Below are 141,621 nucleotides of genomic sequence, written 5' to 3'. Positions count from 1 at the left end.
AGGTAGAAAAATCAGAATCAGGTGTTTCTTGGACCTTAAGACTTTGAATATCTCTGGGTCAGTACAACGTCATAGAGTATTCAAAATGATTTCCTACTCCTTCAAATCCTTTAGGAGCAAGCCACGTAGCAATTGGACTGGTCTGTCGACTATTCTCAGATTTACTATTCAGCTTAAAGCCTTAAACCTGCCAATAGCATAAGAACCAATATACCTTGTGGGATCTTCAAAGTTCAAGATGATTTTGTGAACCTCATGTTCATTAATTAAGTTAATCAATTTAATTAGTAGATTGAGTCTAGAGATTAAAGAAGAGGAACATCTTCGTTTTGAATCAAATCACATTCAATTTTTGAAGCTAAAATTTTTGTAGGGGAGTCTCACGTGTTTAGACTTTAGACCAAGAAATTGATTGCCTTAATAGGTCTCATCTACTTGATAAGGAAAATTTAAAGCCATTTAACATGATTCTTGTCTATGATCTTGGGTCATTACCCAAATTAAATCTTGACAATGGTGGCTCTAGTATTGGAACATGTTTTTAAGTATGATTCCTATATTACTAATATGAAAGAAAAGTCTAATAATTTCCAAGATTTGAAATATGAAAGACAATTTACTCTCAAGCGGGTTGGTTTTGGCTTCGTCCTCGAAACTCTATTGTATAATTTCTTTTGATCTTTGATAAAAACTCAAACATGGGTAAGAAGTTCAGTCTTGTTTCGCTTCAATAAAAAAAGACAATTTGTCCTCAAATTGTATAGGACAAATATTGGTTAGGCAATTGCAATAATAATATTGAACATTCATTTCAGAAAGCCTAGCTCCATCAAGTTGTTGATTTACACATTTGTTCAGCAGGAAATCTACTTTTGAACAAACTTGTCTCCTTAGGATATAATTACAATCTGAAGGTACATGATTGATAGTTTTTCAAACTTTTTTATATGAGTATTTCTTGAAAGAGTTTTTTTCCTGTAACACAATAAAAGCTAATTTTTCACATTAAGTAAATAAGTCTGTAAGAATAAAAGAATGTAAGTTCATCTCACACGTAAAATAAAACGCATGAAATATATATAGAATAAGACCAGGATAGAGACTCCTGAAAAGAGATCAGCACACATATGAATCCACATAAATACGTGTTACAATCATAACTAATTGTTTATTAGATATCTTAAAATATCAAAACAATAGAAATTTATGGTAAGCTCATCTTAATATGATCTACGTAGTATACGACTCGAAACTCATATATATGCTTGCAACGTGTTAAAGAAAGAGGATCACATTCTTAATGTGAAAAAGGGACAGCTAAAGCTACAAGGAACACAAAGAATAGATAATCATATAAGTTAATCAAGTTTGCTATTTCGTAATTGACCACTCAAACTTGACCGTGCATAAATCTTAATTAACCTGTAATTTGTTGCAACGTGTTCGATCTATTTAATACATTTTGGGCAGCTGAGTTTAATCTTTTATCAGCTCAGGTTTAGAAGTTTCAAGGTTTCAAGCTTTTGTTGCAGAAGATGACTCCTATATGTTTACGTACGTATACGTACACATGGAGGTAGAGAAATGAGATAGAAAAGAACAAAAGTTGATGAGTATGAATAATTATCTCAACAAACGTGCAATCGGATGAATAAACCGCGCGTGGACAGTTAGTTAATACATATATAGTCGTAAACAATACTTTATTTTGAATATCTAAATACACAATATTTGTCATTGTTTGAAAGCTAAATATTTTTATTATAGCAAGTTTAAAATACAACGTATGGTAGCAGATTGTGGTCACAACATCGTCTTTGCCTTGCCATATCTTAAAATTCAGCAAGCTAAAAGAGATCAAACTTTACTTCATAATCGAGTTGTTCTACCATGCTGAATGATTAGAGACACCACTGAATGAGTTTTTGGTTGCTCTATTTGAACTTGTGATCTCAACTGTACGTACTGGTTATTTCAAATAAGCAACAGATCACAATATAAGTTGTCACAAACATTATGAAAAGAATACTCATCAATGATCGATGTACCTACTCCATTTCAATCATTCGATGATAATTCTTCAGTCGTAACTCTCACTTTCCCAACAAACGAGAATAATCATCTTCAAATTTAAACAATTGGCTCCTGCAATGGTTTGGTTCTTCTAGCCGAATGCTATGTGTATAAAAATGCTGGTTTATGTGTATGGTTAACAACTACTATAATTTGGATTGATCCTTCTATTTTGTTTCTCTCGTATGTTTGCGGTGTTTATTTGTAATTGAGTAGCCAAAAGTACGTACGAAGTATGGAGCACCGTTGTTGCTGCATGATCGAAGACATCGTTTTATGATAGTTTATGGCTGCTCTAGAGTCCACAGTCCAGCACTCCAGCCAGTACATATGTATCTTTATGTGTGTTCTAAATTTTACATTTTCTTTGTAGATTGTTTGTAATTGAGTGACGAAAAGCTAGCTATGATTAGTATGAAGCATGGTGTTGATGCACTAATCACAGCTAGAATTGTGAGCAACTAGCAGAGAATGCTGAAGCTCCTACTAATCACCCATATATATATTAGCTAGCCCAAACACTAACCACCCAAGTATATGCATTTTCTGTTTAAGAAATAACAATATTTCTCTTCAGTTCTGGTTTGTTTAATATCGTGGATTCATATATGAACAACTACAATACACTTTCGTTCATTCAGAAAGTTTATAATAGATCGAACAAGCCTTCAGTCCTAGAAGAAGTATAGAATCCACTAGCCAAGTAAGTTTTGTCCTAGTCTATGCACTTTGTGTACTTTGTTACATTCTGGTTCGTTACTAGAATAGAAGGGATTTGATGTCAAATGAGTGGTACTATCTTACGTACAAACCTAGTTGGTTTTGTCCTAGTCTATGCACTTCGTGTGTTTTGTTATGTTCTGGTTCATTACTAGAATATGAGGGATTTGTATGTAGTGAAAGAGTATATATAATGTGTCATTCTGGCATGTGTTCCTAATATGATCTATGAATGATCTTTACTAAAAAAATTATGATCAAACCTACACATTATTACTAGTTTTTCAAAGCACTTCTCAAATGAGTATTTCTTGAAAGAGCATCTATTCTGTAATACAAAAAAAGACAATTTTCTATCACCATAAAGTAACATAAAGTTTGTAAGAATCAAACAATGAGAATTGATCTCACACGTGAGATAAAAATGCATGGAATAGAATAAGATCAGGATTGAGACTCCTTGAAAAAGATGGCACACATATGAAGCCACATAGCTACGTTTTACTCTGATAACTAATTGTTTATTAGATATCTTAGAATTCAAACAATATAAAGTTTATGCAAAGCTCATCTTAATATGACAACGTTGTAGATGACTCGAAACTCATTGATATGCTTGCAACATGTTAAAGAAATATGATTACATTCTTAATGTGAAAAAAAAGAAAGCTAATTAAGCCTAGAAGCCTAGAAGGGAAAAGAAAGAATAGAGAATCATAAAAGTTAATCAAGCTAGCTTGAACCTGTAATTTGTAGCAACGTGCTCTAATTATTACATTTTGGGCATCTTAGTTTAATCTTTTATTGTATCAGCTCAGGTTTATGAGTTTCAAGGTTTCTAGCTATTGTTTGCAGAAGATGACCGGCATATATGTTTGCGTATGTATACGTTCACATGGAGGTAGAGAAATGAGATAGAAAGTACAAAACTTGAGGAGTACGTACAGTAGTTATCTTACGAATGCAGGTGGACTAACCGCGGACAGCCGGTTAATATGTATATATATTCCTAAAATATGTAGTACTTGTCATTGTTTCAAAGCTAAATCTTCTTATTATAATAAAATTTTAATGGCTAAGTGATAGGCGCTTATTGTCAGAACCTCATTTTTGCCTTGCCAATTTGCCATATCCTAAAATTATGCAAGTAAAAACTAAAAAGAGCCCAAACTTTACGAAAAAAAAAAAAGAGCCCAAACTTTAATTCAACTTTACGATTATTCTAAATAACTCTAAAGTCTTGTTTGATTCGCGGAAGGGAAAGTAATTCTTTGTCTTTCTCATGGGAAGAGAAATGAAATTTTACAAAAACTTTCCTTATGTTACCAAATATCGGAATGGAAAGTTATCCGGAAAGTTGTTAAAAAGTTTGTAATTAATGCAATAAGATAATGTATTGTGAGTAATAAATGCAAGGAAAGAAATATGGAAAATGATTTATTTAGAGTATGGAATGAATCATTTTCCACCATATTTTCCTTTGTTTTAGGAAAATATTTCATTTTCTTTTGCTTCCCACGTAAGAAAAAAATAAGAATTTTTCGATACTTATTTTTTTCGCGAACTAAACGAGGTCTAAAACCCCCAAATAACCCACTTACAGCTCACCATCTTGTTCTGTTTTTCTTTTTTATCCTTCAGCCCAAATTGGATAGTTGGGATATCCAGGGCACCGGGGTGGGATGCCTAAGCCCAAACCCAAACCCAAACCCGAAAGCTCTCCCCACTCCAAAGTCAGAACAGTTGAGGTGCACACTCACTCCACTTTCTTCACCTCCCTCCCAGCGCCGTTTCTAGCTAGCTCTGTCGTGGTAAGTCTTTCATTGTTTCATATTTTTCAGACCCTTTTGGTCTAATAGAGAAATTCACAATCACAAAGCAAAATAGTCCGATTGATTCAAATAAGTTTTGCCATGAAACTAGATACCTCTACATTGCAGTGAAACCAGACCCTGTGTTTTTTTGTTTTGTTTAGTACCGATCTGTTCAATGTCGAAAGAGGAGGAGGAGGAGGTGGTTTTCGATCTCCCTGAAGATGTTCTAGTCAAGATTCTGTGCCGGTTGCCCGTCAAGTCTTTGATCCGGTTCACTTGTGTCTCGAAACGGTGGCGTTCTCTGATCATTTCCGACTCTCAGTTTGCCAGATTCACTTTTGAAGTTGCATCTCAGACTAGAACCCTCCGTCCACGACTCCTCCTCTGCACCTACCCTTATACTCGAGGTTATTGTCCTAGATTTGAATGGGAACCCTCTCGATTTGAGTGTTTAGGAGACTTGGACATGCCTTGTTTCTGGGGAAATTCACCGGTTCACCGTCCCAGATTTGTATGGGAACCTTCTCGACTGACCGTCCCGCCGGAGGTCGGAATCGAAAGGGTAATAGCTTCATGCAACGGTTTGGTGGTTCTAGGCAACGTGTATAGGTCTTACACCAATTTGTCAGTGTGGAACCCATCAACTGGATTCTTCCGCAAGATACCGAGTCCAGAGTTTTTGTTGGAAAAGGGAAGATGTATTAGCTCTGCAACTTGCGGTTTTGGTCATGTCATGGCCACTGATTACTACAAACTTGTTTTCTTTGAACCCCTAGATTTTGCAGTTCACATATTTTCAACCAATGATAGCTCATGGAGAGTTTTCAGAGCTCCTCACTTGTCGTTCCCCCACTATTATGGTAGGGCTCTTTTAGTTTCTAATGGAGCAATTCATTGGGTCAGTAGAACTGGGATCGGGGAGCCAGCTATCTCTGCTTTTGATTTGGCAGATGAGAAGTTCCGGCAATTGCCATTGCCTCGTGTTATGATCGAAAATGAAGATATGAATGCAAGACCGATAGGAACTCAGGTTCTCAAAGGAGGACACCTTTGTGTATGGTCAAATGGTGAATTTTGGGTGATGAAAGAGTATGCGGTCCCTGAATCTTGGGTTAAAATGTTTCAATTTAGTGTGCTTGATTTACCAGATGTGTTTGCTTCAACGTCTGGTTGGATTCCTGTTTTTGTTACACAAGGCGGTACAGTTGTGATCCTCCTTGACAAGGAGTTGGTCAGAATTGAATGTCATAGAGAACGGAAGCCTGTCTGTAGCGGTCGGTATAAGATTGAGGGTGCAATGCAGGGTTTGTTTCAATATGCTGCGACGGTATATGATGAAACTCTACTTTCGGTATAGCTAAATGTTACGGTAATTCACCGCGAGGCATGAGGACTGGAGTCGTGAAAAACTAAAACCAGAAATGAAGAGGGATTGCTCTCTGCATTCAAATGCTGGTTGGCTTTTATCTGTTAACTGTAGCAATTTGGATTCTCCACATTTTGTCGTTGTTTAATTGATGATCAATCTGTCTTTTGTTTCTCTCAATGTGTTTGCTGGACGATGCATTACTATTACTATCAGTACGAAGACTTTGGTTTTATGGTTGTTTTGGACTCTTGCCATATGTTGTTCTAGCCAGTGTCCAGAATTAAGTCTTGCCATAATCTTTGCTACAACTTATGTTAGACTTGGTAAAGTATATGCAGAAATTAAGTCTTGCCAAAAGTATAGAGCACTGTTATTACTGCATGGAGACATTGTTTTATGATTGTTTATGGCTGCTCTAGAGTCCAGCTGTATGAATATCATGTTTGTTCGAGCATTTGCATTATGTGCTCTTCATAGATGTTTAATTGAATATCTGTTTTCTGTGATTCTGCCAATTCTGTGTAGATTGTTTGTAATTATGTGGCCAAAAGCTATGCATTAGTATGAATCATGGTGTTGATGCCACAGCTAGAATTGTGAGCAACTAGAGAATGTACGTTGTAGGTCCGACTGCCCAAGTATATGCATTTGCTAGTTAAGAAATGCCAATATTTCTCTGCAGTTCTGATTTGTTCAATATCGTGCATTCATATATGAACAACTACAACACAATCTTGTGCATTCAGAAAGTTTATAATGGATCCAGCAAGCCTTCAGTCCAAGAAAAAGTATAGAATCCACTAGCCATGACCATCATGTTATCATCTCATTCCTGAACTGAGTCTCCCCCCGAGTCCCAAATTTTTGGTGCTGTTCGTATGATGGCGGAGGCTGGGGTAGCCGGATTGGGGGACATACAGGGCAGCGTATTGGAGGCTAAAGTGACCATGTTGCCCATTGAGGAAACGAAGGAGGAAATGGGCCGGGCCGAGATGTTGAGGAAAGGCGAGACGGTGGCGGTGGCTGACAATGTTAATATGTGAGGCCCTTTCGGTGGATGGGCAGCACAGATGGGGCGCACTCATGGAGGAGGATGGCCAGCGTGAGGAGCAAAACGAGGAAGAGAGCAGCGGTAGACTGTAGGCCTGAAGCGGTGCACAGGGGTTCGTATGAGTGGGTCTGCGTTTCACCTACTAAAAAAAATTATTAATTATACAACGGGCTTTATAATCTAGGATCTGCTATGGTTACCAATACCTTACTTGATCACATTGCTGCAGAAGGTCACCCTAAAATGGTTGGTCTGAACTAGGCTCTTTATTTGTTTTTCTTTCTGGGCCTTTGGCTCCCAATGTACCCCAAAAAAAAAATCGGGACCAAATCAGTCAGTTCGGGGCCTATTTTTCGGTTCTTCTGGTTTTTTTTTTAGAAAATTACACACAAGTGATATTTTGAAACTTTAATTAGTCATAAGGCCACCTAATGCTTCAATTTTTCCCCGCTTGACCAATTTGCCCTTCCACCTTATCGAAACGAGCTGAAATAACAGCCACCATTCTGCTCCACACATTCTCTCTCTCTCTCTCTCTCTCTCTCTCTCTCTCTCTCTCTCTCTCTCTCTCTCTCTCTCTCTCTCTCTCTCTCTCTCTCTCTCTCTCTCTCTCTCTCTCTCTCTCTCTCTCTCTCTAGTTGCAGACCCCTTCACAAACCCACACGACGTCGTTGCCTCTCTCTCTCCCCTTCACCGTTGCAGACCTCACAAGCTCGCCGGCAAAACACCTGATTGTCGACGTTCGATCACAGATCACGTCTTGATCTCCGCCTCCGATTCCGGAGACCACCGGCACAGCGCTCTCTCTCTTTCCTTGATCACAGATCACCTCGTGATCTCCGCCTCCGATTCCGGCGACCACCGGCACGGCGCCATCCCCAATCTCGCTTGCTCTCTCAGCAAACCCTATCTCCCTCTGCCAGGCTTCGTCGTCTCCGCGATGCTGAAGTTTTCGCAGACTATTACGAACCAGATTCGATCAGTTCCTCCTGCAAAGCCTCAACGATGCCAACTCGGACTCTGTTCACCGAGAGCTAACTCAGGTAGTACCTCTCTCCTTCTCGCTTTTTCTTCAATTCCGGCTCTGTTTGCTTCCGTTTCTCATTTCGGAGCCCTAGAATCCTCTGTTTTGGTTTCGGAGTATTCGGAATTTGGACGGAACTTCATTTTTGTTCGGTTTCGATTTGGACGTTTAGTGAGACTATTAGAACTCAAAACGGGGTTTTGTTTGTCGTTTTGGCTTGCTCAGTGAGCTTTTGAATTGCTTTCTCAGTGTAAAGATTCGAACGCCGTCAACGTTGCCTTGCTTTCTCAGTGTCGTTTTGGCTTGCTCAGTGAGCTTCTGAATCATTTGCGTTTTTCATTTGATTTGATTTGAATTTGAATTTTCACGCAGGGTCTGTTTGGATGATGGCGATGAGTCTTCGATGGTGAGATTAGGCATAGGGAAGAGCGAGAGTACTAATTCCAGAGATCAAAGCTTTGTTACACGTTCAAAACCTAGAATTATGTATTGGTACAGTTTTTGGATTAGGTAGAAACTCATTTGTTGATATTTGTCAATTTGATAGCTTTGGTTTGATTTTGGTAATTCCTATGAATTTTACGGCTTACTCTAGTGAATGATGCTCATGGATACAAGTTATGTTGATCGATTATGATATGTGCAATACATGCAAGATTGAGCATTGTGCATTGTAAATTTGTAGTTGTTTTAATGTTTCATAGTAGTTTTTGTGTAGGTTGGTAATAGTTTTCTCAGTTGGTGATAGTAGCTTTGTTAGTATTTGGTAAGAGTAACTTTTGGTGGTGATGATTGTAGCTTTTTGTGATGGTAATAGTAGTTTTTAACGTTGGTGAGAGTAGCTTTTGTCGGTGGTAAAATTAGTTTTTTACGGTGGTGATAGTAGTTTTCTGCGTTGATGAGAGTAGTTTTTGTTGATGGTGAGAGTAGTTTTTGATACAAAAGTAACTCTCTAATGTTAGTGAGAGTAGCTCGTTGGTATTAGTGACAGTAGCTTTTGATGTTGGTGAGAGTAACTTTTGATGTTGGTGAAAGCAGCTTTTGCTGTTGGTGAGAGTAGTTTTCTAGTGTTGGTGAGAGTAGAATTTGTTGCTGATGAGAGTAACTTTTGGTATTGGTGACAATAGCTTTTGTTGGTGGGGATAGTAGCTTTTCCTTTTGGGGAGCATAGGTTATTTGGTAAGCAGCAGCTTTTATTGTTGGTGATAGTAGCTTTTGTTATCTCATTGGAGGTTGCCGGAAATCTTACTAGAGTAGCTTTTGTTGCTAGTGATAGTAGTTTTTGTGACCTCGCCGGAGATTGTCGGAAATTTCATCATAGTAGCTTTTGTTGCTAGCTACAGTAGTTTTTTTGTGGTCGCCGGAGTTCGTCTGAGGTCGGCCGGAGTTCGCCGGAGGTTGATTAGAAATGAAAAATGAAAAAAAAAAAAAAAAAAAAACCAAAATAATTTTTTTTTAGAAAAAAACCAAACTAGCTAATTTAGGGTCATTAGATTTTAGAATGATAAGATAGTTTTTTTCTCAAGAATTACATAACATGATCTAACAAATAAGTGAAGTGTGTAGGTGACATGGCATGACACCTAAGATTGAGGCCATAAATCTTAGGCCTCATTGAGGCCACAAATCATTTTCCTTTTTATATACCTCTGAGCTTTGTAAGTGTTATTTTCTACCTAGCTAGTTTCCTGATTTGTTTAAATTCGGAATGTTCATACCAGAGTGCATATACATGAAAACTAATATATTGTCCGTGCATCTATAAACTTTACAATGGACCGAACAATCATTTCATATTTTCATTCAATCCAAGGAAAAGTCCACTAGCGATGGCTTATTCCATCCATTGTTTCCGGATTTCATTCTCCTTCACAATCCCTATTGGAAAAGGAAAGTATCCTTGTAGTCCTCGACACATTATTTGGTCATCTTTTTCCCCCCAACATTTGATGATTTTGTGTTGAGAACACTGGGCTAAGCCCAAACCCGAAAGCCCAATTATGAACTTGCTATAGGTGTCTGCACCACTCCACACTGAATCAGAATCTCCCAACCCTCAAATTGAGCTCTCTCTCACTCCACTTTCACCTCCAGCCGGAACTCCCATAGTTTAGCTCGCCTCTCTTCAAATACGTTGTCGTTTTGCTGGACCAGCCTCCCATACCAGAGCTCCATCGGTAAGTTTTTTCTTAGTTCAAAATGTTTCAGATTCTGCTCATATTTGGTTGTTCTTTATCGGTCTTATATAGAAATAATCCACAACTACCAAAAATACTCAAATCAGTTTCAATTTCATTCTATTTGGGTCTTATGTTGATATTTTTTGTTCTTGAACACATATAAAAATGACTTTGTGTTTCCAATTACTCACTCAGTAATGGAGTTCAAGCTTCTTCTTCTTCTTCTTCTTCACCTTCTCTCTCTTACGAGCTCTATATCACTCTGAAAAACCCAGACCCAATTCTTTGTTCTCTCTCTTATTTTCATGACGCCCAGAAAGTCTCTTCCTTTAGTGGTTTTATCATTTGGGTGGTTTCTGATCAGCACCACAGCCATTGTTGAAGAAAACCCAGAGGCAAAAGCCCTCATTTCCTTCAAAATTGGGCTTGAAAACCCAGAAATTTTCAGCTCATGGAGAGATTCCATTCCAGTCTGCAACTGGGTCGGCGTCTCATGAAAACTAGTAAACATGTAACCTTAACCACAGAAATGACATTGTGTTTCCAATTGATGGATAACACATATCTACATCCAAGGTTTTTCGCCTTTCCATCTCTCTCAGTAATTCTGTTGCCACAGAAAGTTGTTTGTTTGTGCAAAGGCCATCCAATAAAATAGCATACGTTTGAGAATCTGGATGTTGGCCATAAGCTTGCATCCTAATGAACAACTTCTGTGCATCTTGTATTCTCCCAAATTTTGCACAAACCATCCATAAGTGTGTACTTATACGTAACAGTATTTGAAACCAGTCCCTTACAAGACATTTCCTGAAAAAGAGTCACAACATCTTCGATCTTTTCATGCTTGCAATACCCGTTTATCAATATGTTACAACTCCAAACAGTAACCGTCCATTAGTGAGTTGTAAGTAATGATATCAGGTTCAATGTCTCTTTAAATCATCATTCATAAGCTAGCCTGTTTTGAAAACACTCGGCTAAGCCCAAACCCGAAAGCCCAAATATGAGCTATATATATAGGTGCCTGCAACACTCCACACTGAATCATAATCTCCCAACCCTTAAATTCAGCTCTCACTCCACTTTCCTCTATTTCTCTCTTCGCCTCCAGCCGGAACTCCTAAGCTCGCCTCTTCATCTCCACATACGTCGTCGTTTTGCTGGACCAGCCTCCCATACGGCCATACCAGAGCTCTATCGGTTAGTTTTTCTTAGTTCAAAATGTTTCAGATTCTGCTCATAATTTGTTGTTCTTTATTGGTCTTATCTAGAAATTCGCAACTACCAAAAATACTCAAATTGGTTTCAATTTCATTCTATTTGGGTCTTATGTTGATTTTGCTCAAGCGGCTGTGCGTGGGGGCGCGTGCGGCCTGTTTTTGTTCTTGAACGCATGTATAACAATTGCAATGAAAGTATGAAACCAGACCAGGAAGAGTAAATTTTCTTACTTCAATTTTTTTTTTTTTTTTTTTTTTTTTGGGTCTAAGTAATGAGTCAAAGTCGGAAAACCAGTCAATATGTAACCTTAATTTGCAAGTTCAAGGCTTTTGCAGTAGTTTTACTAGTCAAATATGCAAAGTCTTAATATTTGGTTGGTTTGCAGCAGTTTTTTTGTTGGGAATTGTTGTCAATGTTGCACTGCGTTGATCTCCCTGAAGATGTTCTAGTGAAGATTCTGTGTCGGTTGCCGGTCAAATATTTGATCCGCTTCACCTGTGTGTCGAAACGGTGGCGTTCTGTTGTCACTTCTGACCCTCAGTTTGCCAAATCCCACCTCCAGCTAGCATTACAGCAGGGAACCCTCCGTCATAGAGTCCTCGCCTCTGCCTATTATTTTGACTTTAATTTAGTAAGACTCTACGATGATGTACCCACTCGATTTCAATCATTTGAAGATAATTCTTCAGTCAGAACTCTAACCTACCCAACAGAGGAGAATAATTATCCACAAATAGTTGTTTCCTGCAATGGTTTGGTTCTTCTAGCTGAATCCACTACCAGTCAGTTTAATAACTTGTATATCTGGAACCCATCAACCAGATTTTCCCGCAAAATTCCTCATCTGCCAGAAGGGGACCTATTCTATATAAGTCTTGGTCATGTTTCAGCCACAAATGACTACAAAGTTGTCCTAATACCGCATTCTGGTAGTTCTGGTCATGTTTACTCACTCAGAGAAAAGATTTGGAAAGTTGTTGAAGTTCCTCCTTCACACAGCTGGAGTAGCCCTGTGGGGACTTATTCAAATGGAGCAATTCATTGGGTCAACTACTGCACGCCAGAGAATTCTGAGAGAGTTATCTATGCTTTTGATTTGGCGAAGGAGGAGTTCGGAAAAGTAGCATTGCCTGATTCATTCCAAAATGGATATGACATGAATGGGAGAACGATAAGAACTCAGGTTCATTTAGGAGGATGCCTTTGTGTATCTTCTGATGCCGATCATGGGCTTATTGAATTCTGGGTCATGACAGAGTATGGTGTGCCTGAATCTTGGGTTAAACTCTTTCAGTTTGAGGTAAGGGATTTACGAAAAGTCTCTGCACACTCATACTATGGTTGTAGTCCTATTTTTGTGACAGAAGGCGGCACAGTTTTGATGAAATTTTCTGACAAGATGGAGTTTTTTAAGATCGAACGCTCCAAGGAAGGGAAGCTGGTCTGCAGCCGTCGATATAGGCTTGAGGAGGAGGTGCATGGGTGCAAGTATATATCTCATGCGACTGTATATGATGAAACTCTAGTTTCGATACCCGAATGATGATGGTGAATCATGGGGAACGAGGACTTGTGTGATGAAACTCTAGAGGCAGAACAGAGATGAAGAGGGAGAGCTATGTGTATACAAATGCTGTTTTATGGTTTAACAACTATAGTTTGAATCATTCCTTCTATTTTGTTTCTCTCGTTGTTTTCGGTATGTTTATTTGTAATTGAGTAGCCAAAAGTATGAAGTATGGAGCTCTGTTATTACTAGATGAAGACATCCTTTTATGATGATTGTTTATGGTTGCTCTAAAGCCCGGCCGTATGAATATTTATGTTTGTTCTAGCTTTTGCATTATGTGCTCTCCATAGATGTTTAATTTAGTATCTGTTTTCTGTGATTCTGTCGTTTCTGTTTAGATTGTTTGTAATTGAGTGACCAAAAGCTATAAATTAGTATGAAGCATGGTGTTGATGCCACAGCTAGAATTGTGAGCAACTAGAAATGTTAAAAGTCCAACATTCATGTACAAATGACAAAGATACGTGAGAAGACTAAAAGAGAGAGAAGAATGAGAGAGTGATTGATTACTTGCTACAATCTATTTGATTATTTGCATTGGGCATCTATAATATGTAAGTATGATGTACTGGCATTTCTTATGGATTAATAGAAATTAATGACTATTCTGGTCCTGGTCTATATTTGGTTAATTTTGCTTGAATTTAATGACTGTCATTTTTTAAGGGTAGCTAGCTATTAAACTTGACATCAGTATTTTGGCAAATATGAAAGATAATGTACCCTCAATCAGGTTGGTTTTGGCTTCGTCCCTTATTTTCTTTTGATCTTTAATAGAAGGGGAAATGATCATTTACCTAATTTCAGCTTAAAAATTGCCCACTTGCACAACGAAGAGTTTTTTTAACCCCATTTACCCAAAACACTCTAAGAGATTATTTCCCTATTACGCAATTAATTCTTTTTTTATTTTTTTCATTTATTTTTTAGACTTTTTTGCCCTCTCCTTCTTTCTCACTTAGAGAGAGAAGTCGTTGGATACCTTGCCGGACTCCGGTGACTAGTGGCCGACCTCGGACTCCGGTGACCGGTCGCTGGATTCTGGTGACCGGTGACCGGAATCCGGCGACCGGTCCCTAATAATACCCAGTAACCATATTATTGCCCCCCAGTAATCATATTATTGCCCCCCAATAATCATATTATTGCCTCCAATAATCATATTATTGCCGTCCAGTGAATTGTATGAACTCCCAAAACCAAAATGAATACACTACAGGCACAATTGATCAATTTATAATCATATTATTGGCTCTCAATAATCATATTATTGCCCCCCAATACAAAATCCAATGTCTCTACTGCCTCCCAATAGACCACCAAAAATGCACCATTTTGTAGGATTTACAGATAATTTGACTTTAATAAACAGAAAACAACAGGTAACTTATCAAAACACCACACTATAGTGATCCATGTCCCTCATATCAAAGTCTACTGGGGGCCAATAATGTGTCTACTGCCCCCTAGTAGACCATCAAAAAAACCCTACAGTTACATTGCAATGTCAGATTACTCACATTGTTGAACATATAGTAGATCATTGGCCTCCAATCCAATAGACATTCAAAAAAAAAAAGATGCTATTCCTTGCCAAAAAAAAGAACTGAACAACAATACTTAAAAAAAAAAAAAAACGCAGCATCCGGAGTAATCCATGTCACTCCTCCGGCGACACCAGTATGACCAACAACGAAGGCCCAGAAACGAGCTCCACAATATCGCCGGGAACGAGCTCATTGGCCCCCTAATTTTTCATCTCCTCCTTCAAACATCCTGTCAACATTGGGTTGTTGAAAGAGATCAGATCGCCGGCCTCGCTCAGCCCAGATGAACGAGGACCTGCAGCGCCGTCGCGAGCTCACCGGAACCTCCGTCGTGGAGTGAGCCGGGGTCAAAGACGTCGGGTTCGAACGTTGGTTCGTCTTCCGAGATCAGATCATAGGTGCTTCGGAGCTTCGCCCCGCTCAGCCCAGACGAACGACGACCTGCAGCGCCGTCGCAAGCTCACAGGCAGGGGTCGGAGACGTCGGGTTCGAAATCCGTCTCGGCGGTGGGGGAGAGAGAGTGAGAGAGGTGTGCATCCGATCCAGAAGTCCAGATTCGTAGACATGGAGAGAGAGAGAGTCTGAGACGTGTTGAGAGAGAGAGAGAAATCGGTGAGGGGGGAGGAGAGAGAAAATAGATCGGAGGGAGAGTCTGAGAAGAGATGTAATTTATTAATTAAAATAGGGGCAAAACTGTCAATGAATGTTAGATTGGGTAAATGGGGTTAAAAAAACTCTTGGTGGTGTAAGTGGGCAATTTTTAAGTTGAAAATGGGTAAGTGGTCACAACCCCTTAATAAAATCATGAATAGGAATAAGGAGTTTGCCCTTGTTTCGCTTCTATATAAAATAAAGAGTTAAAAACAATTTACACTCAAATTGTACAAGACAAAATATTTGTTAGGGAATTACAAGATAATATGGAGCTCAATCAAGTTGTTGATTCACACCTCTATCAAGCATGAAATATACTTTTGAATAAACTTGTTTCATTAGGATATAATTACAATCAGAGATGCACATAATTATTAGTTTTTCAAAGTTTTTCTCATATGAGTATTTTTTGAAAGAGTTTCTTTATAAATAACTATTTAAATTTGGATTCTTCACCGCACATGTTTAATCAAGTATCCAGCCTTGTGGACCTAGTAGGACGCTCTGATAGGGTTTGTGGTGCGGCGGCCCTTCTTGTTCATTGTGACCTATACCTACTCCATTTATGGAGAAAATTTTAGGCTTTTGCCTCTTCATCTTCGTCTTCGTTGTCTTCGGAGGCAGTGCGTCTGTTAAGCGGACTTTGGGCGCTGCTAGGGCTGTGTCGATGGGCCAACTTACTGTTGGTACACCATCGGAGGTAGGCAGTGATTACTGGGAGGAGTGGGATCCGGGAAGCAGCCCCGGTGATCTCAGGGTTCTGGGGCGAGATCTCGCTGCAGATGCGGTGGTAATTGGTGCTTGGCCGAATCGATGGTTGAAGGATAAGGGCGGTGGGAACCCGGTTTCTTCTTCTGCCAGTGGATTGGGATCTTCATCTACTTTGGAGGGGATCGATGGTATCTCTCTACAATTCTAGGACTACGACGATATCGGGACGGGGCTGAAGAACGTCGGATCTTGGTGCGAGGTGAGGGGATAGGGTTCTGGTGGCGATGGTCCAGAGGTGGTGTCGACTTGTTGGGACTTCATTGGTGGCGATTTGTTGGTTGGCGATGGCTATAGCAGTTTGACAATCTCCTCCATTGCAGGTGCAGGTCTTAGGGACGCGTCCGACGGCGCTGCTGTCCAGATCGTTGGCATCAAGATCCGGATCGGGATCCGGGTGGGCTTGACAAATGGAGCCGGATCTAGGATCCGGGTGGAGTTTGGTTTTGGACTGCGGTCCACAATCTTTGTTGGGCTTTTTATGATTCGCTAGAATGGATTAAGGCTCCTGTGATTTACTGGTATTGGATCTAGGACCCAATTCTATGGTATTTGTTTGTGAAAGATCGTCTGCCAACATGGTCGTGTTCTGACACCCTTGGCCGGCTTTGATCTTTAGGTGGGAGAGTGCCTTCATTCCGACGCCAAGTTGATTTTTGTCAATTTGTGCATTGGAGTTCGATGGGTAGTCAAACCACCGACTACTCAATTCACTACACGGCTGCAATCCGTAGTGTAAAATCAGCGCTGCATCTCGACGTTGCTGCTCTTGCGTTATTAAGTTCTTATATTTCATATGTACTTTTCTTTTCGTACTGTTTTATTCCCTTCATGATGTCTTTTGGCATTGTATCGTTGTAATTTTTGAATTTCTTATTCCCTTCATGATGTCTTTTGGTATCATATCGTTGTAATTTTTCAATTTCAATAAATGGTTGACCTCATTCGATTAAAAAAAAAGTATCAAGCCTTGTGTTTCTGTTATTTGTTGTATATTGTTTGTGATAGTATGGGGTATGAAGTTTTTATTATTATTATTGATAGTCCTGTTTGACGCTCTTTATAATCGTTTATTTTATGTAAGGTTTAAAAATTCAATTTTATCCAGTAAAGTGTTAACAAATTGTTACTCACTTGTTAATCATACTCGTAACCTATTGAAAATGTTTCTTCCAAAGAATCAAAATATCAGGCCTGGTATTTATGATGGAAAAGTAGTGATCTTCTTGGCCTCCTCATCCTTCTCTGTCACCTGTGTGAAAGCTTTAATTGAAAAAAAAATAATAAATAAATAAAAAATTCAGGAGAGTTAAAACCAGGCCTTCCATAGGTCCAAACAAGAAGAAACCCAAAAGCCATGACATGAGATTAGCTACAGGTGTCTCTCCCTCACTTTCACACCGAGTCATTCACCAACCCTTATTAAATCATTCACCAACACTCATTAAATCAAGGTTCACACCCCTCTATCAGTTCTTGATATCAGAATCAGATCACATCAGAATCATAATCTCTCAACCTCTAAAGATTCATCTTTCTCATTTCAGCTCTGTAAGTTTTCTTTGCTAAATTATTCCTAGTAGTGAATTGATGAGTTGGAATTCAGAACACTAGCTTATGCATGCTACTCATAAATCCCACTATTTCTGCAAGTTTAAATCTTTTGAGTCTTACTCTATTGTTGGTTAATGAAAGTTATGATTTTCAGTTTGTGTGCCATGTCAAAGTGTGTGATATTTCTATTGAAATGAAACCACACAACCAGAGGAACTTCAAAATTTCAAGTCTTTTAAGTCCAGTGATGAGTCGAGTCTTAGTCTTTTATTCTTCTAATTCCAGATGCACCACAGCTCAAGTCTACATTTACTCATTTGCTCACTATTAGTTTCTCAATGTTCTTTTAATTTTAATCTGCCTTTATTCTAGGGAGATCTTGCCAATGTCAGAGAAGAAGAAGAAGAAGAATGTTGTCTTTGATCTCCCTGAAGATATTATTGTAAAGATTCTATGTAGGTTGCCTGTCAAAACTTTGATTCGATTCACTTGTGTGTCAAAACGTTGGCGTTCTATAGTAAGCTCTGACCCTCAGTTTGCTAAATCCCAACTCAATCTAGCATCTCAGCAGAAAGCCCTCTGTCATAGATTTCTAGTCAGCATCCTCTCTCTACTTGAAGCCCATATCCAGTGTCGATGCGACTTCTTAGATTCTTCAGTAAAAAAGGCAGCATTGTCCCAACTCCACACTAAGTTTCGAACCTTAGATTTGGAAGCGCCCACTCAATTTGGAAATGCTTCTTCGGTCAAGATTCTCAGCTCCCCATTTGATGGGCTTGTCAGGCCAATGGCTACTTGCAATGGTTTGGTAATTCTAGGTGATGTCCATTGTACAAACTTGTCTATCTGGAACCCTTCAACTGCATTCTTCCGCAAAATACCTGATCCAGGTATTTGGGCAAAAATGACAACCAAGAATGGAAACAGAAGATGGGCAGTTTTTGTATGTTGTGGTTTTGGGTATGTGTCAGCAACTGATGACTACAAATTTGTTATTCTACTCCATGATTTACCTTTTTTGTTGGGTGTTCACATTTTCTCGGTGAGAGATAATTCATGGAAAATTGTTCAAGTCCCAGGCATTCACGACGACTGGATCTTCAGCAGCAAGGGGGTTCTTTCAAATGAAGTACTCCATTGGATCACTGAGAACAGAACTAATGAGCTAGTTATCTCTGCTTTCGATTTGGCTGAGGAGGAGTTCCAGAAAGAGTCGTTGCTATTCCCTGCGGATGTAGACTGCAACATTTATGATCCAGACTACAACATTCGTGATCCGTGGAAACGGATAGAACTGGGGTGTTTAGATGGATGCCTTTGCATACACTCTCTGAATACTAAAGCTGGTGGGGATATTGAAGTCTGGGTTTTGAGAGAATACAGAGTACTTGAATCATGGATCAAACTCTCTAAATTTAGTGTAGACGATATTCCAGGTGTGTTTGTTTCACAAATTCCTTTGTTTCAATTTTTCGTTTCGGAAAGTGGTACTGCTTTCATCAATTCAGATTTCAAGGAGTTGGTCAGAATTGAATGCCACAAAGAAGAGAAGCCGGTTTTGAGTGGTCAGTATAAGATTGAGAAGTGGGAGCCCTTGAATTTAGGTTTATGGGAGCAAATTCTTGAAAGTTTTCGGAAGGAAAAGGAGGATGCCAATTTTTTTTCGGTGATGTTTTACGATGAAACTTTAGTTTCAGTTCCTGAATGATTATGGTGAAATTTGGACAAAGGAACGGGAAATCCAACAAGGCCGTGAAACTATCATCTGGTTCTGAATTGCTGGTGTTTCTGATTTAACCAATTTGGATTCCCCACCATTCACTCTCAACTGAGTAGCAAGCCTTGTGTTTTGTTTCTCTCTTTGTTCTGTTTTTTTTTGTGTATTTGTATTTTGTTTGTAATTGAGTGACTTAAAACTCTGATGTATGAAGCATTATTACCACTGTTAATGCATGAAGATATTGTGATGAGAAAGTATGGTGCGGACTATCTATACTTATTGAGTTATTGGTACCTTGACAGGAGTGAGAAGAATAATGAAATTCGGTCAATGAGCCATGCCGTGGTTTTGAATGTGGTATCTATATTCAAAATGCTTATTATTATTGGTTGTTGTTCGGCTGGAATTATAATAGTTGGAATCTTCAAACATCATAGTGTATGTGCATGTGTACGGAAATTTTGTTATGATGTTTAACAAATTAAATAGCGTATATTTGAATTGAAATTTTGTCTCTAAAAATTTGAAGCGCCACAAGATGTCACCTTTTGTGAAAACCCTAATCTGGGATTTTGATACTAGAACCTGAAGACCCTAACCCAAAATGTCACTTTTGGGTCCCTAGTTGTCCATGGTAGTTATATCTTACTTGCATAATGTGGCAATGTGCTATTCTTTATTTTCCAACTTCCTTTGCATTCATCCTAGTTTGCTGGTATCTCTTTCAGTCGGAGTATTTATGAAAAATCTCTCTGAAGATGGTTGCCATGACAAAACGCCCCTCCAACCTGAAATGGCATCGTGTTCTTGCTTTTGGCCGACGTTGGTATAAGTTCTGGAACTATATAAATCGAAAAGAGATGATTGTACTTTTCTATTTACATTTAGGAATGATTGCTGCTGTTCTTATTGTTGTTTAATCTTACTTGAAAAAGCGTAAGTTTTCAAGATTAATTGTTATTCAGTTTGGGGATCAAGTCATAAACTCGCAATCCTGATTATGTCATTCTTGTACTCTTTTCGCCAATTCTTGAATCGTTAGCTTTCCTTCTTAGGCGATGGGTATACTGAAAATACTGTTGGGTGCACTTAGAAGTCTTGGAAGAAGTGTTCAGGCGGTGTCAACCTTTTTCTGAAAAGGAGAAAAGGAAACATTTGATTAAACAACGGACATAAAAGCCCCGCCTATGCAGAAGCCCACTAGGGGTACAATAGAAAGAAAAACAACATTCGGTCCAAACATAGAGGCCCAAAAAACATTATTAGTGCTTAACTGCTTAATCAACAAGAAAAGTCCATGGTCTAGTCCTTGTATATTGTATAAAATGCATGATTCATGTGGAATTATAGAAAAGAAAATAAAGGTGACCAAGAAGTTAGTAAAGTCCACAGCAAAGTTCTTCGTCATTTGAGTCACTCAACCTCTCTGTCTTTATCAGCCTCTCTCAAGGTAATAATCATTTCAACAACCAAAAGTTTCTTTCAGTCATGATGATCCAAGTATTGGGATGATTTGATTTACTTGGTTCTGACCATTACATGTAATGGTTGCATGTAATGATTAGGCTTCTCAGTTTCTTTGATATCAAGAGGAATTAGACGAAACTAGAGGAAATAGTTGTGAGGTTTGAGAAAAAGACATATTGCAGCATAGTTCTTGTCTTCTTGAGATGCTAAACTTTCATGTTAAACATAAGAGTACTTTAATGTGCACATATACATTACACTTGTATTGTTTTTTTTTTTTTTTTTAATTTTCAACTCTCTTTGTGTCAAGGATAATGGCAAACTAGGTTTTCAATGGATTTTGTTATTCTAAAAGCATGTTACTTTGTTCATGCCATAAGAGTGTTTATGTGGGAAGCACCCAGTACTAGTAGAAGATCGATCCCTTTCAGTAGCTTTTTATATTAGAGACAGTTGGGTCATTAGTTTGTTGAACAGGGAAATCTCAATTGATTTCAATTAAAGAGGCACTAACTAAAAGAGTGCAGCTTGAGCGATATAATGGATATATAGCAGAAAATGAGTGGTTGTAGAATAAACTCAGATGATTCATATTTAAGTGGATGTATTTAAAATTTACTATATACTAAATCTCCTGCACTATTCATTTTACTGTTCATCTGGGAGGTGAGAAATGACGCTTTTGCCCTCTGTTTTCCCTCAACTTACGACACTGCAAATCTCCTGCACTATTCAATTTAGAGAGTTTCTATTAGGACCTCCAAATCTGCTCACTTGACCTCACTCTATTATGAATTATTAAATGACATATATAACCTACTATAAAAGGACTATTAAGGACAATAATTATACCAAAAAAATATTATATTTATTTTATGTAGACTTTCCAATTCAATAATATTAGATTGTATTCCTTATTATTTTCGTTATCTATTTTCATTTTCCAATTTCAGTATTTCACTACATACTCATTAAAGCATTCATATATATTTAATAAGAATTAAAAATATGATTAAGATCATGTAACGTAAAAATGTATGATATATATGTTGAACACATATTGGTGAGAGAAAACAAAATAAATCCTCTTATGATTTATGGCGTAAATCTAAGTCAATCCATTATATTTGCAAAAATAAAAATATTTAAATAATTAATCATGTGGTAACAAAAAATACAGAAAAAAAAACATTAAAAAACGAATGATATTTTTTTTTAGAATAAAAACAAATGATTTCTTCAATTTTTTTTTGCACAGTTAAAATAGAAAAAAAACTAAAAAATATTTAAATAATTAATCATGTGGTAAAAAAAATAAGGGATCTTGACCAAAAGCCCCAAAATGAGCCAAAGTTATCCCACTTACCCCAGCAACAGATTTTTATTCCCACATACACAATTTAATAGAAAATGACCATTTTGCCCTCAGCCCAATTAAACAATTACAACCATTGCCACTCAACACCAATCTCTCACACATCCCGATCTCTCTCTCCTCTCTCTATGCCCCTCCCTCTCTCCCTACTGACCTCCGGCTCCGGCGCACGACCCAGGCTCTCTCTCCCCTCCGGCGCTGGACCCAGGCCGTCTCCCTTTCCTCCAGACTCGGGCCGCCCACCACGGCTTCGTCACCGGAGGAATCGACCTCGACGACTCTGTCCAGATTGGAGTCGACCTCGACGACTGGCTGGTCCTAGTCCAGCACCACTTCACCGTCGATCATAGTAACGACCACAACGCCGAATTCAAAGTCGACAATTTCTCCGTCGACGACGACGGCGGTTCCACTCCCAAGTCCTCCTCTGCCGTGGCGATTCGTCGAACTCCTCGAGCTTCAGGTCCACCAGTAGCATCCGGAAACTCGATCTCATCCCACTCCAAAGCGGTGACTGACCTCGGTGGATCGGCTGGTCCAGGTGACGTAGAAGAAGTGAGTGAGTGAGTGACGTCGGTCAACGACGAGAGCTTGGCCTTGGAGTCCTAGGCGTTGGAAACGTCGCACTGGATGTACTCAACGGAGGAGAAGAAGAGGAGCGAAGGAGGAAGATAAGGAGTGGAGAGAGTGAGGGGCTGAGAAAGGCCGGTAGATGAGATGAGGGGAATAGTAGGTGTTTTGAATCTTTTGATTTCTGAGCAGCCATCTTTTTTTCTCCTTTTCTTTTTATTTTTCCTTAATTATCTATTGTATGGACTTGCAACAACTAGTATTAGAGAATCTTTGAAGATTGGAGCCTACTCATCCTGCATATAGTCCATACCTTGACTTGTTTTTTTATGATTGAGCTGCAACCCTCTTGCTTTTTTTATTTTTTTACTTTTTTGGTAAAATAGGGGGCAGAAGGTCGAAAAGGAAAGAAAAAAAAAGGAAAAAACAAGTTTTATTGAGGGACAATAGACGTCTATTGGGGGGCAATAGACGTCTATTGCGGGGCAATAGATATTTTAAATTAATGTAATCTCCTCTTTTTTTTCTTTAATTAAAGTTATATTTGTGTAATTTTAGAAAAATTAGTTCTCATTTCGGTAATCGAAACGTCTATTGGGGGGCAATAGACGTCTATTGGGAGGCAATAGACGTTTCTAAATTGATATAATTTCTTCGTTTTTTTCTTTAATCAAAGTTTTATCTGTCATATTTTAGGAAGATTAGTTCCTATTTCGGCTACCGAAAGTTCTATTGGGGGGCAATAGACGTCTATTGGGGGGCAATACATGGTTGATAGTCGTCTATTGAGGGGCAATAGACGTCTATTAGGGGGCAATAGACTATCGGGGCAATAGACGTCTATTGGGGGGCAATAGGAGGCAATAGAGGTCTATTGGGGGGCAATAGATGTCTATTGGGGGCCAAAAAACCTTTCCGGTGAGATTTTCAACAAATTCCGGTGACCGGAATCCGGCGGCCGGTGATCGGAATCCGGCGAAAGTTGGCCGGAATCCGGCGAAAGTTGGCCGGAATCCAGTGACCGGAATCCGGCGACCGGTGACCGGATTCCAGCGAAGTCTCCTATGGTTTCTCTCTCTTCTATTTTCTCTCTCTCTCTAAGTAAATAAGGGGTGAGGGGTAAAATGGTATTAAAAAAAAATTAAAAACAAAAAAAAAATCTTAATGGGGTATTAGGGAAGACTCCCTTAGAGTGTATTGGGTAAGAGGGAATTAAAAAAACTCAATGGGGTTAGTGGGAAAAAATCCCTAGAAATGGGGTAAATGGACAAAAACCCTAAAAATAAATTACCTAAGTGTTTGGTTATCATTCTGCTATTGGTTGATTTGGCTTTTGGATAGTGTGTTTGAGGTATATTAGATTTGGTATTGTTTCATTTGGTTTTGACATAGTCTAATTATTGATTCTGTACCTGTACGTTTAAGTTTATGAAACTTTTTTTTTTTTTTTTTTTTTTTTTTTGACTTTGTCAAGGGGAACCCAAAGGCTTCCTAGGCCCAAGATAAACCCCTTCGGCGCATGTGAAATGCTCCAACTGTGCATTGCAGCACAGTGCCTCGCCACTTTGACAGCTTCGGGGTTGTTTATGAAACTTGATACTACTGATAACTTCTCACTCTATAAGGTAAAAGCACACCTAATTAATTATGAAAGTATTTTTAAGATATGATGCATCATTAATAAATAGAAGGTTGTTACTAAATGACTCTTTTTTTTTTTTTCTTTCCGCTGCTGATTTCTTTTGAAGTTTCAGGTGATCTCATAATTCAAGTGAAGGGAAGTAGATATTTGCTTCACAAGGTATACTCAATATTTGCTTCACAAGGTACAACAAGTTCCTCACAAAATCCAATTGATTATTGCAGGCCAATGTTTTCTTGAAATTAATTCAATTCATTTTCACAGGTCACACATTGCAGCTTCAAGCATTCTTCAAATCTTGCATACTCCATGGCTGGATGGACAAAATTTCCACTCTTACACTCTACAAAGCACGAAGCTGACAACCTTTCAGATCAGTACACGAATGAGCTTCGTGGTTGTTGTACATAGTGTTAAATGAACATGTGAAAAATTTGTTTCAAACTGAAAACTTCATTTGATTATGGGTAGTTGTTAGTTCACTTAGAACGACAGAAATTGATAACTGTTATGCACCCCTAAATGCAGTTATTTTTGTCTATACAAGCGGTTTCATTTGTAATAACACCAAGTCCCGCGGCAAAGTGCGGGTAAATTTTCTAGTGCTAACTGAAAGAGTGCATTTTGAGGGATATGATGAATCATACATCAGTCATTACCCTTTTTCTGAGACTACAAATTGTTATCGACTGCTTATGCCTTCTGTTCTGCTATGGACATTAAAGCTAAAAGAGGACATGGTTATTATCTTCTCCATTCTGGTTTTTGTATTTTTCTTTTTGGACAATTTAGTCCCTTGATGTCTATATTCTTCAATCTAAATTTTTTGTTACAAAGTCCATCTCCGTTGATTTCTATGGTCATTGACTTACGAAATGTATTGCATGTAAAGATTTGAAACGTTGAAGATGCATCTCCCCTTCTCTGGCCAAGAGGGGTTACTTGAACTGAAGAGAATTGGTTTAAGGCTTGAGGAAAAGGTGTATGCTACTGCATCAAGCCAGGTACTTCGATCCATAGCTCTTGGGGTCCTAATAATTGTGTGCTACTTATACATTACGATATGTAATTCACTTACATAGTGTGCTACTGTTTATTTTTCAACTCTCTTTGTATTGAAGATGTATTGTGGCTTCATATATAACCTTAGTTTTGTGCGAATCTCTTTTTCCAGTCGGATTATCTACGAACTATTGCTCTGAAGATGCTTACCATTGAGGGCAAGGAAGTTGCAACCAGTCCCCCCTCCAACCAGCTGAAACGGCATCGTGTCCTTGCTTTTGAAACAGAGTATCAAGTTCTATAACTTGTCCTATTTGAAGTTCATAATATTACTGTACTTGTGAAATAAGCAGAAACCTCGGAGCTTCTGAAACTGGAGTAATTATTGTATAATAGCACATTAGCACGAAACAAATCCTCTGCGGTTTGTAATATTTCTGGATATTGAAGTACTTTAGAGCTATATGCAAACACGGTACTTGTATCCTTTTGGATATAAACTCTGACTGTATGTATTGATGCATTGTACTGGAACTATGTATACATTAACAGTATGACTGTACAGATAGATTGTAGTAACAGTGACCATGCTCTGCACCTGAACTACCGTTACTAGGAATGACTGAATTGTGACATTCCTCTTAGGCCTCAGTTTGTATCGAAGCACACTTTTCATTGTCAACTTGACACAATAATATTAAATCTCAGTAGTTATTCACTTTCCATTGAAAATTCTCAAACTTGGGTTGCTTTGTGACGCAGATTGTTGGGTTCGTTTATTTAGTGGATACCAATAATGAGAGGCCTCGTGAAATTGGAGAACCCTTGTTGGACACATTAGATTGGAGGAGTCAATTTCCGGAAACAATATGTAAGTATGGAGAGGAAGGATTAAACAAGAAATCTTGGACCTTGTAACAGCATGAGAGTTTACTGGCCGTCTTTGCAGTAGAGAAAATTGGTTTTACATGCTTGTTACTGGAAACTGACACTTGGATCAAGTTTCATTTCTTTAACTTTGTGACCCAGAAGCAAGTTACTTGTTACCCTTGTAGTAGCTTCTTATAGCAGCGATAGTTCTGTCACAATTTTGCTTTTGGCTCTGTCGTAGGTTGTTATAACCTGAACGCCGAAATGTAGAAGGCACTACTTAGCAATGAATTTATCATGAGATGGTTTATAGTTAAAGCATTTCTAAATGGAAATATTGTAGTTAGATTATGCCTTCTGGTCTGATATGCATGACGAAGTACAAGTGACTGCTGAGGTCTGGTTCCATGATAGTTTTAATGTAACATGTAGAAACTTAATGTAAACCAACTATCAATCCATAATTGATGCATCTGCAGAGAAACACCACTCCACCATTTCTTAAATAACTTCCATAGCCCATGACTCCTCATTGTATTTTTGTAACTAATTAATGATTTAAAGATTTGAAATTGGTACTCGAATAGGCTTCTTAACGATGTAAGTACTTTAATTTTTTTTATTTTTCTTATTGATCGATGACTTGAACGAAAATTACAATCTAAGAGGTGCCTTATATTAGCATTGAAATAAATTTATTCATACTAAAACCAGGACTAATTCCTTATACGTTAAGACAAGGAATCTATATTCTAAAGAAAACTTAAATTCTAATTAAAACTTGAAAATAAAACAATCCAAATACTAAAAGGAAAACATGTAGACACACAGCTACTTTGACTTTGTTTCTTCTTCTTCTTATCCGCAAGCTGTTCTGTGTCACTACCAAAACTAAACAAGTAAATGAAGAGGCATATTTGCCCATGACCAATTACACAATGTTGAAAATTGTTGACTTGCTCATCTCATAACCATCGTTGGGGTAGTCTTCATCGGTAACAAATCTCTTCCAGTACCAATGCTGCTTCCACACCCTGCTCATCTCTTCAATTGGGATCCCCTTTGTCTCGGGCAAGAAAAAGTACACGAAAACGGACATGACACACACGAAGAATGCGAAGAAGATGAAGAGCCCGAATTTCATGTGGCACAACATTGTCAAGAAGACTTGAGCGACAATGAAGGTGAAGATCATGTTGACTGAGACATTGACACTCTGAGCAGCTGATCGGATTTCCAAGGGAAAGATTTCACTAGGGACTAGCCACCCTAGAGGACCCCATGACCAAGCAAACCCTGCTACATATGTGCAGATGAAAACTACCACAACAATTGCATACCACTTTGGCAAGTTACCGGCATTTCCATCCAATCCAAATTTTGCACCAATGCAAGCCGCCACAACTATTTGGCATATCAACATTTGAGTTCCTCCCTCAAGGAAGAGCTTCCTCCTTCCCCACTTATCAACACCATACATCGAAACGATTGTTGCAGCAACATTAACAAGTCCGGTGATCACAGCCGATATGAGAGAAGCATCACTTCCGAAACCAATTGTGTTGAACAACACAGGAGCATAGAACATGATCACATTGATACCGGTAAGCTGCTGAAAGAATGGAATCAGAATTGCCATGCAAAGCTGGGGCCTGTACTTCCTCTGGAGCAGATTCTTCCATGGATCCTCTATCTTCTTGGACTCATCGCTAGCTATAACAAGGTCATTGAACTCCTCGCTGACATCATCAACACCGCGAATCCTCCGGAGTTGGGTCTTGGCCTCCTCGTGCTGGCCGCGCTCGATCATAGAGTTTGGTGTGTCTGGTAATATTAGGGAGCCAACGGTGATGATAAGGGCAGGGACCATTGCACCACCCAAACTCAAACGCCATCCCCAACCGCCCTCTATCTTGGCAAAGAAGTAATTCAACAAATTGGCGACAAGGATACCAACTGTGATAGAAAGCTGGAAACAGATGTTGAGAGCTCCTCTGGACTTGGATGGCGCCATCTCAGACAAGTAGAGTGGCACAGACTGATTGGAGAATCCGATACCGAAACCGAGGAGTATCCGGCCAAGAATCAACATCCACACAGCATGCGCAGCGCCATTGATGATGGCGCCGGCGCAGAAGAGAAGACCACCGAAGTACATGGACAATCTCCGGCCACACTTCCGAGTCACGGTGGCTGCCACAACTGAGGCCATGAGAGCAGCCAAGTATAAGGAAGACGTGAACATGGTCAACGTCTGACTGTCATACTGGCAGTACTGGTTGGTAGACTTGTCCAGCTCCTTCTTACGGTACACAGAAGGAAAGAACTTTTTCAGGAACGAGTCCATGGACGTTACACCACCGGAGATTCCAATGTCGTAGCCGAAAATCAGCCCTCCCATGGCGGCGATGATGCATGTTACCAGAACATAGCCGGTGAGTTTTCCGGCATACTCCTTGCCCCCACCTCTGGCAATACCTACGGCAGGCATTATTGCTGCGCTTTTTTGAAACCTAAAGAAAGAACAAGCAAAAGAGTTTGAGACCCAGGAGTTGTTTTGCAAAACTTAGAAACCAACAAGAATAAAAGTAATGAGAGCACAATAGGCAGAGACGAGAGGAAGATACAATGAGGTTTTGGACAAGGGCGAGTAGGTGTATATATAGAAAAACTGAGAGTCTGAATCCAAAGCAGAAATGTAATCCTAATATGTTTCTGATATGTTTCCTTTTACACAACAAATTTTACCGATCGGTAGTTTAGAATTAGGTATTTGCTAAGGTAAAAGAAATAAAAAGAAATCAAAATAAAGCTTTCGTATTGAATACGGTAAAGGAGTTGGTCATGATTTATTGCGGTAAAGAAGAGAAGCCGTTCTGTAGTGGCCGATATAGGCTTGAGGCAGTGCCTGTGTGTAGGTTTCATTTTGACGTGACCAAGATATGATGAAACTCTGATATCGGTACCTTAGTGAATAGTGATTATAGCGAATCCCCCCGAATCCTGTGGCATTAAGAGGCCTGGAAAACTAGGAAGCGGAAATGAAGAGGGATTGCTTTGTGTATTCAAATGCTGTGTTGTTTTTTTTTTATGTTATAGCTATTGTAATTCGGATCAATATTTGATATGTTATTGACTATCAATCCTTCTATTTTGTTTCTCTCAATGTGAAATGGCTGAAATCTGGATGCAGTATTATTATAACTGCTTCTGCTTGTGCTGCATGGTGAACTGAAGCTGTGTTTTATGATTGATTCTGGGTTCTCTCGATGATTTGCTCTAGAAAATCTCATTGACGTGAGTTGAAGATAAATTTACTAGTTCAAACTAGTCTACAGCCATGTTACTGCATACAAAAGCAGTTCAGTTGTGGATAAATCTGATACTGAGTTGCAATTAATAAGCAAGCAGATCTGCTAGTTTAGGATTATTGGGTGTACTACCTAGACTAGTTTTATAATATGGGTGTACTCAAAGGATTATTGGGTACATTTAGAAGTCTAGGAAGCAAACAGGGCTAAGGCACTGTGAATGACAGCGTACGAGCTACGTGTCAGACTGTCAGTTACTGATGAGGTTTGTTTCTTCCTGAGTTTTCATCAGTTGAAGACTTGAAGAACCCTTACTTTCAGCCGTGTTCCCCTGGTCAGCAGCTGACCATGGGGAATATGGTCACTCACCGTCCGATTTCAATCGGACGGTTGATAGCTAAGTGATGAAATCTGAGATGAGAGCTGTCAACCGTCCGATTTCAATCGGACGGTGAGTGACCATATTCCCCATGGTCAGCTGCTGACCAGGGGAACACTACTGCCCTTACTTTTGTCATGAGAAGCCTATTTTCATTGGAATCATTGTTGTTTTTTTTTTTTTTTTTAAAGGCTTGGATAGGTGAGGAAGGATCCTACCTATCCACTTAAATTAAGAGAAGGAAAACCAAAATACAAAGGAGGGGGACCAAAGCCAAAACCTCCCAGATAAAAGGAAAGCGTACATGACACTAACGAAAACGAAAGTTCGGAAGACCTAATTGGTCTCTGTTACAATGTGCAAGTATAAAGGGTGGAGCAGAGTCCCACCAAAACAAGCTTGTAGAAGCTGTACCAAAATTCGCTAATGCATCCGCAACTTGATTACCTTCTCGAAAAATGTGTGATGAGCGGAAGTTCATTTGAGAAATACGATACAAGCAATTGCGCCATTCGATGCGAAGCATCCAAGGAACTAAATTATTGTTGTTGTTCTTGTTGTTTTGTCTTAGTTTACATTCAAAAAGCTTATTATTGGTTGTTGTTCGACTGGAACTATTTCAAGTTGGATTCTTCAAACATCTTAGTGTATATGCATGTGTATGGAAATTTTTTTATGATGTTTAATAATTTCTTTTTTTGGCTGAAATTAAACGGCGTATATTTGAAACTGAAATTTTGTCTCTTAAAATTTGAAGCACCACAAGATGTCACCTTTTGTGAAAACCCTAATCTGGGATTTTACTAGAACCTGAAAACCCTAACCCAAGATGTCACTCCTGGGGCCCTAATTGTTCATGGTAGTTATATCTTATTTGCATGGTGTGCTATTATTTTCCAACTTCCTTATTTGCATTGATCATTTGATCTAGTTTCCTGTGTATCTCTTTTTCAGTCGGATTATTTTACGAAAAATATCTCTGAAGATGGATGCCATGACGAAACTCCCTCCAACCTGAAACGGCATCATGTTCTTGCTTTTGGCCGACATTAGTATAACTTCTGGAACTAAATAAATAGAAAAAAGATGATTGTATTTTTCTATGTACATAATTCCATTAGAATGATTGTTGCTGTTATGTTTGGGGATCAAGCCATAAACTCGCCATCTGTCATTCTTGTACTCTTATCGCCAAGTCTTAATCATTAGGCGTTGGGTGTCCTCAGAATAGTGTTGGGTGTACTGAAAAGGAAAAAAGGAAACATTTGATTAAACAACACAGCCTATGCAGAAGTCCACTAGGGGTACAATTGAAAGAAAAACAATATTGGGTCCAAACATAGAAGCCCAAGAAACATTACAACCTTTGATTAGTGCTAAATCCACAAGAAAATCCATGGTCCAGTCATTGTATATTTGCTAAAATGCAGGATTCTTGTGGAATTATAGAAAACAAGTGAAGGTGACCAAGAAGTTAGTAAAGTCTCACTTCTTCATTTGAGTCAGTCAACCTCTCTGTCTTCATCCCCCTGAGAGTCTGAGACTCAAGGTAATCATTTCAACAGGACAACAACCCGAAGTTCTTTCAGTCATGATGATCCAAGTATTGGGATGTGATTTACTCTTGGTTCTGACTATTGTTGCAGTTTTTATCTGGTTTTGCAACTCATCTTTGTTGTTTTGTTTGTTAGATTTTGATGGATACCAATATCAACAGTGATCAGAGGCCTCCACAGGGTGGAGAAGCCTCGCATGACGCCGGCGATTGGAGGATGTACTTGATGCCAGATTCAAGGCAAAGAATTGTCAACAAGATGTAAGTACTTTTGGAAAGTAAGAATTATTTTGTTCTCTAAGAATTCAATATGGCTGTTAAGAATCTGTATGCCTTCATGGTCAACTTATTACATGTAATGATGGGATGTACTGATTACGCATCTGAGTTTCTATGATATCAAGAGGAAGTAGACGAAACAGAGGAAATAGTTATGAGGTATGAGAAAAAGACATACTGCTGCATAGCTCTTGGGATCCTAAATTTTCATGTTAAACATAAGAGTACTTTAATGTGAACATATGGATTACACTTGTATTGTTTCTTTTATAATTTTCAACTTTCTTTGTGTCAAGGATAATGGCAAACTAAGTTTTCAATGGATCTGTTATTCTAAAAGCTTGTTACTTTGTTCATGCCATAAGAGTGTTTATGTGGGAAGTACCCAGTACTAGTAGAAGATCGATGGTTCCCTTTCAGTAGCTTTTTATATCAGAGTCAGTTGGGTCATTAGTTTGTTGAACAGGGCAATCTAAATTGATTTCACTTGAAGAGGCACTAACCGAAAGAGTGCAGCTTGAGGGATATGATGGATATATATAGAGCAGAAAACTAGGGGTTGTATGATAAAATTAGATGATTCATATTTTTTGTACAGATTAATATTCAAGTGGATGTATTGAAAATACTAACCTTGAATCATATATCAGTCATTACCTTTTTTCTGAGTCTATAAATTGTTATCAACTGCTTATGCCTTCTGTTCTGATATGGACATTAAAGCTAAAAAAGGACATGGTTATTATCTAGTCCATTCTGGTTTTCATATTTTTCTTTTTGGTCAAGTTAGTCCATTGATTTCTATACTCTGCAGTCTAAATTTTTTGTTAAGAACTCCATCTCCGTTGATTTCTATGGTCATTGACTTAATTACTAAATGTTTTGAATGTGGAGACTTGATACGTTGAAGAGGCATCTCTCCTTCTCTGGCCAAGAGGGGTTGCTTGAACTGAAGAGAATTGCTTTAAGGTTTGAGGAAAAGGTGTATGCTACTGCATCAAGCCAGGTACTTCCATAACTCTTGGGGTCCTAATGATTGTATGCTACTTATACACTATGATATGTATTTCACTTGCATAGTGTGCTACTGTTTATTTTTCAACTCTCTTTGTATTGAAGATGTATTGTGGCTTCATATATAACCTTAGTTTTGTGCGAATCTCTTTTTCCAGTCGGATTATCTACGAACTATTGCTCTGAAGATGCTTACCGTTGAGGGCAAGGAAGTTGCAACCAGTCCCCCCTCCAACCTGAAACGGCATCGTGTCCTTGCTTTTGAAACAGATTAATGCAAGTTCTGTAACTTGTGCTATTTGAAGTTGATAATATAGCTGTACTTGTGAAATAAGAAGAAAACTCGGAGCTTCTGAAACTGGAGTGATTATTGTATAGTGGCACGAAACAATTCCTTAGCGGTTTGTAATATTTCTGAATATTGAAGTACTTTAGAGCTATATGCAAACACAGTACTTGCATCCTTATAGATATAAACTCTGACCGTTCATATCATGTCACCAAAAGCTGAGAAACATCTGAATTAACTGTATGTATTGATGCATTGTACTGGAATTATGTATGCATTAACAGTACGAGTGTATAGATAGATCGAAGTAAAAATGATCATGGTTTGCACTAGAACTACCGTTACTAAGTTGACTCGGTTGTGACATTCCTCTTAGGCCTCAGTTTGTATCAAAACACACTGCTCATTGTCAACTTCACAAAATAACATCAAATCTTAGCACTGAAATTTTCATTCGTATTTTTATTCTGAGTATAGTTTTTGCCAGACTTAATTTTACCGCCAATTTAGACTCTATTCTTTAGTTGCTCTTGTGCAGCTCTGGGAAAATCCCAACTGTGCCAACTCAACCTCCTCTTTACATATTTAATTTCCAGAGTTTACAACAGAAAGTGGCTGTCAACTATATACTAAAAAGACCTTGATTGTTCTGCATCCTATGCTTTTGCCTTCTGTTTTCTATCTTCAAGTCGCCTCAAAGAACAGGTAATGTTTTCTTATTTACTCCAATTTGCTCGTCAATTTATCTGTTGGATTATGCAATTCCACATTTAAGATTTTGGTACTTTTTGTTTTCCAAGTTTTCATCCCTTATTCCTCAGATTGCAGTCAAATTTTCAATTTTATGTTGAAAGCTTTCCTTTTGCATTTGGTAACTGAGGAATTGTATACCGCACAAAATCCTGCTTAGAATTAGCTTAATGATGATCATCATTCAAAGTTAGCTGCTTGTGTACAATATTTTTGCATTCTTGGTAATTGTTTCACTTTCCATTGAAACTGCTCAAACTTGTGTTGTTTTCTTACGCAGACTGTTGGATTGGTTGATTTAATGGATATCAATAATGAGAGGCCTCCAGAATTGGAGGACCCTTGTTGGACACATTAGATTGGAGAAGTCAATTTCCAGGAGATGCATTACCTAAAATTGTCAACAAGATACTTATATATGGGGGAAGGATTAAACAAAAATCTTGGACCTTGTAACATGAGAGTTTATTGGTTGTCTTTGCAGTAGAGAAAATTGGTTTTGCCATGTTTCTCAAACGAGCAGAGGTTTATTTGCACTGGGCCTCGCGCTCGAGCAGATTCATTCAATGTTAAAGTGCTCGAGGTCCCTGGCGCTCAGTGAAATGAATATGAGGTTTATATACTGTTGCCTCAGCCCTCAAGCCAGGTACCCTTCTGAGTCCTAATTTTTCTTTGGGCAAGAGATACATTACATATGAAACTGACTTTGCATAGATATTACTTACTACTTTTCATGACTCTTTGTATCGTGGGGATAAATAGCAAATGACATCTTTGTAATGGATCTCTTTTTCCAGTCAGAGTATCTACGAAAACTTTCTCTGAAGATGCTCGTCTGGGACACCAAGCTTTGTGGCCCCTCCAACCTGAAACGGCATCGTGTCGTTGCTTTTGGCCCAGATGAATACAGAAATTGTAAGTTGTATATGATTGTACTTTTGAGGGATTACTGAACAATAGTAAGAAAGAATTCCTGAGCTGTCTGCTGTAATATTCTTCAACAATTAAGTCTATATAGTTATACAGAGACACGATATTCATATCCTTGTTCAGATCTTCAGATACACACTGACTGCATGTTACAGTAACCCACTGCTTTAAGCTGCGAACATAAACATCTACTTCTAGCTGATAACCTGCATTTTCTGGTTGATCAAAATCATTTACTTGCTCAATACTGACCTTCTATAACTATATAAATGCATAAGGATTCATCAACCAACGTAACCAATGAACTGAAAATGGAGCTTGATTATTGACCTTACAAGGCTGCAAGTGCGAGTTATCTGTTCTTTTAATTTTGCAAAAGGTGGTGATTCGGCAATTGATCACCTAGCAAAAGAATCATGTCGCTTTTCTTGACCAGTGAGTGCACTATTTTGACTAGAAATCGAAACAGAGTGAACAAAGAAATCGAAAATGTGATATGACATGACATGAAATGCTAGTGTAACAACTTTTTGGTTCAAGGATTGTAAAATAAACTACTTTGAACCAATTAGATTCGTCTCTCAGTTTTTACAAGTAATATTGGCCTTGGGTGTAATGAGAGGATTGTTGGGTGTCATTTAGAAGGCCGGGAAGCAGTACCAAGTACTTGGTTTGATCAAAGGAAGGGAAACTTTTGATTAAACAATGGAAGCTCACTACGGTACAATATAAACTAAACAGCCTTGGGTCCAAAATAGAGGCCCAAGAAACATTACATCCTTCAATTAGTGCTCAATCCACAATTATGGTCCGGTCCTTGTATATTTGGTAAAAAAGTGCGGTTATTGTCACCCGACTAACTACTTTCTTCACATTACAAGTTTCTGATTTATTAAAAGATTTAAATATCCTAATATAAAATTACAACAAATGACAATATCTTATTAGAAATTACAATTTATTTTTCTTATTATACCTGACAGAACACTCACTTAAACTTCATTATTAATCTCTTCATTCATCGTTAAATCTTAATGTTTTGTTTCTTAGCATTCATTATCTTCAATCATTCTCATGTTATACTAACAAAATAAGAATTTGAGACACAGTGGAACCTAAATAGAAAAAGAATTCGCGTTAAAAATTTACATTAGAAAATGGTATTTTAGTTATTATAAATGGGTGAACTAAGTAGTAAACTTGAAATTAAAAAAATATATGTAGGGTGAGAATAGAATATAGGATGAAGAAAGTATTTAGTAGGGTGGCAATGGCAGCACATTTGGTAAAATGCAGGATTCATTTGGAATTATAGAAAAGAAGTAAAGGTGACCAAGAATGTGGACTTCAACGCACGGTTCTACACATGATATCTATTCTCTCTCTCTACAGTTTTGAGAGTCGACAGGGCCTCCTTCATTCCTCCACCCTCTGTGGTGTGTCTTCACCCTCTGTGGTGAATCTCCCTGAGTTTTATCTCAGATCTGAGGCTTTATGTCTCAATTTTATTATCGTTTTCTTTGCTCTAACCCAATTCATCTCCAAATGCCTAGATCAACTTTCACTTCTCTCATCCTCATACAACTCCCCCTTTCATTCTCTATCCCATCTTTTTCTTTTTCCACAATTCTGCCATCACACTTGTGCTTGACCTGGGTTTATATACCTAACTCTACACCTGAGAATAGCTGCCGAATCGATACTCCACCAATGCTTGTGGATGTTGCCGGACCAGTGGCGTTGTGTTGCTCGATGGTCTCCACCACCACGACCGCCGATCTTATGTCTTTTGGTACCTTTATCCTTCTTTTGCAGACTGTTCGGATATGGAGAATGATGGTGGACAAACCCTTGGCATCCGGAAGTGAAGCATTGGCTGATGTTACTCCCTCTGCAACTTGGTGGTCAGCAGCCATGGCGGCTGGTCTCCTGGAGGCAGTGCTTTGTGATTCTAGATCTAGGGTTTTTTTTTTTTTTGTTGGGCTTTTGGGCCTTGGTGTGTTATTTTCTGTTAGATGTAGGTTAATTAAGCTTTTGTCTATTGGGTTTCTAGGTCTAGGACCTTTGCTTCCTTATGTACATCTACTTCTACATTTGTAGTATATTTTGTTAATGAATGAACTATTTGACCAAAAAAAAAAAACGCACGGTTCTACTTCTTCATTTAAGTTAGTCAACTTCTGTGTCTTCCTCCACCTCTCTCAAGGTAATTCATTTCAACAACCCAAAGATCATTTGCAACGTTCTTTGAAGGACCAGGTTCAGGCACAACATCATCCATGTCATCTCTTCCTCTCTTCCATGCATGGGTTGCGATAGATATTAGCATTGAAAGCAGCCATCTCCAAATCTTCTTGAGTGGGTAAGACCGTAAGACAGTCACATAGAGCTGGCTGGAAATTGTCATCTTCATTTTCCAGACCCGCATCACCAGCTTTTTCAGACTCATTGATGACTCTCACAGCAGTACCCTGTGAGTCATTTAGGATCGATAAACTTCTTATTTTCTATAGGGTCAGGAACAACATTATCAAACTTCAACAAAGTATCTAGATCTTTCTGGCTTATAGAGCATTTTCCATTGGATATCATCAAAGATGTCAAGCTATCAAGATTAAATAAGTCTGGGCTTTGTCTAATAACAGACGTCATAGAATTTGAAGATATATAGTTCATTCTCAGAGCTATCTGAAGTTCTGAACTAATCTCAATTGCACTTGAATGATTATGCAAATTCATATCATTAATACTATCCGAATCTTCATTAGAGGAAACAATAATGATATCATTACCTGGAACCTAGAAGGCTAGTAGGTTCAGATCGATTCCTTGTTGGGCTGCTAGGATTCTAAACTACCCTGTCACGGTGTCATCGACCCCTTATCCAATTCCAAGTAACTGGTTTAATCATTCCCATTGTGGAAAAGTTAAACATATCAGAAACATATTAGGATTACATTACTGCTTTGGATTCAGACTCTCAGTTTTTCTATATATACACCTACTGGCCCTTGTCCAAAACCTCATTGTATCTTCCTCTCGTCTCTGCCCATTGTGCTCTCATTACTTTCGTTCTTGTTCGTTTCTAAGTTTTGCAAAAAAAAAAAAAAAAAAAAAAACTCCTCGGTTTCAAACCCTTTTCCTCGAGTTCTTTCATTGGGTTCAAAAAAGCGCAGGGATAATGCCTGCCGTTGGTATTGCCAGTGGCGGCGGCAAGGAGTATGCCGGAAAACTCACCGGTTATGTTCTGGTAACATGCATCATCGCCGCCATGGGAGGGCTGATTTTCGGCTACGACATTGGAATCTCCGGTGGTGTAACGTCCATGGACTCGTTCCTGAAAAAGTTCTTTCCTTCTGTGTACCGTAAGAAGGAGCTGGACAAGTCGACCAACCAGTACTGCCAGTATGACAGTCAGACGTTGACCATGTTCACGTCTTCCTTATACTTGGCTGCTCTCATGGCCTCAGTTGTGGCAGCCACCGTGACTCGGAAGTTTGGCCGGAAATTGTCCATGCTCTTCGGTGGTCTTCTCTTCTGCTCCGGCGCCATCATCAATGGCGCTGCCAAGGCTGTGTGGATGTTGATTTTTGGCCGGATACTCCTCGGTTTCGGTATCGGATTCTCCAATCAGTCTGTGCCACTCTACTTGTCTGAGATGGCGCCATCCAAGTCCAGAGGAGCTCTCAACATCTGTTTCCAGCTTTCTATCACAGTTGGTATCCTTGTCGCCAATTTGTTGAATTACTTCTTTGCCAAGATAGAGGGCGGTTGGGGATGGCGTTTGAGTTTGGGTGGTGCAATGGTCCCTGCCCTTATCATCACCGTCGGCTCCCTAATATTACCAGACACACCAAACTCTATGATCGAGCGCGGCCAGCATGAGGAGGCCAAGACCCAACTCCGGAGGATTCGCGGTGTTGATGATGTCAGCGAGGAGTTAAATGACCTTGTTATGGCTAGTGATGAGTCCAAGAAGATAGAAGATCCATGGAGGAATCTGCTCCAGAGGAAGTACAGGCCCCAACTTTGCATGGCAATTCTGATTCCATTCTTTCAGCAGCTTACCGGTATCAATGTGATCATGTTCTATGCTCCTGTGTTGTTCAACACAATTGGTTTCGGAAGTGATGCTTCTCTCATATCGGCTGTGATCACCGGACTTGTTAATGTTGCTGCAACAATCGTTTCGATGTATGGTGTTGATAAGTGGGGAAGGAGGAAGCTCTTCCTTGAGGGAGGAACTCAAATGTTGATATGCCAAATAGTTGTGGCGGCTTGCATTGGTGTAAAATTTGGATTGGATGGAAATGCCGGTAACTTGCCAAAGTGGTATGCAATTGTTGTGGTAGTTTTCATCTGCACATATGTAGCAGGGTTTGCTTGGTCATGGGGTCCTCTAGGGTGGCTAGTCCCTAGTGAAATATTCCCCTTGGAAATCAGGTCAGCTGCTCAGAGTGTCAATGTCTCAGTCAACATGATCTTCACCTTCATTGTGGCTCAAGTCTTCTTGACAATGTTATGCCACATGAAATTCGGGCTCTTCATCTTCTTCGCATTCTTTGTGTGTGTCATGTCCGTTTTCGTGTACTTTTTCTTGCCCGAGACAAAGGGGATCCCAATTGAAGAGATGAGCAGGGTTTGGAAACAGCATTGGTACTGGAAGAGATTTGTTACCGATGAAGATTACCCCAACGATGGTTATGAGATGAGCAAGCCAACAATTGTCAACATTGTGTAATTGGTCATGGGCAAATATGCCTATTCATTTACTTGTTTAGTTTTCTTTCGTTTTGTTTTTTTTTTTTTTTAAACAAAAGAAAAAAGAGTCAGTCAACCTCTACTTCAATAACCCAGAGTTTCGTTCAACCATAATGATCTAGGTAGGTATTAGTGATTGCTATTGCAGTTTCCCCTTTTTTCTGGTTTTGCTATTCAATTTTGTTGTTCGCTTGTTTGTTGGATTGATGGATATCAAGATCGATACTGAGATGCATCTGCAAGGTGGAGAACCCTTGATGGTCTCCGTCGATTGGCGTAGCTACTTGATGTTAGCATGAGTCATGGGATTGATATCCCATTTATTGTGGTAAATGTGGATTGATTGAGATTGTGTAATCAAGGAGAGAATATTTGTGTAATTAAGGAGAGAATATCACGTTGTAATTATTGTAATTAGTTTCCTAGTAGAACTCTGTAACTTCTGTATATATACTCCAATTCGGGAGATGAGAAATATATGAGTATCAGAAAATTCTCAATCTCTTTGTTCTGTTTGACTTGGTATCAGAGCAGAGATCCGTCTGGACTTTGTTCGTTTGTTTCCGCTGCAAATTTGTCTTTGTATACTCTTTAAGAGTTTGTCCTTTGTCTTCGTCCTCTGTTCCTTCTGCCCTAAAAACCCTAAAAGTTTGCAACACCTTGCTGTCGAGTTTGTACTCTTTGAAAAAGTTTGTCTTTGTCATCTATAGCAGCTCTGCCGTCCTATTTCGATCCATCAAAATCTGTTTGTTCTTAAAGCTTCGGTTGCTGTTTGAAGAAGAAGACTGGGAGATTTGACCAACAAGGCAGCCATGAATCAGGGGTATCAGCCGAATCAGAACTACAACCAGGTGACTTGCAACTATTGCAAAAATATTGGCCATTACAAGAGTCAATGCCCCAAATTGCTAAGAATCAACTCCAACAACTCTGGGTCGAAAGGTGGCAACAATAATCAAAGAAGCAAGGCAGCAATTCAGTTGATGCAAGAACCTGATTTCTATGGTCAGGACCATACTAAGGGTAATGTTCCTCTAATTGAGGAACATCGAGGTAAAATTGGTATTGCTTTGAATATTTCTGACTTTACTGGTAGTGATACATGGATAATTGATTCTGGTGCGTCTGACCATATGACCTATGATAAGTCCTTGTTTACCACTTTGTCTTCCCCATCTATAACACATGTCTCAAATGCAAATGGTAAGTCCTTTCCAGTTTTAGGTGTTGGGTCAGTCCAAGTTACGCCTTCTATTATTCTCTATAATGTCCTCTATGTACCCTCTCTATCTCATCACCTCTTATCTGTGTCTGAATTAAACTCACAAAACAAGTGTTCTGTAACCTTCTATCCAATGTATGTTGTCTTTCAGGATCTGTGCACTCGGGCGACAATTGGCAAGGGAGACCTGAGGGGGAGACTGTTTCACTTGGATTGCATGTACGCAGGACAGACACAAGCACCACAAGGTCCAGTTGCCTTGACATTGAGTTCTGATCGGTTGGATGAGTTATGGTTGTGGCATCGGCGTTTGGGTCATCCGTCTTTTGGTGTCATGAAGAAGTCCATGCCCTCTTTGTTTTTGGGAGTAAGTAATTCTAGCTTACATTGTGAGACTTGTACCTTAGCTAAGAGTCATCGGTCTAGTTATTCTCCGAGTTTTCATTCTAGTACTCTGCCTTTTGAGTTAGTTCATTCAGACTTGTGGGGACCTTCCAAACATCCAACCCTTTCAGGAATGCATTACTTTGTTTTGTTTATTGATGATTTTACGAGATTAACTTGGGTTGTTCTGCTTAAGTCAAAAGATGCGGTTTTCTCCGCCTTCACAGCATTCCATAATCTTGTTCGTACCCAATATGATGCTAACATTAAAATTTTCCGATCTGATAATGGGGGGGAATTTGTTAACCATTCGTTTCATGATTATTTCCAATCTCATGGGATAGTTCACCAAACCACTTGTCCTCAAACACCAGAACAAAATGGGGTTTCTGAGCGGAAAAATCGTCATCTTTTGGATATGGGTCGTGCCCTTCTTCTTAGTGCCAATATGCCTAAATATCTATGGGGGGAGGCGGTGCTATGTGCTTCCCATCTTATTAACCGTCTCCCATCTTCTTCTCTTCAAGGTCGTATTCCATTTGAGGTTTTGTCTAGTCATGTCTCCATTCCATCTCTCAATACCCTTCCTGCCCGTGTCTTTGGTTGTGTAGCTTATGTCCATCTTTATAAGAACCAACGTTCCAAGTTAGATGCTCGGGCCCTTAAGTGTGTCTTTGTCGGGTATGGGTCTCATCAGAAAGGGTACAAGTGTTATCATCCTCCCTCCCAACGGTTTTATGTCACCATGGATGTTACTTTCAGTGAGGACACATGTTATTTCTCGCCTACTGCGGCTCCTAGTCAGGGGGAGAAGAGTGTTTTCTTTGAAGATCAGTACAAGGAAGTGACCGAAACAAGCCTTGAAATCACAAATTCGTCCGAGGGCCATTCCGTTGAACCACTACAGCAGCCGAGTCCAGAAGCTCTTGATGCAGCTCTCGACCCTTCGCGTCCGACACCTCCAGTTCCTTCAGAAGCTTTGTTTGATCCGTCGACTGGGTCTATTCGACAGGTCGAAAAAGACTTCGATCCGTCGAAGGGGGAGCATCGACCCGTCAACAATACACTGCCTGAATTGCCTGAAGACATTAGTTTGAAGAATGTGCATGCTACTTCAGCTACTCCAGTCTCTCCCTCTCCATCAGCGGTCTCTCCTGTTCAGTCTTCGCCTGAGGTATGTAGTGGTTCCCCTTTGTCTAGTAATTTGTCTAATAATCCTCCTTTGTCTAGTAGTGTTGTTCCTTTAGATGGAACTACACAAGTTCAAAGTAAAGTCTTGCCAGATAGATCAACCCGTGGTCAGCCCCCAAAGAAGTATGAACCGAGTTTGAGTGCTAAGGTTAAGTATCCTGTAGCCAATTATGTGTCGACCCATAGGTTGTCTATACCATATGTAGCCTTTGTGAATCAATTATCTTCTGTGTCTCTTCCTAGTAAAGTGCAGGATGCAATGAAGGATGAGAAGTGGGTAAAGGCGATGGCCGTGGAGATGGATGCACTTGAGAAGAACTGTACGTGGGAGTTGGTACCATTGCCTCCAGGAAAACAGACTGTTGGGTGCAGATGGGTGTATACTGTGAAGCACAATTCAGATGGGACGGTGGATAGATATAAGGCAAGGTTAGTGGCAAAGGGTTATACTCAAAAGTATGGAGTGGACTATGATGAGACTTTTGCGCCAGTGGCAAAGATCAATACAATCCGGGTACTTCTGTCTCTAGCAGCTAATCTTGATTGGCCTCTACAGCAGTTTGACGTGAAGAATGCTTTCTTACATGGAGATTTAAATGAAGAAGTATACATGGACTTGCCTCCGGGATATGGTACTTCCACAGGAGAGAAGGTGGTGTGTAGACTAAGGAAGTCGCTATATGGTTTGAAGCAGTCTCCAAGAGCTTGGTTTGGTCGGTTCACAACATTTATGAGGAGAATTGGATATAGGCAGAGTAACTCAGATCACACCTTATTCCTTAAGCATCAGAAGGGTAAGGTTACAGCCTTGATTATTTATGTTGATGACATGGTGGTGACAGGTAATAATTCAGAGGAGATTAAGAAGTTGCAGAGTCAGTTGTCCACAGAATTTGAGATGAAAGACTTGGGAAATTTGAAGTATTTCTTAGGGATTGAAGTTGCTCGAGGGAAGGATTGTATTATGTTGAGTCAGAGAAAGTATGTCCTCGATTTGTTAGCAGAGACTGGCATGCTTGATTGTAAGCCAGCTGATACTCCTATTGAGCAGAATCATCGGTTAGCAGTATATCCGGATCAGGTACCCACAAATAAGGCAAGGTATCAAAGGTTAGTTGGGAGGTTGATTTATTTGTCACACACTAGACCAGATTTGGCTTATGCAGTTAGTGTTGTGAGTCAATTTATGCATAATCCTAGTGAAGCTCATATGAATGCTGTAATTCGAATCTTGAGCTACTTAAAGTCTGCTCCAGGTAGAGGGTTGGTGTTCTCCAAGCATAGACACTTGGATGTTTTTGGGTATACAGATGCAGACTGGGCAGGTTGTATTACTGATCGAAGGTCTACTTCAGGCTACTTTACGTTTGTGGGTGGTAATTTGGTTACTTGGAAAAGCAAGAAGCAAAAGGTGGTAGCCCGTTCCAGTGCTGAAGCAGAGTATAGAGGAATGGCTCGTGGAGTTTGTGAGATGTTGTGGTTGAGGAACTTGATGAGAGATTTGGGGTTCAAACAGAAGAAGGCGATGCCTCTATATTGTGATAATAAAGCTGCTGTTGAAATTGCTCATAATCCGATTCAGCATGACAGAACGAAACATGTGGAGGTTGATAGACATTTCATTAAGGAAAAGTTGGATGGGCAAATTATTTCATTTCCTTTTGTACCTACTGAGGAGCAGTTGGCAGACATTCTTACAAAGGCAATATCTAGCAAGGCGTTTTATGACTCAATTGACAAGTTGGGCATCCGTGATCTGTATGCTCCAACTTGAGGGGGAGTGTTAGCATGAGTCATGGGATTGATATCCCATTTATTGTGGTAAATGTGGATTGATTGAGATTGTGTAATCAAGGAGAGAATATTTGTGTAATTAAGGAGAGAATATCACGTTGTAATTATTGTAATTAGTTTCCTAGTAGAACTCTGTAACTTCTGTATATATACTCCAATTCGGGAGATGAGAAATATATGAGTATCAGAAAATTCTCAATCTCTTTGTTCTGTTTGACTCTTGATGCCAGAATCACGAGAAAGTATGTAATGGTTCTCTTTCAGTAATAGCTATATGTTCTATTCTTACTCTTTGGGTTGAAAATTGATTCTACCAGATGTTTTGGTATGGTTAGACACATATGTATGAACGTTTTTTTTTTTTTTTCAATTTATTTTCCATTTAAAACCAGAAGCATGTTGGATAGAAGGATATGTGGGGAGATGCTCTTAGATGGTGACATTCCGTAGCTTTTTGTCATGGTCTGGTATAGAGGCAATCCCAGCATTAGGTAGAGGAATAGCAGTGATTTCAACTATAAAGGCACTAATTGAAAGAATTTAGTCTTAGAGATGTGATGGATATAAAGACTGGTTTTAGCATGAAAGTGGATGGTTAATGTCTATCAAGCATAAGAATATATGTTGGATGACTGAAGTTAACAAGCTTAGACACTATATACACACACACACACACACACACACACACACACTAGCTCTGTGTGAATTCAAATCAATTTTGTATAATCTTTAGGAGATTTGAAAAAATGTCAGTTGATTTTAGTAAAGAAAAAATTAAATATAATACATGTAGTTTTTTCAAAGAGAATAATCTGCTCTGAGAATTCAGTGTTGCTGTGGATGTATTGAAGCTAAAGGCTTGAATGACATTGAACTCTTTGATGTTGTTACAGTCGAATCATGCCATCTTAAACAATATCAGATATGGTTTAGTGATTGGTGAGGTTTGGTTCCATATCTGCTTGTTTTAAATACTGAAACTTCTTCAGCACATCTAAAAAATTGCAACTTTCCTTGTCAAATCTACTGAGCGATTATTTTCTGTACTCTTTTGTGGTCAGTTTTATTTCTTTTTGGAAAATTAGTCAATTTATGTTTAATCAGAAGTCACTTGACATGTATTGCATACAAAGAACTAATACACTGAAACACGATACATTCATAATAATCCTGAATCCACTTCTAGTGTCCATATTTAGACCTCCATGCCTGAATATAGAAGTTATTATGTGTTGCATGTAAAGACTGGATACATTGAAGAGGCATCTTCCTTTCTCTGATCAAGAAGGATTACAGGAACTCCAGAAAATGGCTTTTAAGGTTTGAGGAAAAGGTTTATACTGCTGCCACAAGCCAGGTACTTCCATGACTCTTGGTGTCCTAATTTTTTCATGGTTCATGTAAGCAACTTTGAATTAACATATATAATACATACAAATGGGTATTGATTGCTTGTCTATGTAATCTAAATTTGGGTGGATCTCTGTTTGTAGTCGGATTATCTGCGGAAAATTTCTGTGAAAATGCTAACCATGGATAGATCAAGTCTCAGAACACAATGGCCAACTCCTTGCAATTCAACTCTGCTGGAAATAGCAACACAACCCCGATCCATGTAAAAACACCAACAAATGATGTTCTCCTATTTCATGCAACTCTAGACTGGAATTCTTTTGCTGTGTCTTGTATTTAGTTCTCAGGCAAAGGATTGAACACTTGGTCTTCTATCAACAAAACAAAAAGAAAAATATGTATTGCCTGCTTAATTTCTAAACCCTACTAACAGAATAGAAATCAAATAAATTAACCTTGTTAGCAGCTTTTTCACCTCACACGAAATAGATGTGCAGACCACCAATTTTTTTTTTCTTTTCCTGTTTTAGGATTAGAATCATGCCGTTATTTCAGAGAAGTCTAATCCATTTTATACTAGTAGAATCTAGGATATATGTCTGTAATTATGGAAAAAGAAGTAAACTAAACTCAGAAGTTGGTAAAATCCAAGGTACAACTCTTGTTCAAGGCAAGCACTCGACTTTGTTTTGGTTGCTTACACCTCAGATTTTTTTTTTCTGATGCCCAGTTCAGTCCATGGTGATCTAATCCTTTGGATGATTTAATTTTGGTCTTAATTCAAAAATTCTTGCACTTTCCACTTTTATCTGGTTTTGCAATTCAACTTTGTTGGATATTAGGATCTATAATGAGAGGCCTCCTCAAGGTGGAGAACCCTCAATGCACAATGTCGATTGGAGAGTCAATTGCTGCCAGATTCACATGAAATAATAGCCAAAAGAATGTAAGTATGTCTGTCCTAAAAGAAAGAAAAGTTAGGAATTCATAAAGTGTACTGGTTGTCTCATCAGCAGAAGATTTGTGTTCTTACTGTTTGGTTCAAATATTGGTTTTCTCCAGATATTTTGGTTTGTGGTTTAGAAACTTGGTCTATTTTATTTTCTTTTCTGTTTAAACTCAGAGGCATGTTACTTGTTTCATGCCTTATATGGGTTTCTATGGAGGTGCCCAGTAATGATAGTAAGTGGCCTTGCCGTTCCATGGACTTTTGTTATGGTCGAAAAAGGGCAATCTCAGCCTTAAGTATGCTAAATGAAACAATATAGTCTAATGGATATAAGAGGCTGGTTTTTAACATGAAGGTTGATAATTGATGTCTCACAGGTATACGTGCATATTAGTTTACATAAATGTAGCTCTTGCATGTTCATCTATGTGAATGCATATAGAAATGCCTGGGAATCTACTGAAGCTAACAAGCTTGAATACTATATAACCAAGTTTTAACGCTCGATAAGACATGCATAATATATTACACATATGCAGGGTCATGCGGATGTACTGAAGTTGCCAACCTTGATGATTTATAATTTCTGTGAATAGAAGTTGCCTTCTGGCCTAATACGGACACTAAAGCTATTCTATCTGCTGGTTTCATATTTTTCTTTCAGGACAATTTAGTTCATTGAAATCTGTTTTCTTCACTGCGTTTCTACTTTCTTAGTTAAGGAAATCCATCTCCATGCTTTCATGGTCTATTAGACTATAACTAACTAGCAACTAAAACGTACTGCATGTAAAGAACTGAGACGTTTAAGAGGCATATATCTTCCCTTCTCGAATCTAGAGGGTTTACTTGAAATTAGGAGTGTGGCTGTAAGATTTGAGGAAAAGGTGTATGCTGCTGCATCAAGCCAGGTACTTCCGTAACTCTTGGTGCCCTAATTGTCCATGATAGTTATATCTTACTTGCACAGTGTGGTATTCTTTATTTTCCAACATCCTTTATATAGATTCTAGTTTCCTCTGTATCTCTTTTTCAGTAGGATTATTACGAAAAATATCTAGAAGTCATGGAAGAACTGTTCAGGTGGTGTCAAAAGGAAAAAAGGAAACATTTGATTAAACAATGGAAATAAAAGCCCAGCCTATGCAGAAGCCCACTAGGGGTACAACAGAAAACAAAATACAACCTTTAATTAGTGCTAAATCCACAAGAAAAGTCCCTGGTCCAGTTCTTTATACAAATGCAGGATTCGTCTGCAATTATAGAAATGAAGTAAAGGTGACCAAGAAGTTAGTAAAGTGCACAGCAGAGTTCTACTTCTTCATTTGATTCAGTTAACCTGTGTCTTCCTCCACCTCTCTGAAGGTAATAATCATTTCAACAACCCAAAGTTTCTTTCAGTCTTGATGATCCAAGTATTGGGATGATTTGATGTAATCTTGGTTCTGACTATTGTTGCAGTTTTTATCTGGTTTTGCAATTCATCTTTGTTGTTTTGTTTGTTAGATTCAGTGATCAGTGGCCTCCACAGGGTGGAGAAGCCTTGAATGGCTCCGGCAATTGGAGAATCTACTTGATGCCAGATTCAAGGCAAAGAATTGTCAGAAGATGTAAGTATGTTTGGAAAGTAAGAACGTAAGAAATACATTGTTCGTTAAGAATTCAATGTTGCTGTTAAGAATCTCTATGCCCTTTGTGTCATTAACTTATTACATGTGATGATTGGATGTACTGATTAGGCATCTCAGTTTCTATGATACTAAGAGGAATTAGATGAAACTAGAGGAAATAGTTGTGAGGTTTGAGAAAAAGATTCATACTGCTGCTTCCTAAATTTTCCATGTTAAACATAAGAGTACTCTAATGTGCACATATACATTACACTTGTATATTGTTTCTTTTTTACTTTTCATCTCTCTATGTCAAGGATAATGGCAAACTAGGTTTTCAATGGATCTGTTATTCTAAAAGCATGTTACTTTGTTCATGCCGTAAGTGTTTATGTGGGAAGTAACCAGTAATAGTAGAAGATCGATGGTTCCCTTTCAGTAGCTTTTTATATCAGAGACAGTTACAGGGAAATCTCAATTGATTTCAATTAAAGAGGCACTAACTGAAAGAGTGCAGCTTGAGGGATATGATGGATATATAGCAGAAAATGAGTGGTTGTTGAACAAACTCAAATGATTCATATTCAAGTGGATGTATTGAAAATACCAACTGAAAGAGTGCAGCTTGAGGGATATGATGAATTATATATCAGTCATTGCCCTTTTTCTGAGTCTACAAATTGTTATCAACTGCTTATTCCTTCTGTTCTGCTATGGAAATTAAAGCTAAAAGAGGTCATGGTTATTATCTTCTCCATTCTGGTTTCCGTACTTTTCTTTTTAGACAATTTGGGCCATTGATGTCTATATTCTTCAGTCTAAATTTTTTGTTAAGAACTCCATCTCCGTTGATTTTTATGGTCATTGATTTTTATGGGATATTGCATGTAAAGAACTGATGTGTTGAAGAGGCATCTTCCCTTCTCTGGCCAAGAGGGGTTACTTGAACGGCAGAGAATTGCTGCAAGGTTCGAGGATAAGTTGTATGCTACTGCATCAAGCCAGGTGCTTCCATAACTCTTGGGATCCTAATAATTGTATGCTACTTATATATGTATTTCACTTGCATAGTGTGCTACTGTTTGTTTTTCAACTCTCCTTGTATTGAAGATGTATTATAGCTTCATATATAATCTTACTTTTGTGCGGATCTCTTTTTCCAGTCAGATTATCTACGAAAAATTTCTCTGAAGTTGCTTGCCATTGAGACCTCGGGAGTTGCAACAAGTCCCCCCTCCAACCTGAAATGGCATCGTGCCCTTGCTTTTGAAAGAGACTAATGCAAGTTCTGTAACTTGTCCTATTTGAAGTTGATAATATTACTGTTCTTGTGAAATAAGAAGAAAACTCGGAGCTTCTGAAACTGGAGTGATTATTGTATAATAGCACGAAACAATTCCTTAGCGGTTTGTAATATCTCTGAATATTGAAGTACTTTAGAGCTACATGCAAACACGTACTTGTATCCTTATAGATATAAACTCCGATTGTTCATATTATGCCACCAAAAGCTGAGAATCATCAGAATTAACTGTGAGTATTGATGCATTGTACTGGAATTATGTATGCATTAACAGTACAAATGTAGGACTGTACAGATAGATTGCAGTAAAAGTGATCATGCTTTGCACTAGGGAATGACTCAATTGTGACATTCCTCTCAGGCCTCAGTTTCTATCGAAACATAATAGAAATCTTAACACTGAAATTATTTGTATTCTGACTATAATTTTTGCCAGACTTAAATTACACTCTCTGTTCTTTAGTTGCTCTTGTGCAGCTCTGGGACCTTGTAACATGAGACTTCAGTGGTTGTCTTTGCAGTAGAGAAAATTGGTTTTACCATGTGTTTTACTGGAAACTTAGACTCTTTCTTCATTTCTTTAACTTTGTGACCTGGAAGAAAGTTACTTGTTACCCTTCTAGTAGCTACTTATAGCAGAGATGGTTTTGTCACAACTTTGCATTTGGCTCTGCCGTAGTTTGTGATAACCTGAACGCCGAGATGTAGAAGGCACTAGTTAGCAATGAGTTTGAATATGAAGGCGCCAATTGGAATTCAGAAGAATACTGTTTGAAAGATATGGTGGATATATTATCAGCGCATGTCTAAATGGAAATATTGTAGTTAAATTATGCCTTCTGGTCTGATATGTACCTAGTGACTGCTGATGTCTGGTTACATTAGGTGGGAACTTTAACATTATTATAAGACAGTTTATTTCACTTTGAATTCACCTTCATGGTTAATATGTAACACAATTACTACGTCTGTTGCATATAAAGAATTGATGTGTCAAAGAGGATCCCCTCCCAGTCATATGGGATTACCAGAACTCCAGAGAATCGCTGCAACGTTTGAGGAAAAAATATATGCTGTTGCCTCAAGCCAGGAACATCAAAAGCTCTGCTACAAGTTCTAATATTTCTTCTGAGGAAAAGATACATTACAAATGCAACTGCCTTACATAGAGATTGCTCACTTTTCATCAACTCTCTTTGTATTATGGGGATATTTGGCTATTACATCTAAGCTTTTTTGCATTTGCATCTCTTTTTCCAGTCGGATTATCTACGAAAAATTTCTCTGAAGATGCTCAACTGGAACACCAAACCTCATTCTCCCTCTAACCTGAAACGGCATTGTGTGATTTGTGTCCTTGCTTTTGGTATCTTGGAGCAATCTGCAAGTGATGTCCATAATGGATCAATTATATCAATTTCAAGTCCAAGGAAAAGATCATAACAAGGAACCAAGTATTTCAACTGAACTGCAAGCGATGTTGACATTACTACAGCTCTAATCAGGAGAAGGAAAGTTGTAACAAACCAACCATTATGATGCTATTACATATAAAATAGAGTAAAGCAGAATGCATTTCTTCCATTATTTTGGACAATTTCATCTAAAAGTTCATGGGAGTAACTTTCCAGTAATAGTACTTCACTAAAGCTTCTTTGTACTTTACCCAAGTTCTATATTTCAACCACATCTATCCCTGCTCACCCTCTAGTCTGCAAAAACTTGGGTTGACAAAACTGAGTGGTAAGTCCTAATGGTAAGTACAATCGGCAGATTACCATCACAAGCTCATATTTCCTCTTCTTTGAGGCTCGAGTGTCCTAAATCTTCCGGGCATCCATTAGAATAGTAGCAAATAGATGACATGAACTTTGCCTAAAGTTGATTAAATGCAAATGGTGAGCATATTGGAGATGTTAGGGTAGTATAATAAGGCAAAACTGATTGTGATGCAATCGATCACCAATCATTTTTTGCAGTTGTGAGTCATAAGTGACAGATCAATATTATTTTTGACCAATCTATTCTGATCCAAAAGGACATGCTTATTACCCCACGATTCAACCCACTTTCTGAACTCAATAAATGACATAGATTGAGATTTATGAATAGTTCACCAAAACAGTGCAAAACCTTGCCAGTAAAAACAAAGACAATAAAGGATACTGGATGCCAGAATGAAAATGAACAGCCAGTTCCTGTATAAATTTTGGATTAAGAGAAAATTGATTAAAAGCACAATGTATACTAAAACATATACTGCCAACTAGTAGCCATGATTGTTCAAATTACTTGAAAACATCAGCAAGATTTATTGAATCACTGTTCAAAGCCTGTCTTTGAAAAAAGGAAAACAAATTGTGACCTTGCAACAGCTGGGTATAGTATACACTAGTCATGAACTGCATCCCTCATCTTTTGAATTGCTTGAGTTATAAAAACTGCCACGGATTGCTCAAGAACTATTAAAAAGCGGCAAAAATAATTCTTGAACATCAGAAAAGGAGCTTTAGAAACAACAGTGGGGACATGAAGGCATATATGATACATAATACAACTACCACTAACAAAGGGATTGTTCCAGCAAAAAACTGCACAGGGAATTATTACATTTTCCTAAAGGCATAGACAAAGGAGATCAAAAATGTTGGCTGAAAGTAATTGCTAAATTTAGTGACGTTTATAATTCTGTGAACATGACAAATGAAGCAAAATGTCATAAAAGCATTCAACACAGCATGGAGGGACATTGAACTGAAATTTGTTATTCTTTTATTGATTGCTTCCTTTGATTCAGGGAACAGCAAGGTCTAATACCTCATTTTCCTTCTGTGGATCCTATTTCAATGGGAACTTGATGAATACAAGAAGAATAACATATGTAGACTAGTAACAGGTTAAGAATTTACTGAATGCCTCGCTGTCAACTATGTAGACTAGGATTGAACCTCCTGCTGTTAGGTAAGTGGGAGTACATATATACGATTAAAGAGGGAAGTTTTGTTACATACCCGGATTCAGACAAGACCCAAAATTGATATTTGAATATGCCTCTAAAAGGTCTCCATACAACTCCCAAAAAACCCTCCCATCCCTGTCAGGTTCAAGTTTACCAATCAAGCAAGCTTGCAGGTTGAGTTCTAAGAGTTAACTTAAGCCAACTTGTTCAAACTTCTGAATCTACACAAATACATACCATCAATACCCTGAAATTTGTAAGCATTTATCAACAGAAAACTGCATCATATACGGAAAAGAAACTAGCACTGCAGAAAACTGAGAAGCTGCTATAAAGCCTTCTTAAAACAGTAACAAGCAAGAAAAAAAGGTGGCTAGCTACCATGGCACACCAAAAGAATCAAATGGAAATCATGATTTAAAGCCCAAATAACTGCAAGGTATAGGCTTTCTCTTCTGAGAAGCATATACTTAACTGCACAGTGGCTGCCTAGATTTAAGAACATTCAAAGAAATCTAAGGTCATAACTCGTAACTGTAGTTGCATATACTAAGGCCAAGACCAATAACAAACTACGAAACTGGCAGGAGCAAATCCTAATCTGGCAGCACAGAGTCTAATTTCCAATCTATAATTCTAAATCTAATCAACTGAAATAAAAACAGCAATTGAAATGGGAGCAGTGAAGAAATTGACATACCTGAGCTTAATAGAGTACAAATCAACTATATCATGAACCTTTAAACAGCGGCAGCAAAGCTGGATCTACAATATCCTTTGACAATAAACCAACTATCAATTCCATAGTTGAAGCATCTGCAGAGAAACCCAACTCCACCATTTCTTGAATAAATTTCATGGCCCATGATGTTTTACTGTTATTTAACAACCCTCGAATAATGGTGTTATAGGTGCAACCATCTGGAGAACAGCCTTTCCCTCCCATTTCTCTCAGCAACTTTTCTGCTTCAATTACTAAGCCATGATGACAAAGTCCATGAATATAGTGTATGCTCTCACATCTTGCACAAACCTTCAATAACAAGAGTGTAAACTACAATATCAAGTTCTATTTTGTTGGCTTCCATCTCTCTAAGCAATTCTACTGCTGTAGAAAGTTGCTGGTTGTTACACAGGCCATCAAGTATCACAGCATAAGTTTCAACATCCGGAAGCTGGCCACAACCTAGCATCTCAGAGAACAACTTTTCTGCTTCTTGTAGTCTCCCCGCTTTGCAAAAACCATCAATAAGAGTGCTAAAGTCATTGTATCTGGAACTAGTTCCATACAATGCATTTCCTTGAAAATCTTGTAAGCCTTATTGATATTTCTAGCCTTGCAATATCCATTTATCAATATGCTATAACTCTGAACATCAACCATGGAGCCCTTGCTAATCATCAGATCAAAGACTTTGTTCGCTTCGTCCATTTCTCCTCGCAAACAGTAACCGTCCATAAGTGAGTTTTATGTAACCGTATCAGGCTGAATTCCTCTTTGAATCATCATGTCAACCACACCTTTGGCTTCCACAACCATCCCTTCCTTACAGAATGTATCAACCAAGACGTTGAAGGTAACGACATTTAATTTGGAAAGATACCTTTACTCGCCATTTCATTCAACAACCCCGTAGCTCGTTTCCACTGGCCTATATTGCAAACTCCTTGAATCAAAGAGGTGTAAGTAACAACGTTCGGAGCAATACCTCGACTAATCATTTCTGCGAAGAGGTTCAACGCTTCATCAATTAGTGTATCCTTGCAAAGACTGTGAATGATGGTGCTATAGGTAAATATGTCAGGCTCGCATCCTCTTTCTTCCATCTTCCCAAGTAACTGAATAGCTGCAGTGTTGTTTCCTATCATGCGAAAGCCTTTTATTATTGCGGTGACAGTAAACACATCCGGCTTACAATGACCTGCCTCCACCATTAATTTCCGGAACAGTAGAGCAGCCTCATCCACTCTATTTTGGAGAACAAAGCCGTTGATCAGAGTGTTGAAGGTAATGACATTTGGTTGAAGGCCCCATTTGAATAATTTATCCAGGACAGATAAGCTAACCCCATCTGATTCAAACGGCAGTAGCAATCGATGATAATAGACAGAGTATAGTCATTAGGAACAATTCCACAGAGAAGCATTTGTTTAAAGAGAGGGATGCATGGGTGCAGAATAATGTTTCAATTTGACAAGCTGACCCAATATCTGATTGAAAGGGATAGCAGAAGGCAGAGGACGGGAGTGAAGCATTTCATGGAACAACATGGAGGCATCCTCAACATTACTCACAATAATATTGGGTCGATATCCTATCTGGGTTTGTCTCGAATGAAAGAAAGCCAAGAAAATGTTGATGAGGGGAATAGCAACAAGATGAGTAGAGGGAAGACAAGAAAGCATACCTCTTTTGCGCATTATCTTCACATTCAAGAATTGATCTTTGCTAGAGCTAGAAAGGTCGCTCTCAGCTTTGTTTTTGGTACAAAAGGCTGGCACTGGTTTTGACTCTACTTCTCAGATGTTGTTGCCCTACTTCTGCTAACTAAACAGTAAAATTTACACGTAAAATTTAGTCTCTAGCCGACGTGGCACCTTAATCTTCGCAACGAATGGGTCGAGATAATTCTTGGATTTCTTTACACGTAAAATTTATGTGAGATTACCAGAACTCGAGAGAATCGCTGCAACGCTTGAGGGCTGTTGCCTCAAGCCAGGTACATCATTGAGATATATATGTTGGGTTGTGGCTTTTAAATTATTAGGTTTTAGAAACTTTCAATCCAGTTTATCATTGTAAATCTTCTCCCTCAGATTTGTAGTTGGCTTTTTTATGGGTTTTGGATTGTATGTGAACCGCAAGCTTTGTATTTTGCATATGGGAATTGAGATTGACTAACACATGCATGCATGGCAAGCTTTTTTTCCTGCTTAAACTCTTACTGTTCATATTGTGTCACAAAAAGCTAAGAATCATCTGAATTGACTGTAAGTAATGATGCATTGTCCTGGAATTATTTATGGATTAACATTACGGATTAAAGGCCGGATTAAGAAGAACTGTGCCAGCTCATCCTCCTGGTACATATTTAATTTACGCAGTTTCCAATAGAGAGTGGCTATCAACTATATACTAAAGACCTTGATTGCTCTGCATCCTATGCTTTTGCCTGCCATTTTCCATCTTCAAGTCCCCTCAAAGAACAGGTAATGTTTTCTTATTTATTCTACCTTGCTCATCAATTTTGATCTGTTGGATTCTGCAACTTCAGATTTAAGATTTTGGTACCTTTTGTTTTCCAAGTTTTCATCCTTTCTTCCTCCGATGGTAGTCAAATTTTTTTTTTTTTTTCAATTTTATGTAAATTGCAAGCTTTGTTTTTGCATATGGGAACTGAGGAATTGTGTACAGCATAAAGTCCTGCTTAAAATTGGCTTAATGATGATCATCATTCAAAGTTAATTAGCTGCTTGTGTACAAGATTTTTGCATTCTTTTTGCACTTTCCATTGAAACTTCTCAAACTTGTGTTGTTTTGTTTCGCAGATTATTGGGTTGGTTGATTTAATGGACCCCAATAATTTGTGGGGATATATGGCAATAATATCCAAGCTTTTTTGCATGTGCATCTCTTTTTCCAGTCGGATTTAAAGAACAGAGGAAGAGATTGGAATTTTCTGTTTTGATTAGATGATTGCTTTACAGTACAAAGCCTAGATTTATACAAGGACTATAGTCTATCTAAGGTAAGAAGTAATTGTTTGATTTAAGAATATATTGGATTGAAAACAGATACAAGAAACGGATAACAATCAGTAAATCAATACTCTTTGATTTAGGATCTGCCATTGATTCACAGAGTAATTGATATTGAAGCACTGATCAATGTAATGGCCCGCAAGCTGGACTATCTTTCTTGATTATCATTCCCCCGCAAGCTGAGAGGACGAGCACGAACCGGAAGCATGGATGCAAGAAATTGGAAACGCTGAGTAGATAAACCCTTGGTGAATTATTCAAAAAAAAAAAAATAAAAAAAAAACCCTTGGTAAAAATTTCAGTTGTTTGGTCATCAGTAGAAACATAGGAAACTGCCAACTCTTGTCGAACAACCTTATCCTTCACATAATGGTAATCAACTTCAATATTCTTGGTTATGGAATGGAAAACGGGATTGGAGGCCAAAGATATAGAGCTGACATTATCACACCAGATCTGGGGACATGAGAGAAATACATTAAGATCACAAAATAGAGATCGAAGCCAAGACAACTCAGCAGCTGTGTAGGCAAGCTACCAGTACTCAGCTTTAGCACTGGACCTGGAGACTGTTTTATGTTTCTTTGAGCTCCAAGAAACCAAGTTGGGACCAAGATAAACACAGAAACCACCAGTGGAATGACGATCATCCGGATCACCGGCATCTGAATAGGCAACTAACTTGTGAGAACCTGGCTGATAACTAACCCATGATTAATGGTACACTTCAAATATCGTAGGATTCTCTTGACTGCCACCCAATGAACATTAGTCGGTGAGTGCATGAATTGACACACTTGATTGACAGCATAGCAAATATCAGGACGAGTGAGAGTGAGGTACTATAAAGCCCCAACAATACTTCGATATTCAGAAGGATCCTCTAACTTGACACCATCATAGACACTAAGCTTTTTGCCAGATAAAACAGTCGTAGGATAAGGTCTAGAATCATGGAGCTTGGTCTTTTTCAACAAATCCACAATATATTTGTGTGGTGTCAGATGCAAATGATCACCATTATAAACAGCCTCAATACCAAGAAAGTAATGAACAGAGCCCAAATCTTTCATAGAAAATAAGGAGTTAAGATTATGAATGAGTTGTGATATGTGAGAAGAGTTGTTACCCGTGATCCATATGTCATCCACATAAATGAGAAGAATGATACAGATGCCTCTATTATTGAACGTGAACATAGAGTAGTCAGCCTGTGATTCCAGGAAGCCAAGTTCTTCTAAGTAATCCGAAAAGCACCGAAACCAAGCCCGAGGGGCCTGTTTTAAACCATATAAAGAATGGCGGAGCTTGCAGACATGTTGTGGGAATTTGGGATCGAAAAAGCCAATAGGTTGCTTCATATAGACATACTCATTGAGATAGCCATGGAGAAACGAATTTTGGACATCTAACTGTCTAATTGACCATCGATGACTGACTGCAAGAGAAAGAACGAGGCAAATTGTGGAGTGCTTAACAACTGGACTGAATGTTTCAGTATAATCAAGGCCCTCTTGTTGATGAAAGCCATTGGTGACTAGCTTTGCCTTATATCGCTCAATACTCCCATCTGAGCGTTTCTTGATTCGGAATACCCATTTATTAGGAAGAATATTCCTTGAGGAGGACGGTGGAACTAAGGACCTAGTACCTGCCTATTGCAATGCGTTGAACTAGTGACCCATTAATTGATTCACTCCATTCTTGATACTTTGCAGCTTGTGTATAACAAGTAGGCTCAAGAGGAAGAGCTAGGAGAGTAGAGTGCATAGCATATATGAGATTGGGCTTGCTAATTCCATGTTTGCTACGAGTCACTATGCCTCCATGATTATTCACCTGTGACACCAAAGGAGAGGATAACAATGGTGGAATCAGATTGTTAGTGGTGAGAAAGGTGGACGAAATGGGATCGATGTGGGACAAGGGTGAAGTAAGTGGTGATGCATCTGTCTGTGCAGAGGAGGGCGAATTATGAGTAGAAGTACTCTAATTTGGGAGAGAAGGGGAAGTTGGAGATTGGGAGTGTGAGGAATCACCAAAAGTGAGAACTTGGCGTTCCGGGTTGCGAGTATAAACTTGTAGAGACAGTGTGGGTGGTTGACGTTCATGGTCTGGAGGAGGAGGAACATTTGGGGCAGAAGGAGAAGGAGAGTGAGATTGACTTGGAGGAGCAGAGATACGTGGAGAAGGAGAAGCACTTAGAAAAAGAGATGGACTTGGGCCTGAGACTAGGCCAAAAATTATTATGGACTGATCTGTTAAGGGAGCAATGGAGGAGACTGAAGTGAGAGCAAGTTCGGTAAATGGAAAACTGGACTCATCAAATAACACATGACGAGACAAATAAACACGACCTGAAGATGGATAAAAACAACGATATCCTTGATGATTGAGTGAATAACCCAAGAACACACAACGTTTGGACCGCAATTGTAATTAGAAGAGTTATAGGGACGAAAATAAGGAAAACAAGCATAGCCAAAGACCTTTAAAGAGTGATATTGAGGCACACGATGAAAAAGTTTTTCATAGGGAGAGGCATAGTTAAGAACTCGGGATGGAAGACGATTAATGATATACACTGCCGTATTGAACGAGTCAACCCAATATGTGGATGGCATATGTGCATGGGCTAAAAGAGTGAGTCCAGTATCAACAATATGGCGATGCTTTCATTCGGCCAAACCGTTTTGTTCAGGGTGTTTTGGACAAGAAAATCTTTGGAAGATTCCATGAGTGGATAAATAGGATTGAAAAACATGACTCTTGTACTCACCGCCTTTATCACACTGAAGCACTTTTATAGGACGATTAAATAATTTTTCCACGTGAGTACGAAAATTGATAAATAATTAAAAGACTTCACTCTTTTGTTTCATGGGATATATCCAAGTGTATCGGGAATAGTCATCGACAAATAGTAAATAATATTTAAAACCTTGATGAGATAAAAGAGAGGAGCACCAAACATCTGAATGTATTAATTCTAATGGGAATCAAAATTTGAAACATAATATGATAATTGATAGGGAAGTTTTGTACTTTTCCCTAATGGACATGATTGACAAAAAGAGAAGGTGCTTGATCCCACTACTGGAACAGCTTTATTAGATAATACTTTAGATACTATAGCAGAAGATGCATGACCAAGGCGAAAATGCCAAGTTTCAGTTGAGACACGAGTGCCAACATAAGCCAATAAACTAGAGACTTTGGATGTTTTTGAAGAAAACCGTAATGGATAAAGGCCATTTTCACTCTTCCCGTGGTAGAGCATATTCCCCGTCTTCAGATCCTTAACACATAATTAATTAGGATAGAAGATAAAATTACAATGATTATCAATAGTGAATTTGTAGACAGAGAGAAGATTAGTAGATGCAGAGGGACAATGAAGAATATCATTGAGATGAAAGGAGGAAGAGGAAGAATGAAGCTTAGAAGAGCCAATGTGTTTAATAGACAATCCAGAATCATAATTAATTCCACCAAGATTATCAGGACCTTTATAAGTTTTAGGAGAATCAATATTACCTAGGTTAGAATTGGACCCGGTGTCTGTCAACCATGTTTCTTCAGAAGGAGAGTGATGAGCAGTCATGGCAGTGAGCCGAGAAGATGGGACACGACCCTCATAAGATAAATTGAGATGGTTGAAACAGTCAATAGCGGAGTGGCCAAGACGAGAGCATATTTGGCATTGAATACGACCAGTATTGAAAAATGAGTTACCATTGCTTGTAGTGGTAACTGGGGCTAGACCCAAGATGGAAGATCTACGAGACCCAAAGGAGCCACGAGAATGAGACAACATACCACGCCCTCTGGAATGAGCAGAACCGAAACTTGTGATTCCATGAGAATACGATCCTCCACGGTTGGACCCCCCACAGCCAGAGATGAATGAGTTCTGACCTTGTCCACGAGATTGAGAGGCATGAAGTGCATGGATACCTTCGTCAGCAGCAGGAAGAGCATATTCAGAGATGCGGCGTTCCGCACTAAACAGAAGAGCTTCAAGGGCTTCATAAGTGATAGGAGAATCACGGGCTTGAGCGGAGTTGATTGTTGTTTCATATAGGGGGCCAACATTGGACATGATAATGTTGACAAGATCTGCATCAGGAACAGGAGAACTAGTAAGGGCCAAGTTGTCTGCAATGGAATTGAGTTTGTCCAAGTAATCGGAAATAGACATAGTACCTCTAGTGATGTGAAGAAGATCGGCGCGGAGTTGAAGAACACGATGCTGGGATTGAGAAGCAAATAGGGTTACTAATGCAGTCCACATAGCTTGAGAAGAGGTGGAGCAGGCTACAGTAGAGAAGACTTTGGGGGTGAGGGAACCATTGATCCAACTTAGGACCATCTGATCTTGTAGAAGCCAAGGCTCGAAATTTTGATTGACTTGATCAGTGAGTTTACCTTCTTTGTCTTGCAGGAAGCAAGGGGGGCATGGATTGGTACAGTCAACAAAACCCCAAAGTTTTCAACTTTTCAGAATAGGAGTGATCTGAGCAAGCCATAGGGGATAGTTGGTTCGGTCAAGTTTGATTGTGAGGAAGTTGGTAATAGAAAGAGTATTTTCAGGGGTGGAGGATGAGGAGGCCATGGGACGTGGGAGTGAGAGGAAAAAAAAATTAGGCTCTTGATACCATAAAGAACAGAGGAAGAGATTGGAATTTTCTGTTTTGATCAGATGATTGCTTTACAGTACAAAGCCTAGATTTATACAAGGACTATAGTCTATCTGAGGTAAGAACTAATTGTTTGATTTACAAAATATATTGGATTGAAAGAAGATATAAGAAACAGATAACAATTAGTAAATCAATACTCTTTGATTTAGGATCTGCCATTGATGATAACCAAGAAAGATAGTCCAGCTTGCGGGTCATTGCATTGGGTTTATAAGGGTTACCTTGCCTATGAGTTTATAAGGGTTTGGGTCACTCCATCAATTGCTAATTAATTTTGGATGTGAATCTCAAATTACTTTATTATGGTATCAGAGCGGGTTAACCACGTGTGCATGCCTCATGGCCACACGGGCTCTACGTCACCCAAAGTTGTCCACGTGTATGGCTTGAAAATTCGTCACACGTGCGGGGGCGTGTTGAGAATATATACATCCCACATGAGAAAAATGGGACATTTCCTATAAGTTTATAAGGATTTGGGCCACTCCATCCATTGCCAATTGGTTTTGGATGTGAATCTCAGATTACTTTATCATCTACGAAAAATTTCTCTGAAGATGCTGCTAGTCTGGAACACCAAACCTCGTTCCCCTTCCAACCTGAAACGACATCGTGTCCTTGCTCTTGGTACAGATTAATATAATTTCTGTAACCTGCATGTCATGTAAAATAGAAAACATTATTGTACCTATGAAATAAGAAGATACTTGTGAATTTCAGAAACACTTATTCGTATCCATGTTGAGATCGATACAAACTCTGACTGCATATTACTGTACTGTACCCTATTAATTTCATGGATCGATCATCTGGATCAAAATTAATTACTTGCTCGGCACCAAATTTCGATAGAGTTATACATAAACAAGCAATTAGTTGGTTGCTTTGTACTAATGGTATACCATTATCAATAAATAAGCAATTAGTGTCATACCATTATCAATAAACAAGAAATTAGTTGACTGCTTTGTTCTAATGGTATACCATTGCTCTAAAATTACCATGACTAGGAGTGACTCATTTTTGAGTTGCAAATTTCCTCTTAGGCCACCTCCAATAAGGAGGTCTAGAGGGCCAAAGGCTATAATTTAACCCTTATTTCATCTCCAATAGCAAGTTTTAAAAGGGCCAAAGGGCCATGAAAATGTCATCGGGCTGGTGAGAGGGCTATGTTTAGCCCTTTGGCTGGCCTAGTCCAGAATTTGTGGTCCCAGTAGCAAACTCAAATGTGGAGAAAATGGGCTGCTAGAAGAAGGAGGGGGGGGGGGGGGGGCATGTGGCAGCTTTCTATTGGTTTAAATGAATAATTTGGTTATTTTATCAATTCGGTCAATGTTTTCTTAATAAATTGTTCAAGTTATGTAAAAATGTAGGGACTCGGCTTCTCTGCTTAGATTCTCTTTGCTATAATCTGCTTGGATATCATTAAGTTGGATAAATCAAGTGGTAGGTACAGAGTTGTTCAATTTGAAGAAACTCACAGCCATAATCTTGTAATACAAGAGTGTGCTCATAGTTACTTGGTCAGTGACATGGTCAGTTACGTGACCAGTTACAGTTACTTGGTCAGTTACGTGACCAGTTACAGTTACGTGACATGGTTATCAATTCAGTTCACAACTAGATCGTGAGGAGAAGGAGGAAATTGGGCGAAGTAAGCAACTTTTATTCATTACAAATTAAAGTAAACAACAACATTTATTGATGAGGATTATGACAGTATATCTAATCGGGAATCTAGGGATTTACTTGTGAAGAGGCACGTGGCACTTAAAAATCCTATCCGAAAATGTTATAAAAAATACCACATAAATACCTCATCCAAACATACACTTTAAAAAAATTAATTTTTGTCTCCAAAATTAATTTTTGTCTAAATTAAAATATTATTATAATACAATAAAATGATAAATTTGAAAAATATAATTTAAAACTATAAAATACTTGAAATGGCTAAAATTTAGCCGTTGTCTTAGTGGAGATGGTTCACTATTTCAAGAACAAAAAATAATATTTTTGAGGCTAAATTATAGCTGTGACCCTAATATAGTCATTTCCTACTGGAGATGGATGGCCTTAAGATTTAGGCCCCAGTCTGTATTGAAGCACCACGCGCGTACTGCTCAATCATCATCAACTCAACACAAGAAACCTTTGATCTAACCACTGAGTAAATATTTTCCAAACCTACTTTTACCTCAACTGCAGACTTAGTTACTCTTGTGCAACTCTAGTTAGTCTAGGAATAAACCAAAAGGACAAAAATGGGGCAGAAGTGCAGAACTGTGTCAAGTCAACTCTGACTATTTAAGTCAGCTAGTGATAAAACCAAAAGAAACCCAAATATTATCTTGTTGCTTGAGTTCACAATAAAAATTGCTGTCAAACAAGAGAAGACTTGATTCATCTGCATCCTATTCTTGTTTTCCATAGTTCCACTCAAAGAAAACGGTACTATTTTCTTATTTACTTAAGTCTTCTCGTCCATTTAATCATTGATAAGTTGGGTTCTGCCCTTTAAATTATTAGATTTTGGAAACTTTCAATCCAGTTTATCATTGAAAATCTTGTGCCTCAGATTGTAGTATACTTTTCTGGGTTTTGGATTGTATCATGTGAATTGCAAGCTTTGATTTTGCATATGGGAATTGAGATTAGCTAACATATGACAATCTTTTTTGCTGCTTAAACAGTAGCTAAATCCTTAAACACAAGCTTAAAGGATACAAAACAACCCTTTATATCATCATTCAGTGGCAATACAGGTACAATACTTTTTGGATTTTTAGTGTAATCAGTTTACATTTGAAATTGCTATCAATCTTGTGTTGTTTTGTTACACACTTACACAGTTTGTTGAGAGAGTTAAGTTTGATGGATGCCAACTATTGGAGCCCTTCTCAAGGAGGAGAACAGTCTATGTATGTAGATGATTGGAGGAGCCAATTGCTGCCAGATTTGCGGCAAGTGTTTCTTAATAAGATGTGAGTTTGTTGGATTAGCTGATTGATTTATTCACCCTGAATTGACTTTTGATGTTGAGAACTCTATGTCAATAAGATGTTGAATTTGAGTGGATTGATTTGTTCATCCTGAATTTCACTTTTGTTGTTGAAAAAATCCATGTCATTAACTTTTCAATATGTTACATGTAAAGAATGGATACATTGAAGAGGCATCTGCCTTTCTCTGGTCCAGAGGGATTACTTGAACTCCAGAAAATTGCTGCAAGGTTTGAGGAAAAGGTTTATACTGCTGCCACAAGTCAGGTAATACTTGCTTGACTCTTTGGGATCCTAATTTATCATATAATTACATTTAAACAAGCTTATACTTTTATGGATGTACATATGGCTTACTTGTTATGTGGTTTAACTTTTGTGTGAATCTCCTTGTCAAGTTGGATTATGAACGAAAAATTTCTCTGAAGATGCTCACAATGGAGACCAAGTCGCAGAACACAAGGGGCAGCTCTATACAATTCAACTCAGCCAGCAATAGCAAGAGACTCCCCGATCCTGGTAAAAACCCCGATGAAAACCAACCGTGCTCATATTTATGCAAATTTACAAGTTTCAGTTACATTTCCAACTAGTAGCTTCTTTCAGCTTTACAAATTCGATTTTGTTGTTTTTCTCACAGTAATGTGTGTTTGGTTGGATAGTTTTAATGAATACCAGTAACAATGGGTGGCCTCCTCAAGGTGGAGGACCATCTATGGACACATCAGATTGGAGTCAATTGCCGTCAGATGCACAATATGGATGGCAACAGGGAGCTCCCCAACAGCAACGGCAGCAAACCTCAAATTCTCAGCATTACTATATTTACTCGCAGCAGTTTATGTACCAGCAACAGTTACAACAACAACTCCTCCTTCAAAGTCATATTCAACTGCAACAAGAGCAGCAGCAGATTCCACTACAAAAAATTCAGTTGCAATCTTCTCAGCAATCAGCATCTGTTATGCAACCTTCGGTGGAGCCATTGCATCTCTCTGTGCAACCTTCTGAGCAATTGCCGCCAGATGCGCGACATAGAATTGTCAACAAAATGTGAGTATATCAAAAGCTAGAATTAGATAGATCAAGTTTTATTATTCTTCCATTTCTTTAACTTTGTGATCCCAAAACAAGTTACTATACTAGCTTTTTATATCATATATGTCATAGTTTAATATAAACTGAATCTCAATGAATGTAGAGAACATTATTTTGGATTCTTGAGTTCCAATATAGGGAAAGTCACTGAAAGAATACAAGTTTGAGATATATGGTGGATATATAACAAGCAGATTTTTATAGTTAAAGCATGTCTAAATGATTATCATCGGAGTTGAATTATGCAATCTGGTCCGATATGGATGATGTACTACTGACTGATGTTCTGGTCTTGTTCCATATTATTTGTACATTCTTACAGTTTCAGCATAGCTTAACCATGATTATATTCTGTTGGGATTAATCTTCATGGTCAATAACATACTGTATGTATTGCTTGCACTTGAAGAACTAATGTGTTAAAGAGGAATCCGTCCTGTGGTCAAATGGGATTACCAGAACTCGAGAGAATCGCAGCAACACTTGAGGAGAAGATATATGCCGTTGCCTCAAGCCAGGTACTTTGGTAATTCTTCGAGTTCTTCTAATCGTTCTTTCAGGAAAAGTTATAATACATTTGTTACATATAGATTGCTTACTTTTGACGAACATTAATAAAATCTTAGTTTGTTTTGTGTGTTCATCTCTTCTTTCCAGGCGGATTATCTGCGTAAAGTAAGTCTGAAGATGCTCACCATGGAGACGCAAATCACAGCTCCCCCATCCAATGACAGTTTGGAATCATTATTTGCTTCCCTGGATTTGCAGGACTAGTTTGGTTGGATGCTAGCTTTTATGTGCTTCACTTATTTTCTGTTCTGTATATGTCAGCACATTCTCATTATGCCAAATTGGCTTCTCTTTAATGAAATTATGTCGAGTGTGAGAGAAGTGATAGCCAAAAGAAAAGATCTGAAGGAAGCAATGCTATATATGACAGTATGACTCGAGTTTCTATAGTATTATTGTGTAACACAAGTGTTCACATTTTCAATTGTCATTATTTTTAGGGTTAAATACTTGTTACTCCTCAAACTTTTCCCCGAAAAACAGTTTAGTCCCTCGCATTTGAAATTAAACTGGATAAGTCCTTATTCTCTCTAATTCTCGCACAACAAGTCCACGACAGGCCCAAAATGACTATTATATCCTCACTTCCTCTTTTTATTATTTTTCTCTATTTTTTTTAATTTTTCTCTCCTTTTTTTTTCCTTTTTTATTTTCATTCTCTCTCTCTCTCTCTCTCTCTCTCCCGCCCCGTGCCTTACGACGATGGTAATTTTTCATTACCATCTAGGTACCAGAACCAGACCAGACATTGCTATAATGTCTGCTTCACCGCCGCCGCCTGTTTTGTCGTGGCTTAAAAGGAGGTCGTCTTTTCTAGGACGTTCTTGGCTTCCGGCGGCGACTGCGGGTTCGGTTTTTTTTTCTGGAACCAGGTCCAGCTGTAGAGGGACCTCCGGAATGACGACGTATTGTCGTGAGAGGAGGAGCCGGGTCGCTGCTCCAAGGCGGAGGAGTGGCGCCCCGAGACGCGGCGGATTCCCAGGTCAGTTTCGATGTTGATGACGACGTCGTTTTGGTGGGGAGTCTGGGGCTGGCTGTTCTGGTAGTGCAGGATTCTGGCGTCTTCGATTAGGAGGATGTCTTCCGGGTTGACCCGGTAGCGGCAGAGCGGGCAGGTGGAGTGGGCGTCGAGCCACGTGTCGACGCACTCCTCGACGACGGCCCGGTCTATTCCGGAGTTTTTACAGAGACCCGCCCCTCTGGGAGGTCCGGAGTCTGTGGTTCCTCCGATGACGACGAAGCTGCCGCGCTTGCAGTGCTTGGCGTAGAGGAGGAGAAGAAACATGAAGGAGAACGTATGGTAATGAAAAATTAAGGCACGGGGAGGGAGGGAGGGAGGGAGGGAGAGAGAGAGAGAGAGAGAGAGAGAGAGAGAGAGAGAGAGAGAGAGAGAATGAAAATAAAAAAGGAAAAAAGGAGAGAAAAATAATAAAAAGAGGAAGTGAGGGTATAATAGTCATTTTAGGCCTGTTGTGGACTTGTTGTGCGAGAATTAGAGAGAATAAGGACTATCCAGTTTAATTTCAAAGGTGAGGGACTAAACTGTTTTTCGGGGAAAAGTTTGAGGAGTAACAAGTATTTAACCCTTATTTTTATATTGGGGAATCATTAAATATAAAGCCAGAATGACAAAGGCCCTTCTGAATAGGGCAAACAAGTGACAGCCTCCTACTCCGAAGTACTGAACCCCCAAACCAAACCCAAAAGTTACATACCTCTTTTAAGGGCCACCCAACAAAGGGAAACTAAAACTAAGCCCAGAGTGAGTAGAAACAACAACTAGTTTTGGCCCAAAATTGGGAACTCAATTAGCTCACAAGGCCCATTTTTTCTGTCACTGAAGCCGTCGATCCCACCGCCACTAGGGTGTTCGTAATGCTCTCCGTTGTCGATTTGTTGTGCATGGAAGCTGTTCTAACAAATGGAGTTGGCTGCATTTTGTTCATAAATGAATCCTTCCATCGAAACTTCCCAAAGGATGAAAGATAAAACCTATCATTGCTTAATCCAACCCTTCAACTCAATCTCCAAGGGAGATCTTGATTTATGATTGGGGATGCAAAACACGTAGCCACTAATAAGCATCTGAATTCAAAAGTTACATATCTCAACCAAAAAACTACTTCTCTACCTAAATTTTTTTGTCACCGACTCAAAAGCTACTAATGCATTTGTCGATTAATTTCTAGCAAAACTTAACCTAATCTTAACTTTGTCATCCGGCAACCCTTCGACGCCAAACTTGAGAGGTTTCAGGATTCGCCGCTAATCGTCGGTTTGATAAACTTAATGACATTGTTCATGATTTTTTTTATTTTTTTATTTTTGTTTTTGTCAAACGACATTGTTCATGATTGATAAAAAATAAAAATAAAAAAGTAAATAAATTAAAAAAAAAAGGAAATTCATTTAAGAGTTTGAAAATGATTGAGGTGACCCATACATTGAACTTTCCACTTTTCAGGTTGCGAGGAAAACGCACGCATTTAGTACATCAGTGAGCAAAGCCAGTCTTCGAGCTTGTTCTATATACACTACAGACGAGAATCGGTGATTTCCCGTCGTCTCCAATTTCCTGATCACTGATTGAAAACCCTTCTCCCATCTTCACAATCCCTCAAAGAGAAAGGTAATGAAATTTTCAATCTTTTTTCTTCTCAATTTTGTGAAAGTTCTGCCTTAATTTCTGGGGTTATTCAATTTTGGTTTTGTGTATATACAATTTCATGATAATCAATCTTATTGCTCAGATCATCTTTAAAGGTTGTTGCTTTTTCGATTGAATGTGAGTTTCTTTTTTCTTTTTCTTTTTTTGCATAGTTGAATTCGGTAATTGTATATTGAAATCCTGCTTAATATTGTTCAGGAATGGATAGATCAAGAATCACTATGATCAATCAAAGTTAGCAACTTGTGTATATGATATTTCTCAATTTCTGAAAAATTATTTTATGGTCTGGATGGATCATGGTACACGTGGTGGTCTGGCTCAATTTCATTGGTTCATATAACATGTATTTGTTGCTGATTGGTTTCCTTAATTTAATTTTTTTTTTTTTTACCTCGCTGCAATGGTCCCCACTAAATTCGAGTGATATTATTGACTCGGACCAGCACGTTGTACTTGGTATTTAATGTTGTCTTGCATTGCTCAAACATGGTGTTGGGTTGGTTAGGTTTAATGGATAACAACAATGGCATTCCTCCTCAAGATGGACGGCCCTCAATGGAAGCAGGAGATTGGAAGAGCAGAATGCCCACAGATATGCGGCAAAGACTTATCAACAGGATGTTAGTATGTTGTATATTGATCTATTCATCTAGATTTCACTTTTGTTAAGAAATCTAGCTGCACTTCATTAACTTTTAAGTGTTGCATGCAAAGAATGTCTACATTGAAGGCGCATCGCCCCATTTCTGGTCAAGAGGGATTAGATGAACTCGAGGAAAATGCTGTAAGTTTGGAGGAAAAGATTTATGCTGCTGCCACTAGCCAGGTACATACTTTAATCTTGGGATCCTAATTAATTTTTCATGCTACATGTAAGCATATTTTGTTTCTGTAATCTAACTTTAATTTATGTTGATCTGTATTTCTAGTTGGACTATCTCTGGAAAGTTTCTCAGGAGATGCTCACAGTTGTGACCAAGCCACAGAATACAACATCCAATCCTCTAGAATCCAATGGCAAGGGACCTCTCGATTCAGGTAAAAACACCTCTGTCTCAGTTCGCGTTTATATGTTTATTTTGCATAATTACTGAGTAGGGTCTTCTGGCATGCAAACCCAAGTTGCTGATCAAGGACAATCAATCTCAATGTCATTGCCAGCCAATCAGTCCCAAACAAGGCAACATTTCGTACCACAGAACATACAGAATAACATTCTGCCTGCTGGAGTTCAAAGTTATACTGGGTTGTCATCTGGACTTTCTCCTACCATAAACTATCAAACAAGGGAACAATTTGTACCGCAAAATATTCAGAATAGCATTCTGACTGCTGGAGTTCAAAGTTCTGTTGGCTTATCATCTGCACTATCTCCTACCGGAAACTATCATCCGTATTGCCTCCAACCCCCTGCCCCTGGTCAAAATATTCCCGGCTTATCATATGCACTGCCTCCTCCACAGGGTCTGAATATGTCTGCACTACTTGCCTCTATTCCGTCTGGCTTTTCTTCTGCTCCAGCATCTATTATGCGACCTTCCACACTGCAGTCATCTCTCCCTAGGCTTCAGCAGAATCAACAATCAACTATTCCCCACTCTTCACAATCCATGCTTCAGCAAACAGCAGTGCCACAACAGCAAATGTTGCCCCAACAGCTTCAACAGCAACAGTTAGCAGGTTCTAGACCACTCAGTTCCTATAAATTTCTTATCTCCTTCACTTGCTTGTTTTCATATTATGTTTTGATGAGTATGGTGTGAATACAACAGTTTCATGTATTCTTTACTCCTTTACTCTTCAGGATTAGCTCAAAATTTATGTTGTCTAATGGCTAAAAGAAATTGACTAAGAAGTTATTCAAAACAAAAAAGTAATTGTGGGAACCAGCCAACTTGTATCTATATTTTATCTGAAGTAGCTTTCATCCTTTTGGTTGTGTGACATTTATGGTTATTAATTCTTAAGTTTGATCAATTAGTTTAGAGATCAAGAATTCTCAGTGAAGCTTTATGCTTCTGCTGCTTCGAAGGTCTGGTTGTCATGTACTCTTTTTTTGCCCATGGCTTTATTATCTATAATCTTGTGTATACCCTGTTTTCTTTTAGCCTGTGGAGTTTCTAGTGTGTGATTAGTTTTTTTAATTTGTATAAAAAAACATGCATTTTAAACTCTTTCTCTGTAGGATGGTTTTCCCTCTTTCTTGATCGATGTTCTGCAAGTAATGCATTCTCTCAAATTTTATCCTCAGTCGTATGCAAATTTCTTATCGTTTTTATGCACCGAAATTCTGTGTCTTCTTTCTCAGGGTCTTCAACAGCTCAGCAGAACAAGAAGACTCCATCGCAGACGATTGGAGAGCTGTTAGCCACAATAAAGAACTCACAGCAGCAGGTCCCTATGGGCTCTATTCAACAGACTCCGGTCAGTGCTCCCCAGCAAGCTAACATGAATGTACAGAGTGGGATTAACACATTGCACCCAAACGTTATTCCACTCGGTATTCTTCAGAACCAACAACAATATCAGAATCAACTTCAGCAACAATATCAAATCCAGCTACTACATCAACAGCGTCAACAGCTGCAGTTGATGCAGATGCAGCAGATAAATCAACAACTGCAACAGCAGCTGGCTAGACAGTCGCAGACACACCAAATGCCACAGCTTCACCAAATCAGAGTTGTTGACGCGAACATGAATGCCTCGTCATCACAGAGTGGGAGTAATATGCTGCAGGCAAACATTGTTTCTCCTCTGCCAAACTCTGGTATTGTTGATAACCAGCATCTGAAGCAAGAACAGGAGCAGAAAATGTTTAAGCATCAACCCCAGCAACCATATCAACAGCTACAGATGCAGAAGCCGCAGATGCTTCAAGAAAAGCAACAGCAAAAGATACAGCAACTAGAGCAACAAGCAAAGCAGCAGCTGTGTCATATTTATTTCATTTATCTCATCTTTCTCACCATTCTGATGGGTGCTCTCATCTTCGGGATAGGCCATTGATGTATTTAGGCCTTGTTCTCCGTGCCCGTACTATCTGACTATCCTTTAATAAGCTTTTAAGTTGATCCTGATGTTTCACAGGGACAACTGGACAAGTGTTTTTAGCTGAACGTAATTTTAATATCTCTTTTGAGGACTATTTAGGCTGTTGGTTTATTCAGTCTACCTAATTCGTGCCTTCATGGTGTGCATTGAAGAGGAAAATGCAGTTCGCTTGTGAGTTGTGATATATAGGTTTGAAAAGGAGGCGTTGCTTTGGGTTTGGCCATTTGGGTGGAGAGCCGAGATTATATTCAAAGAAAAGAATTCCCTGGAATTCACAAAGAATAAAAATAACAAAGCGTGTTATTTCTGGGTAACCCGCCCAAGCGTACCAAACGTGTATACATATTTTGGCGCTCTGACTCAAGTCACAAAGCTTTCTCCACATTAAGCCAAGTCAGCCCACCCACATCAGAAAATATTAAATACATATATCTATATTTGCTGAAGGAAATTTCAAGAAAATTACAGCTAATCGGTCGTTTTTAAAGGAAATCATGTTATTTGTTTTGGTCAAAGTTTCTAAATATATAACTTCATCGCAAGTTTTCTTCCTCAGATTGTTGGAAGTTTGCAAGGTCTTCATCGCAGGCCTCGATTTTTCATATGCAATGGATCAGAAGAAGCAGTGGTATCAATCTCAAAGAGCCCTTCCGGAGAGTTCAACAAGTATGTTTTTTTTCTTGCAAACATGCAGGTCCCTACTTTCTGTTCCATTTCAAAATTCAAATAATACTGTTTATGTTGTTAAAAAATACATAATTTTTTTTTTGTTAAATGAAAAATCTTCCACTTTGATAAATCATTTTCTGCCACAAGTGTTTTTTTTTTTTCGCCTATTAATTAATCTACATGAGAAATTTCTTGTCTAGATTCCACAACACATACAAATAGAGGTGATTGGCAAGAGGAGGTCTATCAAAAGGTGAGGTGTCTGACTTGTTCTTCAATAGTTGTCATTTAAATTTGGTATTAGATTAGGAAGAAACTGCAGGTCAGTTTTGGGTTCATTGGGAGTTAATCTCTTTTCTCTTGGCACTGTTTTTGGTAACATCAAACATATAACTCTAATTGGTTCAGTGAAAGAACAAGAAGTACGAAACGAAACGAGCCTGTAAAAGCATGTAGGTACAGTGAGTGCAACTAATATGTTTGTAATCGTGTTTGTCTTGTTCACTTTTTACAGATCATAGTCATGAAGGAGAAGTACTTGCCTGAACTAAGTGAAATGTACCAGAAAATTGCTAATAAACTTCAGCAGGTAGGGTATCGCATTTTCCATAAGTAATTTTTTGTTAAATTAAGCCATTGAGCAGACGTTCTCTTCAAGTTTATGGTTATGGTGATTGCTTGTGATAATTAGATCACCTTTTCATGTGCTGTAGCAATGTAGCTAGGCTGTGTACATGGCATTGTTACGACAATGCTAAGTTGCTAACACAGCTGGCTACAGTGTATTCTCGCTTCTTTTGATGCTGGTCTTTCCCTTATTCTTCTCTTCTGTTTTTTTATGTTTGCTAGCACGAGTCTCTTCCGCAGCCACCAAATTCAGATTCTCTTGCGAAGCTGAAAATGTTCAAGTCCATGCTGGACCGCCTCATAACAGTCCTACAGGTGTCCAAAAGTAACATTTCACCTGGTTTGAAGGAGAAGTTGGGTATATACGAGAAGCAGATTATAAATTTCATTAATACAAATAGACCCAGGAAGACTGTTTCTTCTCTACATCTTCCCCCACCTGAGATGCACAATGCACACCTGCTGCAACAACCCAAGATGGAGCAACAAGATTCAAATGGTAGCATTCCTTGATCAATGTTCTGCAAGTAATTACAAAACTTTTGTGTGTTTTGTGCACCTACTAATGTCCTTTTTTGTAGATCATGTAATATATCTTAATTTCTTATCCCCGACTAGTGATACAAGTGGCACTGATTGGCAAGAGGAGGTCTATCAAAAGGTGATGTGCCTAATTTGTTTCCCATTAAATGGCATTTGTATATGATAGCGGATTATAAAGAAATTGAAGGCTCAGTTTTGGGGTTTGTTCCCTTATTTAGGTACATATGTTCTTAATTTGTGATATAGGATTGAAAAGGAAATTGAAGGCATTGCTTTGGGTTTGGCCATTTGGATAATAGTGTTTATATTCAGGCATTAATTAGGAATGCTAATAGCTGCTGGACTAACAGGGCATAGTGGTAATAACCCAGGGATGCTTATTTATTGGAAGAAGTTCCATTTTTCTATCGTTGTCAGAAAATAGAAACAGACATGGAAGGAAGATTTCGCAGGTTTGGTTGAGATTGTATAAGGCCCTGTCAGTAGCTGCAGGAGCAAAACTTGATATTGGTACTGAACTAGGAATAGTTGTGTGATTGTTGCATCGACAAAATCTTTTCTCTTGGCACTGTCTTTCAAACATCGAGCATGGGTTCAGTGAAATAATCAGTAAAAAAAAAAAAAGGGCTTGTGATACTAGTCTGTGAAAGCATGTAGGCGCAACAGATATCTTTTTAACCATCTTTGTCTTGTTCACTTTGATTTGCAGATCCAAGTCATGAAGGAGACTTACTTGCCTGAATTAAGTGAAATGTTTCAGAAAATTGATAATAAACTCCAGGAGGTATATCATCTCAATTTTTCTCATGTAATTTTTTGCTAAGTTTTAGTCATCAAGCAGCCTTTCTCTTCAAGGTTATGGTAGAGGCAATCTGTCATAGATTCCTCCCAATGATTAGTTCTCCTTTTCAATCACCAAAGCCATGTAGCCTGTGTACATGGCATTGTTATCAGTATACTTAGCTGGCTACAAGGTTTTGCTACTTTTTTCGGCTGCTGTTATGTGTCTTACTCTCCTCTGCTGTTCTTTATGTTTGCTAGTACGAGTCTGTTCCGCCACAGACAAATCCAGATAAGCTTGAGAAGCTGAAAGTGTTTAGGACCATGTTGGAGCACCTCATAACAGTCTTACAGGTTTCCAAAAGTAATATTTCACCTGGTTTGAAGGAGAAGTTGGGTTTATACGAGAAGCAGATTATAAATTTCATTAATACAAATAGACCCAGGAAGACTGTTTCTTCTCTACATCTTCCCCCACCTGATATGCACAATGCACACCTGCTGCAACAACCTAAGGTGGAGCAACAAGATCAGAGTGCATCTAACTTAATACCTACTCAAGGACAGCAGTCTCAACCTCATCCATCACAGCAACAATATCTTTCAAAGATTCAATCTCAGCTTACACATATACAACAACAACAGTTGAGCATGCAACAACAGTTAATCCCACTACTGCAAGATATGCAGCAAAGGCTCGAAGCATCAGGTCACGTATCTGCAGCCATACTTCAACCACCAAATACAATGGAGCTGCAAAACCAGTTATATCAATCACATACAGCCCTTCTGGAGACGTCATCAAGTATATTGCTCTGCAGTTGTTCTTTTCCAATCGCTGTCTTACTTTTTTATTTGGGCCTGTTTGTCATATTGAGTTCTGATCAACATCATCATCATCATCATTATTTGAACTTATCTGGTTGTGAAATATAAGGAGCCTCCTTTTTTAATTTGTGAATTCTTATTGTGCTACCATTTTGTTTCTACAACTTTGTGAAAATTTTATATTCATTTCTTGCCATTGAGCCTAATCTACGTAGCCGTTTTTTGTTATTTTCTTCGATTGTTAATAAACATTTTTCTCATAACAAAATTTTGTGGAAATACTCACCTGTAGTTCTTTTTTTGTACTGTGTAGCATCTGTAGATTCACCTGCCCTGACTGGACATACAGACAAGAGGCCTATCAAAAGGTGATGTTCCTGACCATGTTTGCTCATTAAATGGGATTTACATATGAAATAAGATCATAAAGAAATTGAAGGCTCAGCTTTGGAGTTTAGACCATTAATCTGTAGGCTGTAGAGATTTTATACAAGTTTATTGGGAGTTTATTAGTTGCCGTAACAACATGAGATCAAATGGGTAAGTTTTCAGAATCAATAGAGATCCATCAAAGTTAGCAAATTGTGTATGATTTTCTTGCTTGGATTGTCCATGAACTTTGTTGGGTTTTTGATTCCCGGTGATTTTCAGGCTTTGATTTTGCGTAATTGAATTTACAAACTTATGTTGGGGAAAGTTTACCAACTTGTGTATCAGGCTTTCATTGAACTTGCTATTGAATGTCTATTGTTTTGTTTGACATTTTGGTGGTTGGTAAGGTTCATGAAGTACAATGATGGGAGTCCTCCTCAAGGTGGAGAGCCTGCAATGGATGCAGGAGATTGGAGGAGCCAATTACAGGCGGATTCGCGGCAAAGAATTGTCAATAAGCTGTTAGTATGCTGAATTTCGACTGCATTGGGATCTTCATCTTGAATTCACTTTTGTTCTATGTTAAAAAATGGCTTTTGAATTTGTTGCATGTGAAGTATGGATGCATTGAAGAGGCATCTTCCTTTCTGCGGTCAAGAAGGATTGGATGAACTCAAGAAAATCGCTGTTAGATTTGAGGAAAAGATTTATGTTGCTGCCACAAGTCAGGTACATAGTCTGTATATAGTGACTTAGATATCTATAGTCTGTTGGTGTGTAGGTAGCAATATAATCTAACTTTTGCTTCGATCTCGGTTTGTAGACAGATTATCTACGGAAAATTTCTCTGAAGATGATCACTTTGGAGACCAAGTCTCAGAAAACAATGGCCGATTCTTTACAATCCAACTCTGCTGGTAATACCTATGAAACATATGATAGTAATTCATGCAACTCCATCTTATTGTTTTTTATTTTTTCATTTTAATTTTTATACCTATATGCAACCTCAAGTCACCAATCAAGGACAACTCTTATCAGAGAACATTCAAAGTAACATTCCACTTGCTGGAGTTCAAAATTCTGCTGGCTTATCAGCACTACCCCCTACCTCTGGGCCCGGCTTATCATCTGTACTAGCTCCTACCCCGGCACAAAATACGTCTGCCTTACTATCTGCACTACCCCCTGCCCCTGGTAGAAATATGCCTGCCAGCTTATCATCTGCGTTACCTTCTCCACAGGACATGAATATGTCTAGTTCATCATTTGAACTATTTCCTATCTGCGTTACTTTTTATTTGGGCCTGTTTGTCATATTGAGTTCTGATCAACATCATCATTATCGGTATTTGAACTTCCCTGGTCGTGAAATATAAGGAGCCTTCTTTTTTAATTTGTGAATTCTTATTGTGCTACCATTTTGTTTCTACGAGTTTGTGAAAATTTTATTTTCGTTTCTTGCCATTGAGCCTAATCTATGTAGCCATTTTTTGTTATTTTCTTCAATTGTTTTCTCATATCAAAAGTTTATGGAAATACTCACCTGATAGTTTTTTTTTTATACTGTGTAGCATCTCTAGATTCACCTGCCCTGACTGGACATACAGAGAAGAGGCCTATCAAACGGTGATGTTCCTGACCATGTTTGCTCGTTAAATGGGATTTACATATGATATAAGATCATAAAGAAATTGAAGGCTCAGCTTTGGAGTTTGGACCATTAATCTGTAGGCTGTAGGGATTTTATACAAGCTTATTGGGAGTTTATTAGTTGCTGTAACAACATAAGAGCAAATGGATAAGTTTTCCGAATCTAAAATCTCTATGATCCATCAAAGTTAGCAACTTGTGTATGATTTTCTTGCTTGGATTGTCCATGAACTTTGTTGGGTTTTCGATTCCATGTGAATTTCAGGTTGATTTTGCGTAATTGAATTTACAAACTTATGTTGGGAAAAGATTAGCAACTTGTGTATCAGGCTTTCATTGAACTTGCTATTGAATGTCTATTGTTTTGTTTGACATTTTGGTGGTTGGTAAGGTTCAAGAAGTACAACGATGGGAGTCCCCCTCAAGGTGGAGAGCCTGCAATGGATGCAGGAGACTGGAGGAGCCAATTGCTGGCGGATTCGCGGCAAAGAATTGTCAATAAGCTGTTAGTATGCTGAATTTCGACTGCATTGGTGTCTTCATCTTGAATTCGCTTTTGTTGTATGTTAAGAATGGCTTTTGAATTTGTTGCATGTGAAGGATGGATACATTGAAGAGGCATCTTCCTTTCTCCAGTCAAGAGGGATTGGATGAACTCAAGAAAATTGCTGTTAGATTTGAGGAAAAGATTTATGGTGCTGCCACAAGTCAGGTACATAGTCTGTATATAGTTACTTAGATATGTATTGTTTATATAGTGACTTGGATATCTATTGTTTATTGGTCTGTAGGTAGCAATATGATCTAACTTTTGTTCCGATCTCGGTTTGTAGTCAGATTATCTACGGAAAATTTCTCTGAAGATGATCACTATGGAGACCAAGTCTCAGAACACAATGGCCAATTCTTTACAATCCAACTCTGCTGGTAATACCTATGAAACATATGTGATGCAGAACGGATGACAGTCCAATTCGAAGAGCAGCTTGATCGTGCAAGAGGAGGAAAACGAAAAGTGAGGGAATCGCGCCAGGAACAAGACTCGTAGCTACGCCACGACCTGTGGGCTTTTTCAGGCTTTCGGGGTCGTTTAGGGCCTCAAAACTGCATTTTTCTAATTTTCGGTGTTTTGGTTTTCTAGTTTATTTTTGGATTGTTTTCGTTTTTACCCATGGGCTTTAGGGTTTCATTGTTAGTCGCCCTAAGGTTTCTTTTCTCTTATTTAAGCAACCTTAAATGGCTGCAGAACTATCTTTGATCTTATTATCAATCAAATAGAGAATTTTCTCTTTTATCTCTGGTGGATTCCAGAACCCTTGTTTAGGTTTATCGCTTGTAAACCTAGTTTATCATTCCAACTGCGTCAATATGATAGTAATAAATGCAACTCCATCTTATTGTTTTTTATTTTTTCATTTTATTAGAAAATTACACACAAGTGTCATTTTAAAACTTTAATTAGCCATAAGGCCACTTAATTTTTCTTGTACATATAAGGCCACTTTCATCTTCCAATTATTTTTTTCTTGACGATTTTGCCCCTCTATAAACAAAACCAATAGTCTCTCTAAAATCAAAACCCTCTCCCTCTCATCTCTCTAAAATCCAACTCCGATTCTCTCTCCCTCCGTCTCAGCCATGACCGCCTCCAACTCCAATTCTCTCCCTCCATCTCAGCCATGGTCGCCGTGCACGAATCACCCACTAGTCCAAGCCGTTCCTCAAGTACCTAATACCGGAGCCCTAGCCCAAATCCAAGACTCCAAATCTCACATAATCAACTGGATCTCCCAGATTCTTTCGATTTCGCCATTGTCTCTCTTCGCCGACTCCGGTCTCCCGCAGATCACTGTCGCCGCCGACGGATTCCATTGCTCCTCCCACAGATCGACAGCGACGACTTCGTCTCCGGCTTCGAAGGCAAGTCCAACCTCTTCTGGCGGCTTGAACTGGATCTCCGACTCTCTCCCCTTCCTCTCAAGTCCTGATCGCTGCTTGATGATTGTGATCGGAAAGGTGAGAGGAGGATCACGACGATGATGAAGGTGCACGACGAGGCGAGGCAAGGCAGCCCAGGCATCGACGACGTCGTCTAGGGCTCAGTTTGGTGTCGACTCCTTCAAGCCTCCTGATTTTCAAGCCACCTGATTCTCATGAAGGTAATCACTATCCTAATTGCTGTTTCGATTTTTTTTTTCCTGGAATTGTGAATTTTGTTGTCATGGAAAAACTGGATCGTGTTGGCCGACTGAAATTGAATCTCCGGTGCAGGGCGCCGTTTCGCTACTGTATCTCTGCAGCAACAGCTCCGACGCGTCTCATGCCTCCACCACCGCCGTCCCCGCTTAACCTTTCACAATGATTTTCCTCTTCGAAACACCGACCAAGGCGCTTTCCGGCAAACTCTCGCTCCAGGTAATTTTTTGTTTTCTTTTTGGTTTCAGATTTGGTAATTTTCTGCAGAGTTAGTTTCGTCGCCTTAGATTTTTATTGTTGGCCGTATGATTTGGCTAATTCTTTTTCTTGAGGATTTGAATTGTTTGTGTTTTTTGGGCTATGAACCTGATGTTGTTTATGGTGTTAGAAGTTGTTAAATGCTTGAAATTGCAGTACGTATTGACTGATGGTCCAGTAGCTTGAAATTGCAGAACCTATGTCAGTAGTTTTTTATCACTGGTCCTGTAGTTTTGTACATGTTATAGTAGCTTTATATACCTATGTTAGTAGTTTTTTATTAATGATCCAGTAGCTTTATACATGTTTTATAGTAGCCATCTGTATCTGTGTTAGTAGCTTTTTATTACTGATCTAGTAGCTTTGTATGTATGTTATAGTAACATTCTGTATTTATAACAGTAGCTTTTTAGATTGCTTATTATTGTTTTTTTTTTATCTAATTGATAAATAGTGCAACGTTTGCGGCGCAGTGATACATTGTTGTTTTTAGTTTTTATTTCAAATACTAATATTTTGTGGATTCTTTGTTCTTGCAGAGTTCTTTCCCTTTGCATTTGTAGTAGTAGATTTTGAAAATCATGTGAATTTGGATATTGAAGCCTATATTGACCAAGAGATCATTCGGCCAACTAAAATTTTTTGAAATGAAGGCTCGTGCTGAAGGTGGCAAATGATGCATATGGGTCTAGAGCGTCACCATTGGAAAATGATAGTAGCATTACAACATTGACAATAGCTTTATACAACTATTGTAATAGATTTTCACAACTATAGTAGTGGTTTTTTACAAGTATGGAAGTAACTTTTTATATAGTTACATTATTGTTGAACCCTACATACGTTTTGTAACATTGAATATGTTTTCTTTTCTCGATTCCAGTAGCATTTTATTTTTGTTGTATCCTTTATATTGTCATAGTTTTCTTAGGCTCTGAGAATAGCTTTCTCAGTCTCTGAAACTAGTTTTTGTTCTACTTGATTATTGCTTTTGGTGTTGATGAGAGTAAGTTTGGTGATGCGAGAGTAGATTTTCTTATTGGTGAGTGTAGCTTTCTAGTGTTAGTGACAGTAGCGTTTATTGCTGGTGAGAGTAGCTTTTGGTGTTGGTGACAGTAGCTTTTGGTTTTAGAGTGTAGCTTTTGTTGGTGACAGTAGCTTTTGTTACTGGTAACAATAGCTTTTGCGACATCGCGGGAAATCTTACCGGAGTAGTTTTTGTTGCTGGTGACAGTAGCTTTTGTGACCTCGCCGGAGATTGCCGTAAATCTCACCAGAGTAGCTTTTGTTGCTGGCGATAGTAGCTTTTGGTGTTAGTGACAGTAGATTTTGTGGTCGCCGGAGGTCGATCGGAGAACCGCCGGAGTTGGCCAGAGGTCGACCGAAGACCCGCCGGAGTTGGCCGGAGACCTTGCCGGAGAGGAGAGAGAGAATGATTGTTGACTTTTTACTCTAGTGGCATTTATGTAAATATGTTGATTTTTAATATCCAAAATATAACACATTTTTTAATCTAGTGGCCTTATGAGGGAAAAAACTAGTTGGTGGCCTTATGACTAAAAAAACATTCAAAGATGCACTTATATGTAATTAACCCTTTAATTTTTATACCTTTTTCTATTATGTGTTTATAACTTTTATATTACTTGAGTACTGAGTATGGTCTTCTGGTATGCAACGTCAAGTCACCAGACAACTCTTATCAGAGAACATTCAAAGTAACATTCCGCCTGCTGGAGTTCAAAATTCTGCTGACTTATCATCTGCACTATCCCCTACCTCTGGGCCCGGATTATCATCTGTACTAGCTCCTACCCCGGCACTAAATACGTCTGCCTTACTATCTGCACTACCCCGGCACAAAAAAAAAAAAAAAAATGATATTCAGTTTTGGAACAAAAATAAGTCTATGGAAGGGTTGTCTTCGAAGTCTGTTGTTGTGTGCTTCATAAGCTAGTTCGTTATCTTCCTCTATCTACTTGACAATGAATTCATGGATGGTTCTTGCAAGCTCTGGAGTTGGCTGCTGCATTAAAGTTTGGAAAATTGGGAAGGCCATGCACATAGAGATTGATAGAAGTGGGAAGATACCAATGTTGAGGTTCTGAGTCCCATGCAGGGAATAAGACAAAGGAATATGATGATATCGGAATGAAATATTTGAAGTATGTGCATTTGTTCCTTGTTGCATGCTCCTCTATTCATTCACTCAAGTACGAGCAGCACAAGAGCTGGTATTCTTGGGTTCATTCACAAGCTGTGTCTACATGTCCGGTTTTATTATGTTGTGCTCTCACTTGTTCATTAACTACAAGCTGAAGGCTGCCTTTGTCATTCCTAGACAAAAAGGGGGAGAATATTGGTGAATTTGATCAACTTGTGCTTTGATTGTTTAAATCTTTTGATATTGATCTTGAAATTGCGTTGACATTCCTATGCCTTATCTTTAACTTGCTTTTTACAAGGTGTGTGTGATAAGTGTTACAGGAATTGCAGGCTTCTTCCCAAGTGAGGATCCTCAAGTACTTGTTGAGGGGGAGTTTGCATTAATTAGATGTGTTTTGTATAGGAATGCCAAATGGGGAGATTGTAAGTACATTTTGTACATGTTATTTGTTGGCATTCCCATACAAAGATAGTGAAGTATATCATGACAATTCATCATTGAAGAAGCTGGAAAAGGGCCTAATACTGATCTCAAATACGTTACAGGTAAATGCACCTCATGAGTCAGCATATGCATTGGGATTGCAATCTGTGTTGCAATCCTTGAGTCAGTCCTAGGTTTTAGGAAGTTTGTTTTTGGAAAGTATCTTTCTATTCTTAAATTTTATTATGCAAAGATATTTTTCACCAGTTAAAATCGTCCCATTGAAGACCTAATTGATTTAGGTCTGTTTATTTTAATTGGCAATCTTTTGTTAAAAAGATTTTTCCTAATAGGAATCAATTAGGGTTAGACGCATTGATTGTACACGATTCTTTCTCCATATAATTATGAAAATATGGTCTAGGTTTAGAGAGCTTTTAATTTGCATATCATATCAATTTGCATGTGATTGATGCATATATTGTGGGTCTAAACTCTCCAATTCAAATAGTGTTTAAGGAAAAAAGTTTAGGAAATCTTATCTGCATTTAGAATTGTTTTGAATACATATCAGATAAAAGATTGTGATTGCATATTGTTTTGAAAAACCTTTCCATGTTTATCTCAATCGGTGTTTAATGTGATTGGATTGAGGGGGAGTCTTTATCTTCTATAAAAGGTTTTGAAACTGCATTATGAGAGGTAGAGTTTTCTGATTGAGAATTTTAATTGTGCTGCATAGTCTGCACTAACTGTTTTACAAAACTCTCATTGTTTGTTTGATTGATTGATCATACTGCTTGTTCACTGCATTCATCACTTGCATATGTGATTGAGATCAGTGAGGCTTCAAGGCAAGATTGAATCTGAAGGCGTGTCCAGATTTCTTCATCTATACAGATTGCTTCATAGTTGTTTAGAATAGGTCTTTTACAGTTGTGAGCAAGTTAGCATTGTTGCTAGTCAACGTGGTTGTGTTGAATACCACTACTTGTGATCTGTAACGATTTGATTCATATTGGATTTGATTCTCGTGTTGGCTACGTTAAAAGCCACGCAGTGAAGTTTCCTCAGTGGAGAGGTTTACACTGCGTCAGCAATTCTTGTGTTCGTTTATTTGTGTTGTTGCTTGTTTGAATAACTGTCATTACTCAAACTCTATCAATTTTGTTCCATCCGGTAATTACAATTGGTATCAGATCGGGTTCTAAAGCTTTTTAGTAGATCCGAGGACATGATGGAACATGAATGTGACAGAGCTGCTAGTTCGATAAATTGTCCCCCATATTTTGATGGTGAAGATTACTCGCAATGGAAGATCATGATGAGGTTCAAGCCTAAGAAAAAGGTACAAAATTTTGCTGTCTCTTCTGTTAAAATGAAAGATGTGGATGATAGTGATTCTGTGGATTTAGCTTTACTAACCAAAGAGTTTAAAAAATTTCTGAAAAATAAAAACTCTTATGGTAGTACTTCAAAAAGTATATCTGAATCAAAAAGGGGGCAATTATCTGAAAAACGTATTGACAAAAACCCAAAAGTCAATAATTTTGATAAAGAGAAAAGCGTTGTTGAAAAACCTATACGTTATGAATGTGGTGGTATTGGTCATATCTCTTTTGATTGTGGAAATAGAAAACATAGCTCACGAAATAACAAGGCTCTTAAGTCAACTTGGAGCGACAGTGAGGAAAATTCTCAAACTGAGAATGAAGAAGAGAATATTGCTTTCATCTCCTCACCTTATCATGAGGCATCTGACTATTCCGACAGTAAAGGTAAGATTTTTGATGTATCAGATGATGAGACTAATGATAAGTGCAGGGAACTGTATAAAGCTTCAAGAGTGATGTTCAAAAGAAATCTTAAACTTGAGAACGAGATTGAGCAAATCAGAAAAGCAAAGATCAAGGCCGAGTTAAATCTTGAATCATCCAAAGAAAAATGGGAAGGTGAACGCTTTGCTTACACTGACAAAATTGATATTTTGCAGGATAAGATGAATTCCCAAAATTGGGAGGTGGAGCGTATTGAGTTGATTGACAGGATTAAAACCCTTCAGGTTGAAGTTAAAGCCCAATCAAATCTGAATATCTCACTAACCTCTAAAATTGAGAGTTTGCAGGTTAAGCTTGAAGAGTCTCAAGAAAAGTTCAACAAATTCTCAATAGGGTCAGATTTGGTTTCCAAAATGATTGGAATTGGAAAACCACACACCAACAAGAAAAGGTTGCGGCATGAAGGTGCAAAAACAAAAGGTGCAACAATCAATCGTTCTAACTTTGTGAAAGGTGTGAGCTCAAGTGTGCACTCAAGCTCATCAAATGACCAAGAAACTCATCCCCCAACTCTTCCTCAAAATCCTAAATTTGATTCAGCACCTCCACCTCATCAAAGGAGAACTCAGGTAAGTTCTGACAGTCACATCTCTGTGCGTCAACCCAGGTATGTTCATAACTCAAAAAGTTTCACTCCCACTTGTCATTTTTGCGGAAAATTGGGACACATACGTCCTAGATGTAATATGCTCCGCAGGGTCACTCAAAATCAGAGGAAAACATCAAAAATAGGCTCAACTGCATCGCTGCAAGCAGAGCTGAAAGAGCATCTGAAGTTGATTAGCAGGATTGCAATCCCCAAAGAGCAGAATTTGAAGCAGAAGCAAATCTGGATTAAAAAAAAAAAGGTTCAAATAATTGTTTTTCTGCTCATATGAATAATCTTGATAATATGCTTGAGCTTGCTTTCGTTCCTACTGAACACAAATTGTCTAATTCGTTTACTAGGCCTTTAGACAGAACTCAATTTGAATCACTTAGAAGCACCATTGGTGGATGCTCTAAGTATTGATACTCTCACTTCGCTTGATCCATTTTGCATGCATTCATGTTGTATGTCTTCATGGTAGTATAGGTGCATTATTATTTCCGTTTCTGCATTGTTAGGATCAGTTTCTGGAAATTCAAGATTGTGATTTGTATCCCTAAGTGTCTGACAGATTAATTTGAACTTAGATTGACGAGGGCTCTACTCCTTTTCTTAAATCTGTGTGCAATGAGCTGCTTAGCATGTTTTGAATTTGTTCCTGCATCACTCTGTAATTGTGAGCTTGAACAACATATTCTCTATCACCTTGAATCCTCACATGCACACATACTCTAAGTGGTGGTAAGTCATATTTGTTGGTTGGCCTGTTCTCAATACTCTTGTACGGAATATTTCCTTATTTTTGCTGCTCCTTAAAAAAAAAAAATAATAATAATAAAAAAAATGAATGTTTTATGGAGCATGGCCAGGCTATTGCCAAAGTAAACAGGCCTCGGTCGTGACGAACGATATGAGGATTGGGAAGAAACGGGAATGGTTTGGTCACCCCGGTGGATTATGAGACTATTGACTCGAGTAGATGTGCTCTTTGGGATGTCCTTGTTACATCTAGTACCCTAAAGTCATCTGACTTGGGAGCTGCTAGCTTAATACTCATTACATGGGTCGTAGTGAAGAAAAATGTTACTTTGTGTGAAAGGCCAAAAGAAAAATTCAAAATCATGCCCACACGGTGTTATAAGGGGGAATATAGTTTACGTGCTTAAATTTGTTTCGTATGTGAGGCTTGCTTTTCAGGTTTCCACAAATATTACACACCCCATCTTGAGATATGTTCACTCTTCACAACAAGAGGTATAGAATACTCGATCACCCTCTATCTTACCTTGTGATTGTCGGAATCAATTCACTCGTGTGAACTTATTTTGTTGCACTCTTGTTTATGATTAAGTGGTATTGCTCTTGTTGGAAAAGCTATGCGAATTAAATCTGTTCTTAGCATTTGGATACAACCCACTCATTGTGTGTTTGCATTTCATCCTTGCATCTCTCATCACATGATCACACTTAGGGGGAGTATTGATACTTGGACTATCTTTCTCTGATTGATTCTTCTTGGGCTGGTGTCTATTGCGAAACATCTACTGGTGATCCTCCTTCTACATAGCTTCCGCTACATAAGTTGCATTTGTCATAAAAATGTCAATGTTGCATCGCTTTTTTGTGTGTTCCGTGATGATATCATATTTCTGATATACATAAACCAGAGATGGGTCTATCCCGTGGACAAAAACCGTGTAAATGATTTTGGTTTCAGTGGTGAAGCCGATCAGGTCATTGAATAGGTCACTGATTACTGAACATGAGAAGTTCAATGAATTTGGAAATGAAAGTGCGCTTGTATGACATGAAACCAAGCACTAATTAGGAGGCAATCCAATGAATGGATGAGGAGATGGCAACGGCATAGGAAACTTTTATGTTAAAAGGGTGTTATAGTTTACCTGAATCTTCTTTTCAATTTCTTTGCTTCCTTTCTGGTTCCTTTTTATGTTTTTAGTGTGTGTGCAGGTCATATAGTTGAGGAAAGATAGAAGAAGATCACTGTTGACCGAAACAGTTTTTCTGGCTCGCGGATCGGTTCATTTTGAACGGCTAGGGTTCACAGCTCACTTGGAACCAGAAGACGTGCCATACATGGATCAAAAGCCCCAGGAGTCTATTTTCCAATGGAGTTGACAGATAGAAATTCTGAGTTCTAATGAGTCTGCAGTCTCCAATTGAGTACAGAAAGGTCTCTAGTTTTCACATCCCTTGGACTTAGAATTCGCGCCACATATGTACGGAAATCCCTGAATATGAACTTTCATATCCAAGTAGGATATTTGGATTCCGATTCTGAATGGATGAGCTATAAGCCTCGGAAGTAGGACTGCTGCAAGGTTTTAGCTGAAATCAGTTTGTGACAAGTGATGTTTCCTATTGTCTTTGAGCATTATTGGAGTACCTTGGAGCATGTTTGGCATGGAGCTTATGTTAGGAATTCAAGGCTTAATTAGCCTTGAGGTTTGTGTCTTTAGTTCGTCTCCAAAGGTCGTGTGCATTGGGAGGTCTACAAGAGGGAGCATTCTCTACTTTTCTTAACTATACTTGTTTTTGTTGTTTTCTTTTCTCTCTCTTTCTATACTTAAATCTTTTCATTACATGTGATTATTTGTCAAACATTGAGGACAATATTTGGTTTAAGTGTGGGGGGAAGAAAATTGAAACCTTTTTGCAATTTTTAGGTTGTTAGTTTTGTGTTTTCGATATATATATAAAAAAAAAAAAAAAAAAAAATGATATTCAGTTTTGGAACAAAAATAAGTCTATGGAAGGGTTGTCTTCGAAGTCTGTTGTTGTGTGCTTCATAAGCTAGTTCGTTATCTTCCTCTATCTACTTGACAATGAATTCATGGATGGTTCTTGCAAGCTCTGGAGTTGGCTGCTGCATTAAAGTTTGGAAAATTGGGAAGGCCATGCACATAGAGATTGATAGAAGTGGGAAGATACCAATGTTGAGGTTCTGAGTCCCATGCAGGGAATAAGACAAAGGAATATGATGATATCGGAATGAAATATTTGAAGTATGTGCATTTGTTCCTTGTTGCATGCTCCTCTATTCATTCACTCAAGTACGAGCAGCACAAGAGCTGGTATTCTTGGGTTCATTCACAAGCTGTGTCTACATGTCCGGTTTTATTATGTTGTGCTCTCACTTGTTCATTAACTACAAGCTGAAGGCTGCCTTTGTCATTCCTAGACAAAAAGGGGGAGAATATTGGTGAATTTGATCAACTTGTGCTTTGATTGTTTAAATCTTTTGATATTGATCTTGAAATTGCGTTGACATTCCTATGCCTTATCTTTAACTTGCTTTTTACAAGGTGTGTGTGATAAGTGTTACAGGAATTGCAGGCTTCTTCCCAAGTGAGGATCCTCAAGTACTTGTTGAGGGGGAGTTTGCATTAATTAGATGTGTTTTGTATAGGAATGCCAAAGGGGGAGATTGTAAGTACATTTTGTACATGTTATTTGTTGGCATTCCCATACAAAGATAGTGAAGTATATCATGACAATTCATCATTGAAGAAGCTGGAAAAGGGCCTAATACTGATCTCAAATACGTTACAGGTAAATGCACCTCATGAGTCAGCATATGCATTGGGATTGCAATCTGTGTTGCAATCCTTGAGTCAGTCCTAGGTTTTAGGAAGTTTGTTTTTGGAAAGTATCTTTCTATTCTTAAATTTTATTATGCAAAGATATTTTTCACCAGTTAAAATCGTCCCATTGAAGACCTAATTGATTTAGGTCTGTTTATTTTAATTGGCAATCTTTTGTTAAAAAGATTTTTCCTAATAGGAATCAATTAGGGTTAGACGCATTGATTGTACACGATTCTTTCTCCATATAATTATGAAAATATGGTCTAGGTTTAGAGAGCTTTTAATTTGCATATCATATCAATTTGCATGTGATTGATGCATATATTGTGGGTCTAAACTCTCCAATTCAAATAGTGTTTAAGGAAAAAAGTTTAGGAAATCTTATCTGCATTTAGAATTGTTTTGAATACATATCAGATAAAAGATTGTGATTGCATATTGTTTTGAAAAACCTTTCCATGTTTATCTCAATCGGTGTTTAATGTGATTGGATTGAGGGGGAGTCTTTATCTTCTATAAAAGGTTTTGAAACTGCATTATGAGAGGTAGAGTTTTCTGATTGAGAATTTTAATTGTGCTGCATAGTCTGCACTAACTGTTTTACAAAACTCTCATTGTTTGTTTGATTGATTGATCATACTGCTTGTTCACTGCATTCATCACTTGCATATGTGATTGAGATCAGTGAGGCTTCAAGGCAAGATTGAATCTGAAGGCGTGTCCAGATTTCTTCATCTATACAGATTGCTTCATAGTTGTTTAGAATAGGTCTTTTACAGTTGTGAGCAAGTTAGCATTGTTGCTAGTCAACGTGGTTGTGTTGAATACCACTACTTGTGATCTGTAACGATTTGATTCATATTGGATTTGATTCTCGTGTTGGCTACGTTAAAAGCCACGCAGTGAAGTTTCCTCAGTGGAGAGGTTTACACTGCGTCAGCAATTCTTGTGTTCGTTTATTTGTGTTGTTGCTTGTTTGAATAACTGTCATTACTCAAACTCTATCAATTTTGTTCCATCCGGTAATTACACATTTCTTTCTGTTTGCTAGCAGGATTCTCATCTACCACAGCAAACATCCGACCAGCATGAGAAGCTGAGCATTTATAAGAACATACTGGAGCGCCTCATAACATTTGTTTGGCTCCAAAACCAGTTGGCTTGCAAACTGTCTCTTTTGAGCAAGTGATTGCGCAGGCGTGCCAGCACCGCGGGGTGCAGTCGTTGGGGTAGTCCCTTGACCTGACTTTTTCTTCAAGCGCTGTGGACGAGGAGAGCACCAACCTCGTCACAGGGTTCTTCTCTAGCCTTTCGGAAAAGGACTTTTGCCTTACGGATAAGGACTTTGGTTGTGGTCTCTTGCGTTCACCGAATCGATACTTAGTGTTGTAGACTAAGCAGAGCAATCACTGGGAAGTTGGGAGAAGCACGGGTTGCGCTAAAGCGTGACTTTAGCTTCGCTGGGTTGCGAGGGCGTTACCCTTGCTTCGCTGGTAGTAACGGTGGCGGTTGCGCTCGCAGTCGGCTCGCTGGGAGACTGGGACTGGAAGTGCGGTCGCCGGGTTGGTCTGGTGATGCTGACAGTCGGCTCTTGGAGAGACTAGGACTGGCGCACGGTCACCGGGTTTCAACAAGGTTGAAGGTTTGCTCCGGGGAGGCTTTGTAATCGCTAGGATTGATTGATTTGAGAGAGAGTCCTTTTTCTGTCCTCGAAACCTGGTATATATACCTAGGGTTTCGACCGCTCCTTGTCGTAGAAGGATTATTGACTGGAGTTTCCTAGTCAATCTCTATTACTTGATTCCAATAGGACTTCGCTCTCCTCATGGATTCCGGAATAGGCGGAGTTGTAACCCAAAACCAAGTATGTTTATTTTTGGGCCGCAGGTATCGGCCCGCTGTGCTAGATCCACTGAAGGATATTGCCAAAATTACTTTTGGGCTCAAACATTGCCCCCCAGGCCTCGAAATCAGGCCCATGAAAGTGTAACTGATTGAAGGGGACTAAAACGACGCGTTCGATGCTCGAAACGATGTCATTAATGAGGGTTGCGTCTTTTCACTCGCGAAACGCCTTTTTGTCGCATCGTTTCCCTCACAAAATCTCTTATTTAAATCCGCAGCCACTTCAGACCTGTCACATCAGAAACTCTTTTAGTCTCCTAAACCCAGAAACCCTCCTTGGCACACATCTTCCTTTTCGAAACCCAGAAATGGCTCCCCCGAAAAAGATGGCTATCGACCAAGAAGAAGAACTGAATGAACAGGCTGCATGCTCTTGGGGAACTGGGATTGGCGCCAGCCTGATTCTCCAGACCACCATCCAAAGACCTCTGCTCCTCCGACTTTCGAACCACCATGCCGGACTGGGCCCAACGCCGCGAGATGCTTTCCCGGCCGACGCCGTCGCCTTTTATGGTCTACCTGTTCGTCGCCCCATCCCCGTCCTCCGAAGGACTCCTGGGGATTTTACCAGTTGGAGTGCCCCTAACCATCGATCAAAAATAGGGCATTGGCCATCCTCCATCAGTGCGGAAGAGCTTTCTTGGTACCGGGAAGCACGCGCTCGAGATCTAGCCCGCTGGAACGCAGCAGGTATCACCCATACTATCGATCTTTGTTTTCGTCTTCCGCGCGGTGGCAATCGTTCGCCACTCGCTGCCTTTCTTTGTTTCTGGAACACTGCTACCAACACCTTTGATTTTCGATTTGGCCAAATGAGTGTCACTTTATTGGACATTCTCACCATTACTGGCCTACCCATTGATGGTGAACCCTATCTGCATGGCCAATTCGACTCTGATACTTTCACCTCCACCATGGCCCAACATGGTCGCGGCGCCCATAGCAGCTCCTATCCGCGGTGGCTGGCCTATTACCGCCAGGAGCACAATGCGACTGGCGGGATTGCATTCTTGGAGTACTGGCTCTGTAAATTTATTTTCTGCACTTCCTCCTGTAAGCCCACTGGTGCCTGGACTTCTCTGGCGACGGCCCTCTACAACGGCCACCGTGTGGGACTAGGACAACCAGTATTAGGTGCCCTCTACCGTACTTTGTATCAAGCCACAATGCATCCCTTTGAGACTAGCATTTCTGGCCCCTTTTGGATCCTTGACTTCTGGATTCAAATTTACTTTCCATACTTTCGTCGCGACGACATCCCATTGCTTCCGCCTACGGACCAACTCTTGGGTCGATGGCTCAGTCGCGGCGAAAGGTACACATCCCCTCCTTATTTTGAGTGCTTCACATACTTGTACTTTCTGCACGAGATGCCATACTGCGACTTAGTGCTGAGTAGAAGATTCCCAGCTCCGCTTGAACATGGATTCCTCCCTGGCGCCTCTCGCTACAGTGATCGCGCGCGCTTGGCTTTTCGCCGCGCGATCTCCTGTTCCGACATCAGGATTGCCGCTGACGAACTCAGTTATGAGCTCTACGCTCCCAACCATTTCGCTCGTCAACTTGGTCTTGTCCAATTAGTGCCATTCCCTCTATATGATGCTTGGAACTACAACACTTCTTGGCGTAGAATTAGGCCCCTTTCTGGGCCTCCGCCAGCACAAAGCACGCTCGCGCTGGTTGATCTTCCTGACTGGGCCAAAGAGATTGACTCTGTGGACGCGACTGAGGAAGGATATGATGCATGGTGGGCAGAAGTCTCTGTTAACTGCTGGCGGCAACAGCACGATGAGGTATTCGCTGCCATCTTCGGGGAACTGCGATATCCCTACGCCGCCGACGTTGATCAACTTGCTCGCATCCCTGAAGACGCTGCACAAGCTCCTCCTCCTACTGCTGAACCGGCTCCGCGACCCGCGCGAGCCCCACGTCAGGCCCAAGCTGGTATCGTAATCCGCGAACCCCTTCAAGAGGTAACTAATCTTGACTCATGTTTTGTCCCTTTTGTTCTTTTATCCCTCCCCTTTTAAATTCAAACTTTGCTTTTCCAGGGGAACGCGCCACTTTCTGGCAGTCGCGCAGCCAACGCTTCCCAAGCCGCTGGCCAGTCTGGGAAGCAAAAGGCAGTAATGATAGAGCCTGAGGACAAAGAATCCTCCTCTGATGATGATGACATGCAAACGGTAAGAGCCCTCTGTTTGTACAAATCATGCTTCCTTTACGCGTCATACCTAATCCCCTGCCTCTAACAGATCGCTGCTCTCTCGGCTCGGAAGCGCGCTCGTTCTGATCCTCGAACTGACCTGTGGGCAGAAGATGAACCAATCGCTGACCGACTGGTAAGACACAAGCATACTAAGCACTTGTTAGAAATTTCTTTTCATTCTGTGTGACTCTGTAACAATCCTCATTTGCAGGTTCGCCACAGGTCCTCGAGACATGCTGAAGAAGGATCTTCAACTGTTGGTGAAGGCACATCTGCTTCCCAAGCTCCAGCGCCAACTGTTGTGAACCATTCTCCACTCCCTGCGGGCGCTGTAGATAATGCACAATTGGCCTCGATGCCAGTGCAGATCATAGATGACAGCTCGCCGGAGGCCGAAAATAGAGTACTGCTACTGGATGCACCTCGCGAGGAACTAAGCGACGTTCCTGTCCTGGAACAGATAGCGCCTGACTCAATTCCTGTTCCCAGCGAAGCTAGCCCAGAGACAATGCTAGCGATCATTGTGTATGAGCCCCCAATCGAAAAGGTATTCCCCCTAACCAACTATTTCATCATTATTTCCTGGTTCAAGTATTCTGATAATGTCTTCTTCCAGGTTCCAAACGTCGTTGGAACTGGGGACGATGTAACCGGAGCGGTAGAAGCAGAAGCTGCTGAGCCTGTTCCTAACGTGGTTGATCAGGAACTTCCTCCCCCTGCCCCCCAAGTCGCTGAAGCTGAAGAATTGGAAGACCTTCCTGACCCAGCGCCGGAGGTACCTGAACCAGTGCCGGAAGTACCTATCGCTGAACCTCCTGAGGCCCCTGTCGCTGAGCCTCCTACTCCCTCTACTTTGGAAAGGTTAGCTCGTGTACTTGAAGTGACCCCCCCTGGGGTCGTAGATGAAGTCAGAGAAGGCCTTCGCCGCTTCCTGGGCCCTGATATCTTGATTCCTGGTGCGCCTGTGAGGGTCTTAGAATACTTGAGGGTGCTCCTCCACGAGGGAGCCATCACTGAGGAACAATTCCAAGAAATCGATCAGCTGTTGCAGGATCTTCCTCAAGGGCTCAACGAGCGGGCAGTCGCGAATGCGCAAGCCAGGCAGACCGAAATGCATTATCAGAACCTTACTCAGCAAACGGAGACCGCGCGTGACTTCTTGGGTGACCAAGCTAACCTCATCAGGGACCTGACGCTTGAGAGGAACCACTTGAGGTCCCAAATTCAAGCCTTTCAAGCCCGGTTAACCGATGTTACTGCTATGCTCGTTCATGCAGAGCCTCAGTTGGAACAACCCCTCGCTGCTCTCGAGACGCTATCCCAGGAACTGGCTCATGCACGCGTGGCGGCCCAACAAGCCGCACAAGCTGCTGCGGATGCCAGTTTTCGTTTGGACGAACTCTTCCTTCGCCTGACCCATGCAGGCCGAAGACTTTTGGGCCCCTAGAATTAGGCCCATATTTTGTATGAACAATATTATTATTCTTAACTTACTATTTAGCCCACTTTGCTTGGCCCAAATAATAACTTATTCTCTCAAACGGTTCAACGCTTTAAGTTGCCTTTATTGCTTTAAAACCGTTTGAAAAGACTGAAAAGATAATCTCGAAACGGAGCGGTTACCTCCTTGGAGACTGCTCCGTCTCCCACGCGCTTTCAATTATCTTCATTTCCGAGATCTTAGCATTTAACTCCGATTGATACGCTCATTGATGGCGATGAGAATATCACAACTAACCATCGTACGGTCAAAGCCACTGAGACTGGCACTATAAATACCTGCACTCTGGGGAGAAGATATACACAAACGAATATGGGTTTCCCAGAAATAGCAACAAAATCTCTACTTCTCTTCCTCCAGTTTCTACGATCTTCTCCTCACGATATTAGCCTTAGCCTCAAATTCCTAGGCCTTATGGCTTAACCTCAATACCTGGGTAGGTCTTATGGCCTAACCTCAGGTCCAACCTCATGTCTTTGGTCTCTGGAAGTCGCGGTGAAACCCACCGGTTTCATTTAGACCAAAGAACATGTGGTGCTCCCGTAGCGGCGGAACCCGATTCTGAGGGGTCTCCTCTCTCAGATTGCCCGCGTGGAGCAGGAGGAAGAAGGGCGGAAGACCAATATGGGTCGCCTGTTCTTGCTCCGTCGCCTGCCTCCAGGGTCTGACTGCGTGACTTATGTTTTTCCCCTGGAGGTAGATGTGGTTGTGAGTCGCGCTTCTCTGTGAAGACCATCTCCATCCCGGAGGGTAATCCAACCAAAAGGGTTGCGATGGATTATTTCCTTCCCTTTTGGTCCGGTACAGACGGTAGCGGCTTGCAACTCAAAGCAGAGGAGGTATGTGGGTGAAGAGAGGGAGAGTAGGAATGCCCGAGCACAGCCCCTTTGCTGCCACAAGATCCAGAAACTCTCAGTAGATCTGTAACTTTATGGTTTTTACTCTAAGCCACTTCTGGCCTTGTAAACCGCAAATGTAATTATTTTGATTTGCACTTTGTACTGCTTTTGGCCGCAAAGCCACTTTATGAATGAAAGTTTTTAACACTTTTTGCAAATCAAAGTATAAAATAAGGCCTCAGGTATAGGCCATTACATGCATTCTTAACACCATAATGTCAAAGAAAAGAAACATTGACATTGAAATTTTTGAACGAAAAGCCTCAAATAAGGCCTGAATGTACAGAGTGTTGCCCCCTAGTATGTGTAGGTGAAGCAAGTACAGGATACTAAGGCCACAGGAAAGGCCTGAATATGGACGAAGCGAACCTGGGTAGATTAAAGTTGCCCCCCTGTCTGAGAAGGAGGTTGATCCGGTGGATCGTCAAACTCCCAAACACTAGGGTAGTATTTCTTCAGGAAACGCCCGTTAATGGGATTGCGGTGGAGGCCGCCATCCAAATCTTTGAGGTGAAAGGCCCCGCGCTCCAGAATGCGATGAACAACGAAGGGCCCTTCCCATCGCGGAGTCCATTTACCGCGACCGGTCAACTTCTCGCCAAAAGGCAAAACAGCCTTCCAAACCAAATCACCCTCTTTGTAACTACGACCACGTGTCCTCTTGTCATAGGCGCGCGCAATCCTCTGTTTTTCCAAGACCAAGTTGTCCAAAGCTGCCAAGCGTTGCTCGCTGAGATCTTCGTGTTCTTGCCACATCGCCTGAACATAATCTTCCCCGATCAAGTGATGCTGATCTTGGATGCGCAAAGATTGGACGTTAAGTTCCAAAGGTAAGACTGCATCATGGCCGAACATTAGCGCATAGGGGGTTGTAGCAGTGGGATTCCTCTTGGAGGTACGATACGCCCATAAGGTTTCATACAGCGTATCGTGCCACTGTCTGGGGTTTTCAACCAGCATCTTCTTGAGCAAGGTGATAATAATCTTGTTACTGGCCTCTGCTTGACCATTGGATTAGGCATAATATGGTGTGCTGTGGACAAACTGAATACCCAACTCATTGACAAGCTTCTCTACATCACCGCCCATAAACGCTGCCCCCCTGTCTGAGACCAACACTTCCGGGATACCAAACCTGCAAATAATATTCTGAAAGATAAACTGACGAATGGTAGCGCCGGAAGCCTCCTTCAATGGTTCAGCTTCAACCCACTTTGTGAAGAAATCAGTGGCCACAATGATGAACTTATGCTGGAGCGAAGAGTGAGGGTGAATCATCCCAATCAAATCCAAAGCCCAGCCTCGTGCAGGCCAAGGCTTAATAATGGGTTGCATGGGAATATTGGGAACGTGCTGCACCGGACCATGCGCCTGACAGTCTTGGCAGCCTTTCGCGAATGCGATACAATCTTTCAAAATGCTAGGCCAATAAAACCCATGTCTTCTGATAAGCCAACGCATCTTGGGGCCCGCTTGATGGGCTCCACATACTCCTGTGTGCGCTTCGCGCATTAATCGTTTTGCTTCGCGGCCATAGACACATCTAAAGTCTACGCCATCTTCTCCACGTCGTCGCAGCTCATCACCTCGAAGGAAATAATTCAAGGCAAGGAAACGAATCTTCCTGTCTGTTGTAAGGTTTGGTTGCTTGAGGTAGTCAATCAACGGTATGCGCCAATCAACATCGATAGGCTCGAGGACCGCGACGACTGGATCGTCTGGTGGGTCAGGCCGCGCGAGCCACGAAGGCAGTGTGCGGCGCTCGACTTTCAGAATGCGCTCGCGAACGCCATATTTCAATGTAATGCCGGTAGCCAATTGAGCGAGTTCATTGGCCGCAAAGTTGCGCTCACGAGGTATGTGCTCCAAGTCTACATCGTCAAATTGATCTAGAAGTTCAATGGCACGATGCATGTAGGGTATGATCAAAAAGCTTTCACACTTGTACTTTCCTTGGAGCTGGTTGATTATGAGCAAAGAGTCGCCGTGTACCTGAACGTCCCTCACCCCTAACTCTAGCAGAACCTCTAGGCCAATGATAAGGGCCTCATACTCTGCTTGATTGTTGGTACACTTAAACTCCAACTGGAAAGAATAAGAGAACCGATCGCCCGCTGGATTTTCCAGAACAATCCCAGCCCCTGCTAACGTTTCCGTTCTTGAACCGTCAAAGTATAGGATCCAGGGCTGTAAGGAGACTGTGGCTTGGTACAAAATAGCGTACTCTGGGATGCGCGCCAAATCTGGCCGAGTGATGGCCACAGCTGCTATTTCTAACTCCTTCACTATAGGGATGTCTAAGGTAGGGTGGTGCGCGAGGAAATCTGCGATAGCCTGTCCCTTTACTGCCTTTTGTGGCACATACTGTAGTGAGAATTCAGATAAAGCTAACACCCATTTGCCAATGCGGCCTCTCAGAATAGGTCGCGATAGCATGTACTTGACTAAGTCAGTCTGAGCGATGATGCAAGTGGTAAAGGATAACATGTAGTGGCGCAGCTTGCACGCTGAGAAGTACAATGTGAGACATAGCTTTTCCATTGGAGTGTACCTTGTCTCGCAGTTTGTGAGTGTCCTACTAAGGTAGAATATGGCATGTTCGACACCATCCTCATCGTCTTGGGCGAGTAGGCTGCCAATAGAAGCCTCAGCTGCTGATATATATAGCTTTAATGAAAATCCAGCCCTAGGAGGAACGAGCACTGGCGGGCTCGCCAGGTAGGCCTTGATTCTGTCAAAAGCCTCTTGGTGCTTATGTTCCCAGACAAACTCGCTTTGGTCCTGCAGCTTCAGCAGAGGAGAGAAAGGCTGGATCTTACCTGCAGAGTTAGAGATGAAGCGTCTCAGGAAGTTGATTTTACCAAGCAAGCGCTGTAGCTCTTTCTTCGTGCGTGGCGGAGATGCGTTGATAACTGCGCTCGCTTTGTCTTCAGGGACCTCAATTCCCCTCTGATGGACAATGAACCCCAGAAAGTCTCCTGCTTGAACTCCAAAAACGCACTTAGCAGGATTCATTTTAAGCTTGTGCTGTCGCATGCGCTCGAATACTTTCCTGAGGTCTGTGATATGATCCCCTCTTTTCTGAGACTTGACAACCACGTCATCAATGTAAACCTCCAAAATCTTTCCAAGTATGTCATGGAAGATTAGGTTCATGGCTCTTTGGTAAGTCGCTCCAGCGTTCTTCAGTCCAAAAGGCATAACCACATATTCAAAAACGCCCGCGAACCCAGGGCAGCGGAACGCGGTTTTGTGTCTGTCTTCTTCTGCAACCGGAATCTGGTGATACCCCGTAGTGCCGTCCATGAAGGACAGTAATTCATGCCGCGCAACGGCATCTACCAACATATCCGCGACCGGCATGGGGTAGACATCTTTAGGTGTAGCAGTATTAAGGTCTCTGTAATCTACGCAGACCCTCATCTTACCATTCTTCTTTCGGACAGGCACTATGTTAGATAGCCACTGATTGTACTTGGCCACCCTGATAATGCCTGATTTGTGCATTTTTTCGACCTCCTCTTTAACGAGGATTTGAGTCTCTGAATTCATTCTTCGCGGCTCTTGTTTCACAGGTCTCTTGTCAGGGAGTGTTGGTAGCTGATGGCAAACCAAGTCCGGTGACAGGCCAGGCATATCCTCATACTTTTCCGCAAAGCAGTCCTTGAATTCTAGTAATAAGTCAATAAGCCTCTGTTTCTCGCTAGGCTCTAAGTAAGCGCCGATAGCCACTTCCATAGGCTCATCTGCTGTTCCGAGATTGACTTTCTCGGTAGGATCTCTGACCTTAGGAGGCGTGTCGTCCAATGCTGCCGGAGCGAGCTGGATTTCTACCTCATCCTCTTGTTCCTGATCAGAGAGTCCCTCTTCAACGATTTCCAAAGTCGCGATTTGCTCATAGGCCTCTTTTTCCACTAGATATGATGATAATCTTTCATGCAGCGAGTGGAGGGCCTCTATCCCTTCCTCTGGAAGGTCGTAATCCATTAATCGTTCAAAGGTTTAGGCACAGCATGGCCAGGCCTTTCTAAGCCTTCTTTTGCCAGCGTAAGCCCCCACTGTGCCAGTTCAGAGGCCGTCACCCCTGTGGGGCGGCCTTTGTTATCAATGCCACTGACTTGCAATGGAGCGATAGGCTCCAAGTAGTACCTGGCATCTACATAGTTTGCGGATACTGGGAAAGGACGAGGGTCCGCTTTGATCACCTCAGCTTTGTCTGTCTCCCTGTTCCACATAATAAGTTCCTGATGGAGGGTTGACGGAACACAGTAGCTCCGGTGAATCCAATCTCTGCCCAGGATAGCGTTGTAGGCCGCATAGCAGTCTGTCACAAAGAAAGCGTAAACTCCCTCTGCTGGACCTACCTTGATACGCAAGAAAAGTAAACCCAATGTTTTTGTTACAGTCCCCGCGAAGTTCTTGAGAGTAAGAGATGTCGACTGGATCTTCTCCTTCTTGATCCCTAGCAGGTGCATGGTCCTGGTAGTAATGACATTAACAGCAGCTCCGGTATCAACCATGATCTTGCTTACTCTGGTACCGCCAACTTCTGCTGTGATGTATAGAGGTCTCATGTGTTGGACCATAGCAGGTGTTGGCCTAGTGAAGCTCATGAAGAATTCTTTACTGTTGGCGTCCTCTGTTTCCAGAAAGACAGCCTCTTCAACAGGTGCCGTGACCGCTGACGTGATCTGCAGAGGCTGTGTATTACATTCCTCAGCTTCTACGCATTCCTGAGCAGCGACCGGCATTGCATACCGCACTGGAAGCACATAAACCATATTGCAGGACGTTTCGAATTCATCTATGTCGTCCTCCAGGTTAAGCTTGGGTTCGTGGACAGGGATATCCGTGTTGAATTGTTTGACCAACCTGTCCACTAAGGATTCCTCGGTGAGGCCTTTTACTTCACATTGTTCGAGCTCTTGAACCACTGAAGCTTGTTCAAGGGAATCTGGCTTTAGTTCCCTAGCAATATCCGCCTTTGGGGGAGCGACCACCAAACTCTGGACTTTCTTAGGTCTCCACTGTAACGTGTCGGTAGTCTTGTCCTTGCCCCCCAGTCTCTCGAAAGCCGAGGATTTGGCTTCTGGCTCCTCGCGAGACAACCTACGCCTGACGTGTGGTCGCCTGGATGGCGAGCTCTCCTTTCTGGCCAGCGGAGGTGTTCTCTCCTTGGTAATCCTACAAAAAACATTGGGCTTAGATGCCCCAGATTCTGAGCTCGCTGGCTTTCGCAGACTGCGAGGAGCCACTAATGGCTTGGCAGCGAGCGCTTCCATCTCCTTCTGATACTGCTCAGGAGATTTGACCAACTGTGACGGTTTGATCAGGCCTTGGTCTAAAGCCTCTAGCGCGCGCTTGGCTTCACCAAATCTGCGCTGCAGTTTTCGCTTCTTGGAAGGACTTATCTCCACTGCCTTCCCCTTCTCCCTGGTGTACCACTTTCCTTCTTTGATGGTAGCGGTTGAAGCAGGTGGTATGTAGGGCTTGGTCAGAATGTCTTTGTGCTTGTTCGCAACCTTTTCCTCCATCTTCTGATCAGCCGTAGCTCAGGGCCACTACAGTGCGATGTTTCCCTGGTACGTATGTTCCTCTGGACGCATTCTTCCTGGCGTCAGTTTCTCTGAGGAGGTGTTCGAAGCTTCCCACCTCTGTGATGAGCTCTCCCATTGACTGGATCATGCTGCCATGCTGCTTCTTTCGCTGACGAGGCTCTAAGCCCTTGATCGCCAACTTGATCAATTCTTTCTCTGGCAGGATCACATTCAGCTTGGCCTTCTGAATCTGGAAGCGCTGAAGATAGGCCACAGCGGACTCTATGGGCTGTTGGGCCATATGGGTGAGAGAGGCCAAGTCTACCTCAGGTTCTGTGGCCCCGAAAGTCTCCCGAAAAAGCTTTTCCATTGCAGGCCAATCTGCTACAGTTCCTGGCCGCAATTTGGAGAACCACCTGAAGGCAGCTCCTGAGAGAGAAGTGCCAAAAATCCTGCACTTGAGGATGTCATCATTCTGGTACTGGCCGCATTGTACCCTGAACCTAGCCAGATGGGTTGCCGCATTCTCGGAGTCTTCCCCTGAGAAAGTAGCAAATATAATGTTCTTATAGCCCCTGGGAGAAGGCGCGAGCATTATATGCGGCGGGAAAGGTCCCTCATAGATCCCATCCATCTGGGCCCTGGGGTTAGCCTGTCTAATCATCTCCTCTACTTCATCTCGTCTCACATATTCTGGACCCGGAGGAGGAGGAGGCGGTATGGCCGCTGCATGGCGAACAGGCTGCACAGGTATTGCTTGGTTTACAGTCGCTGCCCCTTCTCCTATGTGCACAACGCGGGTTGTAGCGGGTTGTTGAAGAGTCACTGCTGGTATGGGCATCTCCTTTGCCAGCGCTGTTATCCTAACCGGATTACCAGCCTGGTCAATCCCATAGTAGCTTCCCGGCAGCTCTTGATATACGTTCTCTGCCCCGTCGCTGTCGTATTGAACGAACGTAGAATCGGACGAGGTTCCAGCGCCCTTTGAGGCCTGGTGCTTCTGCCTGGTAGTCTGCCCACTTGAGGCAGTACCTTTATCTTTGCTGCCGCCGATAACTAGCGCTTGTTCTTTGTTTTTCAGCGGCGTGGCAGCAACAGTTGCGGCAGGTATAGCAGTATGGCTACTAACCTTCTCGCGTTGGTTCGGTGGCACGTATTTGCCCGAACTGGATGGCTGGCCAAGAGAACCAAGGATAGCATTGGGATCACCCAAGGTCTGGTTTAATACCTCCTTGGCCTGGTTCAGCTCGGCCCTCTGCATGGCAACCTCGGTTGCGAGGATCTCTCCATCTTTACGGAGACCAGCCATGTCAGCCGTTGTTTGCTTCGTATGGTTCGCAATGGCCTCTATTATTCCTTTCTGGCGCTGGTTCTGCTCTTCTGCGATACCTGAAGCATGGGCCATCAAAGCATTCTCAGTCTGTGAGATTTGCTGCTTAGTTTCCTCCGCTTGTTGGGAAATACGCTGGTTTATCTCGCGTATGACCTGGTCGGCTCTCGCATTATCCCTCGCAAGGTCAGCAGCTATCTTCTTGCTGTGGTTTTCGATGTTCTCCAGGATAATTGCGAACGCGACCTCGGAGGAGGCCCCTTCTGGGATAGGCTTCGGAACGAAAGCCTCTCTTTGCACACTCGTCGCTGTGTTGGAGCTAGCGACAGTGTCAACCGGCTCGCTGGCCTGGTTGTTAGTGACAGTTTGACCCTCAGCAGTGGTCGGACGATTCTCTCCTTTTTCCGTCGACATCTCGGTTGGATGGGGATGAAGAGCGAATCTTTGAGTCACTTGTTGCTCAGAAAGACCACGACAATCCGCGCGAGAATGCGGCTTGTAACTGGAGGTCTTATGCTTTGGGCAGTTAGCGTAAACCTTTTGGTAAGGGTTTTCGCTTGACTTCCCAATGGCTACCGTTCACGAAGAGACACTAGTTTGGTCCCACTGGGCGTGCCAAAATGTTTGGCTCCAAAACCAGTTGGCTTGCAAACTGTCTCTTTTAAGCGAGTGATTGCGCAGGCGTGCCAGCACCGCGGGGTGCAGTCGTTGGGGTAGTCCCTTGACCTGACTTCTTCTTCAAGCGCTGTGGACGAGGAGAGCACCAACCTCGTCACAGGGTTCTTCTCTAGCCTTTCGGAAAAGGACTTTTGCCTTACGGATAAGGACTTTGGTTGTGGTCTCTTGCGTTCACCGAATCGATACTTAGTGTTGTAGACTAAGCAGAGCAATCACTGGGAAGTTGGGAGAAGCACGGGTTGCGCTAAAGCGTGACTTTAGCTTCGCTGGGTTGCGAGGGCGTTACCCTTGCTTCGCTGGTAGTAACGGTGGCGGTTGCGCTCGCAGTCGGCTCGCTGGGAGACTGGGACTGGAAGTGCGGTCGCCGGGTTGGTCTGGTGATGCTGACAGTCGGCTCTTGGAGAGACTAGGACTGGCGCACGGTCACCGGGTTTCAACAAGGATGAAGGTTTGCTCCGGGGAGGCTTTGTAATCGCTAGGATTGATTGATTTGAGAGAGAGTGTTTTTTCTGTCCTCGAAACCTGGTATATATACCTAGGGTTTCGACCGCTCCTTGTCGTAGAAGGATTATTGACTGGAGTTTCCTAGTCAATCTCTATTACTTGATTCCAATAGGACTTCGCTCTCCTCATGGATTCCGGAATAGGCGGAGTTGTAACCCAAAACCAAGTATGTTTATTTTTGGGCCGCAGGTATCGGCCCGCTGTGCTAGATCCACTGAAGGATATTGCCAAAATTACTTTTGGGCTCAAACAACATTTTTACACTATTCCAAAACTGACATTTCGCTTGTTTTGAGGAGAAATTGGTTTCATACGAGAAGCAGATAATAGATTTTATTAATAGTTTAATACAAATCGACTCAGGTAGCCTGTAGCTCCCTCCACCTCATATGCGCTCCATACAGGAGCAACAATCTCACGTTACTCGAGTGCAATCTCATGAAAATCAAATGAATCCCCGATAGCATATTTTGATGTTTTGTTTATTTGGTTTTTTTCTACAGCACGTACAGTTTTCTTTTGATAAGTTTATTCTTTCTCATGTAAAGTTTTTACTTCGTAGTTGGGAATTATTTTCTGGTGTAACTTGATACAAAACATAGCTCAAAGTACGAGAATCCAACAGCACTAGGACGAACCGAGCTTTAATAATGTAAACGGACAGATTACTTGCTGCTTTCGGAATAGAACATGGGCACGTACATTATAGGGAATAGACTTGCATGAATTGTAATTGCCTATCTACTGTGATTTTGTAATGTTCAGCTAGACTTGTTAATCTCTGAAGAAATTGTGGCAGAGTTACATGCCTACACTCAGAAGAGGATGAGAAGAAGTATAGCTAGTGTTTTCGTGGCACAAAAGTTTGGTTAAATGAGCAAATCTGGGCATAGTTTCATACAAACTTGACTTTCCTTGTCATTTTTATTAGGTTTAAAGCATCAAAGCAAAGCAATTGACGTGTGAAAACGACACCCATATTGAAAGCAGTCTTGGACTTGGGCTATGCTAACAACTTGATGAGTAAGCTTTCGACTTCGTCATTAAAGGAGACTCCGGAGCAGGGCATTCAAATTAGCATCAACTATTTTAAGTTTATGACACGAACTTAAGAAATAGTGAATGGAGGCATAATCGATTTGAATAGAGCATGACTGTATTCACTAAAATCTAGATACATGTGAGTTGTGGTCAGTCAGTTATTTGTAAGATTAACAAGGTCATAGTCATGGGTTCGACAACCAACACTCCTAGGCGGTATTCCATGTATTTATATCTTCCAATTTCGTACTTTGTGGTCTAAGACTCCTGAGCACCAATATGTTGCTCGAAAACAAAGCCTCTCACAACTCCAAATTAAACCAACCCAAATATCGTTCCAAACTAGTAAAAACCGGTGGTAATTGGTAGAATTACTCGCTTTCAATATTGACTGTACACTAGCAAATTGACCCGCGCAATGCTGCGGGTTTTTTTTTTTTTTCTTCTAAGTTTCATATGTAATAGATGAATACTCACCATTCTAAAAAAAAAAAGATGAATACTCACAATCTAAGAAATATCGGCGCTACTTAGAATAAAATTTATTTTGTTGTTAATAATATATTAGCCACAAATGGGCTACAACAAAAAATAATTTTTTTTTCATGATTTGTAGAAATTTACACATACAAAATAGAATTGTTCACGTCACAAACACAATTAAAGAGATTCTAAAGCGGTTTTGCACAAGTGTAAACACACTCCCTAGGTTTCCCCTCGTTAACACTTTCCCTCGTCCGGCGGCGCACCCTAGTCGGCGCGGGCCTCTGGCCTCGTCGACGCGTGGCACGTGCAGCCAGACGGGCTCTGGCCTTCGTGGCAATGTTTCTCTCAGATGGTGAGGATGGTGCTGGCCGAGTTTTGGCCGTTGTTGAGGAGATGGAACCACTCGATCCCAATCGGATCCGTTCTGATATGGGGTTGAGTGTGTTGGATGATGGCATAGGCAGCATGGCTTGGCAAGGGATGACAGGGGACAGGCGGTCTGGAGGGATGAGGTGGAGGATTTGCGTTGTTGAGGCCATGGCGTCGTTCTGTGGTTCTGGTGGTTCGGTGTCTTCACCGGTGCTTGGGTTTCTAGGGGCCAGATTGGTCGACGATCTGACCGTTATGGTGGCTGGGCTCTGGATGGAGATCGGGTCACGACGGAGGCGAGGTGATGGTGGCGGCGGTGTTGGTATGGCTGTGGTGTAGCTGGATTTGGCTGGAACCCTGCATATTCCTTGCTGGGCCGGGTGCTTCTTGGGCCTGGGCTTGGGCTCTGGTTTTAAATTTATTTAATGTTATATTTATATTTTATTGTTGTTTGGGTCTGGCCCAAGCTGTTTTATTTTTTACAAGTGATCTTGACCCAAAGCCCCAAAATGAGCAAAAATTATCCCACTTACCCCAGCAACAGATTTTTGTTCCCACATACACAATTTAACACCAAATGACCATTTTACCCTTAACCCAATTAAAGAATCACAATCACTGCCACTCAACATCAATCTCTCTCTCTCCCCTCTCTCGCCTTCGGCGCTGTTTGTCTCTCTCCTCTGTGTCGTCTCTCTCTCCTCTCTCTCGCCTACGGCTCTGTCTCTCTCTCTCTCCTCCGCAGATCCTCCACTCGATCGAGTGCGAGCTGTGCTGCATATCCCAATTCCACGATTTGAATCGCATTTCTAGGCGCATAGAAGATGAGATCAAGCGGCAGTAAAGCCACGTCGTTGTCATCGCCCGACGATAGTAGTTGGAGGCAACGATCCAAATCCATCACCAGCAGAGTTTCCGCTCGTCTTGTCTCGGAATCAAATTTCGATCTCGCCACAACGTCGATGACGAGCAGGTCACTTTTTCTCCCTTCAATTCCCAGTCATGGATGTGACGAAATGCCTGAATTTGTGTTAGATCTTGAAGCAGGAATGCATATTGGTTGGAATGGCCTTTTTTCATTTTTTTGTCTGAGATCGAACGTCTCGAGCGGGAAGGAATAAAGTAAGGTCGGTCGGTTTGAGACTTTGAGGGATTAGGCGGGGGCCGGGCACTTCACGGCGGTTGTTCAAAGGTTGACTGCACTACTGTCATCCATTCTTACCCACCAGTCACTACACCAGTCTCGAGCACAATTTTTTTTTTCTTTTCCTTCCTCTGAGATCGAACACGTCTCTAAAGCACTCTTTTTTTTTTTTTTTTAATTTGGATGGAGAATAGTGCTACTTCTGTGTTGTAAATCAAAATGGTGCTACTTCTGTTTTGCAACAGAAGGCCCGGAAGGAAAGAAAACAGAAAAATAATATTCTATTGCTCCCCAATAGACGTCTATTGGGGGGCAATAGACGTTTTTAAATCGATATAATATCTTCGTTTTTTTTTCTTTAAACAAAGTTTTATTGTCTAAATTTTAAGAGATTAGTTCATATTATGACAACCGAAAGTTCTATTGGAAGAGAATAGACGTCTATTAAGGGGCAATAGACGTCTATTGGGGGTCAATAGACGTCTATTGGGGAGCAATAGAGGTTTATTGCCCCTCTATTGGGGGCCAATAGATGTCTATTGGGGGTAATAAACTTTTCCGGTGAAGTTTTCAGAAAAGTCCCGTGGCGGCGGAAGTTGACCGGAATCCGGTGACCGGTGACCGGAATCCGGCGACCGGTGACCAGATTCCGACGGCCGGTAACCGGGCTCCGGGGAAGTCCCCTATGGTTTCTCTCTCTTCCATTTTCCGGCGAAAGTTGGCAGGAATCCGGCGGCCGGTGACTGGATTCCGACGGCCGGTGATCGGGCTCCGGCGAAGTCCCCCTATGGTTTCTCTCTCTCTCTCACCCTTAAAAAAAATAAAAAAATAAAAACTAAAATGGTATATAACAGGATTGTAATTTCAATCAAAAGTCGGGGGCAAAACCATCTTTTCATATGAACAGTGGTAATGTCAAACAATAAATCACGAAAAACAAAGGGCAAAACCGTCTTTTCATGCCATTATGAACAATGCCACGGGCTTTAGTATATTTAGAATATTAAAAAGAGAAGACCTTTAACCAAGTCAGTACCTACGTCTAAACAAGTCATGCCACCCATCGTCCATCCGATCAATGATGACTACTAATCGAGCATGAAAACTTTCTCTTTTTTGGTTACATAAAATGATGGCCGAGTAAGCTATCACTCCGGGGCCAAGAGCAACATGGATATGATCTCTCCTCAAGGGATGTTTTTCACAAGCTAGGGTTCGAACCAAAGATCTCCTATTAGCAGGAGAAGCCCTACAGCGTCTGCCACACTTGCAGCCCAACATGCTTTCACTAGACCAACCCCAATAGGTCGAGCCTAAAAACTTTTACGATGTTACTAATTTGGGCTAAAATAATTTTCTTTTAGTTGTCCAAATTATTCACTAAAAGTTAAAAGAGGTTGACAGAGAAACGCACTCAAAATCCTCATATGGTAATATTTCACTCCTAAAACTGGAAAAGCCGAAAACGAAGGAAAAAACAGAGCAAGTCTGTGCTTGTTGACGTGAAACTGTGCTTGTTGGCGTGAGCGACTTGACCTGAGCAAGCTAAGCTTCTATATATACTACAAACAAGACCCTCGTTGATTCCTACACACAGAGCATTCAGTAACTTCCGTGTCTTGTCCACTTTCCTGATCACTATCTTCAGTCCCTCGAACAAAACGGTAATGCTATTTTCAATCCTCTTAAAGTATTCGGTTTTGGTTTTAAGTGTATTCATTTTCACCATCGTTAATTTTCTTGCTCCGATTGTCCTCACACTTGGTGGAGTTTTCGATTGTATGTGAATTACAAGCTTTGGTTCTGCGTAGTTGAATTCAGGAACTGTATGTTTGACCAAAATTCTGCTTAAAATGTTAGCTTAAATGGACACAGTTTGTGTATCAAGAATCACTATCATCGATCAAAGTTGTCAACTTTGTGCGATTTTCCTGCTCAGGTTTTCCTCCATATTTGTTGGGTTTGCGATTGTATGTGAGTTGCAAGCCTTGTTTTTGCAGAGTTGAATTCAGGAATTGTATGTTGAGATCTTGCTTAAAGTTTAGATCAAGTGAAAACATATCATAAATCACTATGATCCATAAAAGTTAGCAACTTGTTTATGATCCATTAAAGTTTAGATCAAATGGATAAGTTTTCAGAATCAAAATCATCTATGATCCATCAAAGTTAGCAACTTGTGTGTGATTTTCTTGCTTGGATTGTCCGTGAACTTTGTTGGGTTTTCAATTCCCTGTGAATTGCAGGCTTTGATTTTGCGTAATTGAATTTATGAACTTATGTTGGGAAAAATTTAGCAACTTGTGTATCAGGCTTTCATTGAATTTGCTGTTGAATGTCTATTGATTTGTTTGACATTTTGGTGGTTGGCAATGGTAAGGTTCATGGATAACAACGATGGGAGTCCTCCTAACGGTGGAGAGCCTGCAATGGATGCAGGAGATTGGAGGAACAAACTGCAGGAGGATTCGCGGCAAAGAATTGTCAATAAGATGTTAGTATGCTGAAATTTCGAGTGCATTGGTGTGTTCATCTTGAATTCGCTTTTGTTGCATGTTAATAATAGCTTTTGAATTTGTTGCATTTGAAGAATGGATACATTGAAGAGGCATCTTCCTTTCTCCGGTCAAGAGGGATTGCATGAACTCAAGAAAATTGCTGTTAGGTTCGAGGAAAAGATTTATACTGCTGCCACAAGTCAGGTACTACAGACTATATAGTGACTTAGATATCTATTGTTTGTTGGTGTGCAGGTAGCAATAAGATCTAACTTTTGATTCGATCTCGGTTTGTAGTCAGATTATCTACGGAAAATTTCTCTGAAGATGCTCACTATGGAGACCAAGTCTCAGACCAAAATGGCCAATTCTTTACAATCCAACTCTGCTGGTAATACCTATGAAACATATGCTAGTAATTCATGCAACTCCATCTTATTGTTTTCCTTATTTAATTTTTTATTTTTATACCTTTTTCTATTATGTGTTTTTAACTTTTATTTTACTTGAGTATTGAGTAGGGTCTTCTGGTATGCAACCTCAAGTCACCAATCAAGGACAACTCTTATCAGAGAACATTCAAAGTAACATTCCACCTGCTGGAGTTCAAAATTCTGCTGGCTTATCATCTGCACTACCCCCTACCTCGGGGCTCAGCTTATCATCTGTACTAGCTCCTACCCCGGCACTAAATACGTCTGCCTTATTATCTGCGCTACCCCCTGCCCCTGGTAGAAATATGCCTGCCAGCTTATCATCTGTGTTACCTTCTCCACAGGACGTGAACATTTCTAGTTCATCATTTGAACTATTTCCTATCTGCGGTCTAGTTCCCTCGAAGAAGTACGCAGTCCAGTCAGATTGGAAGGCTCTTAGCAAGATTTGCGGGGCTAGTGAGTATAGATGTGACTGTGGCACACTCTTTTCCAGGTAACCCCCTCTCTCTCCCATTTCGAAAAAATACTATTCTCTGAACCACTCATGTCACAAGTTCTTCTGTGTGAGTGAGACGATAATTTAATGTTAATTTCTTATTCTTCTTGCAATAAATGTTAAATTCCCTAGTTTAAGATTAATTTTGATTGATGGAGAATATACATTAAATGCACGCAATACCTGAATTTAATGTTGTATGACTGAGTGAATTTTTTCCAAAACAGGAATGATAGCTTCATAACTCATAGAGATTTCTGTGATGCATTGGCGGCTGAAGAAAGTGCAAGGTTTGGTTCAACTTCAACAGCCACCAACATTAATATTCCAAGCTTCATGTCGGACTCATCTTCCGCTTTACCTCCTGCCTTCAGTCTAGACTTATTGACTAATTATCATAGGCAAATGCAAGGACAGCAACAGGTAGTTCCTCAACAGCAACAGCAGCAATCAGAGTATTCACAGCAGCGGATTTGTCAGCAACAGATACAACAAGAACTTATTCGAAATATCCAACAGCAACAAGAGCAGCAGCAGATGCTATTACAAAAAACACCATTGTCATCTTCTCAGCAATCTCATGTACAATCAGCATCTTCTGCAGTGGAATCTTTTCTTTGTAGGCTTCAGCAGAATCAACAATTAGCTATTTCCCAGTTGACACAACCCATGCTTCAGCAAACAGCAATGCCACAACAGCAAATATTGCCGCCACAGCATCAACAGCAACAGTTAACAGGTTTATAAACCAGTCAATTCCTATAACTTTCTTTTCTCCTTTACTTTCTTATTTACATATTAGGTATTTGATGACTAATGTTAATAATACAACAGTTTTGCATATTTTTGACTCCTTCTCTCCTGATCATTAGCTTTGGGATTCATGTAAAAAAGTAATCATGGAATATTTTTGAAGCAAAAAATAGTTGTGGAACTTATCTCATAACTGAGACTAGCCAACTTGGACGTATGTTTAATATGAACTAGCTTTCATCCTTTTGGTTGTGTGACATTATGGTTATTAATTCTCGAGTTAGAATAAGTGGTTAATAGATCAGAGTTTGTAGTGAAGCTTTATCCTTATGCTGCTTCAAGGGTATGGTTACCCATGGCTTACTATCAAAAATCTCATGCATATGCTGTTTTCTTTTAGCCTGTGGAGCTTCCACTGTGCGCTCAGTCATTTCATGTTTTGTGAAATGTTTTTTTTTTTTTAACCAAAAACATATTTGACCTATGTTCTGCAAGTAATGCTTTATTAAATAATACCTTCATAGCAAATTTCTTATGGTCTTTATGCAAAGCTAACATCTATTTCTATATATTGCATAGCATCTCTGGATTCCACGGCCCAGATTCAAGATAAAAATGGAGCTGATTGGCAAGAGGAGGTCTATCAAAAGGTGAGGTGCCTGACTTGTAGGGACTATCCACAGGCTAATTATATTCAGATGTAATTAGCTGTTGTGACAACCTGACATAATTTGATCGAAATATTAACAAATAAGCATACATTGTTGTAGTTGGAAACACGGTATAGCAGATGATACCATGGGGATACATTGTTCCAATACAACAGATAACTTTCTAATTATATTCCTCGCTTTGATTTGCAGATAAAAGTCATGAAGGAGACATACCTAACCACACTAAGAGAGATATACCAGAAAAATGCTACTAAACTTCAGCAGGTATGATATCACATTTGTCCTCATGTAGTTTATTGCTAATCTTTACTTCTTAAGTAGCCTTTCCTTCAAGGTTATGGTGGTGGTGGTGGTATTTTGATAGATTCCTCTTATCTCCTTATTTACTAAAACCATGTAGCCAGTTTACATGGCATTATGATTGAAATGCTAACCTTGGTGGCTACAAAATCTTGTTACTTTCTTTTGTTCTTTGGCTTACCACTCTTCTTTCTGTTTGCTAGCTCGAATCTTTGCCACAACAGCCTAAGTCGTATCAGCTTGAGAAGCTGAAAATGCTTAAGACCATGCTGGAGCACCTCATAACAGTGTTACAGGTTTCCAAAAGTAACATTTCACCTGTTTTGAAGTGGAAGTTGGGTTTATACGAGAAGCAGATAATAGCTTTCATTAATACAAATAGACCCAAGAAGCTTGATTCTTCTCTGCAACAAGGGCACCTCCCTTCACCTCATTTGCACTCCATAGAGCACTCCCAATCCCAAATTACTCAAGTGCAATCTCATGAAAATCATATGAGTCCCCAACTGCATTCGATGAACTTACAAGGATCTGTGGCAACAATGCAGCAGAACAATGTGACAGGCTTGCAGCAAAACTATGTGTCTTCTTTGTCAGGGGTTTCAACTGCACAGCAGAACCCGATGAATCCATTGCAATCAAGTTCCAACACAGATCCAGGACAAGGAAACCCACTGTACTCATCACAGCAGGTCCCTGTTAGTTCTATCCAAGAAATCTGTGTCAGTGGTCCCCAACAAGCTAACAAGAATGCCTTGTCATCACAGAGTGGGATTAACATGCTGCAAGCAAACATTAATCCCCTTCAGTCAAATTCTGATTTTCTTCATAACCGATATCTGCAACAGGGACAGCAATTGAAACAGATTATACTTGAAAAACGGAATGAACAGCGACAGTTGCAGGAGCAGTTGATGCAGAAGCAGCAGCAGCAGCAGATATTTCAACAACAACAGCAGCTGCTGCCTGGACAGTTGGAGCCCCAGCTTCAGCAAATCAGTGTTGTTAATGACATGAACATGAATCCCTTGTCATCATCACAGAGTGGGAGTGATATGCTGCAGGGAAGCATTGATTCCCTCAAGTCAAATTCTGGTATGGTTGATAACCAGTGTCAGAAGCAAGAAACTTTCTCTGTGAACCTCAAGCAACTGTGTCAACAACTACAGATGCAGCAGCAATGGATGCAGAAACCGCAGATGCTTCAAGAAAAGCAACAGCAGCAGATACAGCAACGAGCAAAGCAGCGGCTGCATCTTATTTATTTCATCTATCTCATCTTTCTCATTATTCTATACGTTGCTGCTGTTTTCGGGAAAGGCTATTGGATTTAATCAGGCTTTGTTCTCCCCTACCTACTATCTGTTCTTTGTAATTCTGTAGCTCTAAGCTTGTTGTGATATTTCTCTCCGAGAACTTTTTTTCTTTTCAGGACTATTTATGTGTTCTACCTAAATGCCTTCATGGTCATCAGTTATTTGCTAGCTGTAAGCATTGAATATGAACCCCTCTTGGATGATAACATAGGAAATGCTGTTCAGTTGTGATATATAGTTTTGAAAAGGAAATTGAAGGCATTGCCTTGGGTTTGGGCATTTGGGTAGAGAGTAGAGATCATATTCTGGCTTTATTGCGAATGCTAGTAGCTGCTGTTATAACATTGGAGGGGGTATGCAACTTCATCGGCAAAGGGAACTAGAGCAGGTCATACAAATCCAAAGAGAAGCAAAACCGACAGTACTATAGCCTCCATTAATCCAATTCCTCAACACCATAGTCTTTCTTTCATCACCTCAACACCGTTAACAGTGTAACAACATTTAACTGTTTATTTCTATTACTGATACAGATATAATAAACATGTTCGTATTGTGTTATCATGTATAATTTTATACATCCACGAACTTACTTATTTTTTATGTTCCTTCTTCAAATTAGATACACGAACCTTAATTCAATATTGTCTAATTGGTTACTATATCAACATCTATGATCAAAACACTTAAGTGGAATTGAAACTAAATCTAAAGGTGTGTAACCACAAATTCTCCGTCACCATGTAAATAAAACCGAAAAAGCTTTAAAAAGTAAAAATATATTACGTTAGTACCATATTTAAGCTAATCATAGAATAATAATGTGAAACACTCTCTCACTTCTTTTAGCAAGTCTCCCCTGCTATATAGTATATTGTCGGTAAGTTTCATCTTCTCCAATCTTGGTGAAAACGGTATTGTTATTTTCAATCCTTCTGCCGATCGTCACTGTTTGTAAGCTTCTAAAGTTTTAGATTATTCGATTTTGGTTTTGTGTATGCGTTTCCATCATCATCGTTAATTTTGATCGTCCTCTAACTTTTGTGTATTTTTCGATTCTATGTGGGTTTGGTTTTGCAGAGTTGATTTAAGCAACTGTATAAACTGAAGAGTCATTTTCATCGATCAAAGTTAGCAACTTGTGTACAATTTTTGAATTTTGTTGCTCTGATTGTTCTTCAACTTTGTTGGGTTTTCGATTCCATGTGAATTGCTGGCTTTGTTTTGGATAATTGAATTCAGGGATTGGGTTTTAGCTTAAATAGATATATGTTTTCTGAATGAAGAATCACTTTATCAATCAAAGTTAGCAACTTGTGTAGAATATTTTGGCAGGCTTTCGTTGTACTTGGTATTCGATATTCTGTTGTTTTGTTTGACATTTTGCGGGCTGGTTAATTAGGTTTGATGGATAACAACAATGGGAGTCCTCCTCAAGGTGGAGAGCCTGCAATGGATGCAGGAGATTGGAGGTGCCAATTGCAGGCGGATTCGCGGCAAAGAATTGTCAATAAGATGTTAGTATGCTGAAATTTCAAGTGCATTGGTGGCTTCATCTTGAATTCGCTTTTGTTGTATGTTAATAATGGCTTTTGGAATTTGTTGTATGTGAAGAATGGATACATTGAAGAGGCATATTCCTTACTCCAGTGAAGATGAACTCAATAAAATTGCTGTTAGGTTTGAGGAAAAGATTTATGTTGCTGCCCCAAGTCTGGTACATATTCTGTATGTAGTGACTTAGATATCTATTGTTTGTTGGTGTGTAGGTAGCAATGTGATCTAACTTCTGTTTCAATCTCGGTTTCTAGTCAGATTATCTATCGAAAATTTCTCTAAAGATGCTCTCTATGGAGACCAAGTCTCAGAACACAATGGCCAATTCTTTACAATCCAACTCTGCTGGTAATACCTATGAAATATATGCTAGAAATTCATGCAACCCCAATCTTATTGTTTTCCTTTTTTAATTTTTATTTTAATACCTTTTTCTATTAGGTGTTTATAACTTTTATTTTACTTGAGTATTGAGTAGGGTCTTCTGGTATGCAACCTCAAGTCACCAGTCAAGGACAACTCTTATCAGAGAACATTCAAAGTAACATTCCACCTGCTGGAGTTCAAAATTCTGCTGGCTTATCATCTGCACTACCTCCTACCTCCGGGCCACAACAGCAAATATTGCCCCCACAGCATCAACCGCAACAATTAATAGGTTCGTAGACCTCTCAATTCCTATAACTTTCTTTTCTCCTTCACTTTCTTATTTTCATGTTAGTTTGTTGATGACAATTAATAGGTTTGTACTGTTAACAAATACAACAGTTTCACATATTCTTTATTCCTTTTCTCTTGATAATTAGCTCTGAATTTATTTTAAAAAGTTTAATATATCTTTTAAAACAAAAAATAGTTATCGAACTTATCTTGTAACTAGGATTAAGCCAACTTGGTTGTGTGACATTATGGTTAGTAATTCTATTATTGATCAAGAGTTTTCAGTGAAGCTTTATCCTTCTGTTGCTTCAACGGTATGATTGTCTTTATATGCACATTGTTGCCAATGGCTTCACTATCTACAATCTTGTGAATACCCTGTTTTCTTTTAGACTGTGGAGCTTCCAGTGTGCGCTTAGTCATTTCATCATTTTCATGTTGTGTGGGATGCCTGTTTTTTTTTTTTTTTTTTTCCTTTTGACAAAAAGTATATTTGACCAGTGTTCTTCAAGTAATGCTTCATCTCAAACATTATCCTCATAGCAAACTTCTTATGGTGTTTATGCAAAACTAACATCTATTTCTACATAAAAAAATGTGTAGCACCTTTGGATTCCACAGTCCAGACTGGGAATACAAATGGAGCTGATTGGCAAGAGGAGGGCTATCAAAAGGTGAGGTTCCTGACTTGTAGGGATTATCTGCAGGCATATTAGGATGTAACTAGCTGCAATAACAAGCTGAGATAGTGTTACTGAAGTATTAGTATTTAAACATTCATGGTTGTAAAAGAAATCACTATGTAGGGGGTGATACCATGGGGATACATTGTTCCAATACAACAGATAACTTTTTAATTATATTCCCCTCTTTGATTTGCAGATCAAAGTCATGAAGGATATGTACTACCCCGAACTAAGTGAAATGTACCAAAAAATTGCTACTAAACTTCATCAGGTATGTCTTCCCATTTTCCTTCTTGGTATTTTTTACTCTTTAAGCAGCTGATAATAATGCCTTTCTACATGGCATTATTATCAACATGCTGACATTAGTGGGTACAAGGTCTTCAGCTTACCACTCTTCTTTCTCTTTGCTAGCACGACTCCCTTCCACAACAGCCAAAGTCAGATCAGCTTGAGAAGCTGAAGATGTTTAAGACCATGCTGGAGCGCCTGATAACAGTCTTACAAATTTCCAAAACTAACATATCACCTGGTTTGAAGGAGAAGTTGGGTTTATACGAGAAGCAGATGATAAATTTTATTAATACAAATAGACCCAGGAAGCCTGTTTCTTCTCTGCCGCCAGGGCAGCTCCCCCCACCGCATATGCAGTCCATGCAGCAGTCACAATCCCAGATTACTCAAGTGCAATCTCATGAAAATCAGATGAACCCACAATTGCAATCCCTGAACTTGCAAGGTTCTGTGCCAACAATGCAGCAGAACAATATGACGGGCTTGCAGCAAAATTCTATGTCTTCTTTATCCGGGGTTTCAACAGCACAGCAAAACATGATGAATCCGTTGCAGCCAAGTTCCAATATGGATCCAGGACAAGGAACCGCACTGAACTCACTGCAGCAGGTCCCTGTGGGCTCTATCGAACAGACCCCTGTCAGTGCTCCCCAACAAGCTAACATGAATGCCTTATCATCACAGAATGGGATTAACATGCTGCAGAGCAACATTAATCCCCTTCAGTCAAATTCTGGTATGCTTCATAGCCAACATCTGAAACAGCAGGAACAGCAGTTGTATCAGAATCAACTCAAGCAACAATATCAACAACGACAGATGCAGCAGCAGCAGATATTTCAACAACAACAACAACAACAGCAAGAGCTACAGCAGCTGCTGCCTGGACAGTTGGAACCCCAGCTTCACCAAATCAGTGTTGTTAATGACATGAACATGAATCACTTGTCATCATCACAGAGTGGGAGTAATATGCTGCAGGAAAGCACTGATTCCCTCAAGTCAAACTCTGGTATGCTTGATAACCAGCGTCAGAAGCAAGAAACTTCCTCTGTGAACCTCAAGCAACTGTATCAACAGCTACAGATGCAGCAGCAATGGATGCAGAAACTGCAGATGCTTCAAGAAAAGCAACAGCAGCAGATACAGCAACTACAGCAGCAAGCAAAGCAGCGGCTGCATTTTATTTATTTCATCTATCTCATCTTTCTCATTATTCTATACGTTGCTGCTGTTTTCGGGAAAGGCTATTGGATTTAATCAGGCTTTGTTCTCCCCTACCTACTGTCTGTTCTTTGTAATTCTGTAGCTCTAAGCTTGTTGGGATATTTCTCTGCGAGAACTTTTTTTAATTGTGATATTTCTTTTCAGGACTATTTTATGTGTTGGTTTATTGTGTGTACCTGCTAAATGCCTTCATGGTCATCAGTTATTTGCTAGCTGTATGCATTGAAGATGAACCACTCTTGGATGATAACATAGGACATCATAGGAAATGCTGTTCAGTTGTGATATATAGTTTTGAAAAGGAAATTGAAGGCATTGCCTTGGGTTTGGGCATTTGGGTAGAGAGTAGAGATCATATTCTGGCTTTATTGCGAATGCTAGTAGCTGCTGTTATAACATTGGAGGGTAAGCAACTTCATCGGCAAAGGGGACTAAGAGCAGGTCATACAAATCCAAAGAGAAGCAAAACTAGTTGAACCGACCAACACTAGTAGGTACTATAGCCTCCATTTTCATACTCGTTAGCCCAATTCCTCAACACCATAGTCTTTCATCACCTCAAAGAGAATTTCGTCTTATTGCTCGATAAACAAAGAGAAGCAACCTCTTAAAACCGACCCAAATATCCTTCCAAAATCAAAGGAGATAATTGCTAGATCTACTCATTGATAATGGAAAAGAAGCAACAAACCGTGACTTTGGTCTCAACAATGCAATCATACCACTAATCGTCTACCTGACCAACAGTGACCACTAATCGATCGGACCATGAAAAATTACAAAGAAAGAGAACACACAGAGTTTATACTAGAAAAGCTGAAGTCTCCCCTGCTACAACCACTGCAAGTGGCCTAGTGGTTCTTGCTTAGTTGGGTGTGCTCCCCAACCTAAGTTCGAACCCCGAAGCTGTCAAAGTGGCGAGACACTGTGCTGCAATGCACAGTTGGAGCATTTCACATGCGCCGAAGGGATTTATCTTGGGCCTAGGAAGCCTTTGGGTTCCCCTTGACAAAGTCAAAAAAAAAAAAAAAAAAGTCTCCCCTGCTACAGCTACTTATATATACTAGAAACAACAAGACTAGCAGTTTCATCTTCTCCAATCTTGCTGAACACTAATTAGAAAATATCTTCGAATCCCTCCAAGAAAACGGTATTGTTATGATCGTCTTATCGTCACTGTTTGTAATTAAGCTTCTGAATAATTTTGGTCTTTCTCCGATCGTCCTCAAACTTGGTGGAGTTTTCGATTCCATGTTGTGTTTTGATTTTCATTTCCTCCTCTCAGTTAAATTCCAACTTCATCGTTTTTCATACTCACAAAACTGACTTGATTCCTACGCATCATCCAAAACCCGTTCCCCAGACTTGAGCTTAATACCCTCAATTTCAATCTGATCCCAGTTTGGGAATTTCCGTTTTCACCGTCAAAGTTTCAATCTTTAAAGGTAAAGGTAACTTTATTTTTTATGTAATTTTTGCGGTCAATTTTGATGGGTTCGACACTCTTGGATTATTCGAATATGGGTTTATGTGTAAAATTTAATCACCATGAGTTTTGTTCATCAGATTGTTGAGGATTTTGTTAGGGTTAGGGTTGTGTGTGAATTCCAAAGCTTCGATTTTTGCATGCTTGAAATTTAGGAATTGCGTGTTTGAATTGGCTAGATCAATGGATATGATTTTGTGGCACAAAGATTTGTAGAATCACTATCGTGGTTCAAATTTAGCAACTTGTGTGTGAATTTTGTGCCTTGGAGTTGGTGTTTAATCGGTCTTGTGTTGAATTTTCAGTTTGTTGGGGAAGGTTAGGTTCCGATGGACACGAATAATTGGAGGCCTCCTCAAGGTGGACATACAAATGGTGCTGATTGGCAAGAGGAGGTCTATCAAAAGGTGAGGTCCCTGAGTTCTAGGGATAATCCACAGGCTTATTAGCTGCTGTAACAACCTGAAATAATGGTACTGAAGTATGAACATAGTAGAAACTAGAAAACAGTATGTAGCGGGTGATACCATAGGGTCACATTGTTCAGAACAAAATTATGTCCACTTGTGATTTAGTTTTCGAAAGGCAGCAAAGACATTGCTTTAGATTTAGCCATTTGGGTGGAGATAACATGACATAGCGGTGCTGACCTGGGATTGGGAATACACCAACTAGATTATAAATGGGTAGAAAATCAATTTTCCTGGTGTACCAGAAGAAATTTGACATTCACATATCCCATATGATGGAACTTGTGGGAAGGTTTGGCAGTTTTGGGGGGTTGTATTAAGGCTCTATTAGGTCTCTGCCGACATCAACAAGTGATGTTGGCAGTAGACTAGGTTTCCCATCCTAGCAGTAGGGAAAACTTACTATTATTCCCAGAAGAAAAGATTCCAAGAGTAAAGAAAACAATGATTTACAGATTTTCTTTGTATTTTTCATAGTTGTTAACTAAATAAACTTCCAAGGTTCCTCAAACGCAAACAAAGTATTAATCAAAGAGTGATCTTATAGAATCTGCATTATGTGGATACAACAAATATTTTACTAATTATCTGCTTGTTTTGATTTGCAGATCAAAGTCATGAAGGAGATGTACTACTCCGAACTAAGTGAAATGTACCCAAAACTTGCTACTAAAATTCATCAGGTATGTCTTCCCATTTTCCTTCTTGGTATTTTTTTACTCTTTAAGCAGCTGATAATAATGCCTTTCTACATGGCAATATTATCAACATGCTAACATCAGTGGATACAAGGTCTTCGGCTTACCACTCTTCTTTCTCTTTGCTAGTACGAGTCCCTTCCACAACAGCCAATGTCAGATCGGCTTGAGAAGCTGAAGATGTTTAAGACCTTGCTGGAGCACCTGATTGCTGTCTTACAAATTTCCAAAACTAACATATCACCTGGTTTGAAGGAGAAGTTGGATTTATATGAGAAGCAGATGATAAATTTTATTAATGTAAATAGACCCAGGATTACTCAAGTGCAATCTCATGAAAATCAGATGATCCTACAATTGCAATCCCTGAACTTGCAAGGTTCCGTGCCAACAATGCAGCAGAACAATATGACGGGCTTGCAGCAAAATTATATGTCTTCTTTATCTGGGGTTTCAACAGCACAGCAAAACATGATGAATCGATTGCAGCCAAGTTCCAATATTTATCCAGGACAAGGAACCGCACTGAACTCACTGCAGCAGGTTCCTGTGGGCTCTGTCCAACAAGCTTCTGTCAGTGCTCCCCAACAAGTTAACATGAATGCCTTACCATCTCAGAATGGGATTAACATGTGAACCTCGAGCAAATGTGTCAACAGCTACAGATGCAGAAACCGGAGATGCTTCAAGAAAAGCAACAGCAGCAACTACAGCAACAAGCAAAGCAGCGGCTGCATCTTATTTATTTCATCTATCTCATCTTTCTTGTTATCCTCTACATTGCTGCTGTTTTCGGGAAAGGCTGTTGGATTTAATCAGGCTTTGTTCTCCCCTACCTACTATCTGCTCTTTGTAATTCTGTAGCTCTAAGCTTGTTGTGATATGATATTTCTCTGCGATTACTTCTTTTAGTTGTGATATTTCTTTTCAGAACTATTTGTATGTTCGACCTAAATGCCTTCATGGTCAGTTATTTGCTAGCTGTAAGCATTGAATATGAACCCCTCTTGGATGATAACATAGGACCTAGTTCACATTTCACAAGGAAATGCCGTTCAGTTGTGATATATAGTTTTGAAAAGGAAATTGAAGGCATTGCATTGGGTTTGGCCATTTCGTAGACAGTAGAGATCATATTCTGCCTTTATTTGAATGCGAGTAGCTGCTGTTATAACATTGGAGGCTAAAACAGCTTCATCGGCAGAGGGGACTAGAGCAGGTCATACAAATCCAACATTGACTCTAAAAACATAGGGTTAAACGAAAGAGAAGCAAAACCTCTCACGCCTCTAAAAGTTGAACCGACCGACACTAGTGAGTGGTGGCCTCCAATTTTGTACTCTTTAGTCCAATTCCTCAACACCGTAGTCTTTTCATCACCTCAAAATCTCAAGGAGAATTTCGTCCTATTGCTCGATAAACAAAGAAAATTAAGCAACCTCTCACACCTCTAAAGTTAAACCGACCCAAATATCCTTCCAAATCAATAAATGGAGATAATTGGTAGATCTACTCGCTTTCAATATCAAAGGCACAATAACAGAACCGTTACTTTTGTCTCAATAATGTAATGACGTTAATCATACCACTAATCGTCTACCTGATCAACAGAGTGACCACTAATCGAATCCTAAAAAGTAACGTGAGTGCATGCTACCTCAGAAAAAAGTATAACAAATTACGTTTTTTTTTTAACTTTCTACAAAAAGTAAACGCACTCAGTTCACAGTATACTAGAAAAGCAGAAACAGAGCAAGTCTCCCTCCCCTGCTATATGTACTAGAAACAAGACTAGCAGTCAGGAAGTTTCATCTTCTCCAATCTTGGTGATCACTGTCTCAACCATTTTGTATCTTCAAATCCCTACAAGAAAACGGTATAGTTATTTTCAATCTCTTTGCTGATCGTCTTCTCGTCACTGTTTGTAAGCTTCTGAATAATTTTGGTTTTCTGTAAACATTTCCATCATCATCGTTAATTTTCTTGCTCCGATCATCCTCAAACTTTGTGGAGTTTTCGATTCTATGTTGTTTCCCAGCGTTGGTTTTGCAGAGTTGAATTCAGGAACTGTATAAATAAGAGTCATTTTCGTCTATCAAAGTTAGCAACTTTTGAATTTTGTTGCCCTGATTGTTCTTGAACTTTGTTGGGTTTTCGATTCCATGTGAATTGCAGGCTTTTTCTTTGGATAATTGAATTCATGGAATGGATTCTAGCTTAAATAGATATGTTTTCTGAATGAAGAATCACTTTTTGTCAACCAAACTTAGCAACTTGTGTAGAATATTTTGGCTTTTTTGGCAGGGTTTCTTTGAACTTGGTATTCGATATTCTATTGTTTTCTTTGACATTTTTTGGGTTGGTTAGGATTGATGGATAACAACAATGGGAGTCCTCCTCAAGGTGGAGAGCCTGCAATGGATGCAGGAGATTGGAGGTGCCAATTGCAGGTGGATTCGCGGCAAAGAATTGTCATTAAGATGTTAGTATGCTGAAATTTCGAGTTCATTGGTGGCTTCATCTTGAATTCGCTTTTGTTGTACGTTAATAATGGCTTTTGAATTTTTTGTATGTGAAGAATGGATACATTGAAGAGGCATATTCCTTACTCCAGTGAAGATGAACTCAAGAAAATTGCTGTTAGGTTTGAGGAAAAGATTTATGTGGTTGCCACAAGTCAGGTACATATTCTGTATGCAGTGACTTAGATATCTATTGTTTGTTGGTGTGCAGGTAGCAATGTGATCTAACTTTTGTTTCGATCTCTCGGTTTCTAGTCAGATTATCTACGGAAAATTTCTCTAAAGATGCTCACTATGGACACCAAGTCTCAGAACACAATGGCCAATTCTTTACAATCCAACCCTGCTGGTAATACCCTATGAAACATATGCTAGTAATTCATGCAACCCCATGCATCTTATTGTTTTCCTTTTATATATATATATTTGTTTTTATACCTTTTTCTATTATGTGTTTGTAAGTTTTTTACTTGTGTATTGAGTAGGGTCTTCTGGTATACAACTCCTATCAGAGAACATTCAGAATAACATTCCACCTGCTGAAATTCAAAGTTCTACTGGCTTACCATCCGTGCTACCCCATGACTCCGGGCCACAACAGCAAACATTGCCCCCACAGCATCAACAGCAACAATTTATAGGTTCGTAGACCTCCCAATTCCTATGACTTTCTTTTCGCCTTCACTTCCTTATTTTCATTTTAAGTTGTTGATGACTAAAGTTAATAAATACAAGAGTATCACTAATGTTGATTCTGTTGCTGATCAAGAGTTTTCAGTGAAGCTTTATCCTTATGTTGCTTCAAGGGTATGCTTATCCTTTGGTGCACATTGTTGCCAATGGCTTCACTATCTACAATCTTGTGAATACCCTGTTTTCTTTTAGACTGTGGAGCTTCCAGTGTGCGCTTAGTCATTTCATCATTTTCATGTTGTGTGAAATGTTTTTTTTTTTTTTCTTTTGACATAAATTATATTTGACCAATGTTCTTCAAGTAATGCTTTATCTCATAATGTTGTTCTTTAACATTGTTGGGTTTTCGATTCCATGTAAATTGCAGGCTTTGTTTTTGGATAATTGAATTCAGGGATTGGATATTAACTTAAATAGATATGTTTTCTGAATGAAGAATCACTTTATCAATCAAAGTTGGCAACCTGTGTATAATATTTTGGCTTTTCTGGCAGGCTTTCGTTGTACTTGGTATTCGATATTGTATTGTTTTGTTTGATATTTTGTGGGTTGGTTAATTAGGTCTGATGGATAACAACAATGTGATTCCTCCTCAAGGTGGAGAGCCTGCAATGGATGCAGGAGATTGGAGGAGCCAATTGCAGGCGGATTCGCGGCAAAGAATTGTCAATAAGATGTTAGTATGCTGAATTTCGACTGCATTGTTGTCTTCATCTTGAATTCGCTTTTGTTGTATATTAAGAATGGCTTTTGAATTTGTTGCATGTGAAGGATGGATACATTGAAGAGGAATCTTCCTTTCTCCGGTCAAGAGGGATTGGATGAACTCAAGAAAATTGCTGTTAGATTTGAGGAAAAGATTTATGTTGCTGCCACAAGTCAGGTACATAGTCTGTATATAGTGACTTGGATATCTATTGTATGTTGGTGTGTAGGTAGCAATATAATCTAACTTTTGCTTCGATCTCGGTTTGTAGTCAGATTATCTACGGAAAATTTCTCTAAAGATGCTCACTATGGACACCAAGTCTCAGAACACAATGGCGAATTCTTTACAATCCAACTCTGCTGGTAATACCCTATGAAACCTATGCTAGTGATTCATGCAACCCCACCTTATTGTTTCCCCTTTTTAGTTTTTATTTTTATACCTTTTTCTATTATGTGTTTATAACTTTTATTTTACTTGTGTATTGAGTAGGGTCTTCTGTTATGCAACCTCAAGTCGCCAATCAAGGACAACTCTTATCAGAGAACATTCAAAGTAACATTCCACCTGCTGGAGTTCAAAATTCTACTGGCTTATCATCTGCACTACCTCCTACCTCCGGGCCACAACAGCAAATATTTCCCCCACAACATCAACCGCAGCAATTAATTGGTTCGTAGACCTCTCAATTCCTATAACTTTCTTTTCTCCTTCACTTTCTTATTTTCATATTAGGTTGTTGATAACAATTAATAGGTTTGTGCTGTTAATAAATACAACAGTTTCACATATTCTTTACTCCTTTTCTCTTGATAATTAGCTCTGAATTTATGTAAAAAAGTTTAAGGAATCTCTTAACAAAAAATAGTTGTCGAACTTATCTCGAAACTTGGACTGGCCAACTTGGAGCTCTATTTTATCTGAAGCAGCTCTCATCCTTTTGGCTGTGACATTATGGTTAGTAATTCTATTATTGATCAAGAGTATTCAGTGAAGCTTTACCCTTATGTTGCTTCAAGGATATAGTTGTTTTTTAGTGCACATTGTTGACAGTGGCTTCACTAGCTACAATCTTGTGAATACCCTGTTTTCTTTTAGACTGTGGAACTTCCAGTGGATGCTTAGTCATTTCATCATTTTCATGTTGTGTGAAATGCTTCTTTTTTTTTTTCTTTTTTTTTTTGACAAAAAGTATATTTGACCATTTAATGTTCTTCAAGTAATGCTTTATCACAAACGTTACCCTCATAGCAAATTTCTTATGGTGTTTATGCAAAACTAACATCTATTTCTACATAAAAAATGTGTAGCATCTTTGGATTCCACAGCCCAGACTGGGAATACAAATGGAGCTGATTGGAAAGAGGAGGTCGATCAAAAGTATCAAAAGAAGATGCAGAAGCTGTATATATTTCAACATGATGTACAACGACAGAAAGAGCAGCAGCAGCAGCTGCCTGGACAATTGCAGCCCGAGCTACACCAAATCAGTGTTGTTAACGACGTCAACACGAATGCCCTGTCATCATCACAGAGTGGGATTAACATGTTGCAGGCAAACGTTATTCCACCCAGTATTCTTCAGAAACCACAAGTATATCAGAATCAACTCCAAATCCAGCTACTACATCAGCGACAGATGCAGCTGCAGTTGATGGAGAAGCAGCAGAGAATTCAGCAACAGCAGCAAGCAAAGCAGCAGGTGCCTGGACTGTCACAGGCACACCAACTACCACAGCTTCACCAAATCAGTGTTGTTAAAGACGTTAACGTGGATGCCTCGTCATCACAAACTGGGAGTAGTATGCTGCAGGCAAACATTGATCCCCCTCAGCCAAAATCTATTATTGTTGATAACAACCATCTGAAGCAAGATCAGGAGCAGAAAATGTTTCAGAATCAACTAAAGCAACCATATCAGCAGCAATGGATGCAGAAGCAGCAGATGCTTCAAGAAATGCAACAGCTGCAGATACAAAAACTACAACAGCAAGCAAAGCAGCAGCTGCATCATATTTATGTTATATATCTCATCTTTCTCACCTTTCTGTTGGGTGCTGCCTTTTTCGGGACTGGCTATTGATGGATTCAGGCTTTGTTCTCCCCAACCGTACTATCCATTTTGTGCTTTCCATGGACAGCTTTTTTAGCTTAACGTAATTGTGATATTTCTTTTGATGACATTTGAGTGTGAATAAACACTCTACTTCAGCATGCCTTCATGGTCTATAGCTTGCTCAACCCCTCTGGGGATTGTTCACAAGAAAATGCTGTACACTTATTATATATAGCTTTGAAAAGGTTTCGCTTTCTGGCCATTGGTAGAGAATGAAAATCATATATATTCATTAGTAGCCTGCAATTATAACATGACAGTGGTAAAAGCTCCCTCCACCTCATATGCATTCATGCTACTCAAGTGCAATCTCATGAACCTACAACTGTAATCACTGAACTTATTGCGAGTTTCTATGGCAACAATCCAGCAGATTTCTCTGTTTTCTTTTTTCGCAGGTTCAATGTAGTAGTTTTCTCTTGATAAGTTTATTCATCTAGTTAAGCCTCATGTAAAGTGAACAAAGAGACTCAACTTAAGAAAATTGTAGTTCTTTCAGAAAGGATAACAAGGTGTCTGAATGTGCACAAAATTTTAGTCGAACAAAGAAAGTTTCCATATACATGTACTCCATTGCAGCCACGTACTTGTCGTATATGTAAGAATCATCTGTTTGATAATGAAGTCTTGCTCATCCATCAAACGCTAGGTCACACATTTGCTAATCCTGATCTGTCTAATGAGTGATGATACGGACGCTTGCAAGCTTCTATCAGTGACGACAAGTGGTTTTATTGTGTACGATTTTGACTTCGAGTGTGACAACTTTCAGTCTTTCATAGGGCAAAGAGCTTGGGGGACCAAACATTGTTTGTGGCCGGCATTAGCTAGTGATTTCAAAGAATTACAAGGAGACTGCACTAAATCTGATTGTGGGTTAAACCATTAAAATTTGGGGAATTTGATTCTACACCCAAATTGACACACCTCTTTTAGAATAAACTCATCCATAAGAGTGTTTTAATATACACCCAAACCAATTAATTAGATTTATGCAAAATAAAAAAACCTATTAAATAGACTAAATAATAAAACCCAATGTTGTTAAGAATTACTGAATCTGCCACTTTCAAATTCCCATTCACCTATTAAATAGGATTGATAATAATTCATGGGAAAATGATCATTTACCCGATTTTAGGCTAAAAATTGCCCACTTGCTCCACCAACTGTTTTTTAACCCCATTTACCCAAAACACTCTAAGGGATTATTTCCCCTTTACCCAATTAATTCTTTTTTTTTTTTTTTTTGAGACTTTTTTGCCCTCTCCTTCTTTCTCACTTAGAGAGAGAAGTCACCTTCCACCTTGCTGTGCTACGGTGACCAGTGGCCGGGCGGTCTCCGACGACCAGACTCCGGCGACCGGTGACCGGTGACCGGACTCCGGCGAACGTGACCCGATTCCGGCGACCGGTGACCGGACTCCGGCGAACTGTGACCGGATTCCGACGACCGGTGACCGGATTCCAGAATCCGGCTATTATTGCCCCCCAGTAATCATATTACTGCCCCCCAGTAATCATATTATTGCCTCCCAAAAATCATATTATTGACGTCCAGTGAATTGTATGAACTCCCAAAACCAAAATGAATACACTACAGGAACAATTGATCAATTTATAATCATATTACTGCCCCCCAGTAATCATATTATTGCCCCCCAATACAAAGTCACATTGAAAAGTGTAATCTGCACATTCAAAGCTGGTGTCAATATCTCTACAAGCTTGTGATATAAATGGATTGCACAATCAGAGGTTGGTGGGTTGCCTGTGTTCGACAGCATATCCGATTTGTACGGTTGATGAGTATTGTGATTGCTATCTATTCAAAAGGTGTGTGTGCTCCTGACGAAGAGATATTTGTTTTGTGATGGTTCTAGGTTTTTGATATTTAGTAGGTATGATAGACTATACAAGTTCTTGATTGCAGGTTTTTGTTTCATCTTCTTGTTTCTCAATAGATACTACAAGTTAATTTTGATGGCTAAAGAGTACACCCACCTGGAATTTAGGTGCGACCTTCTCAAGTTTGGACGTGTTATGACCGACGAGTTAAGGGCTGAAATTACTGAAGTGCAGCTTGATCTGATTGCACCCTCCATCATCTACAATAACATGGACCCTATTATGGAAAATTAATGAACATGGAATATTGATTCTATACCTACGCCTATTGGAATGGGGAATCAAATTTCATTCAAAAAAAGGGAAAAAAAAAAAAGCAAAATGACATACCTTGATGAGAGGATGTTTAATCACTACATGATAGGAATACCTCCATAAAAGGATGTTTAATCATATTGAGAAATCTACGAAATCTAATAGCAATATCTACACAACCACATCTACTTAAAAATAGTAAATATAAAGATCAAATCTGAAAGGAAGAGATATACAATAATTAAGACAATTAATCTTTTTAAATAAGGAATATCTACACAAACATATCTCCTAAAATATGGCATCAGTTACATACAATAATTAAGGCAATTGATCACGTTGACATATTTAATAATAGGATTATCTACACAAACATATCTACTAAAAAATGGCAAATATATAGGTCAAATAAAAAAGGAAGAGATATGCAATAATTAAGGCAAGTAATCGTTTTTAAATCAGGAAAAATAAACTTATGGTATTAAATTCTAATTTGTGTTTATAACTGATGCCATATTTAAATTTAAAAAAAACACCTATATTTGAGGAATTTTTTCCTTCTTCGACGAGAAGGGTAAAATAGTCAAACTAAAAAAAGAGAAAAAAACTTAATTATAGACTTAAAACCTATACGGTAGGTTTAATTATGTGAATGAGTGTAGATTAAAAGAAAACATATGATTGGGTTTCCCTTAAAAGGAGCTTCATTTTTTGGGTTTTTTTTTCTAATTTTCTCTTAAAATTTAGAGCATCTCCAACAGATTTCTTATAGATTATTATTGAAACTAATTTTTTTATTTTTTTTATTTTTAAGAAAGATGATCAAAGGATTTCACTCCTAGCCCTATGGTGACTCGAACCATAAAAACTTAAAATCTCTATAATTTTTCTTCCATAATTCTAACAGATTATTCATCACATTCTCTATAATTTATTATTCACAATTAAATATGGTAATAGTTTTTAAATTTTATATAATTAATGATGGGTTAGAGAGAACATACAAGCGTGTGAAAACTTCCTAAAAGATGATTCCCTATAATTTTAGAGTTCACTGTAAATTTAGAGATTTTTATTTTGGCAAAAAAGAATGTATTATTTGAAGGGTAAATTTCGCAAACAGTACACCAAGTAAAGACCACTAATAATTCTTATACACAAAGTTTCAAACCAAACATTTAGGTACACGAAATCTGAAATTCGACCCACTATCAGTACACGACGTCAATTTTTGACACCAAAATGTCCATTATGCCCTTAGTTCTTTTTTTTTTTTATAATTTTTTTTTCTGTTATTTTTTTTTTTCCTTCGTTTTATCTCTTTCTTCTTCCTTCTTCCGGGCTCACTCCGGCACTCCCTCGCTTCCAATGCCGCCTTCCTCACCTCGCATAACAGAAAAAAAAAATGACTTGAGTCATTTATAAATGAAGGAAAAAAAAATAACAGAAAAAAAATTATTTAAAAAAAAAAGAACTGAGGGCATAATGGATATTTTGGTGTCAAAAATTGACGTCGTGTACTGATAGTGGGTCGAGTTTCAGATTTCGTGTACCGAAATGTTTGGTTTGAAACTTTGTGTATAAAAATTATTAGTGACCTTTACTTGGTGTACTGTTTGCGAAATTTTCCCTTATTTGAAAGGGTTATTCTCACAAATAGTACCTGAACTTATCCTCTATTTTATCTATGATACTTAAACTTCAATTTTGATCACAACCAGTATCTGAACTTTTCGATTTCATTTCAAATGGTACGTATTACTAACTTCCATTAATATTTCATTAAAAACTGACATGTGACTCATTTTTTAAGGATAAATTTGTAAAGTTATTATTATTATTATTTTGTAATATCACTTATTTTCACTTATATTGTGGCTATAAAAAATGAGACTATAAAAAAGTTTTTGTTTAAGGAAAACCAAAATTGAGAGAGAATCGAGTCGTGCTTTCATTGATAATAGGGGCCTCTTTATATAGAGGATTGCAAAACATAGAATCAGAGTTGTACAAGGAAAGATAATTGTACAATTAATCGGATATCTATGAATATCTCCGAGAATATCTCTAATTCTAAACCCTATTACAACTTGGTCAAGTAACCTAGAGTTTGGGTCAGACACATATTCTAGATTTACTTGAACACTCCCCCTTGTATCGCCCAAACGTAGTGCTCCTCTCGTTGCCTCATTAAAAACTTTGCCGAGTAACAAAAACCCTATGGGACAAAAATAACCTCTGTTGAAGGGGAAAAAGAGCACAACACACCCTTCACGTTTCGAGACCATACATGTAGACATCTCCCCCTGATGCCTGCATCTCTCCCCTTGATGACAACGGTCATGGGAGTTCGGATAACTTCCGTAAATGATACTACCAACATGTTTCTCGAAAGGGGAATTTAGGCAATGACTTAATGAGCAAGCCTGCCACACTGTCCTCAGATTGAACCTAGTTCACTTTGATCTTGAGGAGAGTCTGTTGTTGCTGATTATGCTTGGCGTTGTCGCTTTTGATGTAGCCTTGCTTCACTTGTTCAAAACAAGCAGCATTATCCTAAATGCTCGTAGGCTCTTCTGTGGTAGACTTCAAACCACAATTGTTTAAACATGCGTAATTATGGATCCAATCCATGTACATTCATGAACCATTTGGTGAAGAGCAATAATCTCTGCATTGTTTTAAGATATAGCGAATAGGGTCTATTCTGTAGACCTCCAAGATATCACGGTCTTTACCCATGGTGAACACTTAACCATTTTGGGAATGACCGTTGTGTGGGTCAGAGAGATACCCAACATCAACAAAACCTTCCAAAACACTTATGTCGTTTTGGGATGGGGATAGAGGACGCAGACCAGTGTTGGCGGCGTTCCTAGTGTGTGATGGGTCTGAATTCATCATCTCTCTATAGGGATAAATCATGCCCATATCAGTCGTACATCTTTAGTATCGAAAGATATCTTTTACACTAATCCAATGGCGTCGCGGTGGCACAGAGCTATACATTAGCTAACAAGTTCATTGCAAATGAGATGTCCGGTCTTGTGCATTGAGCTAAGTACAATAATGCTCCTATTATACTTAAGTAAGGTACTCCTGCCTCTAGCATATCTTCGTCATCATCCTTTGGACGAAGATGATGCTTTTCAGGAAAAAGACTACGGACGATCATGGGGGTGCTTGAAGGTTTGACATTGTCAAAATGCATAAGCATCTATCAACACGATGCTCAAGTTCCAAACTGAGACATAATCGTGTTCTCCCAAAATCCTTCATCTCAAACTCGGATTTCAAGTGTTCAGCGGTTTCCCTTAACTCTTTAAAGGCTTCCAATGAAAATCATGTCTAACATGAACGCGATAGAATCCGAAACTTGTTATGGAAACACGCGGGCATATTCCTTCCCAATCAAGTAGTCACTTTAGTGAGCGTTTTAGTCTTATTGTAAACGCACTCTGTGGTTTAGAGCCACTTGACTTGGATAAATGAAGTTCACCATGAACCTTCATGTATATTCTGTATCTAGATCCCCATATAGATACGTAGTGACCACATTTGTAAGCTGCATGTTCAGTTATTCGAAAACTACCAAATTGATAGGGTAGTGGAGTGCAATGACATCCATTACGAGAGAATATGTCTCATTGTGGTCAATTCCAGGGCGTTTTGTGAGAAGCCTTGCTCCATAAGGCGAGATTGCCATCTCTTTTTCTCATCACGCTTTCTAACGAATACCCATTAGTCAATAGGTTTTATGTTAGGAGGTGTTGACATCACTGGCTCAAAAACCTTCCTCTTCGTCAGAGAATCCATCTTAACCTGGATCGCATCTTTCCATTTAGGCCAAATTTCTCTACGTTGGCATCCATTCATTAATGGAGCATGGTTAGATATCATCGAACTCAACAAACTTATGAGCAACGAAATGCGCAACTACATCATCAATTATGATGGAGTTTCTATCCCATATCTCATGTATACTAGTGTAATTTTCATAGAACTCTATATTCTCAAGAATAGGTTCTGACGTTGAGGCGTCCCTCAACGATACCCATAATTCGGAAGATACTCATAAGACGGATTTTGAGTGTTGATGATTCAAGGATTGAGTTGTGCCGAAGTATCCTACGAACCCACGGGCCTCCTACGCATCCTAGCTGGGGCCATGGTCTATTACGCCAGAGTGTCACTCTCTTTGGCGTTGGCGCCATGCCTACCTCTGTGTAGGGCGGCGCTACGTCCTCTCGTAGGGACGTCCTTCCTTGCAGGCATATTTGTCACAGATGTGTGTGATCTCGTCACTTTAATAGGGATCGAGATGAGACATAGTGGGGACAGGCCACGACAATTCCTGTCGTTCTTGCTGAACATTCATGTTCTTATCTCCCCCTAACGACGGGAAGACTATCTCATCAAAGTGACATCCGCATATCTAGCGATAAAAAGATCGCCTAACAAGGGTATTAAGTGGTGGACAATTGTTGGAATCTCAAATCCAACGTAGTTGCCCATTCGTCTGTAAGGACCCATCATAGAGCGTTGTGGTGGCGCAATTGGCACATAAATGGCACACTCAAATTTTCGTAAGTACGATACTTGTACCCAGTCACTAGCTGTAACGCATAGGTAGATTGAGTGGCGGTGGGTAGTAGACGAATTAGCACCACTGCATGAGATATTGCATCACCCCAAGCGGATATAAGGAGATTGGAGGGCATTATCAATGTCCTGACTACCATCATAGTCATTTCCACGAGACCATTTAGGTGTGTTTATGAGAATATGATGTCCAACATCAGTCCCATTGCAATATCCATCGAAAGTCTTCGATGTAAACTCTCTAGTATAGTCAAATCCAATTGACTGAATAGGATGATTCGGGGAGTGAGCCTGTTGTCATATGATATGTGCTAGGAGTGTAGCATAAGCAGCATTACAAATGGATAATGGCACAACAAGTGACCAACGTGTTTGCGTGTCAACCAACATCATGAGATATTTAAATGTCAGCAAGTTGGTTGAATCAGTCCATAGAATCCCCATGGATTCTATGTAAGAACAGAATGAGTATGTTCATTTCTTTTGCATAGGACGATCTCAGTCCTACTTTCCCTAAGGAACGGGCTTTGTAAATTGAGTGATAGGCCTTAGAAGCAACCAATGAGGATTGTGGTTGGGCCTGAGCGTCTGAAAAGCTATTGGAAGCAAAGTTGGTGATTGCAGCATCACCTAGGGCGTCATCACCATGATGGACGCCATCCATGGCGTCATGGATAGGGACTGTTCTAGCCTTAGGTTGGTGGTGGATGGCGGCGGTACCAGAGGCAATGGCGGCGGTCGCACTTAGTCTAGGAATCAACTTTTGATTCATGCTTCGTTTCGCTCGAGAGAAAGGATGTCTGTGTGAATTTTTTAGTAGAAGGATCATCACATCATGACTAGGATGACCTATCATGTCATGACAAAGAAAATATGTGTCTAAATCCAAGAGATCTTCTCTCATAGCTTTATTGGATTTAATAGCTCGAATAGTGACATAGAGTCCACTAGAGAGACACATAAACTTCTCTAAGATACGCTTTTGTTCGCAATCATTAGAGGTATTGCAAAGGAACTCATTTCAGTTCTCTACATGCGTTTTCGCATGGAATCGGTTGGCTATTCATAGGTGTGCTTTGCCCTAGGAGCGTAGAGAGTTTCTGTGACAATAATCAAGGTGCCATTTGGCAGGGGGAACTTGTGCTATTCCATGTCCTTGAATTAATACTGATGGCCCAGCCATCGTAGTTACAAAAGTATATGCTCAGAATCAAAATAGAGTCATAATAAAAAGGTAGTCATTTTATTCATAAGCCAACAGAGTACATCATTGTCTCTTAACCATTAGGAGAATCTAATCCAAATGCTAGCTAATGCAAAACAAAGGTAGTCATTTAACTTCTTTCGGTAACTCCAAAATAAATATGACCAGGTGAGTAGAGAGATGTTGGTAGAGCAAAACTCGCTTAAGTACCACTTATCTCAAAACCTTCCTAGACATTATACTTATTTTGGATGAGCCTATGTGAAGAAAAACTAAACCAATGACATTTACTACAAAGTATATGGCAACTGCCTATTACATCTCTTGGAAAAATAAAGACTTAAACAGAATTGACGATCTATTGATCCCAACCAGATTTGTAGTCTTCAACCCTTCACTCTAGATCATCTTCTTGATTTTCTTGTTCCACATAGTGAGCTTCTCTTACTTCACAATATGCTTTGTAGGCGGTGACAATTTCTTCACGAGCTCTACAAATGTGTGCCCAATGACCGGATACTCTACATCGAGAGCATACATCTCTTTGCTCAGACTCCATTGATTGAGGAGCTTTGAAAGTGTCATTTAGATGGCTCCTAGTGTTGGTGGCGCCACCAACATGGCCAGAGGTGTTGCATCCTTCTCTCTTTCTATGTTGACCTCTTCGGTTCTGTGTTCACCTATTTTGGTGGTTACCTTCCCAAGTAGAGCGATTATATGGACCAGAACGTCCAGAAGTATCCCTAAGATTAGGGTTACGCTCTTGGCGCCCTCTCTTGGGGGCATGACTATAATTGGATTCCGGAATACGCTCTGTTTCTACGGATCTCTAATTATAGTTCTTCATAAGGATATTGTCATGCTTTTCAGTGACATTCATAGCTCCAATAAGCTCATGAAACCTTGTAATCCATCCTGCAGTAACATCGATTTGATAGTTCTTAGTAACCATCAATGCAAAGACAGGGAAGGTAGAGAGAGTTTTCTCAATCAACATCGCATTTATTGTGATCTCTTTACCACAGAATTCCATTAAGGATTTAATGCGAAGTGCTTCCGAGTTGTAGTCAAGAACTGACTTGAAATCACAAAAGCAGAGGCTATACTATCTCACTTCTAGGTCAAGAAGCAGGGAGTCACAGACGTTTCCAAATCTTTCTTCGAATGAGACCCACAGCCTTCTGGGGTCTTCTTCATTCATACACTCGTACTGGAGCGAATCATTGATGTGCTCATATTCTCCTATATTTCTATGCCTCGTAATCTTGATTTTTATGTTTAGTTCTCCTTATTTATGATTCATGTACATCTTTTAGTGTTTTTGTAGGTTTGTTCCATAGAAAGAAGAAAATAAGCTAAATTGAGCTAACTAGGATTGAAAGGCGATTGCAATACCATATTTCAGAATCTGTCACAGAACACCCAACTTCGCCGAATTACTGGGAAATGCTCGGATCTAATCAGACAATGATCCTTATATGCATGGAAATCTACGGATGTCTACTTTCTGTAGAATTTTACAGATCTCGATTTCAATAATTTTAGAGAAAGTTATGATTGTTTAAGTGAAGATAGGTCAGAACAGAAAATCTGCTCGGGAATTTACAACCATTCGTGGAGAACTCAAGTTCCATGGCACAAGATCATCAATCCTAATGTTTCAAGGAAGTTAATTCAGATAAAGATTAAATGATGAATTTATTCCTACTTCTACAAGAGATATTTCAAGGTTTTCCTATTCCAAATGAAGAAAGGAATCTAAACCCAATCCAAGTTTTACAAGGAAACATGCATGAAGCCAAAGATGAGCAAAAATCTTCCCTATATAAGGGAGAGCACGAATTTACATGAGAATGAGAGTCTCGGGAGCAAAATGTAGACGCCTAAGGAGCATAGACGACTCATCCATCTTCCCTTCTTTTTCCCTTCCATTCTTTTTATGTTTTTTCTATGTTTTATTTAGTTATCTTTTGCTAAACCTTTTTCTAGGGTTAGGATGATGCCCTATCATAATTGTTTATGTACTTTGATATTATATTGATGGATTTATAGTTTCTTTATGGTGAATTCTTAGTCACCATTTGAATTGATACTTTATGTTTAAGTTCTTTGATTGATCACCATAGGGCTTTGCATCTAGTAATTATAAGATGAATTTGAGGCGTACATGCAATATAATTCAAATTAGCCTCTTGTGATTAAGAGTTGTGAATTACATTATTGTCGTACCTGAAGTAATGGTTTGCATGATTCTCTTGTTTTTTAGAACGTAATGAGTCCTATGTGTTAAATTTATGTCGTACCTGGATAAACTGCATGTTAGGATATACGACCTCTGCCGTACCTGGAGAGAATCATACACTTAAGGAAAACTATGGTCTAAGTGCCGTACCTGGACTTACATACAGGAATTGTCATCAAAAGAAATAAAAGAATCTGTTAATTGTATTGAAACATAAATAGGATTGTTAGTGGTTGATTCTGAAACCCTAGGTTTTATCATCTTTGCTTTTCAACTTATAAACTTTATTTTGTTTGTTTGTTAGTTTCACATTATTTCTTTATTCGAAAATCTAAAAACAATACTTTTTTTTATCTTAATTGTTTATTGTGTTTTTGTGATTTTGTGTTTGGATTAATTGAGTTAGGGTTTAAATAAAGTATCAATCCTTAGTTGGAACGACCTCGTACTTGCGCACTATACTATATAACGACGATTCGTGCGCTTGCGAGTTTTAATTAAAATTTCACAACAATCATCCATATGACGAGTCATTAGGATGATGGCTTTTGCCTTATTTGCCTCTAAGGCTGCTCTATTTGCTTCCAAAGCTTGAGCTTGCTCAACAATTAACATGTCCTGGCTAGGCTCGAGAATCGTATCCAAGATTCCATCGGCCTTGAGATGCTGGCGGACATCATGAACCCACCTGTGATATCCAGAGCCAGTTGTTCCCAATGGAACAAAGTCCAATTTGTTCAGGTTACTCATCCTGAAAGAGAACAAGAAAAAGGGTTAGTTTCGGAGCGGAAAAAGCTACCACGAAAACATATAAAATTTCTTAGTGTAATCGCTTCCAATAAATTAGGAATTTCTGAGAGTAATCGCTTCCAATAAATTCAATTCCAAGAGGTATTGGATTAGATCGAAACAATGACGTAAGTGGTCGACATAAATTCTCTACGAACTCTAAGTTTGGAGATCTCAACAAGCTCCAAGCTTGGAGTGAGCACGAACCCCCACAGTTTGGCTGAATTAGGTCTCCCCTATGATGAAGAAAGGGAGGCAGAAGAAGGGATGTTGCAAGTCCCCTAGAAAAAGAAGAGAAATTGAATTTAAAAACTCTAAAAAAAATTGGAACTTTTAGAAAAAAAAAATACCAAGAAATAGGTCGCTGGAAAATTTGACCTGAAAAAGTGCCCGGAAAAGTTAACCGGAGTTAACCAGCGTTGACCGGTGCTGACGTGGTAGTGGGTCCTTGTGCTGACGTGGCAGTGGGCCGCGTTAGTGGGCCTGCATCAGTGAGCTTCTGGGCTGCCTTCTTTCCCCTTTTTTTTCTTTCTTCTGCCTATTTTTCTGCAGGCCGATTCAGCAGTTTTCAGACCAGTTTTTTGAGTTCTGTTTTTGGTTCCTGGATCCTGGGATCGAGGTGCTGTTGGTGGGAAAATTTGGTAGCAATCGGAGGTCCGAGAGGTGGTGAACCGGTGCAGGGATCCCTTTTTTTCTTCTTGGAGGGCTGGTTCGATACTTCCGGTGGCCGGTTCGGTGGTTTTTTGGCCGGTTCTGGTGGTTCCATAGCCGGTTCTGGAATCCTGGGATTGAGAACTTCAATATATGAGGCAATGGTTGCTAGGGTTTGAAGGCTACAAATTTTGGGTTTCAGGGTTAGGGCTTCGTGCTGATAACGTGTTTAAGGAAAACCAAAATTGGGAGAGAATTGAGTCGTGCTTTCATTGATAATAGGGGTCTCTTTATATAGAGGATTACAAGACATAGAATCAGAGTTGTACAAGGAAAGATAATAGTACAATTAATCGAATATCTATGAATATCTCTGAGAATATCTCTAATTCTAAACCCTATTACAACTAGGTCATGTAACCTAGGGTTTGGGTCAGACACATATTCTGGATTTACTTGAACAATTTTATAGTTTTGTTTGAAATGTTTTTATGTATCTATAAAACAAATTAATTTTTGTTGAGATCTTATTTTTAAATATTATTTTCATAAGAGGGTAGTGTTGAGACCAAAAAAAAAATTCCAAATGTCCAATTTGATGAACTGTCACAGATAGGTGGTCGTGGTCTTTCAATAAAAATTGGAGTCCAAAGCAACAATATACATATATATTTTGGCCACCAGATCAGCAAGATAATTCCATTTAATTGTTTGATCAAAGAGTTTAAAGCAAAAGAGATTAATACGGAAACTAAATTGCACCTCTTGGATGGTGATTGGTTAATTGGCTTTGTGTTTATCTCTTGAGGAGCAGAAACAGTACGCCAACAAATATGGGGGGTTGGCTTTGACTATTCTTGGACTTGTGATCTTATCCATAAGTATTTGAACTCCCAAGCAATCAAAACAAATCATGCATGAGTCGGTCAAGAGAGAAGGAAATAAAGTCGTACGTGATCGCGCAAGAAGATTGAGTCAGCTTAGTTTGAAATTTGAACGTACGCATTCAAATTGAAATGAAGGCTCATCCGATCAAAACGGACTCCCTCATTATTGCCTACAAAAGGAGACTCTCGACATCAAAGAGGGGGGAAGCATAAAGAAAAGAGCAGAAAGAAAAGAAATACACCGAGAGCAGAAAAAAAAAAAGCAGAGAATACGCAGCAGAAAATAATAGTCGTAAAAGAAGAGAGGTGCAACGTCCGGGTAGCAAGAAGGCCAACTTTCATTGGAGAAAGAAGAAACAAAGAGCTGCAGGTATACGGCTGCATCTGTGGTTAATTTTCTTACATTAATTTTCTAGATGATGTTCTTGACAGAGAAAGAAGTACGCCTCTTCTGCACTTCAAATTTCTCCAACTAATCCAAATGGCTCTGCCGCGTGTCTTGTGCTGCCTCAAAGCTCAAAGCTCTAATAGGCCGCTCATGAACGACCACAACTATTGGAGTCCTTATAAGCCCTTCGAAATGACGACGATACTGCTGCTGCTGCCTTTAAATGCTCTCAGGCTTAAAGCATTGGAACAAAAAAAATGGTTGTTCACAACTGCGTTTCGATGTTTAAAGCTTCTCAGAGATGGTACACTGTTGTTAATATGGATGCTCCAAAAACTCTAATAGGCCGTTCATGAACGACCACAACTATTAGAGTTCTTTTCAGGGTCTTGAATGCCCCAAAATTCATTGCATTAAAACAAAATGGTTGTTCATGAACAGCCAAGTTTTAATGTTTAAAGCCTCTTAAAAATGGCTTTGTTGCTGTTCTTTGGTGCCACGATGTTTAATGCATTGGAATAAGAATAGTTGTTCTTGAACAACTGGGTTTCAATGCTACGAGCTCCCTCCTTAATAACGCTGCTGTGTTACTTCAATTACTCACAGCCTTTACGCTTTCACGGAAGGACAAATCAAATTCTATAAATACAATGTAACAAAAAGAAGGGTGCAACAACAATGCAAAACTGAGAAGCAGGTCACCAAGATTTTTGGTGCCCATATGCACGTGCTTTCCTCCTTGCCCAAACAAAAGCCTCTGAAGCAAACCATGATTGCTTGATATTTGATTAATGTTACAAAAGACAAGAACTCAGCAGGTGGTGAATTTGATCAATCACATGAATTCAAGCACTGACGCAATGAAGGCTAATTAATTAATGGATCATAATTTTTCATTGATTAATTTAACTTGAAGAATAGCATGTGGAAAAGTCTAAAGACTTCAAATTCAGTTTATTGGGCCTCCTACAAAAGAAACGGAAGCAAGCCCAGTTTACAGAGGTTCACTTCAAATCTTGAGCTCCAAATTGAAAACTCGACTCGTCAAAATGTCAAGCAATGACTCGACGTAAAGCTCAACTCTTCGCAATGGGTGTCCAAATCACTTTTTTTACTTGAGCCCGTCTACTTTGAAAGCTCGAGCCCGATTAATTTGCAGCCGAAAGCCCATTCCAAATCACAAGGCCCACTGCAAATCTCAGTACATTGGGTCTGGATCAAATCAACAGACACTCCACAATCTGAATGTCTGCAAAAGAAATACATTTGACGGATTCAAAAAAATACATACATCCGTCGAACACAAAAGATGGTACAAAACCAGAAATACAAACTTATGAACTACGGTCGGTTTGATCCCACAATGGGTACGTAGGCAATCTAGCAACACCCACTAGATGCAACCACAAGTCCAAACAGAATCCCTGACTCTACCAGTCAAAATTTAGCCAGTCCTAAATTGAATCACTGACTCCAGTCAAATTCTGCCAACACCAGAAATACAAATTCAAGAACTACAACAGTTTGATCCCTTTACAGGGTATGTAGGCAATCTAGCGACCCACTAGATGCAACCGCAAGTCCAAACAAAATCTCTGACTCCCTGGTTCATCCAATCCGAATCCCTGACCTCATCAGTCAAATTCTGCCAAACACCAGGAAACGTCACAACCTTTCCAAATAAAATCCATGACTCCCTGGTTCATCCAATCCGAATCCCTGACCTCATCAGTCAAATTCCTCCAAACACCAGGAAACGTCACAACCTTTCCAAACAAATCCAAAACAAATCGAATCCTTGGTTCACTTACACCAAATTCGTCCAAACACTATTCACATTCCAAAAGCAATACCCTCCAATGGGTCATTCACCCATTGGAATTCTTGAACTACGAGTGGCTTGATCCCTCTCCAAGAGTACGTAGGCAACCCATTCAAATATCCGGGTGCAGCCGCAAAAACAAATAAACACACATCCACAATTGGTTTCTTCATAAATGGAATCAAAGGGTGTTTCCCTATAGCAAGGGAATATAATTAAGAGACACATTCTGTCTTGAATGGGTCGAACCCGAAATAATTAAAACTCTATTCACTAAATGAATACGAGTGAAATTATGTTGGGTGACATTTACGCTCACAGTGTGCAGATTTTCTCTCAACAGGTAGAGATACATTTTAATTTCTATTTTTAATTGAACTTCTATAATTTAAATGGGTATTTTCGTCAAACTATTCTTGAATATAGGTTATGTGCTCTGCACATGTCAGTTTTTAACAAAACATTAACGGAAGTTAGTGATAGGTACCGTTTGAAATGAAATCGAAAAGTTTAGGTACTGGTTGTGATCAAAATTGAAGTTCAGGTACCATCGATAAGATAGAAGATAAGTTCATGTATCATTTGTGATAATAACCCTATTTGAAAATTATAGGGAATCATCTTTTAGGAAGTTTTCACACTCTTCTATGTTCTCTTTCAAATAATATTTATTCCCATCATTAAATATGTGATTATATTTTCCAAATGTAAAAACTATTACCATATTTAATTGTGAGTAATAAATTATAGAGAATGTGATAGAGAATCTGTTGGAATTATGGAAAAAAAATTATAGAGTAAAAAGTCTTTATAATAGAGATTTTATAAGGAAATTATTGGAGATGCTTTAAATGTAGAGATGTAGTTGTCACTCCATACACCCAAATAACACGAAAAGCTCTTTTGGAACCGATGGCACATACCTCTACGTCAATATGGTTTGTAGAATAATTCCAAAGTCGCACATTGATCTCATTCTGCCAGAATAAACCAAGACCACGACAATCATCACTGCAAGGGGAACAAATGATGACATCAAAGCCCAGACTCCTCCTTACACCAATTAAAAGGTCGGGAGAGGCTATGGTTTCAAATAGAAAAATAATGCTAAGGTTTGTTGTAGCACAATACTGACAAGAGTATCATGTATTTCGGTGTTGTTGAGACTCTAACAGTTCCAGACTAGCTAGGATCTTAAAGGGCAGCATGGGGTACATATGATGAGAAGCGTTGTCGGAGAGTGCAGATCAACGGGTTTTGCTAGGGGTTTTATCTCTAAAGTCATACTTAGTTATAGAGAAACTGTTGGAGATACTCTTATATATGCATGTAATAATATGAATAACATGACATAAATGGATGTGTACTTATTAGATTATCAAATTGTCTATTATATAGTTGGTCTGGAAAATAGGTCAACCTTTTCATATGTTAACAGTAACTTCGGCTTTATACCTAGTTGATCTAGTTTATATTCAAGCCTAATCCCAAAAATTAAATTCATCCATTAAAATTAGAACACTTAACACAACGAGAAATTATTGTTTGTAACATGATAACCAATTAGACGAGATAGAAGATTGCTGAAGCACAAGAACTTTGTTTAGCTTTTCTCTCCAAACCTCCTAGCCCAACTATTAAGGGCAAGGAGAAAATTTAAGTTTTCTTTATTTTTCTGAACTTTGCCTAATTACTATGCTTTATTTTCATAGTTTTTAGGCTCGCCTTGATTAATAAGTGAGCGCTGGTTGCCTAATGAGTGGTGCTAGCATACCACATCCTAAACTTGCCCTAGAGTTGGCAAGAGAAGGTATGTATCTGTGCCATTCTGGCTTGAGATAATGAAATTGATTACTTTGATTAAAAAAAAAAAAAAAGTAATTAATAAATTTCTAAGTTATAGTGTAATGATATTTAACTGTTTATTTCTATTATTTATGCAAACATAACAAATGTGTTCGTGCTGTGTTATCGTGTATAATTTTACAGATCTCTATGAACTCACTTACTTTTTACTTTCCTTCTTCAAATTAGATATATGAG

At 39.7% G+C, this 141,621-nt stretch overlaps 11 protein-coding genes and 2 long non-coding RNA genes across 20 annotated transcripts; 12 read left to right on the top strand and 1 right to left on the bottom strand.

Annotated features, from left to right (window-relative positions):
• Positions 1–4,472: 4,472 nt before the first annotated feature.
• Positions 4,473–6,214, top strand: LOC133732004 (F-box/kelch-repeat protein At3g23880-like). The gene is made up of 2 exons (XM_062159459.1): positions 4,473–4,604; positions 4,769–6,214. Exon 2 carries the CDS (start codon positions 4,783–4,785, stop codon positions 5,962–5,964), a length of 1,182 nt encoding a protein of 393 aa, XP_062015443.1. The 5' UTR covers positions 4,473–4,604; positions 4,769–4,782; the 3' UTR covers positions 5,965–6,214.
• Positions 6,215–10,075: 3,861 nt separating this feature from the next.
• LOC133732684 (F-box/kelch-repeat protein At3g06240-like) lies at positions 10,076–13,301 on the top strand. 4 transcript variants are annotated; one of them, XM_062160263.1, is made up of 3 exons: positions 10,099–10,228; positions 11,346–11,434; positions 11,844–13,301. In XM_062160263.1, exon 3 carries the CDS (start codon positions 11,868–11,870, stop codon positions 12,996–12,998), a length of 1,131 nt encoding a protein of 376 aa, XP_062016247.1. In that variant the 5' UTR covers positions 10,099–10,228; positions 11,346–11,434; positions 11,844–11,867; the 3' UTR covers positions 12,999–13,301. The 4 variants fall into 4 exon arrangements, with proteins under 4 accessions (XP_062016246.1, XP_062016245.1, XP_062016247.1 ...); XM_062160264.1 differs by having other exon boundaries at positions 11,841–13,301; XM_062160262.1 differs by lacking the exon at positions 11,346–11,434 and having other exon boundaries at positions 10,076–10,228.
• A 4,033-nt stretch (positions 13,302–17,334) lies between these two features.
• LOC133732148 (F-box/kelch-repeat protein At3g06240-like) lies at positions 17,335–19,525 on the top strand. The gene is made up of 2 exons (XM_062159630.1): positions 17,335–17,545; positions 17,921–19,525. Exon 2 carries the CDS (start codon positions 17,934–17,936, stop codon positions 19,254–19,256), a length of 1,323 nt encoding a protein of 440 aa, XP_062015614.1. The 5' UTR covers positions 17,335–17,545; positions 17,921–17,933; the 3' UTR covers positions 19,257–19,525.
• A 7,600-nt stretch (positions 19,526–27,125) lies between these two features.
• On the bottom strand, positions 27,126–28,685 carry LOC133730237 (sugar carrier protein C-like). The gene has a single exon (XM_062157864.1). It carries the CDS (start codon positions 28,683–28,685, stop codon positions 27,126–27,128), a length of 1,560 nt encoding a protein of 519 aa, XP_062013848.1.
• A 2,590-nt stretch (positions 28,686–31,275) lies between these two features.
• Positions 31,276–33,227, top strand: LOC133728617 (mediator of RNA polymerase II transcription subunit 15a-like). 2 transcript variants are annotated; one of them, XM_062156042.1, is made up of 4 exons: positions 31,276–31,433; positions 31,576–31,700; positions 32,613–32,724; positions 32,891–33,227. In XM_062156042.1, the coding sequence occupies exons 2-4, from the start codon at positions 31,582–31,584 to the stop codon at positions 33,005–33,007; spliced, it is 348 nt and encodes a 115-aa protein (XP_062012026.1). In that variant the 5' UTR covers positions 31,276–31,433; positions 31,576–31,581; the 3' UTR covers positions 33,008–33,227. The 2 variants fall into 2 exon arrangements, with proteins under 2 accessions (XP_062012026.1, XP_062012025.1); XM_062156041.1 differs by having other exon boundaries at positions 31,378–31,487.
• A 4,655-nt stretch (positions 33,228–37,882) lies between these two features.
• On the top strand, positions 37,883–39,442 carry LOC133730236 (sugar carrier protein C-like). The gene has a single exon (XM_062157863.1). The coding sequence runs from the start codon at positions 37,883–37,885 to the stop codon at positions 39,440–39,442; it is 1,560 nt and encodes a 519-aa protein (XP_062013847.1).
• A 7,387-nt stretch (positions 39,443–46,829) lies between these two features.
• On the top strand, positions 46,830–49,418 carry LOC133727957 (uncharacterized). Its single transcript, XR_009855470.1, has 5 exons — positions 46,830–47,266; positions 47,392–47,720; positions 47,862–47,965; positions 48,859–48,970; positions 49,129–49,418. It is a non-coding gene; the product is annotated as an uncharacterized LOC133727957 (long non-coding RNA).
• A 13,601-nt stretch (positions 49,419–63,019) lies between these two features.
• Positions 63,020–65,786, top strand: LOC133728614 (mediator of RNA polymerase II transcription subunit 15a-like). Its single transcript, XM_062156037.1, has 7 exons — positions 63,020–63,143; positions 63,545–63,676; positions 63,850–63,961; positions 64,093–64,213; positions 64,357–64,747; positions 65,202–65,310; positions 65,450–65,786. The coding sequence occupies exons 2-7, from the start codon at positions 63,567–63,569 to the stop codon at positions 65,564–65,566; spliced, it is 960 nt and encodes a 319-aa protein (XP_062012021.1). The 5' UTR covers positions 63,020–63,143; positions 63,545–63,566; the 3' UTR covers positions 65,567–65,786.
• A 2,028-nt stretch (positions 65,787–67,814) lies between these two features.
• On the top strand, positions 67,815–71,202 carry LOC133728613 (mediator of RNA polymerase II transcription subunit 15a-like). Of its 2 annotated transcripts, XM_062156036.1 has the most exons (7): positions 67,815–67,991; positions 68,113–68,147; positions 68,539–68,653; positions 68,748–68,859; positions 68,963–69,071; positions 69,156–69,713; positions 70,342–71,202. In XM_062156036.1, exons 3-7 carry the CDS (start codon positions 68,544–68,546, stop codon positions 71,040–71,042), a joined length of 1,590 nt encoding a protein of 529 aa, XP_062012020.1. In that variant the 5' UTR covers positions 67,815–67,991; positions 68,113–68,147; positions 68,539–68,543; the 3' UTR covers positions 71,043–71,202. The 2 variants fall into 2 exon arrangements, with proteins under 2 accessions (XP_062012020.1, XP_062012019.1); XM_062156035.1 differs by lacking the exon at positions 68,113–68,147.
• Positions 71,203–71,660: 458 nt separating this feature from the next.
• LOC133728610 (mediator of RNA polymerase II transcription subunit 15a-like) lies at positions 71,661–112,056 on the top strand. Its single transcript, XM_062156029.1, has 21 exons — positions 71,661–71,753; positions 71,957–72,009; positions 72,271–72,345; positions 72,606–72,882; positions 72,965–73,044; positions 73,636–73,710; positions 73,968–74,511; positions 74,848–74,902; positions 75,314–75,427; positions 75,524–75,635; positions 75,730–75,823; positions 75,948–76,103; positions 76,481–76,535; positions 107,619–107,732; positions 107,829–107,940; positions 108,034–108,127; positions 108,258–108,666; positions 108,897–109,408; positions 110,002–110,072; positions 110,286–110,360; positions 110,600–112,056. The coding sequence occupies exons 1-21, from the start codon at positions 71,696–71,698 to the stop codon at positions 111,728–111,730; spliced, it is 4,266 nt and encodes a 1,421-aa protein (XP_062012013.1). The 5' UTR covers positions 71,661–71,695; the 3' UTR covers positions 111,731–112,056.
• LOC133728618 (uncharacterized) lies at positions 78,149–79,891 on the top strand. Its single transcript, XR_009855924.1, has 3 exons — positions 78,149–78,718; positions 78,831–78,974; positions 79,553–79,891. It is a non-coding gene; the product is annotated as an uncharacterized LOC133728618 (long non-coding RNA).
• A 589-nt stretch (positions 112,057–112,645) lies between the features above and the next one.
• LOC133728612 (mediator of RNA polymerase II transcription subunit 15a-like) lies at positions 112,646–125,032 on the top strand. The gene is made up of 14 exons (XM_062156034.1): positions 112,646–112,666; positions 113,115–113,229; positions 113,327–113,429; positions 113,524–113,617; positions 113,748–113,927; positions 121,158–121,272; positions 121,369–121,471; positions 121,568–121,661; positions 121,798–121,953; positions 122,567–122,681; positions 122,777–122,888; positions 122,983–123,076; positions 123,207–123,386; positions 124,025–125,032. The coding sequence occupies exons 2-14, from the start codon at positions 113,120–113,122 to the stop codon at positions 124,795–124,797; spliced, it is 2,229 nt and encodes a 742-aa protein (XP_062012018.1). The 5' UTR covers positions 112,646–112,666; positions 113,115–113,119; the 3' UTR covers positions 124,798–125,032.
• LOC133728615 (mediator of RNA polymerase II transcription subunit 15a-like) lies at positions 117,207–119,701 on the top strand. 3 transcript variants are annotated; one of them, XM_062156038.1, is made up of 4 exons: positions 117,207–117,286; positions 117,928–118,029; positions 118,701–118,775; positions 118,920–119,701. In XM_062156038.1, exons 2-4 carry the CDS (start codon positions 117,952–117,954, stop codon positions 119,424–119,426), a joined length of 660 nt encoding a protein of 219 aa, XP_062012022.1. In that variant the 5' UTR covers positions 117,207–117,286; positions 117,928–117,951; the 3' UTR covers positions 119,427–119,701. The 3 variants fall into 3 exon arrangements, with proteins under 3 accessions (XP_062012022.1, XP_062012024.1, XP_062012023.1); XM_062156040.1 differs by lacking the exon at positions 117,207–117,286 and adding an exon at positions 117,333–117,587; XM_062156039.1 differs by lacking the exon at positions 117,207–117,286 and adding an exon at positions 117,334–117,581.
• Positions 125,033–141,621: the final 16,589 nt, after the last annotated feature.

The sequence above is a fragment of the Rosa rugosa genome, chromosome 2, assembly GCF_958449725.1.
Source record: "Rosa rugosa chromosome 2, drRosRugo1.1, whole genome shotgun sequence".
In the NCBI taxonomy this organism is placed as follows: Eukaryota; Viridiplantae; Streptophyta; class Magnoliopsida; order Rosales; family Rosaceae; genus Rosa; species Rosa rugosa.
The sequence above is the reverse complement of the archived record's forward strand: the minus strand, read 5'-3'. Positions and strand labels throughout refer to the sequence as shown.

Coding starts and splice junctions, on each gene's coding strand:
- LOC133728614 (XM_062156037.1), top strand. CDS start 63,567: ATGGATGCCAACTATTGGAGCCCTTCTCAAGGAGGAGAACAGTCTATG. Junction 63,962..64,092: donor ATACTGCTGCCACAAGTCAG/GTAATACTTGCT, acceptor CTCCTTGTCAAG/TTGGATTATGAACGAAAAAT. Junction 65,311..65,449: donor ATGCCGTTGCCTCAAGCCAG/GTACTTTGGTAA, acceptor TCTTCTTTCCAG/GCGGATTATCTGCGTAAAGT.
- LOC133728613 (XM_062156035.1), top strand. CDS start 68,544: ATGGATAACAACAATGGCATTCCTCCTCAAGATGGACGGCCCTCAATG. Junction 68,654..68,747: donor CAAAGACTTATCAACAGGAT/GTTAGTATGTTG, acceptor TTGCATGCAAAG/AATGTCTACATTGAAGGCGC. Junction 69,072..69,155: donor CAAGGGACCTCTCGATTCAG/GTAAAAACACCT, acceptor TGCAAACCCAAG/TTGCTGATCAAGGACAATCA.
- LOC133728612 (XM_062156034.1), top strand. CDS start 113,120: ATGGATAACAACAATGGGAGTCCTCCTCAAGGTGGAGAGCCTGCAATG. Junction 121,273..121,368: donor CAAAGAATTGTCATTAAGAT/GTTAGTATGCTG, acceptor TTGTATGTGAAG/AATGGATACATTGAAGAGGC. Junction 121,472..121,567: donor ATGTGGTTGCCACAAGTCAG/GTACATATTCTG, acceptor CTCGGTTTCTAG/TCAGATTATCTACGGAAAAT.
- LOC133728615 (XM_062156038.1), top strand. CDS start 117,952: ATGGACACGAATAATTGGAGGCCTCCTCAAGGTGGACATACAAATGGT. Junction 118,030..118,700: donor AAGAGGAGGTCTATCAAAAG/GTGAGGTCCCTG, acceptor TTTGATTTGCAG/ATCAAAGTCATGAAGGAGAT. Junction 118,776..118,919: donor TTGCTACTAAAATTCATCAG/GTATGTCTTCCC, acceptor TCTCTTTGCTAG/TACGAGTCCCTTCCACAACA.
- LOC133732148 (XM_062159630.1), top strand. CDS start 17,934: ATGTCAGAGAAGAAGAAGAAGAAGAATGTTGTCTTTGATCTCCCTGAA.
- LOC133730237 (XM_062157864.1), bottom strand. CDS start 28,685: ATGCCTGCCGTAGGTATTGCCAGAGGTGGGGGCAAGGAGTATGCCGGA.
- LOC133732684 (XM_062160262.1), top strand. CDS start 11,868: ATGTTGCACTGCGTTGATCTCCCTGAAGATGTTCTAGTGAAGATTCTG.
- LOC133728610 (XM_062156029.1), top strand. CDS start 71,696: ATGGATCAGAAGAAGCAGTGGTATCAATCTCAAAGAGCCCTTCCGGAG. Junction 76,536..107,618: donor GAGAAGAGGCCTATCAAACG/GTGATGTTCCTG, acceptor GGCAATGGTAAG/GTTCATGGATAACAACGATG. Junction 107,733..107,828: donor CAAAGAATTGTCAATAAGAT/GTTAGTATGCTG, acceptor TTGCATTTGAAG/AATGGATACATTGAAGAGGC.
- LOC133732004 (XM_062159459.1), top strand. CDS start 4,783: ATGTCGAAAGAGGAGGAGGAGGAGGTGGTTTTCGATCTCCCTGAAGAT.
- LOC133730236 (XM_062157863.1), top strand. CDS start 37,883: ATGCCTGCCGTTGGTATTGCCAGTGGCGGCGGCAAGGAGTATGCCGGA.
- LOC133728617 (XM_062156041.1), top strand. Junction 31,701..32,612: donor CAAAGAATTGTCAACAAGAT/GTAAGTACTTTT, acceptor TTGAATGTGGAG/ACTTGATACGTTGAAGAGGC. Junction 32,725..32,890: donor ATGCTACTGCATCAAGCCAG/GTACTTCCATAA, acceptor CTCTTTTTCCAG/TCGGATTATCTACGAACTAT.